Genomic DNA, 119,233 nt, shown 5'->3' with positions numbered 1-119,233 from the left:
CACACCCCTAGTCAAAGGAACACAATTAGTAAACTCTTTTCTTCTTCTTGATCCTGATTTCACCTGGTCTGCTGAAGGCACACTTGGTGATTCACAACTTGATACCAGCAACTGGCTTTCTTGGGCAGGTGCCAGGTAACATCCAGTAGTGGCTGTTGGCTTCAGTGTCAGTGGGACTGGGAATCCACTCTGGGTTTCAGTCAAAAAACAGTTAGAACTCTAAAGGAGCATTTTGGGGATGGGGTAAGCACCTTGGGGAACTCCTTTAGAGATCTGACTGTTGTCTGTAACCCAGAATGGTTTTCATGCCCTACTGACATACGATCCAACAACCTCCACTTGATGCACAATTAGAAGTGTGTGTGTGTGTGTGTGTTGGCGGGGGCAGGGCAGCGAAGGATAGTTTAATGGTAAACTACATGTTTAATATACAGAAGGTCCCAGACTGAATCTCCAATTAAAAGGTGGTCAGGTAGCAGAAACAGGATTTCTATTAAGAAAATAGCAAAATTTAAGGAGAAATCTAATCTAGATGAACAGTTGTTGGATCAAAGACATAGGCTGAGGAAAGAATACACACTACAGAACACCAGGTGTGTGAACAGTTGGAGGGGAAAACCTTCTATAACAGAAATAAAAACTGATTTGTGTCCTTAACAAAAGACAGATGTGAGAGGACATATGGTTAATGAAGGCATCAGTGCAATGTGATCACAATGGGAAATGATTTATTTATTTAATGCATTTTTATACCACCCAATAGCGGAAGCTCTCTGGGAGGTTTACAGAAATTAAAACCATAGAAACCATTCGAAATATAAAATAAACAGTATAAAAGCATAATATAAAATACTGTAAATGCTGTAAATATATTTATGCAACCTAAGTCTAAAGCCTCAGTAAAACGTTATTGAAGAACTGCTGTATGCTGTGGTCTGTTTCTTGCTGTCTCTGCGCACATAATATCTTTCTAGCTGCGTTCTCTCCAGCTGGTGAGAAACTTTGCTACCGACGGAGCACCCCCAAACTACAAACCAAATCCTTTAGTGGGAGTGCAACCCCCATCCAGAACAGGGTGAATATCACCTAGCTAGACAGGCAAACCACCCACTAACAGTACCTCTGTCTTTTCTGGATTGAGTCTTAGTTTGTTGGCCCTCATCCAGTCCATTACCTGCTCAGGCACTGATTCAGAACAGCCACTGCCTCACCTGGGTTTGATGAAAAGGAGAGGTAGAGCTGGGTGTCATCCGCAGATTGATGACACTTCAACCCACATCTACGAATAACCTCGCCCAGCGGTTTCATGTAAATGTTGAACAGCATAGGGGATAAAATAGAGCTCTGTGGAACTCCATGGCCTAAATGCCATGGCACAGAAAATAATCCCCCAGCACCACCTTCTGGAATTGGCCATCCAAGCAGGAGTGGAATCACTGCAACACGGTGCTTCCAACTCCCAGACCAGACAACCTATCTAGAAGAATACCATAGTCAATGGTATTGAAAACCACTGAGAGGTCCAAGAGTTATGAAACTCCCTGAGGAAGAAAAGGTTAACAGGTATACAAATCTTAGGTAACAACTATGTGAATGGGACTCTAGAATCTGGGGTAATCAAACATGTATATATCTTACTAATACACTCTCTACTGACAGTTTAATTGTAGTAAATATAGTATGATATCTTCCTTTTGCCTGCTAAATATTTACAATCCTGTCCTTGAGCTTTTCTACATGAGGCTGTTAATCAGCTGTTATTCTGTTGTATCTGCTTTCTGTTTCATCACAGAATTGAGATCTGAGCACTATATGAGAAGCATTTCCTTTTCTGATTTTCTCCTACTTAACGACTAGATGGCATTGCGGTGTAACAGAATAGCACAAATACCCAAGAGGGAATTGCATTTTCTTTTGCGTTCATCATTAAATGGCACATTTTAGACACAAAACTGGAGGGTCATGACATCATCTAAAGAACCCATAAAAAACTGTGAGTAGGGTATGATCAGGGCATGATAAATGCTTTATGTAGAAAAGCCCCTTATCTTCCAACCTCAGAGATGGTGGGTGTTTCCAAATGAGTCTTCTATTATGATGGAGGGGTTTCCACTAAAAAAATCTCACCCAAGGGTCTCCCAAAACCTGGAACCAGTGTTGTGGTGTTCCCATTCAGAATGCTTTCTAGTATTTTTCCTGTACCTTATTTCTGCTGTTTGGCCACATGATTTTTTTTTTTGTAAAGAACTAATATTTTCAAGCTCAGACCATGGCAGTTCTGTTGATTAAAGCTTATGATGACTTTACAGGTGCTATTTTCATTCCCTTTAATCCTTCTGAGAGCATCATTTTGATTCCGAGAGAGCGTGGAAGAAACCTGCACAGCGGTTTTGATTTAATGTTGTCATTCCAAAATAAGATCTATTGCATTATTTACCAAGTCTATTTTTAATGCTGGTACAAACTGGGGTTTATATATGAATAAGCCACTGAGCAGAGATGCATAACTGGAACTGAAATACTGTGTTTCAGGGAAGTGCTCCCCCATTGCCCTTTAGAGCCATGGCAATCACTAATTAATGTTCTTAGAATGCAGCAATAGCAAGGCATCAGTCATCACATAATAGGCTTGGTAAGGTCTTCCTTTCATTGTCCAGTGCATAGTGCATACAGTTCTCATTGAATACGATCACAAGCTACATTTCTGGATAAGCACTTTTTGCAGATTTTTTTAAAAAAATGCTTACCCATATTTTAGAGAAAATGGTAAATTATGTATAGTTTGCTTAATTCAGATACAAAAAAAATGTCTAGAATGACTGCTGGGTATAAAGCTATAGGTCGTGCAGACTTAAGACATTTGAGAGTTTAGAGGACAAACTGCATTATAAAACACTCCATGCTTTCACTTCTGTAGACATTACAAAACAGGAAAGACGTGATCCCCAATTGCAGTTCAGTAAAAGCACGCAAGGTGGAAAGGACCTTACAGAACTGCACTGAACTGATACATTCTACAAAAGAATTAAATGTATAGTGGTTTTTATAGACCACTCTTTTTAATATAGATCTAGATCTATCTATGAAAACTGATACCATAACAAAAAAGGGGGGAAAGCCTTATTTGTTTATATACATGTGCATAAGCCATTATAATTGTACTTCTTTTATTCAATATATTGATTAAGTGCAGTTCTGTAAGCTTCACATGGGTAGAGCCATGGAGTCATTAGCACGTACACTATATGCTGATGCCCAAGCAGTCTGTGTGACCTGTGTGCTTTCAGACAGACGGCTCCTAGCATCACAAATCAAAAGACATTGTGCAGCTATTCTGTCTTTTCATCCTTAACTGATTGTTCTTGCGGAATGAAAAAAGACAGAAGAAGCATTGGGAAAATGTGGCAAGGTTACAAAGGGAAGGAGATGCTGTCTGCCCCCATTTAAAAACTTCATGAATGAGGCAGGGTGATTGCATGATGAAAGCCTCACCTGGAAGCCTCCCAGGACTGCTGTGACTGCAATTGAGAAAAATCGGGATTCTGTGGCCAAATGCTAAAGAATAACAGTAGCACTGGCATGTGTATTTTTAGGGGAGTTGTGCCTTTACATCAGGCTAGCACATGTCTCCTGCCATCTCTCATAATGTGTCTAGTGCTCAGATCTCTAATGTAGTGCCCGTGGGCACCAATGTGCCCAAATACCTCTCATGGTATCCACCAGGCTTCCCGCTGGTCCTGGATTTTATTTTAAATTCTATTTTTTTTAAAAAAAAAAAATGGCATTCTGCAAAGGAAAATGCTGCCCTCCCATGTATATTTGGGTACAAAAGAGGGTTTTTGTGTTTTGGTGCTCAGCCCCCATGTCTGCCTTGTACTTCAGTTCTTGGGCAAGTTGCTTTTTTTTCAATCTCTAACCAGTTTGCCTTCTGGGAATTAGGTGTTTTGTGACTGCCCACGCCCACCATGACAGCCATTTTATAAATGAGCAAGCCCCCCCCCCCACCTGGCAGCCATTTTGCGAGAGTGTCTATGACACTCTCAAAATTCCACTGACTCAAAAAGTTTGTGCACTCCTAGTCTAGTGCTATGCTTAGTTTAACAATTCCAAGAGCACTTCTGCATTATTCCAGTTGATGCTCACAGGGTCCTAGCAGACTCACAGAGAGCCAGTATGGTGAAGTGACTAAAAGTGTTGGACTGGGAGTTGGGAGATCCGGGTTCTAGTCCCCATTCGGCCATGGAAGCTCACTGGGTGACTTTGGGCCAATCACAGACTCTCAGCCCAACCCACCTCACAGGGTTGTTGTTGTGAGGATAAAATGGAGCGGAGGAGGAGGATTATGTACACCGCTTTGGGTTCCTTGGAGGAAAAAAGGTGGGATATAAATGTAATAAAATAAAATGAAATAATTAAAATGTTTGACATGACAACCAAGGTCTGTGCAGCGTGTTGCCAACCCTGTCCTGTCTCAGCTAACTAATCAATGCAGATATCCTTTGGTCCCCTGCTCTAGGCTGCTGCTGAATTTATGAGCAAAACAGTTTCAGGCAGACTAGGCTACACTAGTGAGATCTTTCTGCAGGCGCTGTGAGCTGCAAATCAGGGAAGATGGAGTGGAAGGATGGATTCAATGCACATTCCCGTTAATGTATTAAGTATATCAATAGCAGGTAGGTGGCACTCATGGGAAACTTTGGGAAGGACAATGAAATGTAACAAATGCAGCCATCTCATCACTGACCTCTGGAAGCGCTTCTTGGACCCCTCTATTTTTTTAAAAAAATTATTTAGCAGAAAATGTTTTGCATTTCTATTATGCACTGTAAAGCAAGTTTCCATGACTCACAGCCCTGCAGGGCTCTAAAATAGATTTACTATTCTTAAAGACTTTGGAAAAGAAGGTTTCTCAAGGGGCACTGAGATGCTTGGTGGTGACTCATGCACACACCAAGTGCCTCACCGTTCCAACTCCTTAATGTCGTCCCAGCAAGTTATTCAATCATTCATCCCCCCCCCCTCCGGAGAGAAAAAAAAGCCACCTCCAAAATGCCACCTCTTGCAACTGAAATAATTGCAGATTTTGTGGCCTCTTCCTTGCACAATCTGACATTTTACCATAAAATGCTATTAATAAAATTCTAGGTGATACTAGTAATACTAGAATGAGTAATAATGGCAAATAGAAGCTGAAGGGCAGTTTGAGAAGGAAATCCTCTAACTAATTTTAGCCACATTCTGTGCAAGAGACCATTATTGCTATATTAATGTCCTTAATTGATAGGAAGTAAAGGATACAAATTTCCAGAAAGAGCAGAAAAAAACATCTGGTTTCTAGTGGACTATTTACATAGATGACTTTCAAATCAGTCAAATGTGATCCTTTTTCCTCTTACTGATTTTTTTTGAATAAGTTCCAGGATCTGAATGACAGAGAATCTCTGTGGAATTGGATGCTTCAGTGGCTGGAGAATGGAACAGTTGTAGCTACACAAGAAGCAGGCATCTTCAAAGTGTTGGAAAGCCTGGTGTGACTTACAGCAGAGTTGCTTTATACAGAGAAAGTATGGCAACACAATATTTAGTATGGGAGGCAAAAAACACAGGCTAGAGCCAGTTTAAAAGAAGTTCAAATCAACTTACTTTATTAGTACTTTTATACACATCATCAGTGAAAGCTATCTAAAACTGTTTCACTACACTGTTTTATCCCCTAAAGCTGGGTGTGTGAGTGTAAATAAGTGAGGCTATGAGATATAGTTACTTGCTTCCTCTCTGGAAAGACTTCATGGTGCTTGTTGGAGAGGCAGGGGAAGAAGAAAAAGGAAGCGGAGGGAGCAGGAGAAAGGAACTGATCAGACAACAGGTGGAATGAAGAAGACATTCTCTATATGCCCCTAGTATTTGGAAGCATGCAGAGTTTTCCTATCATCCAACAGAATGTAGGCTTGGGATGTTTCCTAGCAATATGGCTGGCCGGTCTTAACATGCAGCAGGGTCAAGCAACTTGATAGCACTGTGAGATGGGGACAGATGAAGGCAGAAATTGCCGTTGGAGTGGCAGAACAAGATTTCTTCAAGTGTTGGAGGCTGAAGGATGCAGTGATGGATTGGAAGCGGGCTAATGCACCAAAGCTTAATCCAGACAACACAGAGTGCTGATGTTCATTGGACCAACTGATCCAGGAGTGGAAATATCACCTGTTCTGGACAGGTTTGCATTCCCTCTGAAGCTCCAGGTTCTCAGCTTGGTGTTTTCCTAGGTCCAGCATTGCTCCTGGATATGTAGGTGGCAAGGATTGTGTTTGTCCAGCTCAGACTGGAGAGGCCAGGATACAGCCACCTTCCCTCCCCCCTCCAAAGTGCCCTTGCTAGACAGGCTGAAAATAAAGGCACTCAGAAGAGGGGGAGGCAAAGATAGTCTCCACCATTCCTCCCACAGTGCAGGGCTCTGGCCAGCAGGGCACAGGAATCTCAGAAGCTCCCGAGTCAGGTGCTTCCGAGCCGTGAGAGCACTGTCCATGCGACTGCACCCTAAAGCTGTTCCTGCCAGTAATTTGGCCTTAGGAGAAGCATTTCAATCTTTTACAATGGGGGAAGAAACTGCACAAATGCCAAGAAACCACTAAACAATAATTCGTCAGGGAATAAGGGGCAGGGAATGGGGGGGCACTCTAGAGGTGGGGGGCAGGTTTACCGTCCGGAGTACCATCTCCCTATTCTTGCATGTGCTCCACTCCTGCACACACAGCCTTGAATTTGAATTTATCACATTTGCAAGCTGCATCACCAAATTTGGAAAAGAGGAAAAATATCACCATATCACTACACTGAGGTTCATGCAGAGGATCTGGAAGTGCAAATGTGCAAAGTTTGCATTAATTGCAAAGCCACTGAATATCTTGCCCAGCCCTTGATTGGGGAAGGGGGGCCATGGCTAGACCAGGCCTATATCCCGGGATCGTCCCGGGATCATCCTTGTGCATCCAAATAACGCAAAGGGGATCCCGGGAGCAGGCAGGGACGACCCCTCCATTTGCCTGGGATAATCCTTAGGTCCAGCTAAGGCCTGGGAGAATGTAATTGCCAGCACCCCATCCCAAATCCATCTGTTTAGAAAAGTGCCCCCCGAAATGTATATATTGTGAAAGTGCATACAGAAATGCATACATTGAGATAAATGCACATGAAAACATAAATGTTTTTTCCACCTACATGTTTTTCCACGGATTTAAAAACAAATCATGGAATGATACAGAAAAGGCACAGAATGATCACAAAAGGAAAAATGAGAAACAGCAATATTGAACTTAACAGATTCCTCCTTCCTGTCTCTAGTCTGTCCTAATTTGGGGGAATCAGGATAGACGTAGGTCTAAGTGCTTCCCCATTATGTAAGGAAGTTGAACGCCATAGATTCCGGTTGTTACATCATGTTCATATAGGCCATCCCTGCTTCCTACTATATTATAGTTATGATGGGATGACGAGACAGCTGAAACTGCATTGCGAGGAATGCAGGTGAAAGCACCTGTTGTATCTTCTCTGTGTTGAAAACGAGGTCATCTGTATCCAGCTGTCAATTTGACACACTTTATTATTAATATTTTTTATTTGTTTAGTAATGATGAAATTTTGAATGGGGAAAAATGCACACACCTCCTGAATGGGCTTTTTCAAGACAGTTTGCATCCAGCCCCTGGAAAGGCACACCCCCAGGCTCGGATGCCCTTTCTGTGAGTTGGCCAGCATGGCCCATCCCCTTCTTGCTGACGTCTGGCTCCATCAAACATCAGACTTTCCCCAGCGGAGCTGGAGAATGAGCTTCAATGAAAGCTGCCGGCTTGCAGCCTTAAAGGGACTGCAGACACAGGCACCGCTATTTGCTCAGCTTCTGCTTGCTTCCCCAGGAGCACCGAGCCAGAAATCCCAGCAGGAAGGCTGGAGAGGTTGTCTGATCATCTAGCAAGACACGAGAGATCCACTGGTTTCTTTGGGATCACTTTTCTCTATCCACTGCTAGAGGGGATCTATTGCTTCTTTCCAAAGAGGCAGAGATCAGGCTGAATTCTGCGAGGAGGATGAAGGAGGATCATGCTGGCTGAGTAAAGTTGTGGCTTCCCGGTCTGAGACAATGGTCGTGTCTGTCCCAGTGATTGCTCTGGGGGCTGCCTTGGGGGCTGCCACCAGCCTCCTCGCCTTATGCGGTCTCACCTGCTTATGCAAGTGTAAGCGAGCGGGGAAAGGATCCTCAGACAAGGGACAAGACGCGGACCCCGAGAATGCCCAGCCCAGTGTGCTTCAGACAGTCCAGCAGGTAAAAGGGTCTATTGATTTCGCTCTGCTCTCAAACCCAGAGATGCCCACTGGGAGTCAGGTTGCCTGGCATGTGATTTAATGTGATTTATTGTGGTCCTCGATGCTCGATGCTCACAGGGTGTCAGGGTGCAGTGTGATGACCTGTGCAGGGAGGAGAGCAGGAGGGGTGTGAGGAGGGGGCTCAGGTGGCAGGGGGGGGATTGCCAAAGCAACAGCCAGCTTTTGTTTTCCCAGAGAGAAAGGCGGGGATGGCAAAGAGGCAGCGACCCCACAAACAGTCTGCCTGATTGGGCCAGATTAATTTGCAGACAACCGAAGCCTGGACCCCAGGCAGAGAAAGGGTCAGAATAACTGATGGTGTCTGAATGTCTTAGTAGCCTCATTGATCGTTCCCTGCATGCATCTATGTGCATATGCTTGTGCCGCACAGGGGAAAATATTCTATGTAACTGACTAGTGTATTATCTGTGTTTGTGTGTTTGTGTGAGTGAGTGTCTATCTATCTATCTATCTATCTATCTATCTATCTATCTATCTATCTATCTATCTATCTATCTCATGCTAAATATAAACACGGTGAAATATTAATTTAAGGCAACCACACCTGGCTTGCAGTAGAAATCCAATGATGACAAATGCAATGACAGCGACAGAGAATCTACTGTTGCACTGTAATGTGAACTTTTCTTGAGTGTCCATAATACAAGTTTAGCTATTGCCAGACCTCCTTGAATTACCATAGGGTTTGACCATACCAGGGTGCACAACCTAAGGACTGAGGGCCTCATGAGTCCTCCCTGCCCCAAGGTTCCCTTAACCCCTCCACCACCGCCACCAATCCCCCATTGTCTGTACTCTTCACCCCTTCTGCCAGAGATTCTGATAAAGATCACTCTTTCTCAGTCACTGCTAGCAGCAAGGAAAGAGAGGTCTGTATCAGGATCCCAGGTACGTGTGTAGATGTGCAGCTGTGTGTGTCCCCGAGCCAGCATCACAGGTGGCCCTTTGGAGCCAAAAAAGGTTGTGCACCCCTGGACAATAGGAGAAGCAAAATTACCTTATCAACTGTGAATGAGAAAGGCACATCAGGCAGAGATTGGGAGCTGGGAACAGAAAGAACAGGTTCAATTTCCATCCTGGCCACTGACTTCTTGAATGGGTCTGGGCAAATTACTCTCCCTTGGCCTCAGTTGATGATCTAGAAAAGTGGAGTTCGTGGCATATCATACACGTTGTTTGTTTGTTTGTAAAATTATTTTTCTACCACTTTTTGGCCTCCCAAAATGATTTACAAAACAGAACCAAATGAAATAAAAGAACACCAAATAACAAAAATGAATACTAAGACCTTAAAGTGGCAGAGTTAAAACCTTCACTTATTCTTCATGCATGATCCTGTTAGATATCAAATATACCTAATACTAAAGAATGGATGATAAAATGATGAGATTATGCTGTAGTGGCTAAGCTGTCTATCTATGGAGAGCACAAGAAAAGGAGACAAAAATGGAATATTATATAATGAATTGGTCACCATTCATTGCCTTCCACAGATCAAAGGCCACCTATCCTAGTTGCAATATTGCTTATGTGATGAAGCTTTCCCCCTATTTCTCTTGATATTTCCCATGAAATATTTTCCCCTCACCTTTTGTAGTTTGGATTATTTATTCATTTTGATCTAGTAGTGAAGAAAGTTTTTAATTCGTCTACTTTAAAAATGACGATAACTTCCAGTCATATATTAAAAAAAACATTACAATCTAAGCAGAATAGGAATGTTTTCACTTCTTGCACAAATGCCATCAGGTATGGGGCTAGTCTCCTCTCCTTCGGGAGGTAATTTCATAACTAGGGTGCTGCCTCATTTCACCACCAGCCAAGCCTTTTTTGCTGGTAGGACATAGAACACGGCCTCCGAAGGTGATCTCAACCTAGGGGTACGTTCATCTGGGAAGAGGTAGTCTTTCAGATATCCTGGCCATAAGCAGTTTAGGGCAGGGGTCCCTAACATTTTTGGACCTGTGGGCACATTTGAGACTTTGGGACCATTCTGTGGGCACTACCACATAATGCTTAACCAGTGGGTCATTGCTTTGGCATCTACCTGTCACATCTCAGTGTGTTTTTTTAACCTGTTGGTTGTTTTATTATGGTTTTAATTTTTGTGAACCGCCCAGAGAACTTTGGCTATTGGGCAGTATAGAAATGAAATGAAATGAAATAAATAAATAAATAAATAAATAAATAAATAAATAAATATCTTAGGCTACATCTTATTCAGCAAAAACATTTGTTTTGTGTCTTTTGGACACTGCAATGTCTCTTTAATAAGCAATACAGTGAATGATTCTTTTAAACACAAGTTTTGGCAATGTCTTGTAATTGCTTTTTTGGAGGAGGAAGTTATTACACAGATAAATTTTGTACTGGAACAGCCTTTAATATTTACTCACGTACATGTACTTTTAAATTATTTACCTCGTTCATGGAAATTAACAAATGGTCAGGATAAATGCATTCTATGAGCCCTTTTGACAGCTAAAAGACTGATATTACAGCATTGGAAAGCTAAACACTCACCTCTTATAATGCAATGGATTGAAGTCCTTACCAGGCTTTCAATATTTGAATGGGTGGCATATAGACACCACCTTTAAATGGATACTTATTTGGATATTTCCAATTTTGTTAAAACCCATGTATAAGTGCTAGAAAGTTGTAAGCATTTCATGCAAATCTGTGTATCTATTTTTTTAAAAATGGAAAAAATAAAAACAAATTTAAAAATTATAAAGTTTTTGGGGTACCTGCAGGTACCATGTTGGGGACTCTTGGTTTAGGGCTTTATAGGTAAGCACTAGCACCTAGACTTGGACCCGGAAACATTTTGGAAGTATTGTGGTCTAAAAAGTGCACACCAGAGAGATAGCTAGCTGCCACATTATGCACCAGTTGCAGGTTCCAGATATTTAAAAAAGTCAGTCCCATAACGCACATGTTGCAATCAACTAATTAGGAAATGACCAATGCATACATCACTGTGGCAAGTTCTTCCTTTGTCAGATCTGCTTTAGAAATCAATCATGATTATGATAATAACAGTAATTTATATATTTAGCTATTCTGGCTAAAATCTGTATTGGGAACTTTTCTTTCCTTATAAGAGCCAATTTGTCATTTCTGCATGAATAATGGAATACCTGAACTCACCCTCAGTTTGGCTAGGAACTCTTTTTCTGGTACACTTGAAGCATGGTGGCTGAAGTGGTAGAATGCTTTCGTCGGCAAAACTGTTAGCTATATTGCCATCCACCAGCATCCGAGAGCACTCTCCAATCCTTTCTAACGCCTTTTTTCACCAGGTATTACCTGATCATGGAGCAAGTCTGGCCCCAGCCCAATCTTATAACTGTGTAAGATTAGACTACTTGAAATCTGTTCCTGCGAGGGACATCCCTCACATTTCAAGGACTCAGTGGGGCAGGCTAGGCTGGAAGAGAGAGAGACGCCCAGGGTGGCTCAACAATCTTCACAGCTGAGTGGAGACTCGCTTTTGAGTGAGAATTTCAACCTGGATGTTGGGGTAGTTACTCACTGCCCTGTGGAGTCTAGTGCTATCGTCTGCAGTGACCCTGCTCTTCTTGCCTGGGCATGTCCTCTGGTTTGTGGGTGGTGGAGCTAGGAGAAGAACAGGGACGTGTTAGAGAACTTCCTAAAGGGGTGGAGCCCTGCTTGGTGGGGTGCATGCAGAAGGCTCTGAGTTCAGTCCTTAGAACAGGGGTGCAGAACTCTAGCCCTCTTGGGGTCCCAATCTGGCCCTTCAGGGTCCCCCAGATAGCCCTGTCCTCTTTCCCAGCTTATGTGCACTTTCCCCCCACCACATTCTAAGAGGCTGAAATGCTTCTCCTGAGGCGTAGTTTCTGGAAGGAAGGGCATTAAGCTAGAATATGCTGATATTTTTGGTATTTGGGGCATTTTTTTGGCCCAAATTTACACCCTCTTTTACCTTTGGCTCCACTCACCACTGGAATGCGGCCCGCGAAAGTTTCTCCAAAATGGAATTTGACCCTTGGGCTGAAAGTGGTTCTGCATCCCTGCTTTTCCATATCCACTTAAAAGATTTCCAATAGCAAGGCTGGGAAGGGCAGTTCTCAGGCAATCCTTGGAGGCTTGCTGCCAAACAGAGGAGGTAGCACTATTCAGTGGGCCACTGTCTGCTTCTGGTTCCTCCTATAATTGCCCAAGCTTTAAGCAGTTCAACTTTAGCCATTGCAATACAGTGCTTTTCATGTGCAAACAGCTTGGCAATTCTAATTTCAGATATTCTTGCACCACCACCACTAAAATGCAGAGTGTTCTTTAAAGGCCCGCGATGAGCCATTTTAAATGGAATCAGGCAAATATCAGGAGCACCACTTCTCATGACTAACTCATGCAAAGCACCTTGGAGAGCTCCTTTAGAGTTCTGACTGGTTCTGGCTGAAACCCAGAGCAGATTCACTGTCCCACTGACATTGGAGCCACCAACCTTCACTGCTCCTAACCCAGCTGTTGTTGTTGATGTTAATAATGCCAATTCTTTGCATGTTTAATCAGAAGCAAGTCCACTGACTTCAGTAGGGCTTGGTCCCCAAAGGTGTGCATAGCTAGATCGAAATACAGGGTGGATCACTTCACATATGAAACCAGTTTTGCTGTATTCACTGATCCCACATATCAAGGATGGGGAATGTGCAGCTCTCCAGATGTTCTTGGATGGCAACTCCCATCACCCCACCCCCACCCCCACACACCCCCATTGGTTATGTTGGCTAGGGCTGGTGGGAGTTTCAGTCCAACAACTGGAGGGTCACACATTCCCTTCCCCCAACCATATATACACTTGATTTTACTTCTTGTGTTTGTGCTGACATTGGGTGGCATGAAATCTCTATCTCTGATGCTAGATCTGTGGCAGCTGTTTCACAAGCATGCAAGTCAACAAGCAGGGAGAAATGCACATGTGAATCGGCACTGCAGTGGCATGATTACAGTGTCATAGAAGGTGGGAAGTGTCCTTAGACAACTTGCCTGTCTAATTCTAAGATTTGCTTCTGCATTTAAAACTAAAAAGGCTCCTCTTGCCAGGAACAAACCATCCTTTACAAATGTCTATTTTAGAAGATGCGCATATGTGTTCCAGTTATGAGCCTTAAATGGGTTTGTTTGTGTGGGAAGTGCATTTTATCCAGATCCATTTATATCAATTGCTTAGCACATACAATCCATAATAGATGTTTTCCATCAGTGAAAACAGCACGACGTTTGGAACACAGATACTGAAACAAGTCAATATCGGGGAATCCTGTCAAAGGTGAGGGAGTGGGGGAAGCTAGACCATGTTTCCATGCATCATTGTATTCTTGCATTCAAATACTACCAGAAATGTGATGGATTTCAAAAGTAACATGATATAATAAATGCACCTTGTTTAGATCTATTCATAAAAAGCTCTCTACCTAACAAAAATGTATTTGTATTTTTATTTTGAAATAGGCATGACTTACAATGGGAATCTTCTACTCTAAGATAGCTAGTGTTTGCTCAGCCTAGCAACCAGTCCACTGCAAAAAAAAATTTTTTTTTTTTACCAATGTCAGAGAAGAAAGCAGAAGGGTTATTTAAAGCCCCAGTGCTTGACAGTTTCCCCCATATTCCCGTACTTTCTGTACAAATCATTTCATTTAAGAAATGAGGTTGCATTTTCATTTACAAAAGAGGCAGGTCTCTCTTTAAAATCATCAGCTTCCACAATTTGGAAAGCAGAGCTGGTAATATTGACAAGAAACAGAAGCAGATGCAGTGGTAGAAAGAGTGGACTGGGCCCCACGTTATTTACCTCTGGCTCCTGTGGGGGCTGTCAGTTGTTACGTCATGATGTATTGTCTGGTGGTGGAGTGTCTGGCTTTTGATAAGAAATGATGGCTATAAGAATAGCTCACATTATTTGCCTATCCAACGCAGCATTGTCTACTCCAGGGGTGAGCAATTTGTGACCTTCTAAATGTTTTGGCTGACAATCCCCATCATCCCTCACCGTGGGAGCTGTTGGCCAAATCATCTGGAGGGCCACAAGTTGCCCACCTCTGGTCTACTCTAACTGGCACTGACTCTCTACATCAGAGGTGCACAACTTGCAGCCCTTGGCCGTCCCCCGTGCAGACCCCGAAGCTGGGAGGACCCCATCCGCTTTGCCCTGCACTCCAGCTGATCAGTTCCCCAGCAGACACCAGATACCGAAAAGGTTGTGTACCTCTGCTCTAGATTCTCAGAAAGAGATCTGCTACTACTTGACCCATTTTAATTGGAGATGCCAGGAATTGAACCTGGGACTATCTGCATGCAAAACATGTGCTCTGCTACTGAGTTATGGCTATTTCATTATCCCTTCTCACAAGAAGCATATCTACTCATGCTTGTTATGGCATAGGAAACTTTATTGCCTGTTGGTATCTGTGATTGCTGAACATTCTATCTATCTATCTATCTATCTATCTATCTATCTATCTATCTATCATCTATCTATTTGTGTAATGGCATATGCACACCACCTAAAGACCTGTGCACTTGGGCTAGAACTATTATATATATGAATATGTGACCTGTTGTCTTAATACAATGATTCATAAGATTGATTCATAGGGTAACAGGAAAAGGAGGAGGAGGAGGAGGAGGAGGAGGAGGAAGAGGAAGAGGAGGAGGAGGAAACAATACTAGCAGATGCACTGCCCTCATACAATCCTATGTTAGGTTTCCTGGGAAGGTGGAGTCAATAGCCTATTATCGTTCACTTTCATTACTAATTCTGGATATTCTCAATCTGTGAGTCTTGCAAGAAGCAGCAGGGTATTAAAACACAACACTATGTTGTTCATCTGGCATGACTTAATGCCAGTGGAGGCTGTGACTCCGATGTCACTGGGGTGGTGAATCTACTCTGGATTTCAGTCAGAACCAGTCAGGACTTTAAAGGAGCTAGGCAAGAAGCTTCACTCCTTTAGAGATCTGTTCCTTCAGAGTTCTGACTGGTTCTGACTGAAACCCGGAGCGGATTTACCACTCCACAGACATTGGAGCCACCAGCCTCCACTGCTCTATGCACTGCCTTAGGAATCCAGAAGTTTCCCAGTAGACTTGGCCATCAAATGACCTGTCTCCAGTGAATGTGCCCTCTGGGGCACACTCTGCATGTATTATTAACAAGACAGAAACTAATGAAAAACATTAATTACAGTTCAGAAGATGCCGTCATTCTCTCAGTTCAAGCTTGAAAGAGAACTCCAAGGTTCTAGCAGTTAGTGGGCTCAGTTTCCCACCACATAGCATAACTGTAGTGAAAGAGCACTGTTCACATTTCTAGGACTGGTCACTCTGAGTGCTTTGTAAACATGGCAACGAATTAGATTAGCATTTGCAGAAGTCCCTGCTCTAAACTGGGATAGTTTTGTGTGATCAGGTTTAGATACTGGATCTCACCAGGTGTCAGGCCCAGTGGAAATGCAGCCTTCTTTCTGACCAATCTGTATGAGCAGCTCCCCCAGCCTGGTGTGGCAGATGTCGTATAGGACATGGAAGCAATGGGCATATCTCCCCACATGGCTTCTAAGCCAGGTAACAGAGGGTCAAACTACACTTTATGTTCATGGAGTAGTGTGTAGCTGAGCCTATTAATGTATTACTCGAGAGTAAGCCTGCATGCCCGGATTGAACCTTCCCCCTTTCAATTCTTGAAATTCTGTCCCCTCCCCCACTGAACACACATGGTGATTATTATTTTTAAAAGGGGGAAGCCGGCATTGATTTCTTTTTTTTATCTCCATGTGGGGGTGGGGGTGGAATTTTGGGAAGCACACAAGGATGGGGGAAGATTTAGTCCTCCCCTTCCAGTGTGCACTGGTCCTGCTCCAAATTGGGGTTTATGAGCAAGAGGGATAATAGGTTCTGCTACATGCTATGCAATTAACATGACATTTAGTTTGACCTAGAGAGAAGGGTGAAAAAGGGAAAGGAAGGAGCCTAAAAGGAAACCTCATATTTCCAAGAATTGGAAGTGTGGAAGGACAAGTTAACAACAGGGATTGGTGAATTTCTTTAAAAATAAAAGTGTTAATTTTTGATATATGGTGGATTGTGTGAGTGATGTATCAAACCATGTTCCCTGTTTAAGAAACATAACCTTTGCTGTGATGAATTCTAACTTAAGAATCTTTTTCAGTTTAATGTTGAGAAGACAGCTGAACCTGTACAGCCCAGGACAATCCTAAAGTTTCCCCATATCTATGGGCCAAAGCCTGTAGTGACCTCCTCGGAAATTGTTAACTATGCAGACTACACCTTAAAGTCAACGAAAGAGCCAAGGAAAGGAAAACTTGGCGCTCTGGATGAGAAAAGGATGAACATACAAGTCAATGAAGAGTTATTTCTTCTCCCTCAAAATGGTGGGCACCAAATCGCATATGGTTGCTTTGTTTCCAGTTCAAATTTGTGACCACACTGAGTTTCTTCTTTCTGGCTAAGGATTGCAGCAAAACAATTAATTGGCAACTTCATTTAGATGCTACAATTAAGTGTTGGGGCTTAATACATGTACTCCAATACAAAGGTGTGAAGTATCAAACCTTTAATCAATAGCAAATCTAGATTATCGTACCTTTGAGCAAGCTCTCTGTGTAACTCATATCTGGCAACATTTCATCCTAATTGTTTAGCAACCTTATTGATTTTTCCTCCGCCGCAGCCATCTTCTTAACCGCACAATTTATTCTTGAGACAATACCAATCATTCAGTCTTCCAGGGGATTTTCCAGCAGGCTTAGTGAAGCGTATACACCTGGCTTATTGAAAAATATATTTTTCTAACCTGAAAAGTTATTTGGCACTCAGTTTTTTCCAGCTTCCTGGGGACATAGCACTCCGTGCCTGTTCCAGGGCCCCATCTCGATGGTGCCACAAGGCCCCAGGCTCCCACATTGGTGCTCCTTCCTAGCATCTGAATGGGAAGGAGAGCCAATGTGGAGTTGCCACCACCACCAGGCCGAGCACCAGGGAAGGGGAAGGAACAGGGAAGCCAGAGGGGGAGGAAGAGAAGGACGTGCAGTGCCCAAACCAGCCCTCCTCCAGTCGATGGTGACCAATCAGGGGGTGCCATCGGCTGTGGCATGCCTCCTCTTTAAAAAAGTCGAGGTAAATGCCCAACTTTTTTAAAATGGAGTTTAGGGGGTTTGCTCCTGGATGGCTTCAGGATGGCAGCTGCGTCATATAGATGGCCTGCCGCCACTCCAAATTCACTCCAGGGCAAACCTCTCATCTAGACAGGCTCCAGGTTTTTGAGGACCTGGGGCAAGGAAACTTCAGTGGGCCCTATATTATATGGTTTTAAAATGTTGTTCAGTGGACAACCCAAAGACCTTACTGTTAATGGAAGATATAAAAATGCTGTAAATAAAATAAAGTTTTGGATAGAGCCAAAGCAGAGATTTTGGTACTTATAACAGAAAGATTGGTCCAATGGTATGGCTGGACACAAAATAGTAGTGTCAGTATTGGAGATGGAACACCAAGGCAGTTTTATGTATCAATGAGGAAAAATAAAACAGTATAGCTAAATGATGCAATTTGCTGGTATGGGAGGCTTTCTCTGATTAATGCATCTGAATGAGTTTCAGGTGGAGTAAAGGATGTGTGCGTCACTGAGCGTCTGAGTCCTGAGATCGCTGCTGGCTGCAACCAGGTCCCAGAACTTTGCTATTCTCTTGGCTACAACCGGCAGAAAGATGTGTTGTGTGTTGCTTTTCTCGAAGGTAAGGAAAGCCTATATCTTTGCATGTTATCAGTCTTAGTAACTTCCATGCAAAAGCTGCCAAATATGACATGCTCTAAATATAAGAGTAATTCATCTGTTAAGTGTAAATTCATCTTCTCACAGATAGTCATAGTCATAAGATGTATAATGAATTTAGCAGACTGCATTTTGTTACCATCGTATTACATACATAAAAACCCTGCAAGGCATATAATTAAAGGGCTCTTCTTACAGAAGCTGAGATGTAATGATCCTCGTCCAATAAGCCAGAATGAGCTGGACCAGAATGAGCTGCACGGCTTTGTGTCCTCCTCACTTGCCTCTTCCCCTTCCCTTCCTCCTCTCCAGCCTAGCTTTTGCAAAGTTTTTCTAGCTTCTTAAACCACAATTCCTTGTGATGTCTGAACTAGGAGAGTCTGATTTAAGGGCTGCCTACAAACTAGAAAGCCTTTTAAGTTTTAACCACAGTTTCCTGGTTCAGACCAGACATCCTAGGAAACTATGAAGAAAATGCATGGGCGCACAAGTCATTCCTGGTCCAATTAACCATAATTAACTGGACTGGAAGTGTTAGGTTTGAACTGGGCCAGTGAGTTCAAAGCTCATCTGGGATTTTAATTCTGAACCCAGGATGTCAAGGGTCAAGTCTATGGCAATTCACCAGTCTACACTCTGTCACAGGGCCAGCCCTACCATTAGGCAGAGTGAGGTGCTTTGCTCAGGTAGCAGATGCAGCAAGGTATTGGAGGAAAGAGCACTTTGCCAGGTGGTCTGCCTTCCACCACCTCAGTTAGCCTGTTACTTATAGGTGCAATGGGGACACCATCGCATTGTCAGTGTTGAAGAAATGATTTGACTGCCATTCACTCAGCTTATTTACATGGAATGTGTGGGTAGCACCATGCTATCTTCTGCCTTAGGCAGCAAAATATCTTGGGATGACCCTGCTCTCTCAGTCCCTTTTGCATTGGTCGTGACCTTCCAAACCAGCATGCTAGGTCAGGAATGTGAATGCCATGAATTGTTAGCAATTATTGCAAGCATTTTTCAAAAGTAACCACGGTTCTTGCATAAAGACATTTTCTCCCTATTTAAAGCAAAATATTGACTCAGAAAATTGCCATGTTGCCTTGAAAGTATTTTTGTATTGGATTGTGTGAATTATTATTATTATTATTTATTTATTTATATAGCACCATCAACGTACATGGTGCTGTACAGAGTAAAACAGTAAATAGCGAGACCCTGCCGCATAGGCTTACATTCTAATGAAATCATAATAAAACAATAAGGAGGGGAAGAGAATGCAAACAGGCACAGGGTAGGGTAAACAGGCACTGGGTAGGGTAAAACTAACAGTAGAAAGTCAGAACAAAATCAAGTTTTAAAAGCTTTAGGAAAAAGAAAAGTTTTTAGCTGAGCTTTAAAAGCTGCGATTGAACTTGTAGTTCTCAAATGTTCTGGAAGAGCGTTCCAGGCATAAGGGGCAGCTTTGGCTATTGGGTGGTATTGAAATAAAGTAAATAAATACATCAATTTAAGTGCAACCCTTCCTTCCTTCCTTCCTTCCTTCCTTCCTTCCTGATTCTACAGTTATATATGGAAGCACAGCTGGAGACCAAAACAACGGCCATGATTGCTACATCTTAGGCACTTTGGTGAGCAAGTCTGGCACTACCGAAGCCCAGACTATGTTGAAGAAGCAGCAGCCCCATGTAGTCTGGAAGGAAGCTCTGCTGCTTCCAGTCAAGGAAGAGGAGCTACCAGAGGCGATGCTAACGCTCACCTTGAGGAACTGTGACAAGTTCTCCCGGCACAGCATTGTTGGGGAAATTAAGCCAAGTCTGGCTAATGTGGGGGAACCGTATGGATCAGTGCAGTGTGAGAAGATGAAAACCCTTGACAAGGTATCCTATCTTATCCTATCCTATCCTATCCTATCCTATCCTATCAATACAGTAAGATGACACTGACACAAGCTATACTTTCTGGGCAGGGTTAAATAGGCTAGGTATGGATGACACTGAACCATTTGAGGACTTTGGAGTCCTGAGCCTGTTTTACTCCATAGACACAATTTCAACTTCTTGGATCCTTTGAAGGAACATCATTGCCAATAGATGTTTCCATTAGGCCTCACTATGAAAAGACCGTTGAGCATTTAAGGTTGTAAAGTGGATGCTCGATAGAGCTCAAACATTGGCGTACTGTAATTAATGATTACAAGCTTATTGCCTGTTGCCAGCTCCACAAATGTGGAAGATGTGTAAAGGGTTTTTAATGTGTAAAGGGCTTTATTTATTTATTACATTCTATAATGCCCAGTATCCAACCTTCTCTGGGTTGTTGTTGGTGTGTGTGTGTGCGTGCGTGCAAAATCTGACTGTCATCTTAGAAAGAATGATAATGAGAATTAAATAGATCAGCTATTCTTTTAAACCCACTTCCTTTGCCAGCTGGGCTACTCTGGCCATTTTCCATATTACAGTCTGCTTGCTTGTTGTCATGCACCAGCAACACCCTATTCTCTGAGTGGAAGAGGAAACAGGCAAAATAGCATGCTCCCACTCCTTTTTGCCCTTAAGATTGTAAGAAGAGCCTTGCTGGATCAGACGAAGGGCCCATCTAGGGGAACTCACAAACAGGACATGAGTGCAACAGCATATATGCTGGAATATCCTCCCATTTTGTCCCCTGTGAGCTTCACAACTGAGCGGATATATAAATGTAATGAAGAAAATAAATAAAAAGCTTGGAGCAGCAGCACGGCATGGATCTATGGTAGTTCCAGGGTGTTTTTTCCCAGCCTGGCAAATGATGTTTGAGAACTGCCCCAATGAGGTGCAGCCCCTTGCCTCATCATCCCGGATCAATTGCTCCCCACCAGGGGAGAGAGATCTAGCAGGTTGCTCATTGCACCCCTGCAACAGATGGCCCCGGTCAATTTGGCAGATGGTCACCAGGAACATCAAACAACAAGAACGCCAAGATACTGTCTGTGCAGAGTTAGCACAGGAGATGCCGTCCAATTATTTCTCGAAGCCAACTGCAATGTTTCCCATGCTCACAGCCTTCCTCCTGCTCTCGGCCACCCACGCCATGGCAGCAAGGCAGACATTCTCCTTCCAACCTGAAAGGAGCAGGTTAACAGACTCTGGATTTTGTGTGCCCCAGTTTCTCGCTGTGGAAGATATGCAAAGAAAGCTGGGCTTACGTCACTGGGGACCTCGGAGAGGCAGCCATTACACAGCGAGCTTCGACAGACGTCCTCTTGAATCATTAATCAAGAGCTAGGGTAGGAGAGAGCGAGAGGGAGATGATCAGAGAGGGAGAGAGCAGGGGGGAGGCACTGTTTTTGTCAGTACATTTCCAAGAATCGGCTTGTTAGGCTTTGTTTGAAGCCTTTCATGTCTTTGCAACGGAGTGGCTGAAAAAATGCCGGATCTGTCTTCTTCGTCATTGTCCTGAAGAAGCCTCGAGGTGAGCTCATAGATGACCCAGCAACGCCATTGATTAGAGCTGGGCTGGTTCAGAATGGCACGTGCTGCATCATTTAAAAAACAGGTATCACAAAAGTGTAGGAGTCTTCCTGCTGGCTTAAATAAAAATGCAATACAATAAAATGAGGGTATTTTGCCAACATCGAAGAATGTGTTTATCACTCAACCTGAGGATGGCTCGCAGATGGATCAGGCACCCAGCTAGAGCCTTGTTAGTTGAATTGAAATTGCACAGAGGCTGCTCCGCCAGAAGCAGCTGCCTCAGTGAGCGGCTTTCGGGTGCCTTCAAGGCAACAGAATGGGAGGCGGATCGATCTCACCCTGCTTTACGGAGGAACATCCTCTCTTTCAAGGGCTGTCCAGTCCAGGTCTGGTTGAACAATGAAAACCATAGGGGTGAGGTTCAGGGATCTAGAGGCGGCCCATCAAGAGGTGGCCCCTGCACAGCAGACTGAGTAGGCAGGCCCACAGGTCAACTAGGTCCCAGTCTCCCCAACTATGATGAGCATGGCCGACATCAAGGCATGGTCGGGCAGCTGCCGAGGGCCCACACCCCAGCAGGGCGCCACTGACAAGAACCCTCCTGGATTTGCTCCTCCTCTTCACCAATTGTAACCTGCTTGTTCACCTGCCTCTCACTCTGGCCCAGACAACAGTGGTGGTGAGAAGGAAGAGCAGGAGATGCCATGGCGTACTTGCTCACTGCCTCTCTGCCTGTCAAGCATGCAAGTGTTAGTAATGATGGAGAAGCAGGTGAGGAGCAATTGCAGCTGGAGGACACTACTTGCTATCCATGGAGGACACTACCTGCCATCCATGGGCAGAGCTAGAGGTCTTGAAGGGGGAGATCATCAACCAAACTTTTAGAGAGAGTGGGAGTAAGAGTGAGAGTGATCATATTAAATATCATCTGTACCCCACACTCTTTGTGGCACTTCCTCACACTGAGTGCTACTGCCACACTCACACACAGTCTCTTTCTCACACACCTCTCAGCCATCCATTCACACACACACACACACACACACACTTACTTCACAGTCTGTATCCTTCCATTTGCACACACACACAGACACGTACACAGCTGGCACCAAGGGAAGGCATGGTTGTGCACCTGCTGAGGGCCCATGCCCAGTAGGGTCCCACTGGAAAGACAACCCCCCTGGACTTGTTCTTCCTCTTCCCCCACATTGCAACCTGCTTGTTCACTTGCCTCTCGCTCTGGCCCAGACAGTGGTGGTGGTGATGGTGGTGAGAATCAGGTGCAGAAGATTCTGCTGCCTGCTTGCTCCCTGGCTCTCTGCCTATTGATCATGCAGGTGGTAGAAAAAATGATGAGCAAGAGGATGAGACTCAATAACAGTTAGTGACAATGTTGTTCAGAAGTTAGACCAAACTCTAAGTCAGAACCAGCTTGAACTCTAAAGGAGCTATTCAAAGTTCAAAATCCTAGCCTCAAAATGGTTTCAGCACCTTGGATAGCTCTCAGATTGGTTGTGACTGAAACCCAGAGCGAATTCACCATAACACAGAAATAGGAGCCACCAGTCTCCACTGCTAGAATGGATCGTAAATTCATATCCCTGATGAACGTAAGCCCTGCTGGATCAGGCCAAGGGTCCATCTAGTGCCCAACCAGCTGCCTATGGGAAACCACAATACCCTCCCATCCATGTTCCCCAACAACTGGCATACAGGGGCATACTGCCTCTAATACTGGATGTAGCGTATAGCCATCAGGGCTAGTAGACATTGATAGCCTTATTCTTGAGGTAGCATATAGCCTTTGTTGTCTTCCAGCTGGCAGCATTTCGCAAGTGGTTCTGCACCACTGCAACCTTGACCAGTGTGAATCCCCAGGCTCTCGTGACACTTCTTCACCCACCTCAGTTGTGTGGCTGGTTAGCAGAAATAAGATGGGGATTCCTGGGCCACAGGTCCACTCACATCTTAATTTAGGGCCCTTCAATTCACCCACACCCTTTTCTCCTGGAGTTGGGGAGAATCAATAATTTGACCAAAAATTCGTGAAGATGACACAGTAATGCAAAGTGAAACCATGTTGCTCAATGGTCCTTCCCAAAAACCTTGTTTCTCCAAATCATTTCACTGATTCTTCAGCAACAGTGGTGTGATGGAGCCAGGACACGCAGGTCTTCCACCTTTTTCTTAGCAGGGACACTGGTGTCATCTGCCAGCCCTCCCCTCTGCCCCCACCCCGATTTCCCTTTTCCTTCACAGTTTAGCTGCAATTCTCTCAGTAGATGGGCAGGGAGTAAATTTTCCCAGCAACGAGGTATTGTTCCCAGTTGTCATGCAGTTTTTTGGGGAGACTTGGGCCTAATCTACACCAAGCAGGATATTGCACTATGAAAGTGGTATGAAAGCAATATATAAAAGGCAGGAGCTACACCAAGCAGGAAATAGCACAGTGAAAGTGCAGGAGCCACACTACTGCTTTATAGTGGTATTGAAATGCACTGTCAACTGTTGGGACCCATTGACATATACCATATACCACTTTCATAGTGAAATATCCTGCTTGGTATAGATTAGGCCTTGGTCTTGAAAAGCTTGACAAAACACCTGGTGGAGATGAAAACTACTCTGGATCAACACAGCTGCCTGCATTTTGGGGACATGGCTACGAGGACTGTCATGAGGGGCACCTGCACTTCAACCCCACTGTTTAGCATGTTTCCTTGCCAGCAAGTCATTTGGATTGCTTTAAAGGGGGGGTTGGATAAATTCCTAGAGGAGAAGGCTTTCAATGGCTACTAGGCCTGATGGCTTTGGGCTACCTCCAGGATCAGAGGCAGTAAGCCTTTATACACCAGCTGCTTGGGAACATGGGTGGGATGGTACTGTTGCACCAATTCCTGTTTTGTTGGTCCCTGGATGATAGCTGGTTGGCCACTCTTGATCTGATCCAGTATGGCTCTTCTTATATTATGTTCAAGTCCTATTAAAAGATATCCCAAGACAGCTAGGGATATCTTTTACATCTTTGGCTCCCATAGAACCATAGAATAGTAGAGTTGGAAGGGGCCTATAAGCCATCGACTCCTCTCATAGTCTGGCTCTTCTTTTATTATATATATATATATATATATATATATATATATATATATATATGTGTGTGTGTGTGTGTGTGTGTGTGTGTGTGTGTGTGTGTGTGTGTATCTCCCCATGCACAATAAATCATCTCCTCTTCCATCTCCTGCTACAACAGAAGTGCTCCCCCTACAAAGTGAGGCTCCCTAGGCAACTGCCAAGAGGTAATATTTCTTATGCAAGTTATACGGGTTTGGGGAAGATGGATGTGTCAAGAGCATTAAGAACTCTTGCTGAAGACATGAAAAGCCTCAACACTGAACGTTCATTCTGAGTATCCAGGGAGAGGCTAGTCTTTCTTTCTTTTAATGTATGAAGTAGGAGTTATTTCAGGCAGATAAGGCTGGCAGCTAACATTTTGAAGAGAATGCATCTACTCTCTCAGTGGATGAAACATGACTGTCCCCATCTGTACCGTCCAGCCAAGTGAAACAAAAAAATGTTCTGAAATATTTATAGTTCTCTGAATGTGAATGATGAGTTGTAACATTGGATGTATTTAGGCCATGGGGGCAATTTGAATGAGATGTCAGATAATTTAGGGTGACCATATTTGGGAAACCAAAAAAGAGGACACCTAGTGTGTGTGTGGGGAAGCAGCTTTCTGAGTCCTGCAGAAAGTACGTTCTTCCCCCGCCACCTTAAAGAACCCGATTGGAGTGGAGGAGGGAAAAGGATTTCATTCTGCACCACCACCATCCACTCCAATTGGGGCCTTTTCTATAATGTCCACGAATGACCCACTTTTCCCTTTAAGACCTCAATTGGAGCTCGGGGTGGGGGAATGATGTGCCTCAAGAAAGCATGTCATTCTCTCCTGCCATGCTAATGGCAGCTTTAAAGAGGAAGGTGTGTCATTCCAGGACATTATTGAAAATTATAGAAAATCCCCCCTGACACCATGGAAAGAACAAAAACCAGGACAAATCCGGGAAAATCCTGACAGTTGGTCACCCTAGATAATTCAAGTTGCCCTTGAAGTTCATTCACTTGATACAATTGTTGTTCATTGTAATCTTCATTCTAAAAAAACCACCCCAAAACAAAATAATAATAATAATAATAAAAAACTACAGTGGAACAAGACATCACAGAAGACATGGGCCTGCTGCTGCAAAGAGCAACTGTGCAGCTGTTTTCATGAACCCAACTCAATATGGAACAGGACATTGTCATGCAGTGAGTTTCCCTTCCCACACATTTGCAGCCAATAGCATGGAAAGGGCAGGGAGATGTTTCACATGGTCAGTTCCACTCTAGGTTACTGAGCAGAGAGGAGACGTAGGAATGGGGAAGCCATTTTCTGCAGCAGTCCTGTGCCTTCCATAGGCCCAATTTGCAGCTAACAAGAAGCCACCCTGGATGGATTTTCCTCTGGGGCTTCTCATTACAGTGGTCCCTGCCATTTTGAATATTCAGAGCATGGCAGGTTGCTTTGTAGCTTTTCGTTATGTATGAACCCACCAAGGGTGAATTATTGAAGTGATTGACAAGCCACCCAAACCCTAAAACAGCTGATGGGTTCTGGGTGGCTTATCAACTACCCCAATAGCCCACCCTCACTAGGTTCGCACATAAGGAGAAGCCATGGCAACAGGGGCTTGGATTGGCGACCTGGCATCTATGGGCACTGCAACCCACCATGGCTAATAAGCCACGATGGGCTATAGCGATTGTGTGAACCAGGTCAATATGTCTAGTTCTGCCCTTAAAGTAAAAACAATGAGAATCCATCGTATTCCTATGTGGGGATTACATGGAGGGGTTCTGTCCCCATGTCCTCAGAGATCTTTGAAATATATGTTCATTTGTTGAACATTTCAGTGATACTTCTGATGTAGTCAGGAACACAACCACCATGGAATAAATTTTGATGAGGACAGTATGGAAATGTACTAAATAAAACAAGCAAACAATAAGAATTGGACCTGCAACAAAATGTTGCACTGTGGAGTACTACTGTTTGGAGTCTGAACCAGCTAGCCACAGAGAGCTTCAGCTATGGGGCGATATATTAAATAAATAAATAAATAAATAAATAAATACCTTTTTCCAGGATACTCCATTCCATTCCTCTTCCCCTTCTGAATACCATTCCATTTCTTCTCCAGAAATTACCAGGTGTTCTGTGGACACTGATTCTGCTTTGTTCTAATTGGGATTTTTTTGGGGGAGGGGGAGTCTCCTTAGAGGGTTTTTTCCCCTTATATAAACCTTGAGGTTCCTCCAACCCTGCTGATACCTCCCTCTTTTGTGTGGGTAGTGCCATTTTGGAGAATGAGTATATAGGATTATTGGAGTGAATAACTGTAAAACCCACCCCCATTTCGTTTGTTTTGCTTTACAACTCAGTGCCTTTCAAAAACACACATGTTCACACTTCCCTTTTCATGGATCCATGTAGACTTTACATAAAGAACATAAGAGCCATACTGGATCAGACCAAGGTCCAACATTCTGTTCACACAATTGTAGAGAGTCAGACAAAATGAGAGAGAGAGAGAGAGAGAGAGAGAGAGAGAGAGAGAGAGAGAGAGAGAGAGAGAGAGATCAGAAGTCCACAAGGTCAATCACTAAAGGGCAAGGGAGAATTAAAAATAATCAATAGCACTATGTCATTATTCAGAAGGTCTGCCACAGCTCCAAGAAGCTGAAAAAATAGCCTGCGTAGACATTTCCAAGTAGGAACCTACAGTAAAGAGCACAACATTGTTTAAAAACACTAACCATAAAAGATAATGTCTAGTCGATTAAGAATGCTAGCTCAGTCTAATCTCATGCCAACGCCTGAGGCACTATGTGCCTTCTTTACTAACAGAAGCAAATTTAGACTGAATTTCCTAATCAAAGCTGTAAGCAAAAAGGTGGGCCCAAGTTTTATCCCCTTTTTGTTATTCCATTTATTTTTGTTATTAAAAACTTAACTCATTTCATTATTAATTTGATAAAATTACATTCACTTCCTTTTCTTTCTATTTTTTACTGTGCGTGCATGTTTCTGCCACTTGCAACACTGACAAGTGACAGCAGTGGAACTTATTATGGTCACCTCCTGGCAGCTGCCATTTTGATTTTCCTCTAATACATCAGATGGTGCATCATTTTGGGTCATCTGAGGGAAAATGTGGTGGACCTCACTGGAAGTTGCCATTTCCCTCAGGGAATACCAAGGAACTATAGAATATCTGGGGATTTGGGGAAAATAAAATGGCAACTGTCAGCCTGAATGAGTCATAAATGGGTATGAATGGGATAATGAAAGTATCAATTCTTTAGTCATCCTTAGAAGCTACTAACTGCTTGACCAAACATGCCCCTGTGGTTGCTTTACTTGCCAAATAGGCTTCCTCCTCTCTCTTTTTGTTCCCAATGCTAGCCAGGATGTTATGGTTGACATGTAGATGCTGCTTTTAGTTGCTGTCAATACAGCGAGGAGATGTGTTATCCCATTAGGCTAATGCTAATACCGTAATTCTAACAGCTCACATAGCACAAAGATCAGCTATCAAGAGAGCAGAGGTACTATTTCATTGAAAGACTCTGATACATTTTTTAAAATGTTAGTGCCATGAGAATAGCACGTCTATTTCAGATCCATTTGCAATACAACAACAACAACAACACTAATATACCCTTTAATAAAGTCTGACAGCACTCCATGTGATGTAAGAAAGCAGTTTTGTGAATTGGGCCTTAGCGTTCTGTAGCAAAAGAAGGGAGTGGGAAACTACTGGCGACTGGTTATACTATAGATTCTTTTGAGTCTTCTTTACTAGTGTAAAGTCCATGTCACTCTGAGCATTAGTAGTCTGAGGGAGAAACATACAGTTCCTTGACTCCTGCTATGTCAATCCTCCAAAAGCTGTATGGAGGTTACTTTCCTTCAGCTTAACCAAGGACTTTTAGCCCTCACTTCCTCAAACCTGTCACCACTGAACGTCATTAGTTTCTTCCTCTCAGGCCTCCCTCCATCCCCACTTTTGTGGTTTTCTCCCTGCATGCCTGTGTAGCACAGAGCTATGTGGGAACTGTACTTCCTCAACTGCCTCGGGCTCCTGGCCAGGGCACAGAAACATACTGTTTGGCTATTAAAGCTCAAGCTTTGAACTTTTTCAAACTTTCTGCACATCTACCCTACTCAAGCTTCAGTTTAAAAGAAAAAGGAGCAAAATCGGTCTGATCAATCTCAAGAAATAAGCCTTACACTACCGTATTCTTATATAAAATTACAATTGCTCAGTTGTCTCCTTTGCATGTACAGAAGTAGAAAATGCACTGTGCATCTCTTTATTTGCCTCATTGAATTGCAGGACCCTGATGCAGGTTATGGAGAAGTTCTCCTTTCCATCAGCTATCTGCCTGCAGCAAACCGTCTGCTCGTGGTGCTCATAAAAGCCAAGAACCTCCATTCCAAACAGCTGAAAGAGCTTCTTGGGAAAGGTGAGTATGAAAGAAGAGTATGGTGATGGGATGCAACCAAAATGAACATTTTTTTATGCCATGTATAGTAACTATATTCAATTAGATTATATAAGGATATGTGTAAGTTGTGAGACGGAATGCCCCTTCATTCAAGAACTCATCAGGTGAAACTTTGGCAAGCCACTGAGTCTGAGCTTAATAACTCTAATACCATTGCTAACTGATACTCATACTAGACATTGACTGCCCTGTGGGAAGGAAGGAAGTGCAAGGGAGACAGGAGCAGGCAAAAGGGACATCAGGGCCTGCCTAGTTGGACCACACCCCCTTCAGGGAAAGGAGAGGGGAAGTAGGCCATTCCACCAGCCCTGAGGACAGTTGACTTAATCCCCCCCCTTCCCTCCACATCCCTTTTTCCATGTTGTGTCTTTTTGGATTGTAAGCCTGTGGTAAGGGATTGTCTTTTTTACTGACTGAATGCAAGAGACCTCTTTTTGGCTGGGGACTGAGATAAAAATAAATAAATAAATAAATAAATAAATAAATAAATAAATAAATATTTATTTATTTATTTATTTATCATACTTATACCCCGCTCCTCAGCCAAAAAAGGCTCTCGGAGCGGCTTACACTTAGCAAAAAAGACAGTCCCTGCCCTCAGGCTTACAATCTAATAAAGACATGACACACAAGGAAAAGGAGTCAAGGAGGGAGGGAGGAGAGAGAAAGAAAGAGAGAGAGAGAGAGTCCAGCAGGCCCCGATGTTACTTCTGCCTGCTCCTGTCCCCTCAGTCCTTCTTCTTCTCCACAGGGCCAAGATGGCAGTTTGCCCTGGGGGGGGGGGAAGAGTCCAGCAGGAGCAGGCCCCGATGTTCGATGTTACTTCTGCCTGCTCCTGTCCCCTCGGTCCTTCTTCTTCCCCACAGGGCCAAGATGGCAGTTTGCCCTGTGGGGGGGGGGAGAGTCCAGCAGGAGCAGGCCCCGATGTTCGATGTTACTTCTGCCTGCTCCTGTCCCCTCGGTCCTTCTTCTTCCCCACAGGGCCAAGATGGCAGTTTGCCCTGTGGGGGGGGGGAAGAGTCCAACAGGAGCAGTCCCCGATGTTACTTCTGCCTGCTCCTGTCCCCTCGGTCCTTCTTCTTCCCCACAGGGCCAAGATGGCAGTTTGCCCTGTGGGGGGGGGAGAGTCTAGCAGGAGCAGGCCCCGATGTTACTTCTGCCTGCTCCTGTCCCCTCGGTCCTTCTTCTTCCCCACAGGGCCAAGATGGCAGTTTGCCCTGTGGGGGGGGGGGAGAGTCCAACAGGAGCAGTCCCCGATGTTACTTCTGCCTGCTCCTGTCCCCTCGGTCCTTCTTCTTCCCCACAGGGCCAAGATGGCAGTTTGCCCTGCGGGGGGGGGGGGAAGAGTCCAGCAGGAGCAGGCCCTGATGTTACTTCTGCCTGCTCCTGTCCCCTCGGTCCTTCTTCTTCCCCACAGGGCCAAGATGGCAGTTTGCCCTGTGGGGGGGGGGGAGAGTCCAGCAGGAGCAGGCCCCGATGTTACTTCTGCCTGCTCCTGTCCCCTCGGTCCTTCTTCTTTAAATGAAGAATACTGCCTGACTTCCCAGTAGTGCTCATATGAATGTACATGAAGTCCGGGTGCAGTGATGGACCATAAACTGCCCAGAGAGCTTCGGCTATGGGGTTGTATATAAATGTAATAAATAAATAAATAACTGGCACTGACTGGCGCACTCAACTTTTCCCAGCACTCATTGGGAACAAGGAGGGGAGATGAAGTTTAAACCTTCCTACCACTGCATGTTGATTGAGGGATGAAGTGTGGGTCTGTGTCTGTGGAAACAGTGTGTGTGTGAGAGAGAGACAGAGAGAGGGGGGTTGTGTTGTGTTTGTATCTGTGAGAAGGAGGAGTGAGGGGGATGATGGCCCTGGCCATGCCCACTGCCAGCCTAGGACCAGCCCACCCTACTTTTGGCCACCAATGGCATGTGGCCCCCGACACACCACTCATTGCTGCATGCACCCCTCGGGGGGAAAGGCTGCCCACCGCTGTTCTGTCTGGATGCTAAAAGTGATTCATCTTGTGTCTCTCATTAAAGTACATCCCCACTTGCTTGGAAGTTCAGCTTTGGCCAAAAGGGGGTTTATTAGTATGAGTATCAAAGCGGAGTGAATCAGACAGTGGATGGTAAACTTTTCAAAGCAGGAATCTAAAGTGAGCTATGGCATGTGACAGGTGATATGTATGGGTGTATACACAACCTCAGTAAATCTCATGAATAAATGCATATAGATATTGCATAAGTCCGTTGTGGCAAATGTCAGAAACTCAGGGGCAAACTAGATGTGTTGGGGCCTATCCTTCAAGATTCCTATATGAACCATTGCATATGTCTTGCTGTAAAATGGGGTTGCACAACGTAAGGCCTGGAGGCCAAATGCAGCCCTCCTAGGATCTCAGTTTGGCCCTTGGGGTTCCCCATATGGCCATGCCCCTTGTCGTTTATGCATAGACACATCCCATGTCCATCACACTAGTGGTATCCCTTCGTGCTTGGCCCTCAGTGACTGCTAAGATTTTAGGAGGCCAGGAGCATCCCTACACCAGGCAATACCCTGGGGATGGTCCCGTGATTGTCCCTGTGTGTCCACATAACACACAGGGGATCCCGGGAGCAGGGAGAGATGATCCCTCCATTTCCCTGGGATATCACCACACCCCTTTTTCTCAGTTTTTCCTGCAGTCCTGGGACGATCCTGAAGACCGTGGTTGGTGTGGTTGGCTGTCCCGGCTTCTTCCCTCTTCCCTGCAAGTAGCGGGAGTCATCTGAGGGAAGGAGCCAGGACAGGAAGAGTGCAGGGCCATTGGGGCTGGGGTGGGGAACAGGGTTGGGGCTTTTTTTCTTAACTTACTTTTTCACTGGAGTGTAGGTGCACTCCAGCTCCTGTGTTCTTAAAAAAAATGGTGGGCGCAATGTCCTCCTTCCTCCCTCGACATTGCGCGCCGCATGTGAACACAGGGGAGGATCTCACAATCAGCATACGGCGAGATCCTCCCCACTCCCTCCAGGATCGCCGGGAGGTGTAGACATGCCCGAGGAGAAAACATCAGAGAATGCTCGCATCTGAATGATCAATTTTTATTTTTACTCCTGCCCCTGCAGATATATCTGTCAAAGTGACTCTGAAGCATCAGTCCCTGAAATTGAAAAAGAAGCAGACAAAGCGAGCAAAACACAAGATCAACCCAGTGTGGAATGAGATGATTATGTTCGAGGTGCCCCATGATCTGCTCTGTGCCTCCAGCGTGGAGCTGGAGATGCTAAGCCAGGATGGTGATGGGCAGAACCACTTACTAGGCCAGTGCAGCCTTGGCCTGCATGCCACTGGCACAGAGCGGAGCCACTGGGAGGAGATGATGAGGAACCCCAGGAAGCAGATTGCCATGTGGCACCAACTTCACATGTAGCTACAGAGGTAGACGCTGGAACGGAATAGATCGGTTTCAACATCTGGAAAAGAACATGAATCGGATCCATTCACATGCTCAAGCACAACTCTTGTTTTATTGATATTGTCTTTCATTGTTTCCTACTACATGAACATTCTAGAAATGGGCCAAGCAAAGTGGCAAATGGTTCATTGATTCATGGTAATGGTTGATTTGCAGGACTATTTTCTCCCCTTCTAGTTTAGGCCCTTGCACCAGGCATTCATTTCATTCATGCATTCCTTTTTTAAAAAAAACATTTTACAAATAATGAATATGTTATTTGTGAAAGGTGGGATGAAAGGAAGGGCATTGCTTGTGATCTAATTCAGGTGATGACGAACACAAGAATTGCTATGCTGGATGAGACCAAAGTTCTATCTGGTTTTGTACTTTGCTTCCAGTTGTGGCCAGCAGATAACCCTAGAAAGATAAGAAGAAAGACTTACAACCTAAAGCAAGGGAAACAACAGAGCAACGGTTTGGAAATGGAGGCAGGGATAAACTGAGGAAGAATACAGGTTACAGGTACTTCAGCTTAAAACCAAATTAGATGTGACATTAATTGCATTAAGATGCATCTTTTTGTTGTGTGAAAGGCACCCATGCGGAGATTGTTCAGGCTCCAGGTCTTTGAGGGCCCTTGTGCAAGACGCCTTCAATGGGCTTCCTCCCTGCTTGTGCTCCTACTCATCCCTCTCATCATTGCTACCACTTCATTGTTCCACATGCACGGCACCAGCGAGCAAACAGGCAGTGGCATCTATTCCTCCTTCTTCTCAGCATCACAGGGTGAGAGGTGGGTGAACAAACAGGTTGCAACTCCAGCGGGCTCTTGTCAGCTGGCCCCTGCTGGGATGTGGGCCTCCAGCAGGTGTCCAACTGTGCCTATCCTGGTCAAGGTTCCACCTGATCGCTGTTTACATAGCCTGAGCAGCCTTGGGATGGTGGGGAATGTGACTGTGGAGCGGGAACTCCTTGCCAGGGCCCTAACAAAGGAGTCCTCCTGGAAGGTGCATTTGCATTTCAAAGGAAGCTCCCACTCATGATGATGGAGACTTCCCTTGAAATGTAACCAGCCACTTTCGAAAGGTGATTATTGTGGCAGGGAGAGAAGTAATGAAACCTTTCCTCTCCTTCCTCACCCTGTGGTCCCAAGCCTGCTCATGCTTCGCCACAGCTGCTATCTATATAACAAAAAATGTGGATGTTAATTGCACTCATGCATTTAACTTCATATCTACATGGACCTTAGTTATAGTAGAGGCGCTGGGTCTTGGAAGGTTTTTTGCAAACGTTTCACAGGAAAGGTGAGTTCTGGGGAGGGATTTGAAGGTAGTGAGGGAGGTGATCTCACCAAGGTATTCTAGGATGCAGGTCTAGGCATGAGGTGTAGCAAGGAAGAAGGGGCAGAATCTTTCCAGAAAAACAGTAGACCTTTACACAGCTGAAGGTGGTAGGGCTGGAAAAGCCAAGGTCACAAGTAGGGGTGCGTCAGGATATAAGAGTGGAGAGAAAAGGATCAGGGGCACAGCCATGGGGAATTTTGAAGGTAAGGATGAGAAGGTTGTGCAAGATCCAGGAGCAGATAGGAAACTAGCACATTATTATTATTATTATTATTATTATTAATAATAATAATAATAATAATAATAATAATAATAATAATATATGCCCTCTGGGTGGTTTATAATTAAAAACCATACACAATAAAATAATAACCAAAGTACTAATTACAACAATTAAAATATCAACATTACAATATTAAATCATTAAAATATTAAAAAGCCAGTAATAAAGGCAGAGCACCAGATTAGAAATTAAGAGCTCAATCATATGTATATTTAAACAGAAATAAGTCCTACAACTCCCAGCATTCCCCATCTAGCATGGCTGGCTAGTAAATACTGGAAGTTGTAGGATTTTTTTCCTATCTAAACATGTTATAGGATGGTGCTTTAAATGCCTGTTGGAGGAGGAAGGTCTTAATCTCTTGTCTAAATATATTCAGTGAACATGCCAGGCAAATCTCCCTGGAAAGGGCATTCCATCATCATCATCATCATCATCATCATCATCATCATCATCATCATCAACATAATCATAATCATAGACCTAAAACTCTCCTGCGGTTAGTCCTGATCTTAACTGTGGTGCTTCTCCTGGAACATTCTAGAGTTGATTTGAGCTATAAATAAGCTTGTAGGAAGATGTTGATGAAGGTCTTAGTCAATCTTTAAGACGCTTTGGTGCTTATGAACACACTTCAGATGGAAACACCTGGAGAAGCAGTTGGAAGGGAAGTATTTTTGCTCAATCGTGAATGTCACCAAACATTTCAGGTCAGACAAAAGTCTCTGCATGTTTGTTTTCCCAGCAGCAGGCCTCATCTGAATGAAGAGCAGGCTTGACTTTGTGGAAATGTCTAATGCTAAAATACCAATGCATTTTTTTTTTAATTAGGGGGTGAATAATCCATCCTCTTGCTTTTATTTTATTTTTAATTGCCTTCTCAGCTTTCACATACGTGAAAGATCTACATCAGTGGGATGTAGTCATTCAAGATAAAAACCTACACCTTCTTTTATGTCATTCACTAAGGGAAGAGAGGAATAAAGTAGAGGGTGAAAACATTGTCTCAAGACTTTTAGATATGGGCTGTTCAAGGCTAGGAAGGAGACCAGAAATGCCACATTAGGACCCCTACAGCTACAAAAAAAGACAAAGAGAGATTCTCACACAGCCTCCATAGCACAATCCTTTCTTAAACAGAGATTAGGCTGTTAATTTGCTTTTTAATTTATTGCACATCTCCTGCTTGTCTTCTGGAGAACTCGGATAAATGTATGTGCGGTTAGTCCATGCCTGCTTATAGCTTTGACAGTGGTGCAGAATGAGGTGCCCCCAAATAATACATGGTTCTCCCAGGCCTACATAGTCACGTTGGATCATTCCATAGGAGCAGAGGCAGAGGGACAGGGAACTGAGGGCCAAGGGACAAGTTACTTTCAAGATGAAGCTAACAGCAACGTTTTTCTCTTTTTCACTCTAGAGTAAATATAGGGCTGCTGACTTGGTTGGCACCCTAGCATGAGGACCAGGGGGCCTTTAAACCATTCCTCTTTGCTATGGTCCCAAATCAGATTGGGTCCCCAGTAGGGGTGTGCACGGACCCCCCCGCTCCGCCCCGCGGGCCAATCCGAAAATTTCGGATCGGCCCACTCCGCGCCGCTCCTCCCATACTCCGCTCCTCTTCGCCACAGAGCTCCGGCTCCAAATCGGAGCTCCGCAGTGAAGTGGAGTGGCGCCAGGTAAGGCCGGGAGAGGAGGGCGGGAGGTTTACTGGGCCCTGCTGCCATCGCCGCCTGTAAGGGACCAAGGGGGAGGGGGGCCTTACCTGCCTCCGTCCGTGGTCCGTCGGTGTCTTCAATTGAGCCCGCGGTTCAACCAGGAAGCCGATGGACCACGGACGGAGGCAGGTAAGGGAGAGGAGGGCGGGGGGGGTACCGGGTCCTGCCGCCGTCGCTGCCCATGCAGCGACGGCAGCAGAGCCTGGAAAGGGACCAAGGGAGAGGGGGGCCTTACCTGCCTCCGTCCGCGGTCCGTTGGCGTCTTCAATTGAGCCTGCGGCAGATAAGGGAGAGGAGGGCGGGGGGGGGTTACTGGGCCCTGACGCTGTTGCCACATGGGCGACAGCGACAGCGGCAGGGCCCGGTAAACCCCACTTACCTTTCCGGCGGAGCTCCGGATCGAGGCGAAGGATCCGCCTTCACCTCGATCCTCTTCGCCACACTCCGCCGGCCCCCCAATCCTCTTCGCCTCCGCCTTAAGGGCAGGCGAAGCCCCCCGCTCCGCTTCTAATTCGCCGGTCCGATTAGAAGCAGAGCACATCCCTAGTCCCCAGTGTCTGCCATATACATTGACAAAATGTGAGCCAGTAAAGCATATGGATCACTATTTGGCAAGATAAATTACATAAAGATCCATGACCCAGACTGGGATCGCAGCAGGTGAGAAAAGGTTCAAACCCCCCAAAGCCCCAAGCTGGGGTTACAATCAAGACTGGGGCCCCAAATTTTACTCTAGAATAAAAATGAAAAAAGGCGGAGTGCTTGCTACATCTTTGCAATAGTTTTAAAGATGGGCCCAAAGCAGATCACAAAAAATCAGATCACTAAAATAAATACACATAATGAAATACAAATACATAATGGCAAAATGCAAAAGCAGCAAGAAGATAATGGTTAGTCCAACAACTCCAACAGTAAACTCTGCACAATAGCAGGATAAAACAATCAATAATAACATCAAACAATAAAATTAGCATCAGTGGTAAAAGCTAACTTCAAGAATAACCTGGAGAATATTAGTCTGAATTCTTTGTGAATTCAGAAGAAAAAGAAGTAAAAGCCTAACTGGTGAATTGTGCTGGTATGCACTAACTGAGGCAGGCGAGGGTTCTTGAGGCTTCACTGCAGTGTTTTAAAATGCACGTGCAATGTTGGCCATAAGCCTTTATAATATCCTGAGAATATATTACATTTTTATGATTATTTTATACCAATGCATAAACTTTGGGCTCATTTATATATTGAATCTTTATATCACCCTTAGGTGGTCTCTGGGAGAAAAAATGGGGATGTGATATTCAGTACAATTGCTACAATGTCCCGATACTGTTTTAGAAATAATTCCCCCCCCCCAAACAAAACCTGCCTACCCAGCCTAAAACTACAACAAAACCAGTTCTTTCTTGAATTATCCCCTCATTTGACCTTCTTCCAATCCCTAAGTGTGGAGAATATCTGTCTTGTGCTCCACACTTTGGGACTGGAAGAAGGTCAAATGAAGAGATATCTCCCTTTTAAATAAAAACGTAACACTAGGTGTTTGCATTGGAAACAGCAATTCCAATTCCTGTGTTAGACTAAACCTAAGGATAAAAGCATTTTTTATGGGTTGCTGAAGGCTGGGAAGACTATTGAAGACAAATGAAAGCAGCTACACTTTCATTGGGACTTTCATTGTAGCAGTGGGAGGAGAAACCTGAAACTACCTGAGTGGGGATCCTTAGACTGCAAACCTATCTATTCTGATAAGTCTCACAACGTCTTGATCTAGCTATCAGATAGGAGCTGCAGTTTGACACACCATCTTGCCTGTATGAGATGCTCCCTCGAGACCTTGGGTACTGCATTAATTCTTCATCTAAACATTTGCATAGTAATATACTGGCAGTCTCTTTCGTTCTTGCTTTAGCTGGGAGCATTAAACGCGAGACTAATTAGAATCATTATGCTCACTTCAAAAAGAAATGTACAAAAGTGTTATAGAAATCTAATTGGTAGAATCACTCCCAGGGAAAAAAAGGATAGGTACAAAATTGAGCCAGAGCTCCTTCGTGTTTTTCTTTTGCGTTTTTAATTGCCTTGAAGAACAAGTCAACAGATGCAGCCGTTCAGTGAATCACTTTGAGGTAGAAGATGTTTGTATCGGCCTTGGATTAGAAGAATCAGGATCAAATCTCACTCTGAGCACTTTCCAAATAGATGATTGTCACGGTTTGTTTTGAAGGTGCCAATCATCTTCATTGTTTAGGGTGAGGGTCAAGGAGGGAAATGAAAAGACTGAATCCAGCCCATGCAAATCTCCCTCAATTATATTGGCCTTCATTGCTTGATCTTCCTTTGGTACACACCTTCATTGCTGGTGCAACAAGTGAAACTGTGTCAAATGCAGAGAATGGGGAACAGTGGAGGGCTATCACCTATGTAGGGTGTGCATTTTAAGGATAAGCAAAGCAATCTAAAAGCTTTACTTGCATTGTAACCATAAGTTCTGTAACATGTTTTTTTTTTAAGAATTCAATAGCATTTTAAACAGTGGAATTATATGAGTTGGAGAGGAAAGCTAGTCCAGTAATTAAAAGATTAACGAGGAGCTTTACTGTCAGGATTGTGGGTCCACTTAAACTGCTGCGACCCAACTAAAGACTTGTGGCAGAGTAAGACACAAATGTCTTCTTGCAAAGGCCCAAGGAGAAATCCTGCTTCCTACCCTCCACTCTGTGTTTTCCATGGCACAGATGTACCATGCAGACAATGAAAGAAGTTGCCAGCTGAGGGTAGACAGGGTAGTGTAATCATAGGTGTGCGCAAGGGGTGTGCTGGGTGTGCCTAGGCACACCCTAATGTCTCAAGCAATAAGTGCTGAATTGAGGGGGGCATTGAGTAGGGATCCAGAAGGGGATCCAGGAACGGTCCTCCGGCTCCCTCTGGCTGCTTCACTGCCACCCTCCCCCCAACAGTGCACCATTGCTCCCAGCAGCAGGAGTGAAAAGGAAGCACTCTGCCGGGAACTGCACTTCAAAGAGGACAGGAGGAGGGCCCCCGAAGGCTAATATCGCCTTGTAAGCCCCTTCTCCGGCCAGTGTCACCATAAAGCCCCACCTGCATTGGCCTTCCCCGGTTAGGCAAGCCAAACATGGAGTAGAACATCAGTGTCCACAGTGCTTAATAAATGAATAAAAATAATGACTGAGTATTGAATAAATGTTTGCCTATAAAAAAAGTATAAATAAATAAAATTCCCCTGGGTGCACCCCCTAATGAAATGTGCTGTGCACATCTATGAGTGTAATGCCTGTGCAATACTGCTGACGTTGGGCTCAGATACAAGCACAAAGGCCATGGCACCTATGCCACAGGGCATGAGCACATTGGATGACAGGCAAGAGCTCTTCGACAAAACCAACTACAAGTTGATTTCATTTTGGCAGAACATTACAGGCAGCCTCTAAATAAGTGTGAACTCTTCATTTAGATGAGCCCAGCATGCCTAGAGTGTTCTAGTACTGGCCTGGCTGAACATGTCTTTCCATATTAACTGGTTGTTTTGAATATTGATGGTGGCTAGAATGACAGCCAGCATTATGACATGGCTTTTAGTAGATCTATCTCATCAGGTCACCTGCACATCGTGGATTCACTTGTGTTTATCTGTGCTTTGTATTGTAATGGCTTGTTGTCCCGGTGTCCTGTGCAACAAGTTCAGTTGACATCTGTAAAAGTAAGTGCATGATGCAGATTATGATGCAGTAGCAATAAAGGGGAGCTGGGGAAATATCTGGCATCAGTAGAAGAGGCAAAAGACCACTTTGATCTGATTTATCAACCCAGTTCAGTTTTATAAGGTTATCAAGATGTTTTTGCCTTATTCTATCTGAGTTTTTGAAGATCAGCCTGGGGAAATTTCAGAATTCTGCAAATGCATAGGCTGTGTGTTTCCAAAGCTCATTCTATAACAATGGGAAGGACTGGTTGTAAATAGCACACAATCTTTAGCACTTGTATGACAGCCTCTCAAAGTAAGAAAATAACAAAGACCAGAGTAGAATGCGATGGATGGGCTGAGGAAGAGAGATCACATTGACTAACATTTTTAAATGATAACTTCATTGTACAAAATCTAGTATTTGCTGTTGTCACTGTACTCACTGTCCAAAGCACAAAATAAAAGCATGAGCCTTGGTATCTAATTTTACAGCACAAAAAATAAAAAAATAAAAAATAAAATTCATCCTTGAGTAAATACTACACAAGCTGGATCAACGAGTTGTTCTGTTTATTTGGATGTCCTCCCATCTTTCTCCACACCATCACAAGTTACTCGTGCACTGCATTGACTGCACTTTAATGAGTGGCAGAACATCATCAATAACAGTTGATTATGTGACCTAAGACCATTACAATGATCATTACAATGAACATCAAAATATGCAACCCACAAAAGGCCTCATACAGGGATGTGAGCCTTTGGGTGGTTGAATTGGAACAGCTCTGAGGGAGGCCTCCTGAGCAATAACGTTGTGGAATGCTTGAAGTAAGATTTCACAGCCAAAGGCAGAACTGCCCCTCCCATCAGGCAGAATGAGGTGGGTGCCTCAGGCAGCAGATGCTGGGAAGTGGCAGCAAGTGTTGGATGAGAAAGATGAGGAAGCTGTGTGCTTTGTGTCTCCCCAGTGCCTCTTATCCTACCCTGCTGTTTTCATGTACCTTGGAGGATGCTGGCTCATCACCAGCAATGAAGAAAGATTCAGTCAGCTTTTGTACATGGAATGGGAGGGTGAACCCTCTTGTTCTTTGCCTCAAGCAGCAAAATGTCTTGGGCCAGCCCTGGCCAAAGGAACTTCTATGGAGGGCAGGATCTCCAAGAGAGAGGTTGGAAATTCAAACTGGCCAATCAATAGCCTGAAGAGAACTTGATCATGCACCCATCAGATAATTCCTGCATACACCTGTTTCATGGGGGGTGGGGAGTCATGCCCCAGATGTGGAATAACATGAAGTTTTCTGCCTACAGATGTCTGGCATCCCTGGACATATCCTTTGTTCAGCCACGTTCTCTAAGGTGTGTGGGGGGAAAGGCTGGATTTGCCACTGTCCATGATATGTTTCTTGTTTATTACTGACAGAACTTCATGGAAATTCTGAACTGGGACCAGCCTGCTGATGCTGTAACCAAAGGCCACATTGCCTTTTGTTGCCTGGAGTGGAAGAAGTAGATTGAACAGCTGGACATAAATTCGCTTATTCTAGCCCTCTTCCAAAATTGTTGGGGGAACATTTGGGTCATACGTGTTCGCCCCATCCCTAACTTCTACGTGTTCAAGGATCCCAATTGCACAGGGCCTATATCCTTGGAAGCACATAGACTCCCATAAACATGATCCATCACTTGGAGAAATGGAGGGTCTGAATCTTGAATGCATATGGGTTGGAGCAGGGCCAGTGAAACACCTCCTGCTGCCTACTGCATCATTATCACGGGAAGGCTGGACATGCAGTTCTTCTGGGAGTGGAATTGGCCACCCTTCAGGATCTGCTGCCTGTGTTTCAAAGTTGGTGGACTGCACTCTACAGACTCAAACAGATTCTGCCTTCCAAAAAACCCTAAGTTTTATTTAAACAAAGCCTTTTCTACAGAGCTCTCTCAACCGGTGGCCTCCCTCTCCTCAGGCCAGAAGCAATGGGTCTTTCCCTCAGCTGCTTTCTGGCTCCTCCCAGGAAGCACACCTCATCAAGGCCTAATCCAGCAGTTCTTTCATATTGTTACAGCCTGGGGCAGGGGTTCACCCTGCCTCATGGAAGGGCTGGCCCTGGGTTGGAGGAAGGATCAGAAGACATTACCCTGATCTCCTCTCTTCATTTTTACTCAAATGAACACCTAGGCAGGTCTACTGAGTCAGGTAATTAGACTGTCTAGTCCGGTGTAATGGCTCTGGGGCTCTCACTCAGTGCTGCTACCTGAGATTTTTTAAACTGGAAATGCCTGAACCTGAGACAATTCTGTGGGGAAATCATGTGCTTTACCACTAAGATATGCTCTGTGTTGCAGGTGGCCTGTAGGCCACCCAGTTCAACCTTCTGCTTAATGCTGTAAATCCAGAGCTAAAACATCTCCAACAGCCTCTGCTCAAAGACCTCCAGCCAGGAGAAGTTCCTTCTCCCCTCCTCACCCCCAGGTCATTGGTTTCATTGTTGAACTGCTCATCCTGTTAAGACATTTCTCTTAACATTCAACCAAAATCTACCTTCCTATAAATTACGCTCATTAGATAAGGTCCTACCTTGTGTGGAGAAATGGGCTATCATACCCCCACCCCTCAATCTTCTCTTCTGCAGGCTAAACATACCCATTCCCTTCAACCTTTCCTCATAGGGCTTGTTTTGCATACCCCTGACCATCTTGGGTGCCCTCCTCTGATTCTGTGTTCGTTCAGCAGAGCCTTACCATGGTCATCGGAAGAGAGAAGAAAATGCTCTATCTTGTAAGACGTCTGTCTTTATTCTAGTCTTAGTTGATTGAATAGTTTTTCCTACTTTAATCCTGCTGCAAGCTCATGTTTCCCAATAACTTTGCTATTTTTAGAGTTCTTCGTAAATAATAACTTAAATATTGTTTGAACAGCATCCCCTTGGCTTGCCTAGTCTGGCAGTTTTGTCTCCTCATATCCACCACTTGGTTAGCTTCCCACAGTGTAAGACTGGTACTCTAAGTAGCACCTTCAGTGAACCTGAGCACCATTCTCAAAACAACACTGTACTCCATCACACATAATTCCCCCCCCAACTGCTTTGTCTCCACGTTTTGTTTTGTTTTTTACCTCCAATGCTCTTTCTCTCATTTGCTCTTCCACCCCACCTCACCCCTTCTCTTTCATTGGTTGCTCCTTTCCCCCCTTTAACAAGACAGGTCCTGTTGGATGAGTACTTCAACCAGTCCACCTTTCTGCCTGGCAAAATTGGAATGACCCTTTAGTCTGGCTCTTTGGGGGCATCGAGGAAGTACAATCCTGTCTCTGCAGAGGTTTGGTCATTGTACTATTTTTAAAAAATGCTTTTGAGCCTGGGATGCAAGGTTTGGGTTTTATATTAAGGCTTGGAGCCGGCTGCTGGGAGAGATCGCTTTTCCTTGCCAGGACCTGATGCTTGATGCAATCCATTCAAGCCAACAGCAAGGCTCCGGTCACAGCAAACACACCCCTATCCCGGGGTCGTCCCTGCCTGCTCCCAGGATATCCTGTGTGTCAGTTACATGAACAGGGATGACCCCGGGATGATCCCGGGATAAACTTTAGGTCTAGCTAAGGCCTAAGGGGAAATAATCCAGACTTTAGGCATTCTAGGAAAAGATGGACAAAGCTGGGGGAAAGGTGGGGTGTCAGCAGGACAGGCACGGCGTCATGTGAGTACCGTGCTTTCAATCTGCACACCAGGCATGGCGGGAGTGCACTAAATCGCTGGTGTGATGGAGCTCTTAGATTACCAGTCTTATTCTGTGGGAAGCTACAAGCACCATTCTCGTGGGGCCAGCTTATTTTGTCTACACCCGTCCCACTGTGCATTGCAGGGCTATATAATTAGCTTGATACATCCGTTTCACTTTAGTCTCACTGCTCCGCCTGGGATTTGAGGAAAGGTGGAGAAGGGGAGGCAGGAAAATGAAGATGGATAGGATAGCAAAGATCTCCATAGAAACCAGTCAGCTTCATTAACAGAAAATTCACACCACAGAAACCTTTTTTCCTCACCTCCCTTGGAAACATCCATTGAAAACCCCTCATCTAATGGGTTGCATGAGATTGCTCTGTATTATTTCCACAGGTCTCGCTACAGCTACTGTACCATATAGCAGAATCATATAACCACAAAAAGATTTGACGAGAAAAATTCGTTTGTTCATGAGGAGTAATAGCTTCATTTTTATATGCATATGCTCTTTTTCACAGCTAGAGCCCTGTTGTCACAGAACGACACAATCCGATCAAAAGAAAAGCTGCTGGCTCTACTTGGCTATACGCAAATGTAAGCTTCCTTTCTGTTGTGCGTTTCCACTCCAGGCAGCCACAACATGGATTCTTTTATTCTTCAGTAGAACGTTGCCTTTCAAGTATCAACACTAAGCAATTTGCTTGTAAATTAGAGTGCTGGAAGATTTAGCACCAGGCAATCAAAAAGCAGTTTCTATATGACAGTCTTTGTCATACTTCCATGGTGAGGAGACAAAATGCGTTGTCGGAATAAAGGGCTGACAGGAAGAGAGCAAGTAAATGACATTCTGTTGTATTTTATCTCTTGCAGGTCATCGTAGTCCAATCAGGAAGTTCATGGCAGGGCTGAATTGGTAGGTGTTTCATGGGAAAGGTGCTCTCTGCTGGTGATAAACGACACATCCTGGTGGTTCTATTTCTTATAAGGTTTAAGGCTGGTTCAGAACTCCTTGGGTCAAAACAGACATTACTTTAAATCTTTGTCTAGCAGCTTTGTGTTCTACTCATTTTTATTTTGGTGTAGGCACAGGGGACCCAATACCAATCTTATAAGACACCCTACTCTAGGGTCCCAATCAGGATCCGGGCCACTGTACCTAGAATAAAGGTGACAAAAAGATCTAGCAGTGAGACACAGATTTAAAGAAATGTCTGGCTTGGCCCTCACTACTGCAAATATATATTTGGCTTCTAAGAAATGTGCATTTTGGAGATGCACACACGTGTGTATTTAACAGCAACAAAAGGATGAAACTGGAAAACAGAAGTTAGCACACAGGCACAAATGGCCCAACAGCAGGCTGCAATGAGTCAGAGCAAAGGACAAGTCTCTGCTCCTCTCCCCAACCAGATGCTATCCAGATGTTTTAGACTACAATGGCCATCCTGGCTGGGGAGGATGGGCATTGTACTCCAATATATTTATGTGAGGAGATACTAGGTTGGGGAAGGTTGTAACACAGACATCAAGGGGCTTCTCCTCCTTTTGGCCTGCCTTTATTAGCAGGAGTCTTCGCCTTCGGACTGAACTGTCCAGGAAAGGTCTCCTCTTGCCTGACAGTGAGTCCTAAACCATCACCTAATCTTGAACATAAGGAGAGACATGGATCAGACCAAGGGTCCATCTAGTCCAGCACTCTGTTTACACAGTGGCCAACCAGCTGTCAACTAGGATCCCACAAGCAGGATACGGGTGCAACAGCAACCTCCCACCCATGTTCCTCAGCAACTGCTATATATTGGCTTACTGCCTCTGATACTGGAGGTGGCACATGGCCATCAGGACTAGTGGCCACTGATAGCCTTCTCCTTAGCAAAGCTTTGGTAAGCCTCGCCCAACATTCCTGCATATGCTGACCTTGATCAAGAAGACTGAAATGTGTTAGAAAGGAAGTTAGATTTAAGGAAGATCCTATTACTGGATGATTACATTTATCTGTAACTACTGATCTTTGAGTAGTTACAGATGAAGAACGGCTCTTTCCACAGGTTCTAGAACATGAGATGTTCCTTCTTCCCAGTTCTAACTTTTTGTTGTTGTTGGCAGCCCCCTTGGTCAAGGAGCAGGGCAAACACTCCACCTGCTCAGTTCCTTCCAGATGGCACTTGGGCCATCGTGTGGAGTCAGACTCCCTACCTGTTCATTTACACTTAGCTTCTTCGGTGCAGGCCTTTAAGGCCTTGAAAAAACCTGTCTCTTTTCCTTGTACATCACTTTGTAAGGATATAGCCCTAAAAAGTAATTATATATATTTGGAATAAATAAATAGGCTTTTATGGAGGGTGCATGGATATATTGACTGCATAGAGGCCCACATAAAGAATAGTAGTTATAGGTAAGTACAGGTAAGTGTACAACACCACAATAGCCGAAGTCTCCTTTTGTAAATGGCAGAAGATCATGGCTTCATCCACAGTTCTTTCACAAGCTTGAGGAGGTCATGACCCACATGAGCATCGGATCCAGTGTGATCAATTCTGTGACGTGCAAGTTTGGCTCAGCAAAGTCAGCAGGATGTGAATGCCTGTTTGACCCAAAACAAACCATCCTGAGTATTTTCTCATTGTAGGTAGGACAATCAGAATGCTGAGGGTTCTGAAAGGACTCAGGTCTTCAATGTTGCCTTAGTTTTGGGAGCATCAGAAGACTTTTTATGATCTGAACCCAAACAGGAAGACTTTTGCACTCCGTGTTTGGGTTCTCTGGTGTCTGACAGACCAGGCTCCAGGAGAGAGGCTCAAGGCTGTAACATCAATTGGAGCTACATGTCGCAACATAACTTCATAACTCCCAAGCTGGGAGCCACGGTAGCTGGATATTAGCCCAGGTGGGGAAGTCCACCCCCAGAGTCCTACAAATGCAGGAAGCTACTGAATCAGGTCATTGGTTCTTCAGCATTATTTACACTAGCCTTCCCCAAACTGATGCCCTCCAGGTGTTTTGGACTTCAGCTCCCATCAGCCCCAGTCAGCATAAGCAATGGTCAGGAAGTCTGGAAATTGTAGTCCAAAATATCTGGAGGGTACCAGGTTGGGAAAGGAACAATGGCAGGAAACAGCTGTCAAGGATTTCCTAGCCTGTTTTAAATTTGTAATTTTGCATTGCTGCTGTTTTTATCTGGTTGAGCTTTTATATTGTATTTTATATTACAGTTTTATACTGTTGTTTCATACTTTGAATGTTTTTAATTTTTGTGAACCGCCCAGAGCGCTCCAGCTGTTGGGCGGTATAGAAATGTAATAAATAAATAAATAAAAATAAAAATAAAAAATAGCCCTACCTGGAGATGCCAGGATTTGAACCAGATACCATTTGCATACAAAGCATGTGCTCTACCGCTGAGCAACAGCCCTTCCCAAAGGCACTGTCTACTAAGTGCAAGTCAGGCAGGCTATTCCAGGGTGGAGATAATGCCCTGTGGCCACTGCTGACCTACAGAGGAAGCAGCAGGACTACAGAGAGATTATATATCACTGTTCTTCCAGTGCCTGTGGGCATTACAACAATTGCCACTGAGAGTTCCATGGGGTAGGACAGATCCGATTTGAGAAGTAGTAGTAGCAGCAGTGGTGATAGGAACACCAGGTGGATTGGGGTCATAACATTGAAGAACACCGTCTCAAAGCACCCTGCCACTTTCCAGCCAAGTTTTCATTGTGCAGGATTCAACAGGGTGCTGTGGCTCCACTGATTCTGTTCTGCAAGGAAGACTCATCACTTGTGCAACACAGATCCAGTGCTTCTGGGAACAACTGGAAACACTCATTTGTGGAATGGGGCAGGTTGGCAGAGCTCATATAAGGGGCTTGTTTTGGGGCTTTCTATAGGAAATGTTAAATCACCATTGTGCAAGTGGTGGGTCCCACTTGTGCAACAGAATCGGCAGGAGGGGCGACTTGCAAAACGGCTAGTGATAATCTGATTTTGTTACTGTGAACTTCTTTGAGAATCGTCATGGCTAACAGTAAACCAATAAAGAAAAATAAATAGTGGCCAAGGCCTTCTCCCAAAGGGGGACTAACAGTCTTTTTTCTCTTATAGTGGTGAACTTCATAATGAATCAGAGCATTTCTACATGAGGCTTTTATTGCATGAATGTGATTGGTCACTCACAGGTTTGTGGGTCTTTTACACGATGTTGTCAAGCTCCAGGGCATCTCCTGTGCTTTTTGACCTTTATCCTGTTTTGTAAAAGACTGGGTATAACTCGATAAGGGACATCAATCCGATATATCAGTAGTGCCATCTAGTGGCTATATAATGAAATATATAGAATTTGTCAAGTAAGGATTATGTCACTGCCCTGGGTTAATGCTTGTTATAAAGTTTTTAATTACTTATTATTTATATTTATGGTATTGTATTATATTTACATTTTAATATGATCTGCTTAGGAATATTTAAAAAAATATTAAGCAGGATAGAAATATTATGAGCAGAATGAATTAATAAATAAAATGCTCCTCACTCTGTTGCAACAATAAAGAACTGAGCAGGAAAGGTGCTTGCAGGGGTTGTCAAGTAACGCAACTGTCACCCAAAAAGTTAGTCAAACTGAGAGAGAGAAGATTGCCTCTTTTATTAGAAGAACTGGCTATTCAGTCTATGTTTGTGTAGATCCTATATTTGGGACTGTACACAGGCCACAAATGAGAAGCAGTAAACTGCACTGAAGGCAAATTATGGATGATTCCTGTCAAAGTTGTCTATGAAGTCTCTACCGGCAGGCTTAGCAGCTTCCATTTTAATGAAAGGGAGCATTCAGTTAATACATTCAAAAAGATATGCTTCACCCAACTTGATAAACAGAAGTGTTTTTTTTTATTAATAATCATCTTACATTACAAGTATAATGTATGACAAAAGGAAAGTTCTCGTGTACATACTATGATATATCAACATAGCTCTATTCGTATCCAGTGTCCTAGCCCCTCTCACACAGGTACTATAAAGCATAGTCCGCAAAGTAATAACATTTTTAAAACATTGTCAGAAAAAAGTGTGATATTAACATTTTAATACATATGTAATAATAGATTTCTAGATTGCTTTCCCCCCCTCCCCTCATTTACATGTGTGCATGATCAAACTAACAGTTTGGGACTGGGTTTGTGAGGGGAAGCAGCGGGGGGGGGGGGGGAAAGGCAAACATGAGGAGGTATTCTCACCCCCTGGATTCTTGTAAAGTGAGTATGTGGAGATGCCTGAATAGGACACATCCGGCTGCTCTCCTTGTTGCATTTCTATCATTACAGTTTGTGTGATGTGTCTCCCCTGCATTGGCTGGGGAGTTCTCTATACATGAGGTGCAGTGCTTGAGAGATTTCAGTACAGAGCAAGGGTGCTTTGTTGGCAGCATGCGGGCTGGGGAAAAAGAGAGAGAGAGAGTCCAGTAGCCATGAGAAGGTAACTAACTACCCATGAGGTTCAGTCCTGAGGAAAATGTTTTCTAGGTAGCCATGCTGTATGGGATTACCCTTTACAGTCCTGATAACTTGTGGGGTTTCAGGTAGGCCAGGTTTGTAACTGAGGTGGGTTTTCAGAGTTGTGTGGTGGCAAAGCCCTGACATTATCGCAAGAGGATAACAAAACTGCATCATCAGAGAGGTGTGTGCGGCACAAGCTCGCTCTACATAAAAGCTGCGCAACACCAGTGCAAGTAGTCACTTGGTTGAAGGAAAAAACGATTCCCACATTCTCCCCAACAGCCCCCAATAATCATAACAACAACAATAATAACAACAACAAAACTTGCATAAGGCATTACATAGTGCCCGGATGACCTTAAGTTTCCCCTCCCCCTGCCCCCTGCCTGGGATAGAGCAACAGAGTAAGTAAAAATCACTAGCTTTGAATTTAAAGACTCTTGTTATCCTAAGGTGCAGAGGACCTGTTTTACGAGCACAAAATAATTTCCAGCTGCAGAATCTGAATGGCTTTGTTTAAATCCGAGCAAAGAAAGGCCTTGTCCAGCTCAAAGACCTGTCAGCACAAATTTCATAAAGGACCAGCAGTGAAAACTGTGGCTTGGATCTGTAATGAAAGCATGAATCTGCCATTCATATTCAAAGGATATAATCACATTAACATTATCTTGATGGAGTGGTTCAGTCATAATGCCTCAAGCCAAGACTATGGAAATCCATTCAGGATACAGTATTATCTGTGTGATGATTACAAGCCCACTATCCACCCTGACAGCCATTTAGCCGGTCAGCTGGTTTGCTCAGTTAACAATGAAAAAGTAGCTGCTCCTTGAAAGGTAACCAAACAGGATGGTAGTAGCTAAGGAACAGCAATGCAACTGCATGGACGGGGAACACCAGTGGCAAAACTCCCCAGCTAAATACATTCACTGATTAAACATTGCACTCAGAGCTTTATTCCTATGCTACATCCCTGTCCATATACCATTCTCGCCCTCATCTTCAAGTCCTGTGTTCCACCTACAAACAAACGCTGCACTCCTACAACTCATTGCATGAGCGCAAGTGCCTCTGAAATCGATGAGATATGCCCCCACACCACTGAATGCCCGGAGTGCACTCCCAAGTGGATCAGACCTATTTTGCTTTGCTGTCAACCAAGCCACAACAACCAGGCCAGAACACAAGTTGTATTCAATCTGCAGTCCTTAAGTCAAGACAAGCAGAGGGGGAAAGTGCACAGATGGTGTGGATATAAGTTGAAGTGGGAACACAGACACTACAGTCTATGTAACACCAACAGTTTAGTATTCAGCCTCATCCACCACAAGATGGTTCCACTATAGTGACACAGTCTTTATTTTAACACATTATCATCCATGCCAGTAGAAGCATTCCCTTTCCTAGCCATAGCAAAATACTTTTCACTAGATAGTTCTCACCCTCTCTCTAGGCAGACCTCAGGGTAAGACTAAAAGCCACACTTCTAACCTTACTAAAAGACCGGAGGACTTGTTTTCTTTAGGGCTGTATGCCTCTCACATCAACACAAGGGCCTGCCTTTGCACCACAGCAGCCAGTTCTCTCTCAATTTCATATTTATATCTATTGAAAACATAGAAATATATAAATATATAGTCTTTTCTTTATATAGTGATATATAGGCATGTGGATACATATTTTTTTTTACATTGTGTGTATATGGATTATTACATGTTGACATGCCATATAGAGACTATGGGCATAGTCTAGCCAAAGTTAAAGTCTTTTGTTCCACTGATTTCAATGGGAGAATTGAGCGAGTGCTCAACTCTCTGTCCCATTGAAATCAATGGGGCTTTAAAGTGCTTGACTTTAGCTGGATCTGACCCAATGAGTGCAATCCAGAGACAGTTGTGTGTGCTGAATTCCCACTGTAAGTAACAGGATTTTCGAGGCTTAAGTCCCACTGATTTCTTTAGATTGCACCTTACACAAGTAGATATTGCGTACATAAACCAGGTTTCATGCGGAGTCATTTTATTTGCCACCAAAGTGAGACAGGAATTGCATAGATATTACCAGAGTCCAATGGCTGGGGGACAGAGTACCGTGTTAATACTGATTAAGAGATGTTTTGGTTGTTTTGAGTTGAGGGATTCTGACTAAACCTATAGGCGACCCAGCTCTTCGCTACACCAATGTAAGCCCCAGCTTATTAGTAGAAACAACATTAGTCAAAACACCGCTTGGTGGGGACATTTATGCTGTGGGATCAAAATATTTGAATGGTAGTTGGGAACCCATATCAGCAAAAGTGCAAGCAGCAGGTACAATCAACGCAAAGATCAGCTCCAATGCTTGATGTAAGAGCACATGCTTGCATTCTCGTTTGCTGATGTTGGAAGAGCATTGTTTTCCTGTTTTGTGACTGTAATCCCTGTTGTGTTTGCTTTGCTGGCCATAGGAACTGGCTCTCATGAACCACTGGCAGGTGGCATGAAAGGTAACGTCAGCGTGTGCTTAGTACGCTTCTGTCAAACAGAAGCATACACCTGTAGAAGAGCCTGAGTTAAAAGAGAGCTGGGAAATCTGCACTCAGATCCCATTCGAGTTAAAAGTCTCCATAGGAAGTCAAGGGGTGGAGATAGATATGCACAGATTAATCAAAGTCAGATGGTGAGCGGGATAGAAACATTGGATTACCAACGGTACCTCTTTTATCACTTAGAGATGTAAGAGATCACACATTCATAACGATAACCTCTTGCCTGTATGCAACAGGATGCCTGATTCATTTGGTTTCCCAGGTCTGGATACTTTTGAGCTTGACCCCTTTTATCTCCTCCTCACTGCAGGAGAAACCTGTACAAGGGATTCTGAATAAGTACCATCCAAGCGATTGCCAGCAAGCATAGGAGTGCTTCTCTTTGCTCTTCTGCTGCCCAGCCCTAGGCATCGACAAACATTTTAATGACTGATGCCCTCTAGTGTCTTCTATTTTTCATTACATTCCCCCACCCCAGCCTCTCTTTAGTTTGGTCTGATTCGAGACTGTGACCAAACAGATAGCTAGAACATAAGTTAGCTTAGGCAAAGGTCTGATTCAACACAATTACTGAAAGCCCCACTCCCCCCAAAATGTGATTCACAACTCTGATTTACCCAGCAATACAATGTTTTTAACTCTAATTCTCATCCAGCATTCTTATACACCTGGCTGTAGACATTCATGTCTCTGGAGGTCATTATATGATCAAAAAGATGTGATCCCCTAAATACGTTTCATTTGATCATAGGCTCACTAACTCCTTATGCTATTCTTGTCCATTAGAACATTTATCAAATGATTTCTTTCAGTTACAGCATGAGACAGATGCATACCATTTTGCATAGTGTTATGGGTTGGATTCTAGGCAACTGGCTAAGCAACTAACTGTGCTCCTAGCGAACACTAGATGTGAAAATTATGGCTTCACTTAAGTGGAATGATTTTCAACATAGCTAGGATTTTATTCTAGGAATTTCTTATCTTTTTATTTAATTAAAATAAGCAACACTGTCACCAGGCGTAAAATGGTTTCAGGAGCTTAATGATACTGGCATATTTAACGGATGTAATTTGCCACTAATATAACTTAAAAAATGGAATATTGCATACATTTCCATCAAAGGTTGAGAACGTGGGACTCTAAATGGTAGATTATATAGTGGGGAAATTCTGGAGCCCAGCTACTCATCACATTTTTGTAACATCGGAGATAAGACTGTAAATGTAAACTGACTCCTAGAAGATTTCAGACTACTTTTGACCAAACTACATTAAGTATTTACACAAGAGTAGAATTTTTTTCTTTTAATTGCCAGAAAACGTAAAAGTATGATCCAGCTAAGGTTAAGCACCACTAATTTTAATGTGAGTGAAATAAGCACATGATTGCTTCTACTGAAACCAAGAACACTTAAAATTGCTTAATTTAGTTGGATTGTGCCCTGACTTAGTTACAGCATGGCCAAATTTTCAAACATACACAGACTGCTGTGAAAAACCTAAAATGGGAGAAGGGAAAGCTTTCAGAGAAGCTTATATTAAGTACTTCCCTCTTCTTAGCATTCTGGTCATTGCGAATCTTCCTTTTGGGGCATTTGCATATAGAACATTGCATACCGATTCTATAGATGATTTAATTTTATGCCTTCTGCAACCCATTATGATCTGTGCCTAAATCTGATTCAAGAATTGCTGTCCTGTCTTTGTCTTTAGCAAAGATAAATACTGACTGTAGAAGGGGCAAAATTCAGATGGGCTCATGAACATTGAGTAGCATCTTACTCTCTTGGCAGAGTTTAAGGATAACCTATATTCTAGCAAAACCATTCTTGTTCAGAATAATGAAGAGGCAAAGTAAAATGCAAATTACATAGTTTTTGTGTGGGGGCATAGTTTCAAAAATTGTATGTGGATTTTTCAGAAATGTCTCTTCTTTATTGTAAACTGTGATTTGGAATGATTGACTATGCAGTCTATTCACTCTGCAATAACACTAACACATATAGTCTGGGTTCACACAACAAGCTAACCCACCCAAATGTGGGTTGTTGTTGAACAACAACCGTTTTGTCTGAACACAGCACAGAGTGGGTTATTGCATGCTCAAACACAGTGCTTTTCCCGCAAGGTGGGTTATCATGTTGTCTGAATGCCATGTGATTTCTGCAGGGTTGCTTGTTAACCTCACAGTGTGACTTTTTAACCACTCTAAACAACCCAGCAACAAGCCATGGACTCTCAAGGGCCCCATTCTGAAGACATCTTAAATCATGGATTTAACTACAGTGAATAAAGCTTTTGCCTTATTCACCGTGGTTAACGCCTGGTGTCTTCTGAACAAGATGGCTTGTTCAAGAAAAATAAACTTCACTGCATGGTTAACAAGCCACCATATGGAAAACGCACTGCATTCAAACAACATGATAACCCATGATGGGTTAGTGTGTTGTGTGAACCCAGTCATAGAAAGAGAACACTGCAAAGCATAAATCACCTTCTAAATCCTGCAAATGATCTTTATCCATGTATATCACTATTTCTACCAGGTGCTTTCTTATTTATTTTGAACTTTTTCAAAATCAGCCAGTTAAAACATTTTATTTAACCAGGTTGTATGGGAACGAGAGTGACTGTAACAGATAATTTTCAGGGCCTATAAAATGACCAAAAAACTTTGATGATAAGGAAATAGTAGAAGTGACCCATTTTTATTTTGTATTTTTTGCTGCATAAACAGCAAACTCTTGTTTCAGCGAATGGTAACAGCTGACTTGGAGTAATTATCACTGGTGAATGGAGTCTCCTTAGTGGTGCAAAATGTTATTGCTAATGCTATTCTCTTAATGCCTATGGTATGCAGTTGCCTTTGGTCACATCAGTGCTCTGTGAATCACAACAGTAGTTGCCATGCTTAGAAAAATGTTATGGTACAGGCCCGTAAACATATTCTACATTAGTTATTATAGCTCTGTTGATACTCATAGTGCGATAAATACACTCACAAATGGTCAAAACTAAGCAGCCTTAAGTTTTCCTAAAGCAGCTTCCTTCTCTCTGCATCAATCTCTTTCCCCATCATCAACCCAAAGTGGGTGATACTGGGGAAAATACATTTTTGAAGGCCAACATAAAACACTGCTTGCAAAGTTGAGAGAAAGACTACTGGAAAACAGACAAGGCACAGATCTCTGTGCTTTTTCACGGTGGGCATGTAGGGCAGGTGGTGGGAGGAGTGAGAAGGCAGTGCATGAACCCTGGGCAGTGGAAGTGACTAAAGGTATATCTGCACCAGTTTTTCTTTTTGTACAAGGAGTTGGTGCAATCTGCACCTCATACTGTTTCCTGTCACTGATTGTCACAGGAAGTCTTCCGCTTCCTCTGTCCTGTCTCCTCGCTGCATGGAAATCAGAATCGCTTTATAAAATAGTAAGTTCTGTGCGATTGAGCTGGACAAATATTTGCTATGTTACACAACCTACCTTCCCCACCCACCACCACAGTCATCCCTCCTTTACCTCATCACATTTCTTTTTAATAAGGTTCTTATGCTAATGTTGTACATTTATTATAGACAACACACTATTTTCTCCAGCTATTTCCCCCTCCTCTTTTTGTATGGAGGTGGCCAGAATGAGTTACCTTGACAACTCCAGCTACTTTACAATCCCATGGAGTAGTCACCAAGGCACTGTGCCTCCATTCCTACTTCCTTTGCACACCACATCAGAGTTACTGTGAGTGTTTGTGGTGTTGTTGTTTTTTAAAGAGCCTTGAGTCCTGAAAATAAGAATCACATATGTATAAGAACAATGCTAAGATTACTACTGGGACAATGAAGGATGAACTGAAATGAAAAAAGGCGCAGCAAAGGACAACGGTGCAGATATACCCTAAATGAGACTGCTTTAACAACATGCTACATTATCACTGAAAACATACTGTTTAAAAATAAAAATATATATATTCATATAAATGAGAAGCTATCATCTAGCAGCAACGGTTCCAGAGATATCTTAGCACCAAGACCAATAGGAAGGGATAGGGGGAAAAACGGGGTGGAGTAAGGGAATATGGAAAGGTTCAGTGTAACTGACAACATTGCTGTATTTCCAAAATAATGCAGACTGGCATGAGGTTAGTCCCTCTGGAAACATGCCATCCTAGTAGTTTTTCTAGGCAAAAGGGGTTCCTTTTATTCCTGTGATTATCCAGTATTGTCATGGCATTGCCCTCTGGCATATTTGGCAGGGCGTGTTCACAACAGCAGTGGAGATTTGTGCTCATTTGGGATTATTTAACCTGAATAATTGGAGAGAGAGAGAGAGAGAGACAGAGAGAGAGAGAGAGACAGAGAGATCCACAAATGCATTTATGATTTCAGCTGTAAATCCCAGTTTTCACATGTCTGCCAGACTATGCTCCCTTTCACAGGAATATGCACAATGTCCCATTTTTCTTTTGCCATACAGTGGAACTTTAAACCTTAGGCAAAGGAAGATATGTGAACCTCTAAAAAGACCTTGCCATGTGATAACAACCAAAGATGGATCTTGCATTGATATCCCCTGCCACAGAAAAATAGCAGGCATTTCTTTCACTTATTAAAAAAACCCCAAACAAACAGAAGACACAACCCATTCATGATTATAAAGACTGAGTATAAATAACATAAAATTAGCATACATATATTTTTAAGCCCTGGAGCCTCTACCCTATTATGGGATTTGACTCATTGGCTATCTAGCTTCCACAGCAGCCCGGGTTTTCAGTAAAGAGTTTAATTAATTTTCTTATCCCCTACTATATAAAAATATAAATGCATAAAACAACCCTCCCCCCACAAAATTCCCCGTCTTCTGCATTAAGCTATTTCCATCTGAACATGCGACCAATATTGAAAGATATATGACTTGTAAGCAGAATTTTCACAGGAGATTTGCCTTTTGCTGAAAATGCCCATTGGTGTGTGATACAGAGAAAGGGGCATCAAGGAGTAATGGACAGAAACAAAAAGGTTAACTGGACCATCAGAAGAATGTGTGAGAATCCACCCTAACCTAGATGAAATTGGGGAGCCGGAAAGGAATTCCGAGAGGTACGTACAGGGCTCAGAAAACCCCATGACATAAGCAAAGGGCTGAAATGGCTCAACGGCTGACTAACAAAGGGAAAACAGCAAAGAATAAGACACACACACACACACACACACACACACACACACACACACACGCATTGTGAGAAGTAGGATGACATTGGCCTGCCACATCTAGCTTATAAATCCAACCAGTTTGAAAATGCAGACTATGGCCCCAACATATGTTTCTGAAGAAATGAAATGTTGCCACCTACATTGCAGCTGCCACGGTTGAAGATGTCAGTAAATGTTAAGTGTTGTCTCATTCTTAAAAATTCCTCTTAGCTTCCATCAAATAAGTTTACATTTTCAGTGTGGGGTTTACATACTTACATATATATATAATATATATATATATTTCATATAATATATCAAAGCTTAAAGTATTGATTTTTTAAAAAAAGATTCAACAGCTTTCTAAATGAGAGGCATTCATTTCTAAATATCCGGGTAAAATTCTGATGCATGGTCCATGCTCTGCAGCACTGGTTTCTGATCCAGGGAGGACATCCTGCTCAGCATTTCTGCAGAGAGTGCATAACTATTGCTAGATTTCTCCTCGAACCAACTATCGAGGGCCCTCTTGGCTTCGAAGTTGGCAATGGGTGGCCCATTGACAGCAATTGTCAAAAGATCACTGAGCTGTTCCAGAGTGAGCCGCGAGCGATTGTTTTTGCGCACTCTCTGAAGGGCGTTGCGTCCCTTTTCGCAGCAGGCTGTGGAGGTGGGAAGGACTTTGAGGATCTGGATGATTTTATTTAAAAGGGGAAACCTCTGCCTGTATTTACAAATGTGGCTGATTAAATCTTTAAAACCATTTTTGGTATAATAATCCACCTTGAGTTCTCGCCATTCCATGAGCAAACTCCCCCTGGTGTCCATGCCCTCTCTGCCGACCTCGGTGCTAAAAGATGGCACGGCCTCCAGATGCTCAAAGATCTGCATCATGTCTTCCCTACCATAGCTCATCAGTTCCTCTGCACTTCTCGGCCAAGCTCCAAGGTCAAACACCTGGCATGCTTTCACGAACGCCCGGCTGCGGGACTCGAACCTTTGAGCAAGAATCACCTGGGTCTTCTGGCAGATCTTTTCTCGAATTGACTGGAATTTGGCTTCGGCCACCCGTAGGTTTTTTACAGCAACGCCATTAAAGCTTTCACGGAAGCTCTCCTCAAATTCTTGGAGATATTCACCAGGAGAATCTGCCAGCCTGCTGATCTCCTGGATGGCCTCCTCAATTTTGTCATCTACTTGTGACACAAGGAGGTATTCACCTTGGAAGACAAAGGCAAGGCGTGAAAGTACAGCAATTACGTCCAGCAGAAAGTATATCAGCTTAATTGACTGGTAGTCCATAAGGAACTGCAGGAGAGCCAAGGCAATAGCAGACGCATCCGCCCTTTGTGTTTGGCCACTGACGTCTTTGAGATGGGCCACCACTTCTAGGTAATCCTTGATCAGAGCATTGAGTACATTTTGCTCCCCGATTATCCATTTGACTGCTCTAATGTCTCCCAAGAACTCAGTCTCTTCACAGAGAGTAGCTGCCGTGACCCTCAGCTCGCACATCAGCCTTGGGGAGTAACGGTAAAAGCTGAGCAACTGCTTCAGGTTGTTCTCCAGCTCCTCCAAGCAAGGAAGCTCTTTCCCACTAATTGCATCCAATATTTCCAAATGTGGCTTGTGTACCATAAGGGGTAAGCAGAGCAACCAAGGCAGAGTCTTTCTGATTGTCATGTACATGTTAGCTCTAAGGCTGGCAGTAATGTTAGCGCCATCTACTCCCAAACCAACACTCGGCTTTTCATCCTGCAGCCTTATTCCCAGGGAGGAAAAGGCCCTGTCTAACGCTTGGACGTAACTGTCGGTTGCAGAAAAGCCCAGCTCTTGGAGAGAGAGGAATTCAGTGGCTGGAGGCCCATCACTGCTGATATACTGTACATAAACTGCAACCGTGTCAGCAAGTAAATCATCGCTCTGCCCATCCAAAATGATGCTGAGGAAGGGAGATTGCCGGACCCGTTCAACGAGATCCTCTCTAAGAGCTCGAGCGATATGGTGGATTAAGATTTGACAGTCTCCCTCGTTCATATACTGATCCACCACTTTGAGTTCACACTTTCTCAGTAGTTCTGCAAGTGGCCGAAAGTCACAATAGGGCCGGCCTTCCGTAGCTAAATGGTAGGCTGTGTTGAAGAGCAACGTCATGTTTCGGCACATCTCTTCTGTCTTCTCTGGGTGCATCCTGAGCCTGTAGAGCTGCAGGCACTTCTTGTGGAGGTTGCTCTGGCTATGAAGTTTTATCGTGTGTATCTTAAACTGCTTAGAACCAATGATGAAGGCTGAAGTCCGAGAAGATTGCACCGTATACTGCCGGCAGACGTGGCACCACATTTCATTCAACGTAGGGGAGTATCTCAGAAACCAAAACTTCTTTAGCCACTCTTGCTTGAAGCGCCGGATCCTCCTAGTGACAGCAGACATCTTGGAGGGCTCATCTGTGGCTGTTATCATGTCATTAGAAACTGATTCATCGGCTGAATCCACTTCCTGGTCATCATCCTCCATGATGGTGGGAACAGACATGATGCTTTCCGAAGCTGCAAGAGGAAAAAGGAAAAGGAGCGTTTCAGAGAGTTCGAAGAAATGATGCAAAAGACAATTACCCCACATTCCATCCTTGGCTACACATGCCCTTGAGTTCTTGGCAAAACTGAACACATTACTAGAGGAAACTTTGGTTTATAAATATGTTGTGATTCTTCCATTTTAAAAATCATACTTTCTACCAGTCCAAGAAACTTTGGGCAGCAAACCCCAGCCTGTTATTCTGACCACGTTCAGAGTCACAAAAGGTATTAATGAGACAGCATGTTTTGGAAGGAAACTGAAATGCTCTTCAAACACAGTTGCATTAAATCAACAGGATCAATACAGCAAGTTCCGTTAAAGGAGAGGAAAGGGGAAATATCCATTATATACTTCACACATGTGATGAGCCAGCATATTTCACACTCAACATAGAAAACAAATCATACTTTCTAAGCAGGAAACAACATGCTATTCTTTCTCCTGTAAGGGAATGCATCAAGAATACAGCAAACAAATTCGCTGCAATGAATTTTGTTTTATTGAAAGTGCACGGGTTACAGTAAAAAGAAATATGTTCATCATTACAGGCATAATCCCACCCCTATTTGCTCAAAGGACTGAATCCCTGCTTCATAAAACCCAACCATGAGGCCTCAGTGAAATAAGATGCTTCTTGGAACACACAAGGCTGGAATATATTTAGACACGAATGGCAAAGGCCTCTCCTTATACACTGCTTGAGGAACACTTTTATTGTGTGTGACTTACCTGTGGGGTATGAAAATGCTTGGTACTCAGGTACCTGAGGAGGTAGTAGAGGTGGCTCAGTTAACTTGCCCGATCTTAGCATATTTAGTTCAGCCTGCAACTCGCGAATCTTCTTTTTTAACCGTATACAGTTGGGACACAATGAGGTTGTTGGAATCTCGAGGGCATCATCTTGAGTGGATGCCAGAGACAGATCAGTGGGGCTGTTCACTTTGAATGACAAAGGTTCTTCACCTTCATCTTCCAGCAGGCCAATTTCTTTGGACATGGTGAAAGAGGAACCATGGGGGACCTTCCAATCACCTTCATTTCTGCTTCTACTGTGGTTTGAAGAGGTGTGTTGAATACCAGCTCCACAACTTTCTGAGACATCTTGTGCATGGAACCTGGAGGACTTTCTAGTGAAAGGAGTGGAATTTTTTGGAATCTTGTGCTCTTCCATTTTTCTTGACTCGAGAGAAGCCTCTAGGACATCTTTGAAGATGAGATCTATTTTCTTTTTCTTTGTTTGTGGTTGAGATACACCTTCTTCAAAGCTGCGCTTGTAGGGGTTCTTCCCTTGCTTTGACGTGGTGAGCTCGAGTGGATAGCTCATATCCTCTTGGTTTTCCATAGTTCTTTCTGACCTTTCCCTTAGTAATTTTTTATCTCCTGGAATGAAAAATCAGGAGTTGGGGTTATCAGTGGGAATTGTGCCACATTCTTCACACCCAAAGCTAAAGCAAAAAGTGGGAGGACAAACTTCTGCATTTTCACATGTTGCATTACCAATAAGGAAACTTATTGGAATAAAAGCTCAGGAACCTTAATACTGGAGAACATTTTTTTCTTTTGTCAAACGTTATTCTAAGTAGCCATACAGAAGTAGGCCTCAGACACTTCCAAGAGAACACCAACTATAATAGGCAGCTGGTTCAATATAACAGGTAGCCAACCTGTGCTGGAATGAGAATATAATGTTGACTCTGTTGGCTTGCTGAAAATGTAGTGATAGCTTTGACTTGGTAAAAGGTATCAGGTAAATAGTCAATGAAGTTTGAGATCCAGAGATTTCTATGTGAAACCAGTAAACTTGAAAGATCTTTCCATTCTATTCCAGAGTAACACGAGACATGAGAATGCAGGAGAATTACAATCTCATTTCCCATATTGCTTATTAGTCAAATGAGCCAGACCCAGCGCATAACAGCCAACATTGGGGCCTAGATGGCTAAGTGTATGGACCCATCCAAAATTCACCCAAAAGCAAAGACATTATGCATATTAGCAGTTACGTGGAACAAAGGGAATAGCCAGATATCCTTACCTGGAAATTCAGAAGATGATGGGTTTGGTTCAATTTCCATCTTTCTTCTGTCTTGTTAATAACTCCAAGCATCAAGACACATGGTTGCTTCCCAAACAAGGCGCTGCTTTATGCTGCTATGTGTATATATTTCATTGTAAAACATATTTGTACTTTCGAACAGCTACAAGGTAAGGGTGGAATTTCAAATGCTGGCACCATAGTACTGAACAATTGCAACAGTGTTATCTGCTTGCAACACAAGGGTAAAGCTGCTATGACGCCAGTGTAATTCCGGGTTTTGTGAGACTGCGCTGGCACAGCCCCGCAACCCCATTATAAGCGTTTGTCTGTTCGCACCGCAAGTCTTGAGATCCAGCTACAGGAACGTAGGAAGTATGCAAGACTTAAGTCAGTACCATAACCTAATTACATTTGAGGGTATGACACTGACCGGAGTACATGGCAGACTGTTAAATTGAACAGGGCGGGTTATTCAAGTTAGACTATTACAGTTGAATATTCTTGCAAGGCTTGGCAGAGAAGTTCACAAGTGGGTTTCTATTCCTGTGCTAAACGTGGGCAGTGGCGCATTGAAATCTGTGATTTTGTACCGGTATGCAATTTGGTATTAGATACAGAATTGACCCATCTGAGGATTGCAGCTCTCACTTTAACCAAATCGTACGTTTCTAGTCTTGGTGGGTGTAAAACAGGCTTAAAACAGGCAGTGCTTGATGAAATCTCAGAAGCTTGGTCAAGGGGGCAGGATAAGATTTCTCGTAATTGGCGTGCTGATGTGAACGGCTTCAGTGCCTGACATAGGGAGGAGCAAGGGACGATGGCTGTAGAAACCAAACCAATTAAGGAAAATGATGAGATGTAGGCAAATATACTCAATTTGCAAGAGTTACACATGGGCAATTAATGGTTTTAATTCAATTAACTAATTATACATCAGTTTGTATATGAATAAAACAATACTTCTGAAGAAACGAAAAAGCATCCTTTGTTTTTTAGATCAGCCTCACCTGGTGCCCCTCCAGATGTGTTGGACTACAAAGGGCTGCTGGCTGGGGGTGATGGAAGTTTTAGTCTCACACATCTGGAGGGCATCAGATGGGGAAGAAAGTTCTGCAGCTGCCATCATCTTAGAAGCAGCATTCCCTCATTTGTGACAGAGGAGTGAGAATGTCTTTTCAAAGGGGATGCCTGTCATCCAGAGTTTTTGTAAATGTTTATATTAAAAATAATTAACCTTTTCCTATTGAATACTCTAATACAGAAGGTGAAGAATAACTGCCTGCCTGCCTGTTTTTATAACAGGCTTTAGAGACCTGGACCTTCCAGTCTGCTTTTAAGGGCTGTGTGCATTTTTATTTGATACATCAGAATTTTCACTGCTGCTGTTATTGTAAATGTTTTATATTGCTGTTTTAGTTAATTCTACTTTAGTTAACTGTATTGTTTTAAATTTTTATTCTGTACACTGGCTTGAAGAAGCATCACCTCAGAAGGTGGAATAAATAATATTTTGACTATAGAAATATTTTAATATCTATTCATTTTATATGTTTTAAATATATAAATATATATTTAACTGTGTTTAACTGAGAAATCTAATACATTAATTAACTAAGGGAGCAATATCTAATGGACAGTGTCTGGGGGATATAGGATATTTCGTTTTCCTGGACCTGAGCTCAGAGACAGGGCTCCGAGCTCTGAGCCAGGAAACTGCACCCCCACACACACCCATAAGTGGCAGGGAAAGAGCCGTGCCACCTACTTCTCCCCTATAACAACATTTAAAAGTTGAGAGAACATGCCTAAAAATTTAACCCATATTGGGAATCAATTGAATATCAAATTATTGATCCAGAGGGAGAGACGGGTAACAAATTATTATTATTATTTTATTATTATTATTATTAAACTTGAAAACAATGTAAGGGAGGAATAGAGATGCTAAGAAGCAGCAGCAATAATATATATATTATGTAGTGAAAGCAGCTGTGTAAGTGAAGTCATGTAATTGTTCATGAGATAAGATTTAAGTGGTCCAAAGTGAGGGCGTGTAAACAGCTAACACTTGAAGAGCTGATGTATAATATAATCCGGAGTTGTCATTTTATTCTGCACATTGGCTTGCGTTTGTGCAGTAAAATGGAATTTTGTACAAGAATGTAAGATTCTCACTATGTTTAATGTTTACTCCCAATATGTATTTGTACTGTTTAGGCTATATGTAATAAATATTAAGAATGTCTGGCTAATTTTGGCACAACTTTGTACAACCCATCCTGCATATTGACCAATTTTTCACTGGTCCTATGTGTCTTGGTTTTCCCCTCATAGTGTAGGGCTCCTCTCTTGTTGTGTTTTTGTTTGTAGAGAGGTCTTCTATTGATGAGGGTTAGGACAGGATCCAGATCTCACTGGGTTCCCTAAGCTCAACTTAGTGTCTGCAGGGAACAGATACCAGGACTATCCAAATCAGAAGATCTACAGTACAGCCAAGCTCCCCACTCAAGAGGGATGAATCTGAATCCAAGAGCAGCAGGAAGCCTAAATGCCCCCATCACACCCCACCCCAAACTCTTCAATTGCCAGCAAAGAATATCCAGAAAACCCACCTTAGCAAGTAAGCTATCCAATGATGCCAGAACGGGAAGCTTTGAACCAGACTTTTCCCTTACAATTTCTTCAGCTGGCAGCAGGGGTGAAGTTTGAGCTGGTGGTCACAGCAGCAGTATTTAAAGGCTCAATTAATCTTTTATCCTTTGCTCAAAGAATGTCTAGAGCAGCACCATTACTGTCCATTATTGTAAACAAATATGATACCCAAGGTCTAAGACAGGAATTGAATAGAGAATTGGAGTGTTCTCTTTTGCCTAATCAATTGATTGTTGTCTTAGAGTCTGTACCTGAAGTTTCCACTGATCTTAGGCTACATCTTATTCAGTGAAAGTTTTTGTTTCAGGTTTATTGGATTCCACAGTGCCTCTTTAATAAGGATTTATCTAATTTGCATAATTGCTTCTTTTATTCATACGTTTTGGCAATGCCCAATAGTTGCCCCCTTTGGGGAGGGGGTCAGAATAAGGACAAACTGTTCAAAGCCCTGCAGAATTTGCTTCCGAATACCTGTTATGCCTGGGCTAATGCCCCATTGCCAAATCCCTTCATGCAATCATGCAAAGCTAGCCATTTCCATACTTCTACAACCTCAATCTGGAGAACTGGAAGGGGTGGAGAAAAGGGGAGGGAGCTCCATTATGATGGAGCAAACATTCTGTAGGTGGTACATCCCTTAAAAAGCGTTTGATATGCCTTAAGCCTCTAGCTCCCATTCTCCTCCTTTTGAAAATGTTTTGACATTTCAAAGTAACTGAGTTCTGGTATTTCTGTGGATGACATGAAATCTTGTACATAAGGGTTTATTTACGGTAAACCTTTGTAGCATGTTCCATGCGCGCACACACATATACACAACCACATATACACAAAACATATACACAGGCGTGAGGTGGAGAAAAATTCCATCTTCCTGGAGGCCATATTTCCAAAAAGAGTATCTTTTACCAAGTCAAAGCATCAAGACAGCAGCTGTACATGTTGATGCTGGTCTTAGTTACAAACCTCAAAGTTAGGTGAACAGCCTCTCATGGGCCATGCCCTTTTGTGCTTGTGTTATAAATGAAAGAGCTCTTGATACCCTTAAGGTCACAGTGTTGCTTAGCTGATCAGATGTGATTTGTACATATCTTGGATATTTTTAAACTGACCATGTAGCCAATACTGTGAACCGCCCAGAGAGCTCCGGCTATTGGGCGGTATAGAAATGTAATAAATAAATAAATAAATACTGGCCACTGGATCTTGTCCTATGAATATTTTCCTCTAGCCAAAGAACAGTGCTTTGAATTTATTGTGTAGATAACAGAAGACCTCAGAAGTTGTGTGTCTATAGGTTTAAAGCCAGGTTACTAGTTTCATACATTCTGAGTGAAGTCACTCCATCAAATTGTTGTAAACCTATCCAAAGATTTCCCTGAATTAGACATATTAGTAAAAATACATTTGAAAAGATTATTCCAATATAGTTTGGTGGAAATTATATTTCAATAGTAGACAGAGCGGCTTCCCCCAACCTAGCACCCTTCAAATGTGTTGGACTGCAACTCCCATTATTCCCAGAGAGTATGATTAGCTGGCTTGGAATGATGGAAATTGCAGTCCAACGTATCTGGAGGGTACCAAGTTGAAGAAGGCTGATGCAGAAAAACGATGTTCCAAAACACTGTGACCACCGCAGCATATTGCAATAATAATGCAGAGAACCAGCCCTGCTGAGGACAACCAAAGCCAATTTTAATCTGAATATGCTTTCATACTGTGTGTGTAATGGTGATAAATGTGCTTTACCATGCACACAGGTTGTGGATTGAACACAGAGATAGCCTGGAAAACTGGAGCACAGATCTAATAGTAGATAAGCATAGTGAAAATTAGGGCTGTGCACGGACCGCCCGATTCCTCTTTGTGGCCCGATCCAGAACTTCGTGATCGGGCCCAATCCTCTTCGGCCCGATCTGCCCGTCCCCTGCTCCACTCAGCGGAGCAAAATCCAGCTCTGCCACTGTCACATGGATGGCGCTGCCGCCAGGTAAGCCAACCCCCCCACCCCCTTACCTGTGTCCGTCATTGCGGGCTTCAATTTAGGCCCCAGTTTGAAGCGGGAAGAAGCCTCGGCCTTCATTTCCGGCTTCAACCAGGGCCTCAATTGAAGCCCACGATGGACACAGGTAAGCCTCCCTCCTCCCTGCCCCCGTACCTGGCTCCGCCATCACTGCATGGACAGCATCGCCAGATAGGCCAACCCCCTTACCTGCATCCGTCGCGGTCCCTCGCAGGCTTCAATTGAGGCCCTGGCTTCAAGCAGAAGAGAAGGCCGCGGCCTCTTCCGCTTGACGCCGGGGCCTCAATTGAAGCCCGCGACGGACTGCGATGGACACAGGTAAGCCTCCCTCCTCCCTTACCTGGCTCCATCGCTGTCGTCGCAGGGGTGCCGGCGCCAGATGAGTCCCCTTCCCCACCACTTACCTGTATCCGGAGCTCCGGATTGAGGCAATCCTCTTTGCCTCGATCCGCAGGGCCCCCCCCCCCCGACTCTATTTACCTCCACCTTTTCCGGAGGTGAATCAGGTCGCCTCGCTATTGCTTCTCCGACCCGAAGAGAAGCAGAGCACAGCCCTAGTGAAAGTATGGCATTTCCATCTGTGTGTATAGTTGTTTGGGCAAGATTACAGTGGTTATGATTCTGCCTGCATAAGAACATAAGAAGAGCCTGCTGGACAAGGGCAAATCTAATTCAACATTCTACTTCCCACAGTGGCCAGTCAAGATGCTTCTGGGAATCTTACAAGCAATGGGAAGGATCCAACGGTATGTGGACACTAGTGCTATTTACATTGCACAAGCAGAAACCAACTCTCAGACAATAACAATAGTGCTTGCTAAGTCCTGTTGTGCTAGCAAGCTCTAATGACACTCCATAAGGGTTGGTTTCTACTAGTGTAACATCGATAACACTAGCGGTCCGACACTGTTGGATCCTTCTCAATGCAAGTTTTGAATAGCCCTCCTCTACTAGTATCTAGAGGTATGCTGCCTGTTAGAATAGATAGCAGTTCCATTCTATCAGGGGACTGCAAAGAGATTGGAGGCTGAACTCCAGTACAGAGGTCATGAGGGAGGAGCCTCAGTAAGCTCAGCAGATCTTGTCTCATTCTCAATAAAGCTTTAATCACAAGCAAGTAGGCCTTGTCAGGGCTGGAAAATTTACCCAGAGGGTTAAACCCTGGAAGAAAGAAAAAACTGGACTTTGGCACAGAGTTACACACAGGTGCTACATATCGGTGCTGGACTGTAAATGCCAAGGTTAATTGAATAATTGAGTGATGGAACTGTGTCATCACACTCTGTGTAAAATGTATATAAAGCTGTGCAATTGTGTAAAATGAGGATGAGATGATGGACGTGGTTGTCGTTGCCGTGAAATATATTGCTGGAAGATTTTCGTACTGGAACGTGATTTATGCTGAAAACCTCAGTAAAACTCTTTGCTGAAGAAATTTTGTGTCAGTGAGTATTTTCTTTCCTGGAAGGCTCTCTCTGCAGAGCGGGAGGTTGCGAGCAGGACTTCTGCTGCTAGAATCTCTGTTGCAGTACCCAACAGGCCTCTGTCTTCTGTGAGCTAAGAAAGCACCACTAAAACACTGCCCATGAACAGGGCATGACAAATAGCCACAATAGGCCTAACTGCCCTGGATTTTTGTAACTCCCTTTTAAAGCCATCTGAGCCAGTGTTAGTGACCATCACCGCATTTTCCGGCTGCAAATTCTCTATGCTCTATGCTGTTTTGGCAAGACTGTGGTATTGAAAGATGGCTAAGAAATGGATTAAATAAAACAAACAGAAGTACTTATGTGGGGGGGAAAGTACATTCTTTTTTCTGTCCTGAATTTACTACCAAACAGTTTCATGAGACAACTCCAAATTCTACTGCCGTGAAGAAGGGAGAAAAGTCCACCCTATCCACTTTGCCCACACCTCTAGCATGGTCCCCTTTAAAGTGCCAATCCATACATCAGGGATGCATTATCTTTGGCACAGGGGCAAAACCCAGCCCTCCCGGTGTCCAATCTGGCCAGCAAGCGTTCTCCACATAGCCAAACCCCTTTCCATGCCCCCCTCCTTTCAACCAACCACTGAAGGTTTCTCAGTTTGGGGGCATTCCCCACCCCCACCCAAATAGGCTGGTATTTCTTTGTATTTTGGGCCCCTATCCACATTCTCCACACCATGCATGATTTTGTACACCTTAACAGGAAAGGCTGTTGTACACCTCAACAGCCATGTTGATTCTTTTCTAGCAAGTCATCTTCTTTTATATGCTTAATCTATATTTAATCATGCTTTTCACCAACTTCCCTGAAACCAACATTAGGCTAACTGCAACTTCTTTGGACCCTATTTTAAAAACCCACATTATGTTGGCTACTCTGCATTCCTCTAGTATATAGGCAGATTTTAGTGACAAGCTCTATATTTTCTGTCAGGAGACTTGCAATTTCATATCTCTTTTAAGAACTCTCAGGTGTCCACCATCTGGAAGTGGTGATGTTATAATTTGTTAATTAGCCTTTTCTTTCTTGTCATTACTTATCAAAATACCCTAATCCTAATGCTATGTTTTGGCAATGCCCAATAGTCGCCTCCTTTTGGGAAGAGGTCACAATACAGATAAAATTCATATTGGAACAGTCTTTAATACTGAATGATGTGCATGTCCTCCTGAATTATTTACCGGTTTCTTGGAAGTTAATGAATGGTCAGTGCAAATGAGATTCTCCGAGCCCGTATGACAGCCAAAAGACAGATATTATTACACCGGAAGGATAAATATTCACCTCCTGCAATGCAATGGACTGAGGACTGAATGCGCCACTCACGAGTGGATAAAAATATGGATATTTGGTCTGCTTTACTTGAAATTTATGCATAATCTCCCCACCACCACCATTTTATTTTCAGAATGCTGTACTTGATGGAATATTGATATTTCTATGCATGTAATTTTCTGTCCCCACCCCATTTTTCTTTTCATGATTTGTTTTCTATTTTGTTTTGTTAAAATTCACAATAAAAGGCGGGGGGAAGATTAATAAAAAATTACGTATCAAAATTTGATACCAGGTTCTTAAATCAAAATGCCTAGAAGAGAAGCGCTCAACAATCAGGGCTGTGTATACACTACACATTGTTCTTTAATTTTCACAAACTTTGAATTTAGCAACCAATAAAAATTTCTGTGCTTACGTACAGTGAGAGTATGGAATTGTGTAATCTACGGCACTGCCCTTATCAAAATGAATGACAATGGTTTCTAGGATACTGATGCCTGAATGACTGACTATGCACAAGGTGATTGCCCAGGATTTCTTGCTGTGGTTTGCGAAGAGCTGATGAAACAAACACTGATGGCAATTTGTGTGTATGCATGTTTTAAAGGAATCCTAGCTCCAGACATTCAACACACCCAATTCCAGCATCCCCCACATCCCTACTCTGCTGCATGGCACATGCAAAAAACTATGGCTTTTGCCCAATCCAATCGATAGAAGGAGGACAGCATGACACCCTGTAACAGCCCGCCAGGACTCACTGGGCCAAGTCATAGTCCTTCCGTTGCTGAAGACTCCCAGGCAGAGAGGCAGCAAACAGATAAGCCTGTGCATAAAGTTAAAAGGGAGCACAGTTTGGGACGGCATAGAGCTAATAAGGGCATCCCAGCTCAGCTGTGCGAAAATGAAGCCTCAGCAACAACACCTGGGTCTCATCAAGGTGCTGCTATAAAGCTTGGAGGGAAGGAGCAGGCAAGAGAAAAAGAAGGGTAAACAGGGTGGGGAGTGTGGTGTGCAAGGCAGGCCCTTTCTGTCAAGGTGAATGCTGGAGGAGTGCCATACCTGCAGCCACCCCCCACCCCAGCCACCCCCCACCCTGCCAAGTCTTCCTTTGCGGGGAGACTTGGAAATTCCTGGCTGACAACCCCAGGAAGGTATCAGGCATATTCAAGCCTGGGGTTAACATCTTTCTCTAAAGCACTGGAAGAACCCAACCCACTGCCTGGACAACCTCCTGTGAAGGAAAATGGGGAACAGTTGCCAACTGAAAGGCCAATACTTAAAAAGGGGAGACTTGGACATTTTTGTAATATAAAGCCAGATGGGGAGGGGAAATCCCTTGTCCTGATTTGGAAGTCTTCATGTTTGTTTTGCCTCAGTGCTGTAACTGGAGGCCAATTCTTACAAATAAAAGCTGCCTGAACTTATTGGTGGACTCTTGTGATTATGGAGGCTATGGACAAAGGTGGGTTCTGTGAACCTTCGGTGAACCGCCCAGAGAGCTTTGGCTATCAGGCAGTATAAAAATGTAATAAATAAATAAATAAAAATAAAACAAAGGACTTGCACACACACACCCTTAGCACCCCAGATCTGCAGATATGCTCCGTAAGATATAAGGACCTACCTTATCTTGAATGATACCATAAGCCTGTCTTTCATGACTAACAACAGCTCTTCAAGATTTCAGGCAAATGTATTTTCCAACCCTCCAACCTGAGATCCGTTAATTGGAGATGTCAAGAGTTGGAATCCAGGATCTTAAAGATACAAAGTGTGTGCTTTGTATCTGTTATGATCTTGCGCAAGTTAGCTATTACACAGAAGCAGATGATTCCTTTGAACTGGACTGTGTAATTGTTTTGATCATTGTTTTCACCTTTGCTTTGCTGTCTTAATTCCTGCATCACAGAAACTGTCTACCAATTCAGGGAAAGTTCTTTTGAGGAAATGGAGAAGGAAGCTGGACTCAAGCCACAAAAGACCCAGGCAGAGGGGACTTGTTCTACCAAGGGAGGAAGAAACCAGCTATTCCCCAGGTGGCACATGTGTGCTAGCTTCTGAGGCCAGGATGTCCCTGTCCTGTTACCCTAGAGCTAGTGCACACTCAGGAATTTGGGGGAGTTTTCTGTTACCTTAGTCTTCTCTAGATGTACAGATTTTGTTAAATCTGTTCTGTCTGTGTTTCACAGATTGTCAGCCCATCTTTCGTTCTGTTGTCTGCTCACTGACGTAATCTCATTGGGTTGTTTTTTTTTAGGGATTTATGAGAATTTCGTTCCTATTTGCAAATGTGCATTCATAGTGATGCGCATGTGCACAAGGTCTGCCAAATGTTAGATACCGGTCCCCAAGTCTGCACAATTCACATGACTTGGAAACAGCTGCTCCTTTGTGGAAGCCGCAGCTAGGATTCATAGAAACCCAAACTCATTTCTCCTACATCCCTACCCTCCCCTCCACTATTTTTGGCAAGCTTGAGATCTCAATCACTGACAAAAGCCCTTGATTTGCCTGTAGGGATCCCCATCCCGCCCAAAATTAAACCCTGCAATGGAATTCTCTTATGAGCATTTCTGTTATAAAACCTTGGTCAAATGTACCTGATGAGTATTAGTAACTGCTGCTGCTCTTTGTCACAGATAAACATAATGGTAAACATTAAGGGATCCTTATAGATATTTTTGCAAGGGGTGAGTGCATCACCAAATGTACCACCAGCCTTTAGAAAGCCCAGTCAAGAAAAGAACACTTCTTTCAAGCTAATGGAATCAAATGGTCTATACACAACACACACCCAAAAAGTGCAATGAGATTAATTTGCTTCAATTGGGCTTTCTGCTTTTTTCAGTCTATTGTTTTGTGATGTTGTTTTTGTCTTTGCTGGTTATTATATAGGTGGGTCTCCTTCCGGACCCACATCTGTCACTTAAGCATGCTGTTGTTGGTGTGTTGTTGTTGCTGTTGTTTTTTAATTCAGAGAGGGTAAAGAAGGGAAAACACCCACCTCTTGTGAGGTTTCTGTTGATGGTCTCCTGAGACATGCTGTGCAATCGCTTCATGTAATCCTCGCTGTACCAGACCCTCAGCCTCTCTCCTGGCCGGATGTCCCGACAGGTCCGGAAGTAAATCCTCTCACTGTGCTGGAACGCCATCAGGTTCTGTTCTCTCTCCTCTCGGGATATGGCCACATACCTGAGGACAAGGATGAGGCAGGATTTGATTCGCAAGCAGGCGTAACAGAAATTAAAGAGACCGTAGCCAGAGTCACAGCAGGGGTGACCTTCAAAGGGAGCCACAGAAACAGGCGCATTGGATGGCATGAATAATGACATGCAAACTGACAGAGCTATAAGAGAATAACCTGCACACCTAAGGAATATTAAACAACTACTTGAGGCTGATACATGCCTGTTGTGTATGCATAGGAAGAAACCTAATTACCATCAACACTGTCAGAGAGCTTCACCTCTGAAAAGCTTCTGTGTGTGTGTAAAATGTTCACAATGGCCTGAAGCACAATTCACTGGCCCCTTGGCCTCTGTTGTTGCTCTTGCCACCTCATGCTTCTTCTAATTGGCCATTATGTGGAACAGTTGTCGTAAGGAAGCCATTTCAAGTACTCCCCGCGCAGCCATTGCGAGGTGAAAAGCATCTGAAAACACTGTAAGCAAAGTTCTTTAGGATGACAGAATCAGCAAGGGCTGAGCTTGTTGCGGTCCTCAGAGTCCCAACACAAAGCTCAGTCTACCTTGTTCCCATTCCTGAATGCAAAATTTTGTTGCTCTGTTTGAAAGGGACAATGTGCACCTTGTGACGGTCTCCCTTGGCCCTAGGACTCTTCTTAATCCACCTGCTGCCATGGGAGAGACATCCACCCTCCACTGGGTATCCTCCTGGATCACTTCACTACTTTTGTGACTCCACAGGACCTAGCTCAGGTGCACAAGTTAGGGCTACAGATGCTAAGTCTGTTTCTGTGGCACACCTGCTTCAGCTTAGGCCCCACAGCAGCCTAGATCAACACCTTTACTCAAACCTTCTCCGTTCCGCTGCCACCATAGATTTTACCCGTACCTTTTCCCAGGTACTTCACTGTCTACACAAGGATTAATTAAATGATATTTATTTAACAGGAAGATTGTTCAGGTTCAAAGCATATTGGTTTCCTTCAGTTAACAAGCCTATGGTTACAAGCACATAGCGTAATGGTTTCTTTGGTTCATTCACTTCAACATTTCACAATATAACTTTCAGTAGTCTTCTTGTCTACTCTACCCACTCTAACTACACTATCCACTTCCCACACTCTGATCTCCCAAAACACGCAGACCCTTCTTAACTCTAACTCAAAACTTTCTCTCTCCACCCTTTACCTCAGAAGCAGTTCTCTTTTATTCAGCTCAGGGCTTTGCTAGACCTGCCGGGATAAGCCGGCAGGGAGGTGGGGCGATGGCGCGCTGATGTTAGCGCGCGCTGCCTGGGCTTCCAGACGCGGGACGCGCAGGGACGTCGGGATCCCTGCAGCATCCGCCATTTTTTTTTAAAGTTTAAAGGGGTCACGTGCGGCCCAAAGACTGCAGAGAAGGTAAGGGTTTTTTTTTTAGTTAACCCCCCCCCCCCATCCGCTCCTGATCTCTTCCTAATCTTTCTCTCCCTCACTCCTCCACTCTCACACACAACCAATCCAGGCACTCCCCACCAACATCCAATCAACACTCACCTTCATCCAGCACTCATTAACTCTTTCATGACCCATACTTACCAACCTGCAACATACACACTGTAAGTACTACCTTTTAAGTTCTACAATTCTTTATACTTTACAACATAACTCTAAACAGTAAAACATCACCCACCTTAATGCACATTTCCCCCTATTCTTAAGCATGCATATGCACATTTTTTTCAAAGTAGATATTTTTAAAGTGCACATTTTTTCTGATGAAGGAACTTAAGAACATAAGAAGAGGCACATGGGCTCTCGGGTTGTTTCCCAGGGATGAGTCACCTTTTTGCCACTGAGGACTGAATGTGGTGATGGGGGTGGGTTGCAGGCTGCACATACATGTGTGTCCCCAAGTGCAAGCAAACATGTATGCACCCAGCCTTTTGCTTTTCCCCCACCTCACCCTCTATTCACACATTCTTCCTCATCGCCTCATCCCAGTGGACAAGAATGGGGAGGTTTGAATCTCGCCTCCCAGTGTGCTGAGACTGTGCATTTCCCCTTCCCTGAGAACTAATCAGGTGGGCAAAAGGGGGACACGTGTGAGGTATATGGGCAAAGCTGCGCCTGCACACAGGCATGACTAACATAAGAGAAGTCCTGCTGGATCAGATCAAGGGTCCATCTTGTCCAACACTCTATTCACCGAGTGCTCAGTCAGCTGTCAGCCAGGAATCCACAAGCAGGACATGGGTACAATGGCATTCTCCCACCCACGTTCCTCAGCAACTGGTGTACAAAGGCTTACTGCTGCTGATACTGGAGGTAGCACATAGCCATCTGGACTAGTAGCCATGGAAAGCCTTCTCCAGGATCACAAGCTCAGGAATATGCAAGCACAATTGGCCACTCAGTGAACAGAATTCTGGACTAGATAGGCCTTTGGTCTGATCTAGCGTTGCTCTTCTTTGGTTCTTAAGTTTTGCCCCTCAAAATATCCTATTTGCGGGTGCAAACGGGAAATATTTTGATGTTAAATGAACTGAAATTCTCTTCCATCCCTACTGCTGCTTTCCTGAATAATCTCCCTCTTTATTTTTGTGATGCCTAACTGAGGCATCAAAACTGAAAGGGACAGCTTTGGCAAGCAGCAGTTAGATTTCTTATACAGGTCATAGAAAGTGTCAGGTGTTAGCAAGCAACCATACTGTTCCTGCTGTACCAGTGCAAAAACAAATAGACAAAACACTCCCCATTGAAAAACTGGTTCCCATAAAGATAGAGGCCATTCTGACAACTTCAGAAAATCAGATGTCTTTACTTTCGCCAAACCATCAAATTATAGCTCAAACTTAGGGATAACTGTAATTCTTACTACATAGCACTTTTAGAGCATTCATAATGTTTCAACGGTATCATTTTAGTAATCCTTATGACAATCTTGTAAGGTTGGTTGGTTTGTCTTATTTTTCCATATTTTATTACATTTATACGCTGCCTTTGCTCCAAGGTGCTCAAGATGGCATACATGGTTCCTTCCAGCCCACCCCCATTTTCTCTCACAACTGTCCTATGAGGTAAGTTAGACTGAGAGATAGTGACAATGTCACCAAGTGATCTTCGGGGCTGAGTGAGGATCTACCTAGTCACAGCCTAACATTCTAGGCACTACACCACATTGGCTCCCATTCTGCAGACAGAGGGGCTGAGAAATTGTAGTTAGCCTAGGAAATCGAATAATGGCAGCAGATGTTGTGCGAGCAGAAGCCTACTCATGGAATGAGACTTTTTGCACCCCCTGAAAATTTGCAGAGTGTTCCCCAATCCTCCAGATTAAATTTTGATGGTGTGTATCCCCCTGTCCAATTTTGTTGATGCAAATAATTCCATCAGTGGGAAAGCTTCACTGGATTTCACCCACTCAGTTCCCAGCAGTGGCAAGATTTGAATCAGGGACATCCTTTTTCACAGCTTTGCCCCTGAGCTACCTTGTTATACTAACTTCCTCTAATCAGTCATACCATTCCTTGGGATATGCATTCAGAGAAGTAACATGCAAATAAAACACTATAAACGCCCAAACATTCTACTTCTATATACTAAGTATAAAAGAGATTGTTAGAACAAGACTTGTAAAACAGCCCTGCTTCAGATTTAATTGAAATTACTATGACTGTGCACCAACTGGGTTTGGTGGATTGCAGCACCTATACTGTGAAGCTGGCAAATGTCTGAATGAGAGAGAGGCGCAGGTTTCTTTAGGTCTTCGCCATGATGTAATTCCTCACTTACCACACTGGCCATTTCCATTACTGGCAAATATCTTCCTAATGTGAACTTGAGGAACTTTATACTCATGCTTATATTATAATGTACACTTCTTTTGTGACATAAATAATGAATCACATTGGTGGAAAAGAGACATGCAAATAGATACTAAAGACTCCCCAACCCTTATACTTTATGTTCTGAGAAAAAAGAGTGCTAGAAGAGGAAAAGTTTAGAACTTAACGTACTTAGGGGTGCTATAGACACTGTAGAACAATGCATGTGAGTGACCTGTGCTCATTTCCTCACATCAGATCTAGTTATCCTCTGGCCAAATGAACAATAGATTTATTATATACATGCAACTCATGTGCAGGTAATTCCAGTGAGAGGACCTGCTTCCCTCTGTATTTCCAAGTTACTGCTAAGGAGACACATAACCAAACCAAGGATACTAGTGACCTTAGAAACAGTATTCACTAGGTCCCACCTTGGGGGCTTTACAAATGTAGGAAGAGGTGTATGAGCACTATGCAGTATACCACAAAAACAGCTGCTTCTGACTTTGTAATGAAGCCTCCTCATCTGGCTTCATGGCCAAGGATTGCTAGGCCAGGGGGAAGATGGTGCCATTCCAGCTAAGTGACAACTCTCAAGATTCATTCCTTTTCCAGATGCACTGAGCTTTCACGTGCAATTGGATAAACTGCTTAGATAGCTGGATGCAGGAATTGCCCCAACCAGATTTTCCTTTTCTAGCTGTTGTGGCTTAAAAACTGCTTAGAATCAATTCTAAATCGAGTGATTCCATATGTGCTTTTTTTAAAATCAGGGTTGGGCAAATCTATCTGAAGGAACTATTCACTTGTCTGTGTACTGTGTGTATGTAAATGTACACACAAAACACACTGTATGTACACAACAAAACACATTGGGAGAAACCATCCCAACAAAATGAATTTGGAAGAGCTAAGAGAAAGCTTAGCAAATGGAAGCACAACTCTTTGCATATGTGTAAAGGGGCTCTTCATATTTCAAAGCTACAAGTTCCCTGTGGGGTATACTTACCTACTGTGCCTATTGGGCTATATGGGATTAGCCATGATATTGACCTCATGAAGCAGATTATAGTTATGCAATCTGGAAAAGTGCTGTTCTTGAACTGCTTTTTTGTATATCAGTGGAAATAGGCACGAATATTTGCATGGAAAAAATGTTTTTTAGGAACTTTTAGGAACATGAATGAATGATACTAAGGACTTCACAAACCAATTCCCCCCGCCTTTGCTCATTGTCTTTAAACTGGCAATCAAAGGTAGCAAAAGAGATCTGACATTTGTGTCCTTCCAGAAAAGGAAGTATCACAGACAAGGGAGAGATATGAAGGTGGAAACTTTTATGTGCTTGATATGGAACAAAGCATTTCAGGACTCTTGAGCTCAACTTCAGACACTCACGGAGAGAAAAGAAGAAGTGACCGAACAAAGAATTTGAGTTTTAAATAGTATATATTTATTGTTAACAAAAATATTCATAAACATAATTTTCATCACATACAAAGAAGCATCCCTTGTGGGATGATACAAAGAAAGCGTTTCACAGAGCAGGGAACTAATCCCTTGTTTGCTAATTCCGCAAAGAAAAGTAAATTGTAGAATATACCTTCATTTGCACAGATAAATTAATATTGTGTTTCTCTATATACCTATGCCTCACATTCAGGCTCCTTGTCCTGTTCTAAAAGAGGCCGCCCAGCTCGTCCGTTTGGGTGTTACTAAACACCAGAGAGCACAAGTCTCAAAAACCCAGAGCATCTAGATCTCTCAGCTCAGTGGTAGATGAGAATGCCGTGTGTATGGCTCAGTTCTCAGCAGCATTGCTCGGAGGACAATCCTGAAAGCTGCTTGTGCGGTTGCATCAGCACCATCTTACAAACATTTGAAAGAGGACAGCCAAGTAACCTCATCCATTCGTATGTCTGTGTGTGTGTGTGTGTGTGTGTGTGTGTTAGTAACAAATGCTACTTCATTTATATAGGACCATCAATGAACATGGTACTTTACAGAGTTAATGTAAACAAAAGACAGAGATCCCCGCTCTGAGACATTTAAAATCTAAATTGTAAATCTGCAGGGAGCAAAATCCATTTACTTCAGTGGTGGAATGCTTTGGGATCTGACTTCCAGATTCTGCATTATTTCTTTCACATTGATTTGAAATTAATGGTGCCATACATCACTCAAAAGCATAGCAGTGCTTGTTCTGTTTAATTCATGCACTAGTGATCCACGTCTTATGTCACATGGATTTTTCTTCCCTGTAAATAGGCAGCAACACTATATATGGGCATTTTCCTCTGAGATAGGCTTTTAAATCAGTCTGATCAAAGCTTCATTAAGGCTGCAATCTTATACATAATTACCTGGGAGTAAGTCCTACTGAACTCCATAGGACTTATTTTCCAGTAGACGTGAGTAGGATTGCACTGCGCACTACCAAAAGGGCCTCGTGAAATGTGTTCTCCTTCAGCTGTGCTTAAAGGAAAACATCTCTTGTATCTGACATTTGTAGCACACAGTGCTGTACACAGGCAGGGGAACAGATGCAAATATGAAAAAGGTACAGTGTACATGCAGTTGTAGACATACCATAAGCAGATGCAATTAAAACATCTGATTTCAAAACCATAGCTGATCTAATAGAGCAGCCTGGTGTCCTCCATATGTTTCCGGCCACAACTCCCACCACTGATCAAGTTGGCTGGGGCTGATGGGAACTGTAATCCAAAACATCTAGAGGGAAGCAAATTAGGGGAGCCTGTACTATCGTCTGGCCATGTGTGGTAGCTTATGTTTTCCATTTGCTCTTCACCATGTTAAATTGTAAACTGGCAAAAAACGCAAACAAGCAAATCTGAGGTAAGATAACAAGGAGATTACAAGACAGCACCATGTTTGCTGTAGCCCATGTAGGGATGTGCATACAATGCAAAACTCGAGCTTGTCAGCGTTCTCCAAATTTCACCTCAATGCTTGTTCTGTCTCCAATCTGTATCAGATTAACCAAACAGCAATTCAAATAAAGTCAGGAGACTTCCACTGGCATTGCAAAACCAGCGTTTGAACATGCTCCAGTTACTTGCATCTACAAAAAGTCATTCCCTGTATGACACAGGCAAGTTGCTGTTGTTGTTTTATAAAAAAAGATTTGGTACAGCCTGGTATAGCCATTAGATATACTGCACTAGTAATATCCTGGTCAACTACAGATACCAAGAAGAAAAGCCAACAGGCTAGCTAGTAGCAGCCCTTATCTAAGACGCGATTCTTGCAAGCTAGCAAACTTGATTTCAGTGCAACTTACTCCCTTGTGAGTGTACTCCTGAGCTCATTTTTATGTACGGCAGTTTTACAAGTTTCCACCAAATCATTCTCCCTTGCCAAAACTGCTTTTGCCATTTTACTGTCAGAGACTGTAGGTGAAAAAATACAGTCTTCCGGGTGCTCCCCCCCACCCATGCTTTGGAAGCAGACATTTCTCAAGTTTAGAACAAATGCTTCCTGCATTGTTGCATGTCCCTTCTTTTGCTATTATCTACCCAACTTAAACATCCAAATCCCAAACCTCAATAGCCCCTAACAAAGGTAAACAAAATAAGCAGAAGAAGAGCTCTGCTGGATGAGACCAAAGAATCCTATTTCCCGTGCAAAGCCTTCTGCGTGAGCCTTTTTTTGCTGTAATAGTGCTTCAGTTCTCTTAGATAACTACACAATGCCGTTTGCAGAAGCAGAGCAGGAGAGAGGAGGAAAGCGTTTTTTGTTGATTGTTTCATTATTTCAAGTGCAATTAACTAAATGGGAAGCCTAAATAATGTTTCCTGAGCATAGAAAGGTCAAGGAAACAAAATTATATGCACCTTGGGCTGTGTAGAACAGGAAGATCCTTATGGCCTTTAGATTTTACTTCTTTTTATTTAAGTTGTTTCATAGGTTCTATTGCATATGTTCTACAAACTGGGTGCAAGGTCTTCAAGTGCATAGAGCAAAGCTGCCATAACTTATATTATTCTTAAGAGGAAACTTTCATTGAACTTCCCCAATAACCATGCTAAGGAATATTTATTAATTCAACACCAGCTACTCTTTTTTTAAAATTTAATACCACAGAAGTTAGAAGTGCTGCTTTCTCTTCCGTGACCTAGTAGTCCGAGCAAGAGGAGTCTGCTTGGGATGACCTTGGCTGATCCCTGCCTTGGGTTCAGAGGGGACCTTTGATGCTACTGTCTGCATGTTAACCCCCTGACTTGCAGTAGAGATCTGACCCTTATTCAAAGTTTGAAGCTCATCCTTGATTTTGGCCAAGGTCTGACACATCTGGCTGACCTGTCCGGTCAGGTCAGACATCCCCTGGCTGATCACATGCATGTGATTTGTCATGTCTCTGTGGACTGTCACCAGCTCTTGACAAAACTGCCTGAATAGCTCAGTCTGTTGGATGTTGGCGTTGAAGAGCTGATGGTCAAAGCCAGAGATGGGTGGACTTCGGGAACATGGACGAGGGGGCTTACTGGAGGCTTGGGAACATAGGTTTGGGAGCTTTGCTTCCTGCCTTTGGCTTATAATATCTGAGTGATCTGACAAAGATGATGAATGAAGGAAAGACGGCATGGAGAGATGGTCAGCGACTTCGGTACTCCTCTGCAGTGATGAGTAGCGATGCTGCTGCGAGGGACCTGGCACCTCCTCGCCTTCGTCAGCTGGAAACAGACAAAGAAACAACAGATTACTTGCAGGAAGACTTTCCTTTGAGAATCTCTACTGCAGAATGCTTAGGAGAATTCAACGTTTAACTTGGAATTTTGGTAAAATCTAACTTTTCTCGACTATCGGGAGATTCCTTTACACATTATACAGGGTTATCTTATATTCATTTCTTTAAAAATACAAGAGGCTTGCTATCTATGAGAGAACCCATCTGGCTAAAGCAATCACAGTCAGGGGCCAAAGCAGAGCAGTCAATATAATGGGCGATACTACTGAAACCGGAAAACAAAAAGATGCTCTGACAGGCACTATTTCACTCTGAGTAGCCTAGAGATGCACCCATTTGAATCTAGACCACTAAAACAGGACTGGAGTCTGGAGCTATTTATTATCCTTGCACAATGTATTTTGCTTGGTATCGCTAAATTATATGATTAGTACTGCTTCGAAGCCAGTAGGTGTATGGCAACTGGAGATTACTATTTGGGGTACAAAAATAGCAACGAAAACTGAAATTATGCACTTCCTGCAATAAAAGTCTACTAAGAAAACTACTAAGTGTACACAAAAACACAACTGTTACCTTATTATTCTAATCATATTCTGATAGTTATATATCAGGAGCTTTCAGTGTCGGCAAAGTTGTGGCAGCTGTTTTAGGGACCTGTTTCCTGCATGTACCTCTCCCAATGGAGAGACTTGCACCCTCAAGCAATCTTTACTAGCCTTTGTACAGGACCACGTGTCCCGAAGCAAGCAGAGTTCAGTGGCAGAGTTCATACTTTGCATACAGATGAATCACCAAATAAAGCATCTCATAGCAAGGTGGGAAGAGACCTTTGGCTGAGACTTTGGAGAACCACTAATAGCTGGGATAGACAGGACTGGACAGAACACAAGCAACGTGTGGTCCTCCAGATGTGGTTGGACAGCAACTCTCATCAGCCCTAGCCAGCACAGCCAATGGTGAGGGATTCTGGGAACTGCAGTCCAACAGCATCTGGAGGGCCACACAGTCTCCAGCCCCAAGATAGATAGACCAACATTTGACAGAATAGAAAGGAAGCTTTATATGATGTCACAAGCTACTCTGTGTGTATGAAGGAAGGAGTAGCCCACAAGTGGCTATACTAACAATTCCACTGCAAACACACCATAGATCTTCCTTCCCAGTATAAAGAGGTTGTAAAATGTAAACTGACTTAGTGGCCCTTTCTACACCTAATGATTATCCCAGGAAAATGGAGGGATCGTCCCTGCCTGCACATGGGATCCCCTGTGTGTCATTTGCATGCACAGGGATGATCCTGGGACGATCCCTGGAAAAAGGCAGGTGTAGAAATGGCCAGTGTCATCTTTTGCATCCTTTCCCCCACTAAAGGAGTAAGTTCAATGCCAATGCAGAATAATAAAACTAGCAAGAGGAGCTTGATCATACTTCACTGAAAGGTTTATGGCAAGAATTTTTATAGGCTAGTGCTACAATTACTAGCAGTCCAGTTGAGCATAAGGTAATGGCCCACAGACTTTTCCCTCGCTTAATCATATTGTAATGCCGTCCTGCCTGTATCTAACTGAGACTTAGAACATAGTACTGCCTAACAAGAGACCTTATTGGCAGTGCAGCCTATGTGCTTTTGGAACTTTCCCCAGGTTTGGTCCACTATATAAACTGCAATAATCAGTTCATCAGGAACAAGGCACCAATTGCTTGTTTCCCCCAAAGTTCGTGTCATACATTTGTGGTGTTTGTCCGAATATCATAGAGTTGGATCCAGACTTAGTTATGCTCAGAGCAGAACCATTAAAATCAATGGGATTTAAATTAGTCATGTATTAACTTGCCCCATTGATTTCAATGGGCCTACCCTATTCATGACGAAGTCTGGATCCATCTGAAAAATTCCAGATAATAGCAAAACCCCAAGCACCACCTTGAACAGGTAACAACCATGTTCAAATGTGGAAATTCTTGACAGGAGCGAAAGTCAGACACAAGCAGTACCACATGAGCTGCATATATCTATCTGCATGCTGTACACCCAGTGTCTGTACACCAAAATTAGGCTAGTACCCTCATGTTCTTATGTGCCCATGGCAGATTCAAATAGTACTTCCTTTGTACACTGCTGGCCCAGTGTAGACATTGTCCACATTTATAGGTTTGTGAACTAATCTCTAGTTGTCCATATGCTGGATTGAAACTTGGCTCGAGCCTGGGTTTCCTTGTCTCTTAGTGTGTGAGTGTGTGAGTGTGTGTGTGTGTTTGTGTGTAAAGTCCAAATTTCTTCACACTTGCTGTTCCGTAGACTTGGAGCAGTCTCGTTACCTACCCTTTATGCTACCTAAGTAACACACCTCCTACCAGTTCATTCAAGATGCAGTTACATCCAATCTGTCATAAACTGGGAATGCGGAAGGCAACAGGTTGGAAAGAACCAAGGACAACCAGAGGGAATCACTTCACTAGAAAGGAAGGATGACCTTTTGCATCATACACATCTTTGTCAGAACTGATCTGGGCAGCAGAGGACAGAGGAGGAGAAGTAATACTTACAGCTGGTTGATGGGCTGTCAACCACGTCCAGATCCGCTCTCCGGAAGCCGTGTATCTGGCGTGACGAATGCAGCGTCGACTTGATGGCTCTCTCGTGGGCGGTCAGGACAATGGCCGAGGGCCTCCCCGGGCTGCTGGGACTGGAGAGGGACCTCTGCATGAACGCCAGTTTGTCTTTGGTCCTTCTCTTCATGTCGTCCCATCTGTGCTTAATATCTTTCACAGACCTGGGGACCTGGCTCATCGATGTGATTTTTCTGGCTATCCCTTCCCAGATCTTGTCCCTGTCTGCATGGGATAGACGTATCGTCTCCCTTCCAAACAGCCTGGCTTCGTTCCGAGTCACTTCAGTGACCAGAATGTCCAGCTCCTCCCTGGAGAACTTGGGCTTCCTCTTTCGTTCAGTCATGTTCCTTGAGTTCAATAACCCACAAAGCATAAATGGGTAAAAGGAAATCAATGTGAAGTACCCACACCATTACAAGCAAGAAACACGACCCATTGGGCATTCATTTCCAGCTCAGCAAGGTTCCTCTCCTCGCCTCAAGACAAAGCTCTCCATTTTTTCACTAAATATGGAATGTGGCAGATATTTTGTTCCTAAAATAACCGTTATCAATGTTGGGGAGAAAAGATTCACACACACACACCCTGCATCATGTTCTAGCAGATGTAACTTTTGCACTTAGAAACGGGTATTTGGTGACTGTGTCCACATTGAGTGGTTTAATCATTCCTCAACAAGAAACCAAACCAAACCAAACCAAACCAAAGTACTCTTTGATAGGAAATAAATGCTAGGTATTTACAGTTACATGGACTGGCCCACTGAAGACATTTAGCAACTACCCGTGACTCAAAAGATTTTAATGGGTTAAGTAAGATTTTTTAAAAATAGAAGTCAGCTAACTATTCTGGGTTTCCTACAGATAATGTAATCGGATTATTCTCCTCAATTTTTATTTTTATATTGCAAGTATCATCTTTTTCAAAACGGGGGGGGGGGGGGTTTAACAAACAAAGGGTGTGTGAGAAAAACAAACAATGGGATTCTGAAAAGAACCAGGGGTGATTTCAAAACCTACAATTTGGCTTGAGAGAGAGGAGGAGGGAAGAGGTGGGTAACTTTGGGAAAGTGCCTGCAAAAACCACCACTGCGGTTTAACCCAGCTATGTTGTTCCACAATATTTTCGTAAATGGCTTGATACCCAAACCTCCCATCTCACACCTGCTATCTAAGGGCCACTTCACACTGTACAGATTTAGCAGGTACCCATGGTTGTACCCTGTGACTTGCAAGACGCATCTTTTTTTCACTCCCTAGACCCAACGGAAACTTCATCAGGTAGAAGAGGTTCCCCACAAACAGGGAAGTAACTTAGTACAGGATAAACTTATCACAGGAAAAAACAACATGTGTATTCAGTCATGTGATCAGTACTTTTACTAAGGAGGCCTTGGGTATTTTGCTGTACTGTTTGGTCTAAAAGCTATGTTTTTTGTATTCTTCTGCTCATAAGTGCTCAAAGTGCAATATTAAGCCCTCCTTATTCGCCTTTGCAAAGTCTGACATAGCACATCCCCTCCCACTCTTCAGTGAGGTAGGAAGGAAAAAGGCAACTAGAGGTGTCCAGTTTTGGAGTACACAAGCACCTCCTCTCCCCACTGCCTCACCCATCCTAGCAGGCTTTCATTTCCTGCATGCCCAATCTCTCATTTTTTTTATCTTAAGTAGCAGAATATGCATCTCTAGAAGGCAAGGAGCAATGCAGGACCCAGGAAAGGAAAGTACAGCCAGCTGCAACAGAACATTTCAGAATTGAAAAGTGGAAATACCTTCGTACTCTACACCAGCCTTCCCTAACCAGTCCAATGTGGTGGACTGCAACTCCCATCATTCCCAACCAGCAAGGCCATGCTGGCTGCGAATGATGGAAGCTGCAGTCCAATACATTTGGAAGGCATCAAGTTGGGGAAATCTGGTCGGTTCCAAAGACACTGATCCTTACAATGCTAGGACACATCAATGAGTTTCTGCATGGTGTACATATGCATTAAAAAAAACTCATTCTCTGAACCATATGTAGGCACAATGGCACTGCATCATCTATGCGCAAATGGAACATTTCAGCAGGCTTGGAGGAACCCCAAGGTTTGTAGAAGGACAATAAAGGTCAGACAAAAAGTAAATAAAATCTAAGCAGAGACAACCAAAAACAGTCCTATGCAGGAGCATTATCAGATGACACAGTTGTTGTTGTTATTATTATTATTATTATTATTATTATTATTATTACTATTATTTATTTATTTATATAGCGCCATCAATGTACATGGTGCTGTACAGAGTAAAACAGTAAATAGCAAGACCCTGCCGCATAGGCTTACAATCTAATAAAATCATAGTAGAACAATAAGGAGGGGAAGAGAATGCAAACAGGCACAGGGTAGGGTAAACAGGCACAGGGTAGGGTAAAACTAACAGTATAAAGTCTGAACAACATCAAGTTTTAAAAGCTTTAGGAAAAAGAAAAGTTTTTAGCTGAGCTTTAAAAGCTGCGATTGAACTTGTAGTTCAATCACAGAACACTGAATATCTGGCTGGTGGTGAGGACTGAAAACCGAGGGGGGGATGGAATAGAGTATCATGGAAAAGGGCATGGTTGGCTGACTGCAACTCTGAACAAAAGCACTCCAAAGCACAACATTTAGTATATTATCTTGTTAACATCCTAACTGGGTTGGTTTGTAAAACACCAAGGTAGATTAATAATTCTTAAGCTTCTTCTTCATCTATAAAACAATGAAATCATACACTAAGGACTGTAGGGAGAAAAACAAAATGCAATATATGTACAAACCTTTTTTTAAAAAAAATAGTTTCAACTCAACCTTATGCATGTTTACTCGGAAATCAGTCACACCAAGTTCAATGGGACTTAAATAGGAAATAGGAATAGGATTGTAGCCTTAATCACTGGGAGCTGTTTGGGCTGAAAATATGCAATCTTGTCCAGCATTTGCTATTAGCATACTATTTGTTCTTTCGGAATTTCTTTGTGCTTTAGATGGCAATACTCAAACTTCAGCGTTGTATGTGTATTTATAAACTGCCATCAATTTGGGGGCTTCAATGAAATGTGGGCTTCCAGAAATACATTGTTTATCTATCTAAGGATACCATAGAGATACCAAACCATTTATCGATACCATTGTGAAATGGGGAAAAATCTAATGCCATTCTTAGTACCTCCAACGCATTTTGAGTTCTGTTGTTATTGAGCCATGTTTTGTCTGTATGGCTCACACACACATATACGTATATATCAAGATTCCCATAAAAGCTCTGCTTTGGGAAATAAGAAAACAGTAGCACCTGACTATTGGATAATTTGATGAGTTGAGCGGCAAAGGAATTTAGATAAAGTAGGAGCATATGGGGCTTTTTGCAAAGGCCAGTAAGAAGCAGTATGAGAACTTCAAACTGAAAATTGTGAATTGTTCTTATTTTTGCAGAAGTATCACATGGTCCAATAAATTCCACCTCTTCAATTGTACCATTGTAACCGACAAAGCAACTGACAACGCTAAACAAACTCAGACAAGATTGGTAGGCTTTCCCACAGAAACTACATGGGTTTCTCAAAATTTGCCAAGCATGATCAATGTAGTATGGATTAAAAAACCACAACCCCAAGTTGTTTTAAAACACTGGAATAGTAAAAAATAAAGAGTGACAGAGAACCACTTCAGAAAGAGTCACTGAGTGATGATCCAAGTTCCTTTCCTTGACTCAAATAAAGCCCTACCACGCAATGCAGAAGCAGAGGAGGAAACAGAAGGGTGCCTCTTGTAAGTATGTTTAAATGATAAAATTAGAAATCAAATGTTTCAGACAGAAATACTAATTTCCAAAGAAGCAGAATCATAGAATCATAGAATAGTAGAGTTGGAAGGGGCCTAAAAGGCCATCGAGTCCAACCCCCTGCTCAATGCAGGAGTCCACCCTACAGCATAATAGAAATAAGCACAAGAGAAGCTATTGTTCCTCCCCTAGGCCATAAATACAATTGAAGAAGGAGAAAAAATAGACGTGCTAGACTCACCTCATCCAGTTTGATGTAGTCTCATCTGTCCCATCTATGGATTTGTAGCGGTTGTTCTTATCAACAATCTGAAAAAAGAATTATATTGTATTTTATATTACGGTTTTATACTGTTGTTTTATACTTTGAATGGTTTTAATTTTTGTGAACCGCCCAGAGAGCTCCGGCTATTGGGCGGCATAGAGATGTAATAAATAAATAAATAAATGTGTGAGGGAATGGAGTAAATAATGTTTCACTTCTAGGGTGCCGTTTCCTACTTATCCCCTGGACAGCATGAATAATCAGCGTGGGAGAGGGCTGGTGAACAGCCTACTGAACTGTTTACTTCTAAGCGACGGATTCATGTCTGCATCAGTAGTACAGAAACCTTTCTCTAGACATCCAAGCCTTATTTCCCAGTCTGCATTTTAAACTTCTCCTGGCTTTAACTGGGAAGAGTTTCTCTTGAAACTAAGCTATAAGCACTTGTTTTTTTCAGACAAGTTTCAGAGCATTATCCCCACTAGTCGCTTCAAGGGTTACACCACCGGGAACATTGTTAGAATACTCACCAGCCAAGAGAAGAATCCTGCTGACTTGTCCTGACTGGAGAGCTTCCCTTCATACGGTCCAAAGATGCGACCTTTGGGGATAACCTCACTCACACAGCGCACATCCCGCTCCCCGTTGGGCTCTTTCACCACTTCCATGCCAGGTGGGATGGTCAGTGCAGCTCGGTCGGGGATGCCAATGGGTACTGGAGCATCTGACACAAACACGGGTGGGCCGTGATTTGGACATTCATCCACAAAATACTCCTGACAGGACTCACAGACTGTAGGAGAAGGAGGAGGAGGAGGAGGAAATGGGAATTACTTGGGGTCACAGAATCTTGACACAGGTATCAATAAGGGTGCAACCATTTCTTCATGGGTTGATTTTTACATCAAAACTTCTCTGTTGTTTTTCAGGCGCCAGGTCAAGACTTTACTCTTCTGCCAGGCATTTAACAGCATTTAACAACGCTAAGTTTGTTTTTTAACGGACCCCAGAACTGTTGTTTTTAAATGTTTCTATACTGTTGTTTTTATGTTTTTGATGGTTTTAAATTTTTTATATTTTTAATGTTTACTGTTTTTAACTTTTGTAAACCGCCCAGAGAGCTTCGGCTATGGGGCGGTATATAAATGTAATAAATAAAATAAATAAATTCTCAATGAGCGAGAACTTGCCATCAAACTTGTGAGTTCTGTGAAAAGGTTTAAGAGTTTCTTTTGTGAAGGTTGGGTGCCCTGGATGTAAGAAGGATGCAGCAAGGTCAGCCTATGGACACCATCGTGGTCTGATATGACAAACTTTGTAAAAAGTGGAGTTACTACATTCAAAACCTGGGCATAGTTTTCATAGCACATTCTTTCTAGAACAGTAGAAAGTTTGGTTTATTATTATTATTATTATTATTATTATTATTATTTATTTATTTATTTATTTATATAGCACCATCAATGTACATGGTGCTGTACAGAGTAAAACAATAAAACAGCAAAACCCTGCTGCATAGGCTTACATTCTAATAAAATCATAATAAAACAATAAGAAGGGGAAGAGAATGCACCAAACAGGCACAGGGTAGAGTAAAACTAACAGTATAAAAGTCAGAACAAAATCAAGTTTTAAAAGCTTTAGAAAAAAGAAAAGTTTTTAGCTGAGCTTTAAAAGCTGCAATTGAATTTGTAGTTTCAAAATGAATTTGGAAGAATTGTATGAAAAGACATATTTGATGTGGTTTTTTTTAATTGGGAGCTCATTTGTTGTCCACCGAGTCTGGTAAAGGGTTTCTCCACCTCTTCCTTTTGCTTTCAGGACTGGACTCGCATAACCACGGATTACAAAGCATTGCCTTAAAATTCCCTGCATAGCAGTTGTTACTACGTAGAGATCTAGAGATGAGTGTTAACCGAATCCCTGCTCAAAGACCTGTGGAAAGGGGGCTGGCTGGGGTGTGTGGGTGGGGTGGGGTGGAGGGCATCAAAACCCTTGGCTACAAGCTACAGGCCACCAGCTTCCCATGCAGTCAGAATTTCCTGTGTGGAAAGTTTTAGAGAGTTTGCCACAAATAGAGATGAAGCCTCAGGTGAAGTGAACATCATATGCTAAAAGGCTCATTTCTTTCACTCTGAGAAAATGTGTTGCATTTGTTTTACTTCATGTTCTGGGTGTAGTTGGACACCATATACAGGAGGGATAGGGAACATGTGGCCCTCAAGATGTTGGTGGACTGCAATTCCCATCAGCCCTAGCCAGCATAGGGATGCAGTGAGGGATGCAAGAATTGCAGTCCAACAACATCTGGAGGGCCACACGGCCTGTAACCCCAATAAACAGTGTCTGATTGGCACTGCAATAGCTTTCCCTGTAAACACATAACTTGGCTCACCTTCTTGAGCCTTCTGAATTAAAACTAGCACTTGACCCCAGGAACTTTCTGGCGCAATGCATAGAATCTCTGCTATTTGTTTTGTATTGACTTGGACAATGTGGGCTACAAGTGTCTTCATAAAAACTCTGGCATTGCACACATTTGAAGTAACGTTTACATTAGGAAGAAACCATGCCAAGAATCCATCAGGACTCCCAGAGAAAGACAGATATTGGGGACTAGTGAGAATAGAATTCTTCTGCAAATTAAAATAAAAGCTAGCTACATTACTGAGTTATGGCCCTCCTGATAAAGTATATTTAGCTGCTTCATGGCAGAGCTCTGCTGTTCCCTGGAAAGATTAGTGCGTATTTCTCTTCATGTCAGCTAATATTACATGTAGCAGAGGACAAGAAGCATTTCTCCACTGTGCAACACCAATAGGAGGATTAAAGGAGAAATGCACCAGATAAACCAGGGTGCAAAGCAGGCAGGACTTTTTACTCTGGCATCTAAATCTATGCCAGGCACAGACTGGGTCTGTCCATTAATAGTCCCTGCCCAATTGCAGTTTTGGAACTTTTGTCCTCTTGCCTTATTGACACCTCAGCTGATGTCACGAATTGCTTGCATATACCTAAAATTGCTTACAGGACACAAGCTGTACTCCAATACTTGAAAACAGGAGACCGCTGCAGGGGGCAGAGCTGGGGTTCCAACTGACAACTCTTTCCTTTATAAACATTTAAGGAAAGAGTTTATAGATCGGTTATTTTGTCCAGCAGTGAGAAACTTACACCAGAAATCCACTTGCTGAAAACTTTTAGACATGATCAAATCCTGCTTTCCTTTCAGCTTTTTCGGCTCCACGTCCACAGATTGGGAGTCAACCTTTCCAGAGCTGAGAAGAAAACAAAAGAAGAGGGAATGTAAGGGTGTGATATTCTGCTAGGAGGAGTGGAGAAAAAGAAAACTGCTTAGAGAACAAGTGTATTTAAAAAAAAAAAACACCTTCTAGACAAAAATTAGTTTTGGCTTCATTGGACACCTAAAAATTATATATTGCATTACTTTAACAGTAACAGTGTTTCTTCCGAAATATTTCACAGTTCCAAGTTCTCTAGGACTTCTACGAAGCAGATGACCAAATCTCGCAAAAGTGGTAGTCCCTACACTAAGCGTAAATTTAGGGGTAGGAAGGAAGGCCCCCTGCGTGTTCCTTTTTGGGACTCAACTGCAAGCTAGGATGAATGACCTGAGGGAACCTTGCAGGCCTGACATCAGGGGTTGGCACTGACGTGCATTTGCCTACTGCACCAGCTCCTCTTCCTTTCCCTTACTGGGCCTGTTCAGAAGATGCCTTAAATCCTGCTGGTTCAGGCTTTTGGTGAAGCAGCAGGTTTTAAGGTGTCTTGTGCGATGCATTTCGCTAAACCCTGCTCACTCACTAACCACAGTCAGACCGTCTGCAGCAGGGTTAGCGGCTCTGTGGCTTAAAATGTTTATTTATTTATTTATTTATTTATTTATGGGGCTACGACAGCTCATTGTTCCAGAGCATTGCTTCACTGGGGTCCCACAGGAATTGTGGGGGGAATTAAAATGGCAAAAGCAAGCAATAGGGCTTGCTGGATAATAGACCAGATGTTTTCCTGCTGCTGGCTCATGCTTGATGCACGGTGAGAGAAACAAAGCGAAGGCTAGGCTGTCCAGAGAGGGGGCATAGCTGCCTCATCCCCAAGGGCCCTCCCATGGGAGCTACTTAGACCGATGCTCAACCTGGGCAAGGAACCATGTCACATTGCTGACCAAAAACATCATTTTGTTTGTAATTGACTGTGGTCAGGCACTCTACCCCACACTAACCCTCTCTTTTTCAGAAATTTTGAGCTTTTCTACATGAGGCGTTTATTGCACGCTCATCATTCCCTATTCATGGTTGTTTGTGGGTTCTTTAGTCAATGTCATTAACCTCCTGTTTTGCTTCTGTTTTTAAACAGCATTTTCAGCAAGCCTTTTTAGAGCAGGGAAAATGCGACATTTAATTGTGAAAGTGAAAGAAAGCATTATTTCCTCTTGTGTATTTGTGCTATTCTGCTATACCACCGTGCCACCTAGAGGTTATGTAGCGGAAAAGCAGGAAAGTTAATATTCTTTGTGTATTGGGGCTATTGCATGGCCCCAAAGACACTGTAGAACCTTCTGAGGCCCGTTGTAATCTATTTGCTAGGCACTTCCAGAATAAAATCTCCTGCATCTGCCAGGATTTGGACTCCAGAGTTATAGCAGGTGAATCAGATGAGGTATCCAGAGCACAGTCTTGTCCAGTTTTCTTGGATGAGTTTCAGTTGGGGCAGGTCAAGGAAGATGACAAGATGCTTGGACAAGTTCATGCAACCACCTCCGTATCAGATCCTTGCCCCTCTTGGCTAATAAAAGCTAGCAGGGATGGAACAACTGGCTGGGCCAGGGAAGTGATTAATGCCTCTTTACGAGAGGGAGTGGTCCCAGACCGTCTGAAAGAGGCGGTAGTGAGACCACTCCTGAAGAAATCTTCCCTGGACCCTGACAATCTTAATAACTATAGGCCAGTAGTAAATGTTCCATTCCTGGGCAAGGTCCTTGAGATGGTGGTTGCGAGCCAGCTCCAGGCACACTTGGACGAGACCAATTATCTGGATCCATTTCAGTCAGGCTTCAGGCCTGGATCTGGTATGGAAACAGCCTTGGTCTCCCTGTATGCTGACCTATGTCGGGAGAAAGACCGGGGGAGTGTGACTCTGTTGATTCTCCTTGATCTCTCAGGGGCTTTCGATACCATCAACCATAGTATCCTTCTGGGATGACTGTCTGAGTTGGGAGTGGGAGGTACTGCATTGCAGTGGTTCTGCTCCTACTTGACAGGTCGGGTCCAGAAGGTGGTGCTTGGGGGACATTGCTCAGCCCCGTGGATTCTCCAGTATGGGGTTCCACAGGGGTCTGTCTTGTCCCCCATGCTGTTCAACACCTACATGAAGCCATTGAGTGCAGTCATCCGGACTTTTGGAGTGCATTGTCATCAGTATGCTGATGACACGCAGCTCTATTTCTCCTTTTCATCTTCATCAGGTGAGGCTGTGAATGTGCTGAATCGGTGCCTGGCTGTAACAATGGACTGGATGAAGGCTAATAAACTGAAATTCAATCCAGACAAGACTGAGATGCTTTTAGTGGGTGGTTCTGCTGACCGATGAAGGGTGTTCAACCTGTTCTGGATGGTGTTGCACTCCCCCTGAAGGAGCAGGTTCATAGCTTGAGGGTTCTCCTAGAACCATCTCTGTCGCTTGAGGCGCCAGTGGCCTTGGTGGCATGGAGTGCCTTCTACCAACTCCAGTTGGTGGCCCAGCTACACCTCTATCTGGACAGGGATAACCTGGCTTCAATTGCTTATGCTCTGGTAACCTCTAAGTTAAGAGTACTGCAATGCACTCTACGTGAGGCTGCCTTTGAAGACAGTTTGGAAGTTGTAGCTTGTGCAAAATGCAGTGGCCAGACTGATACAGGGATCAGAAGGTTTGAGCATATAAGACCCACTCTGGCCTGCTTCCATTGGCTGCCTGTATGTTTCTGAGCCCGATTCAAGGTGCTGGTTTTAACCTATAAAGCCTTACATGGCTGGGAACCACAATACCTGAAGGAACGCCTTCCCCAACATGAACCTATCCAAACATGTTCAACATCTAAGGTCCTTAGATGTTCAACATCTAAGGTCCTCCTCCGGGGAAGCTCAGAGGATGGCAACAAGGGAGAGGGCCTTCTCTGTAGTGCCCCCCCCCCCCCCCGCCCAGCAATTGTGGAACAATCTCCCTGACGAGGCCTGCCTGGCACCGACATTGTTATCTTTTCGATGCCAGGTCAAGGCTTTTCTCTTCTCCCAGGCATTTAGCAATATGTAATTAGCCTGGGTCTGTTTTTTAGACTTATCATTTTTAGAAGTTGTTACAGTTGTTTTTAAATGTATGTGTCTATTGCATGTTTTTGTGGTTTTTTATTTCTGTATATTGTTTTTAAGTGTTTTTATCTTATGTAAACTGTTGTTTTTACACTGTTGTTGTTTTTATGTTTTTCATGGGTTTAAATTATGTATACTTTTTAAAAAAATGTTTACTGTTTTTTACTTTTGTAAACTGCCCAGAGAGCTTCGACTATGGGGCAGTATATAAATGTAATAAATAAATAAAATAAAATAAACCACCCAGAGAGCTTAGGCTATGGGGGTGGTACACAAACGCAAATAATAATAATAATAATAATAATAATGATAATGATGATGCTCAGATCTCATTTCTGCAATGAAACCACAGTGGATTAACAGCGTTATGTAGAAAAGCTCACAGGCAAATGCCTTATGTACTCCTCCTATTTACACATCCCACTCAATTTCCGAGGTACAGATGTTCTCTCCCTCTCTCTGTAAAACACATACACATACACTATCCCTCTTAACCCAAGCTGCAATACCAGGATTAGGAAAAGTAAACAGCTCTGGTACAGGGTACAGACCAAGCAAAACACAGTGATAAAGCACTGGAATTTAAAGCAAGAACAGATTGGTGGTGACAAGACACAGGCATTAAAAATAAGTTTTCAAAACTTTCAGAAATCCATTTAATAATCCGTAAAGCTCTAATTTCATCAGCAGTTTGCACGTACTTTCTCAAATGCTTTCACGGCTAACAATTTTTAAATTGTTTTTATTTGTGTTTTAACATATTTGCTTACTCGTTCATTCAATCATTCATTGCATATATATCCTGTCTTTTTTCCTCCAAGGAACCCAAGGCAGTGTACATAATCACCTTCCACTCCATTTTATCCTCACAACAACCACCGTGTGAGGCAGGCTGGGCTGAGAGTCTGTGACTGGCCCAAAGTCACCCAGTGAGTTTCCATGGTCAAGTGAGTACTAGAACCTGGATCTCCTGACTCCCAGTCTAACACTCTAGCGACTGCACCACACTGGCTTGTTTTTATCAAGTTTTATTAGTGATAGTAAGCTACCTTGAGTGCAATTTTTGGTAAAATGGCAGAGTACAAATCAAATAAATAAATACAGCAAGTCCCAATAGTACTCAGGGCTCCTGTAATCATGAGTAGAGCTATGGGATGTTCACTGGTTACAACATCTTACATCTAGTTGTGCTCTCAGTTCTATCATGATACAAACCTATCCCAAAAGTTCTTACCTGCTGGCACTTACCTATCAGGCACAGACCGGGCTTTATCATAGGGAGAACCCCGGGATCATCCCTGTGCCTCCACATGACCCACAGGGGATCCTGGGATCAGGGAGGGATGATCCCTCCCTTGCCCTGGAATAGAGCCCTCCTCTTTGGGCCCGCTTTTTCCACGGTCCCAGGCTGAGCCTTAGACCGTGGAACGTGTGGCCTGTTGCCGTGGTTTGCCCGGCTCCACGTGATTACTTGGGTGGAGTCGGGAGTGCTGCACCCATCGGGCTTAGGGTGCAGGGAGTGGGAAAACTAAATTAAATTTAAAAAACACTTACCTTCAGCGCACAAGCGTTCGTGCACTGCTTCTACTTTAAAAAATAAAAAATTGCGGGCGCGATGCCGCTCTTCCTGAGGTCGTCGCACCTCATGTGTAAACGGAGAAGGGATCTCGCGTTAAACACAACACGAGATCTTCCCTCCTCCATCCTGGATTATAAAGTAGGTCTAGCTAAGGCGTTAGTGTGGTGGATTTTAGACTGTGTTTCTAGAGCCCTGGAGTTTCTTAGAAGCTTATCATGAGAAAAGCCAGTAATGGGTCAGTCTACCTCTATCAATATTCTTAAGCAAATGGGACCCACAGACAAAGACTGATGGATTTTAGGGTGCCTATTCAATTTGCGTAGAACGACACCTAAGCCCAATAAGCCTACCTTCAACCCTCTTAAACCAAACAGGAAGCCTAGAATATGTATCAGAGCCCTCTGCCACATATAGGAAGGTCATGGAAGATGGTGCAGGCATTCCTTGATAGACACATCAATGTGGGAAGGGCTCCCCAGGCGCTGAAGTTCACAATCCACAGGCTTAGCATATCCCCTTACCAAAGTTGTCCATATTCCTCTTCCTGGCAGGGAGAGCAGGGTTCCGTCTTGATAGTCACCATCTCCTCCAAGCAGTCATTCAATTTTTCACTCATGTTCTGTAAGGAATTCAAAGATTTGCAAAAAGGTAAATAGTGTTGGAGTCGCTCGTTTTCCTCACTTCAAAAACACTGTCTTCCAAATAGCCCTTGAAAAGCACCCTGGTCCTCCAGCTGATAAGACCCCGGCCACCACAAACATTAAAACTGCTATCCGGGACTGCAAAAAATATCAAGTATGTTTCTGTGCCAAGATGCAGAACCATGTCACAAATCAAGTTCAAATGGCAGCCACTGGGAGGCCTCCTGGGATTCCGGAAAGGTGGCTCCTAAGTACAGAACTGATTAAAACAGACTTGCTAGTATTACACTAAGCCAGGGGTGTACAACCAGAATTGAGTCAGGGGCCAAAATAAAGTCACTCCCCCTCCCATCCTGCCCTTTTCCATGCAGAGAGGCACTGATTTCTATGCCTCTCAGCATGGAGAAGGGGACTTGGCTGGCACGGAGTCCCTGGCTTCGTGCAGCACATGTCATCTCAGTGGGAGTGGTCCACGCAGGGTGAAGCGTCTGAGAAAAGCAACTGCTCTTCCTAGTGCCAGCCCAGTCCCACGCCGCCTGCATCCCCACAATTATCAATAATCCAAGATGGGAGATAGCAGCAGGGATCCCTCCAGAGGGAGGGGCTTGGAGGGCAAGGTCTGCCCCCTGGAGGAGCCCAAGGAGGTTCTCAGGGCTGGAGGCAGAACCTCCGTAGGCCGGAGTTTCCACAGCTCTTGTGCTAAGTCATATTGAGATGCCTTACGCCTCTCTTTCCCCAATGCGCATCAAAAAAAGCATGCAGATTCTCTGCTCCCACCAGGCTCGAAATCTCTTACGAAGCAGACAACAGTGCTCTTTATGCTGAGCAAGTTGCTAAGACTAGAACATTTCTTGACACCAGGAAACTCTGCCCACCGTAACGAAGTATTTGCACTTTGGGAAATTTTAAAATAAATTTTCTTGCAATGAGCAGGGTGATCTATTAGATTGGTGTGATGATATTAGAGGGCTGAGTTTGATTGGGGCGACACGCTAATAGCTTAAAGGCAAAACCGTAAATCCAGTGTCCTAATTTCATGGAATGTAAAATATGAACCTCTCAAAGAGTTCTGAGAATTGCAATTAACACTTCCATAGTGCAGTAAGTGCCCTGGGTAGAGAACTCTAGCCAAGAATTATTCACCTGGAATAAGAAACACTGCCTGAAATAATAAACACGTGGCTTGGGACTAGGATATCTGAAGGACTGCCTGCTCCCATATGAACCCATTCGATTTCTAAGACCTTCTTCAAAGGTCCTACTCCAAGTGTCATCAAAAGTGAGTCAATGGTGACCGCAGAAGAGACTTTTGAGTGGTAGTACCCCAATTGTGAAATACTTTCCACAAGTATGAGCGATGCATTTAAACTTCTGCCTTGCTTTTATTGGATGATCATTTACTTCTGTTATCCAATTTTACTACTTCTGCTGTTGCACTGTGGGTTTATCGCTTGTCTTTAAATCTTGCCATTAGCTGCCTAGGAAGCTTTATGCTGAAAGGCAGGCTAAAAATCCTTTAAATCAACAAATTAAAATGATGCACCTGTCACTTTCTAGGGTATTGTTACTTCATGTGCTCTTTTATATTGGCAGCTCAAATGAGGGGGTGGGGAATGCAACTCAGGGCTGCTTCTGATGTTTCCTTTTTAACATAGAGTTCTTAAGACACAAGCAAACTATTACATGCTTATCTGTTTCACTGATGAAGAGGCACCTTTGTAGAGAAAGGGACTTGCAACACACATTAAAGAAATGATGCTGGAAGCAGCCAAGAGCTCACGTTGTTATATAATCCTTTAAAAAGATGTAGAATATCTGCAATTTGACTTCTATTCTTACAATTACACTACTTCTTCCATTTGAAGTTTTACCTTCGGAACAATGGCATCTGGATGGGACAGGAGTGAGCAAAACGCACAAAGGCTGGGTTCACACAACATGGTAAGCCATAGTACAGTTGAGTATGGGTTGTTACTGAATCATGGGCTGTTGTGTTGTGTGAACCCAGCTGCACTAACAAACTATGGTTTGTTAACCATAAACAACCCATGAAGACATTCAATGGTTTGTTATTAGGTTGTGAACTATGGGTTGTTTGTGGTTAATAAACCACAGTTTGTTAGTATGGCTAGGTTCACACAACTGTGTTATCTGTACAGCACCATGTACATTGATGGTGCTATATAAATAAATAATAATAATAATAATAATAATAATAATAACAACAACAACACAACAATCCATGATTCAACAATCCACAGGTCAACAACAACCAACACTCAGTCCGTACTCTGTTGTATTGTATGAATCAGGTCAAAGTCTCAGCATAAGCTTTATCTTTTGTTCAGGTCTTACTATCGTCTTTTGGTACTCTTTTTGATGTTACCTTTAGCAGCATGGGAGTCATTGCAATATGGCTTTTATCCATGCCACTTGGTAAACATGGGAAGGTCATGGTCATCAGAAGACTATGCCATAGCTCCTTCCCATGTCAGTATTGCAACCATTTCTGAAATGTATTACACATTGGTATGAGAAGCAGCACTGGTGTGAATTCATCCTACATAACTACAGACTTCTAACATTACTGTCTGGAAAGGAACCAGACTGCTGCAGCTCTCACACTGCTAATATCAAAAACAGCTCTTGGGTGCTTTATTATAATAATCAACAATAATAGTGGATTTCTAGAAACTGGAGGGAGGAACTATCTTAATTCAGGAACACACCCACTCTTGGAGGGTTAAATGTGACTTTAAAAGAATTTTCAAGAAATAAAAATATGTATTTTTTGAGAATAGGTGTGAAACACCCTTTTCTATAAAAAGCAAAGGGAAAAAAACGGCATCAGGTTTGTCTGTGCCCCTCCACATTTCTACTTTCCTGAAGGCCAGTAAAACGTTCGTGCTACAGCTGATATTTTTCAGGGTTGGTCAGTCTTTCTACATGCATGGAGATCTTTTAAACAGCTTGCATCAACACAGGTCATTTTGCCCCATCTTTCCCAGTCTACATACTTCCACAGCATCAAATCAAAAGAAAAACTAAAAACAGAATCCTGTACTAGATTCCTGGATGCCTTCATTCCTATTGCTTGGTCTCTTGCAGACATGGCAAGGCAAAGTTTGGGCTTGAGAGATCCTTCAGGTCATAACATTGAAGTGCACACACATATGAAGACAGAGCAGTTCTGAAAATCATACCCATTGCTTCTTTGATCTCACCCCACCAAAAGCACCCCAATTAAGATGTCTCATTGATGTCAGAGACACTTCAGAAACTCTAGGCGTCGGAAGGCTTGAATTCAGATGCCCAGTCAATCACAAAGCTCACTAGAAAACCTTGTGTGAGACTCTTTCTGGGCTGGTTCACATGATCAAACAGCCCACTGTGGCTTATTAAAGCCATGGTGGGTTGCAGCACATTCAGGCAACCCAAGTTCGGATGACACAAGCAGCCATGGTCACAGCCTGAATATTCAAAAGCTGGCTGGCTTCCAGCACAAGCCACCATAGCATATTTATTTAAGCCAAAGTAAGCCACAGTGATCATCCGAACCAGGTCTCTTTCTCTGCCTAACCTACTCCACAGGGTTAGTATGGTAAAATGGGTGGGAGTAAAAAAAAAGCCAACATGCATAATTCCCAAAGCTCCTTGAAAAAAAATGGGGAGAAAATGCAGTAAATAAATATAAATACACAGACTATCAAAGAAACTGACAGAACGACCTAATCCTGGAAAGGCAAGAGATTATATACACCCAGTTGACCTCTACATCTTCAGAGGAAGCTTGGTGGCCATTCTACAACCAACAGATTGTCACCATGTAATATCACGGAAGCAGAGCCTTTTTAGAAGTGGCACCCAGCCTCTGGATCACCCTTCCCTAAGCGGTTCAGGGGGCAGAAAATGTGCCAAGTTTTAAATGGCTTCTAAAAACTTGCATTTTTATGCAAGCTTTTCCTGGCATGTAACTGATTATAACTCTGCTCTGTTTTACTCTCTCTCTCTCTCTCTCTCTCTCTCTCTCTCTCTCTGTGTGTGTGTTAAGTTGCAACTATTTATTGTTATATTGTATTATATATGTATTTAAGCAATGGTTTTTAGTATTATTGTATGCAAACACACCACTTGAGTTGTCTCCCCCACCCCACCCCACACACTTTGGCCATTGTCCTGTACTATTCTTTGCAATACCTCCTACGTGTTTCTCCCTGCTGAAATTCTGGGCTACTCTTTGAGCCAACTTTTGCAATACAGAAATAAATGCGCCCCCCACCATACTGTTGAAAACAGGAGGAATGACTCATGTCAGAGAAGGCGTAACGGACAGGCAAGATGTCCGTACAGGCTACACTACAATTCTCTGACCATTTAACAAGGTAGTGACTTGATGTAAGTGGAGCCAGATTATTCCAGTATGTTCAAGACATATTGTCTGGAAAACAGCTGCTACAAACACACACTTAAAAACAAAATGGAAAAAATCCATTAGGGTAGCAGGTATTAGTAAGACATTTACTTGCATCACAATCCTATGCCTGTTTTGATAGAAAACTGTCTTAAAATGCATAGGATTGCACCCTTAGGGACAATTCTATAGCCCTATTCGGGCATTCAATAAAGTACCTTAGTTTAACATGCAAAGGGGCATGCACATAGGGACCCTCTCAGCCATTGTTTCCTCTTCATGTGTTGGTAGTTGGGGCCTATGTAATGTACATGATGTCTGGGCTACATGGCATAGCCCTACTCGCGCTTTAAGGTAAGGTACCTTTTGAATGCCTGATCACAGCTCATGTTGATCCGGAAAGAAATCCAGAGCAAATATCTCACACATACACACACAAGAAACAGTTGGGATTGACTGATTTACCCAATTTTCAGGACTGTTAAGCATGGTTCTCATAAATTAGAAACCTGCCTTTGATCAATATGGAGTCCAAGACAGCCTGATTACTACAAAAGTCTGAAAATGGGACATTTGTACAGATTATACTTAAAACAAGGCTGTGACGTGTGCTCCACAAATGGTTAAGGTACTTACATGCTAGCTATATAGCTGATATTTAGTACACACACACTCTTAAGACTTGGGATTACTATTTATTAATTGGAATTAATTTTTAAAAAATCAAGAAGAGGTAAGAAAGAGTTTAACATCCAACAATGAAGACATGAAATTTACAGTATTATAGAGATCACCATTTTAGAAGTCTTGGACAGAACAACCAACACAGGACAGAATTTTGACTTGGCTAGGTTGTGCCTGAGCACACTTTAATCAGCGTTGAAGTGGTTTCCAGCACCAGCAAGGAACATGTAAATACATTTGCATGCTAATATTGCTTACTGAACACACAAAAGGACTGTTTGCATGTAACCGTGGCAAATCATGGATTAATTAACCCATGATTTGCCCACTGTGTGCCATCGCCATTTTGCATATGCAACCTCCAATCGAGGGATATGTCGTGACATCTGAACCTGGATGCTATAGATTAAACAACCAACAGTTAACCTAAGAACAAATTAACCTAAGAATAAGCCAAACAACCCACAATTAACCCATAGTATCCAAGTTCAGACTTCACGGAGCAACCTCACATTGGGCAAAATGGTGGTAGCACACGTTGTGGCAAATTGTGGGTTGATTGTTATAGAACTAGTCAGAACACATGATGTAGTCACATAAAAGGCTTCCATTTAAAAAAGACCAACCCTTTTTATTATTATTATTATTAATCCACAGTTACATGCAAACTGGGTCATATTGTTCAGCCATGTAGCCTTTCCAGCACAGTGCACCTACTTTGTCTCTAGGGCCTAATCTACACCTGGAGGCCTTCCAGGAGTGGGGAGGGATGATCATGGGGTTTTGCACTTCTGGGATTGTCCCGCAGGGGCCACATGCCAACAAGTTTTCCCAGAAGTAAAGGAGAGCCGTTCTGGGGTGCCACTTTTTTTAAAAAAACAAGCTGAGACATTTGCACAACAGCACGAGCATGATCCTGCATGAAGTTACCATTTTTTAAACACACACACACACACAAAACAAACTCGGCACTGGAAGGCACTGAAAGACATCACAAACATGGCGGAAATGCTCTCCCCGTCACTCCCGAACTCTCCCTGCACAGCCCCTTGCCCGTTTCCTGAGCCCTGCTACTCATGGGGAAGAGGGAGGACCCCAGGAGGTAGAGCCACACCTTCCACAGACCTCAGGACTGTCCTGAGACCAGAGTAAAAACAGGACAAAAGCAGTCCCAGATATCCCAGGAGAACTGAATAGTGGTCATCCCTGGTCCATCACAAGTGCATCATTTGGACCCACAGGGATGACCTCGAGTCCACCCTGGGATAAAGGGCAGGTTTAGATTAGACCTAGGACTCTCATCCAGATGTGAAGCATAATTCATGAGGCAACTGCAGGGGAAAGTTTCCTCTACACACTCAACCTCCAACAGTGAAATCTCTCATAAATTGGCAGCTACAGGTGGTAGTTAGTTAGACCAGTTGGGGATGAAGTCTGACCAACAAGGAATAAAAAGCTCTGTGAATGTAAACCAAAGAAATCCAGTATCCAAACACACATATGTTACTTGTAAATTTTTAATACTCTAGATGACAACATAAAGACAAAAAACTGAAGAATTTATTCTGGAATCTGCTCTTATCATGCAAGGCAGCAGCAATGCAAGGAAACAGAGACAAAAAGAAAAAGGAAAAAAAAACACATTCTATGTATGGGATTGCTTTTGAAGGGAGCTGCTTCCTCTGGGGTTTGCAACTCCAAGCGGCACAAACAACCCAAGGTATAACAGATTGTTGGAACTCTTCCAAAAAGCATTATGGAACTAGTCAGAACACATGACAGATTGACACACAAGGTTTCCATTTTAAAAAACTAACCCCTTTTCGCCACCCTTCTTGTCAACGCCTATGTTACTAATTCTTTTCTTATCAGTAATTTTGAATCTGGTCCTATATTTCAGAGCAGAGATTGTGTAACAGATTCATTGAACTAAAGCAAAAGCAGTGACGTAGGGCAGAAAACTTTTCGTCAAGTAAAAATGAATGTAAGCCAATCGCAAAGACAGTATCAGGCAGGCATGGCAGTTTCAACGATGTAATTAATGTTTCTCAGGTGTTTATTCTTAGGAAGTATGTGAGAGAATATGTTTATTTCATTAAAATACATATATGTCTCAGAGTGAAATGGAACTAATAGTGACAGTGAAACTGAAGGTGCTCCAACGATCTTAATAAAAGATAATTGAATTCTGCTGAAGTAGATGAATGGTTGTGTCAGCATGCCATGCACAGTTCTTAGGGTTGCTTAAATGTATTACCGTGTCAACAGTTTTCAGTATCTTTATTTTCCCCCTTAAATTTAAACAATGTAAAGGAAGTGCATGATATTGTCTTTACAGTATTCCAATAAAAATTCTACATACTATAACATTTAATACACAATAAATGTGTTTTAACACCTCACCCCACACACACACCTACACACCTCAAGGTTTTCAGGTCAAATACTTCTGATGCATTAGAACAAAAAATTAAGTTGGAATACTTTTTTAAAAAAGCTTTGTTTACTAAATACAAGTAAAATAAACATGCTAAATTAGATCTCTAGGGCATCAGACCATTTTCTGATACAAATTGAACATTTTCCTAAGCAAATGACCCTATTCCCCCTCTCCCCCAGAATACGTTCCAATTCAAAAAATTCCATAAAACCCACATCACTGAGCAAACATAAACAATGTTCCAAAAACTGTCATCAATTGTTTTAAAAACAAGCAAAACATACATTTCATATACACAGATCGTAATTGTTTACATTACATTGAAGATAATGGCCTGTTACAGGGTATCCAATATATTTCATATTCCAGTATCACAAAATTTATTTTTCCAGAAAACCCGCCAAACAGATATATTCTCACATTCTTTCTGGCATATTTACTTTGTCATTTCCCCCATTCCTAACTTGCCATTCTTTAGCCAAATATTCGTCTGTAGTTTGGTATCATATTCACTTCAGGCTGCCATTAATAAATTTATTACAAACAGTATATGCGTTAACTAGTTAAGACCTTAATATTATCCAGCAAAATTGCCTTAGGTTTCTCCTGAGAGTATACAAGCCACGATCACCCCTAAACCCATACTCCACTCTCTAACAGTTCCACCACATGAAGAAAAGCTGCATCATTCCACATTTCTCAAAACAGTACTGTAAGCAATTACAGATACTGCATGCATATTATTCTAGATTAGGGTGACCATATAAAAAGGAGGACAGGGCTCCCGTATCTTTAACAGCTGTATTGAAAGGGGAATTTCAGAAGGGGTCATTTGTATGCATGCAGCTCCTGGTGAAATTCCCTCTTCATCACAACAGTTAAAACTTCAAGGGCCCTGCCCTCTTTTGTATCTGGTCAATAGGGCAGGACTCCTGCACGCTTAATTGTTGTGATGAAGGAATTTCACCAGGTGCTGCATGCACACAAATGACACCTTCTGAAATTCCCCTTTCAATACAGCTCTTAAAGATACAGGAGCCCTGTCCTCCTTTCCATATGGTCACCCTATTCTAGATGTATTTCAAGAACAATGTAATATTGCCAATAGTTTGCAGGGGGTGGGCAGGGAATGAGGAGTTCCATCCTTGAACAGATATATTTTGCCACTCCCCAATGTAAGAATTCCACCTTTATTCAGCTCATCCTTTACCTATCCTATATGCAGCATGCCCAAACCCCAGCACGTTTATCCCACTGTTTATCAAAACTCACTGGTTTTGGAAATTTTGGAATTCCTCTATAAAATGTAATCTCACTGTATAAGAGCGTGGGCCCTCAAATATATTTATCAAAATATTTCTACGTTGCCTTTCAGGTCAGGAGCCCTCCCAAGTGACTTACAACAATAAAATTCCATATGAGAAAAACCCATACAGTGGTAAACACTAAAAAAATCATACAATGGCCAAAGCCCTGAGACAAAGCTATATGAAGAGTGGGGTGGACTGGGTGGGAGAGGGGCAAGGAAGGGTAACAGAGCCAACCCCAGGAGAAAACAGAACTGATGGCTGTGGGGGTAACGGAGTCTTTTCCAGGGGCGTCAGCTACTGTCAAAAAACCCAAAGCAAAGGGGTAGATGATAAGGATGTTTAATTCAATGGAAAAAAATTCCAACGTGTTTCAGACCACACACATAGCAACATGTTTCAGACCACACACCTGTTACAGTAAACTAAACTGCCTTTAAAAAGGACCTGTACGTGGTCCAAAGCACACTGGATTTTTTTTTTAATGGAATAAAACATCTTTATTGTTTACCACTTTGCTTTGGAGTTTTGGGCATCCGATGGCTACTGGTTTAGCTCCTGGGGATAGACAAAACCTGGTGAAAATAAAGAACTTGATAGCTAGCTACAAGCATAGTTTTTGCTACAGCCTCCCTGAATCCATTTCCCATGCATGGAAAACAAGATCTAAATGATGCTGAAAATGTACAACTGTTGTTTTCTCTTTTTTTAAACCCCTCACTATGAGAGTGTTCTACACCATGAAATATCAATTATTTAAAAATAACCTTGGTGGCTGTAAGCCAGTGAGCCCATAAAAGGGGTGTGTACGTGTGTAATAATTTTGTGGATTGATCTGCAAAGCTTATTTAAACTCGTTTATGAATTCTATGTCATTCAGTTGGAAACAACTGAAGAACTTAACCACATAATGGTTGCCCTGATTCACAATTCTCTGTATCTTGATAATAGCTAGCAAGTGCACCGATTGGCTAAAACAGCATGTCCACATCCTCAGAAAAGTTTGCCAGAGTTCTTCAACCTTGGCTACTAGCAGCAACTCCGTGCCTGGTACAGAGAACATTTGACCCAGATGGGCAGATTTTGCAGTTACAGGTGTTCATCCTTACAAATTCCCATGTAAGCTTCTTGCTTGCTTAACTGGGCAACTTGCCTATAGTCGTCGTCCCCTCATGCACTCAACCAGGAATCAGTAGTGATCATAAATTTCTAGACTTACCTGAAACTGCTTGTTTTACACTTACAAAAGTCCTGCCTTATTCGGGTCTTGGGTAACCCAGAAGCTGAACTACTTACAGCTGTTTGGCTAAACTGAAGCACTACAGAGGTGGTAAGATAAAAAGGACTTTTATCACTGCAGTTATTTTCTCACACCTTCATTTGTATGAGCACCATTATATGGGCCTCCAAGCTTGTTGCAAAATGCACGGCATATTTTTTTCTTGCCTTGTTGCAATATTTGATTTAAATTAGATTTGCATATACTCTTAATTAATTGTACATAGAACTCTTCAATGCTTTAGAATTAGCCTCATAATCTAATAAAAAAATCATATTGTAAGTACATTGTGCAAAAAAGCCCAGAGAATTGTTAGTTATACCATAAAAAATCATTGTATCATGAGATTTGCTGCAATTTGACAGATAAAAGTTAGCTGTAAAACAGCTGTACTACATTTTTAGTGGAGATAGATAACTGATGTTGATATTAGCCTTTTAAGAAACATTGGCCCTGTTCAGAAGACACCTTAAACCATGGCTTTAACCACTGTGAATAAGGCTTTTTGCCTTATTCACCGTGGTTAAAGCTGTGGTTTAAGGTGTGTTCTGAACAAGGCCATTAGGAATTGGTAGGACATAGTAGGGTGACAAAAAATGTAAGTACAATGTACAGTGCCAAAATTCTTCCTCATGCCTCATGATCATATTTATAGAAGTTCCACCAAGTTACAAATTCACAGTAGAGAATATTAGCAAAAAAAATCACTTGTGGGAATACTCCTAGTGTTCAACTCAGTCAAAACAGAGCCTGAAGTCTGAAGCAAGGTAGAAAGACAAGGCTACAAGTCCATACTACTACACCACCCCCATTAGTTTTGAAACGTTCTGGCCTGGTTCATATGTGACAACAACCATGGGTTGAATATGGGTTCTTGTTGAATCATGGTTTGTTGTTGAATAGTGGGTTGTCATTACCTGTATCTCTGCACTATGGTTTAACTATGGCTTGTTAACGAGAAAGGTTTGTGTTGGGTTGTGAACTTTGTGTTGGGTTGTGAACTATTCTGCCACCAAAACCATTTAGCGCTTCACAACAGCTATGGAGCCCTAAAACTGCCAAATTTAGCATGCAAACGAACTAAATTACACCCTTTCAACTCTCCGTAGTGCTTAAAGCACCAATTTCTTTTGTTACATTTTTTATCTCGCCATGCTGAATTCAGTGTGACGTGCCATACAGGAAACTGCATGCAGCCTGACTTTTGTCCACCCCTGGGATATACCAAGGATCTTACTATTCCACAATCCCCAATTTTCCACAGTCACTTCACTAATGCCTCATTATCAACAGCATCAAAGGTCATATAAAGATGAATAAAATCAATCAGGTACAATTTTCTTTATTAAATCCCTAATCTGAAGCCATAAACTAAAGCCTAAAGAGCAGAGTCATTGCCATGCTCAGTTTAAAAGGCAAAATGTCAGTACAGAAAGTTGATGTTGTCCAAGTGTGCCTTAAATTGCAGGAAGATCACTCATTCAATGCTCTGGGTTGCTGTCACAACAGCCCATCATGGGTTAATTTACCCATGAGGTGCAGCAGCATGTCCGAACACAACCCTCTCATAACCCTATAAGACTGTGGGTTATGTGAGGGTTGTTGAACCCTCAAATAACCTGTGCCACCCATTCGGATGTCATATTGTCACAATAACCCATTATAACCTTTGGTCAAGGGTTGCATATTTATAATAGTGGCCAGCACATGCCACAGCCCCTTGCAGGTAAATTAACTCACGATGGGCTGACATGTCTCACAAACCAGGTCAATAACAGAAGCTGGAGATGGGGCCAAGAGATGGGCAGGAAATCTACAGCTAAGTTAGTTTTGTTTTTCTACTAGAAGTAAAAAAAAACTAAATATAAGGCTACCTAACACTTTATGTGGACATATTAATTTTTATTCAGATAGGGTAAAGTGCACAGGATTGCAGCCTTCCTTAGTAAACTAATGAATAGAAGCAATTCTCTGATTATCAATTCAGGAAGAAACACACTGATCTTGTTCCTTTCACAAGGGCTTCAATTCATTATAAAATCCCTGGAGAGTTATAAAACATACTGGATTAGCTCCTTCTGTCCACAAGAGGCTTTGGATCCAGCAGATCCAACTCAATCAACTACAAACTCAATCACAGCTTTTAAAACTCAGCTAAACTTTTCTGTTCCCTATAGCTTTTAAATATTGAGTTTGTTCTGACTCTATACTGTTTAGCTTCACCCTACACAGTGCCTGTTTACACTTCCCTGTGCCTGTTTGCATTCTCTTTCCCTCCTTATTGTTTACTACAACTTTATTAGATTGTAAGCCTATGCGGCAGGGTCTTGCTATTTACTGTGTAATCTGTACAGCACCATGTACATTGATGGTGCTATATAAATAAATAAATAAATAAATAATAATAATAATAATAACAACAACAACAACAGAGGAATCGCTCTGGAAGAATGAAAGAGGTAGCCATTTTTGCTGATGCGCCGTTCCCTATGTCCCCACTAAACCTGCTCTGGACATGTGAAGACCTTCTGGAACAACTGGGGAGGAGCATGCTTGGGTCTGCAGAGGAGGGGGTAACTGGCAAAGACTGCCTCCCCTCCTCCCTACAGCAGGAGTGTTTGTAGGAGAATGTTGCTCAAGCAATGTTCCGGCTGGCGGAAAAAAAGCTGGATCCAACCCACTGAATACTAATTTGCTCAAAAATCAGGTATAATTAGAATTGATATGACCTTTCAACCACCTATCATTCTACAACACAAATGGCATGCAGTAACACAAAATATAATACTGCATAATTATTTGTTTTACTTCAAATAAGAGCCCTAAAATTATCATCTTAATTCTGGAATTCATCTTGAACATTCTCCGAAAGATCATGAACATCTGTTTATTTAGCATTAGGGTGGTCTGTATTTATTGCATAAATATAATCTCACAAATTATGGGTTTGGAGAAGACAGAACTGTCATAAAACCACAGAAAAGGGGTGGTTGTCACACTGACTTTTCTCTGCAAAGTTAGATAAATCAATTTCCTCGATTGCTCCGAAGATCTTGAATACCCGCACATAGAATTGATTCTAACATCATAAACATGCTAACAACTAATTCATACACACCTAATAGTATGTGTTACCCCAACTACTACGGCTACAGGTCTACCTCGCTTTGTGGGGCCTGTTTTGTACATATTTCCTTAAATATATCTAACAAGTCTTATTGGCTTTAAGACTACATGCCAATACAGCACAGCCATGCCCTCAGGATCCTTATCCAAATAAAATAAGCAACAATCTTAAGGATCCAATTCTACGCACACTTATTCGTGAGTAAATTCTATTGTACAAATTGAGACTTATTTCTGGTTTCATAGGATCAGGCTACCAGTCTGGGGCAGAAATGTTGTTATGAACAAAAACTTGCTCGTTCATGTGGGCAGGAACCCTGATAAAGGATCTGTGTTTATCTTTAAAGCTAATGTACAAGTCAGAGCTGCAGCAACGTGTGCATGGAAAACGCCCATATGTAATCACAAATAAGGCCACTAAAGAACATGTTGCCAGGCTGCCACACTTCTGGCAATATAGCCAATAAATATATTGAGGAAGGGACACTAAACAACCAGGCCCACTCAAAAGGGTTGTGTATGATGGATAGCCACCAACTTAGTAATCTAGCTGAATTTGTTTGCAGCATTGGCATTTTACCAGATTTTACCAAGAAGCCTCACTCTCCGAAGCACACTGGGCTGAAATAAGCAATTTTCACTTTGGCACCTTTGAGAACTCATTCTCTTCTTGCTTTCCATTCGTACTGGATGCCCCCCCCCCTTTTCTGGTTTTGTTTGCCCACCCTACAATTACTGGTAAAGATTAGAAACAGGATACTTTCACAACATGGAGTTTTAAAATTATATTTGTGGTTTACTTAAAAAGAAAGTTAGAGGAGTCTTAAAAGCACAATCCCAACCCTCACAAATGCTGGCTGCAGGGGATTAGGATGGTGTAGAGGAGCCTCTCTTCTGGCATGTGGTGGAGGAGTGTCTTCCTCAGAAGCTACAGTTATACCTTCTGGGTGTAAACTGATGTAAATGGGAGGGGTTTTTTAAATGGAATATACCAGCACAAAACCTGACAAAAACCTGGCCATGTGCCACCTCTGCTGTGTTGCCACCAGAGTTCTAGATGATGCCAAGGCTCCTTTGGCGGATCTCCCCTCCTTTACAACCCTTTCAGAGCTGCAACCCTACCCACCTTAAGCCCAAGTAGTCAGTGCATTTATTGTTGCCATAAAAAGAAAAAAAATACTTTGGCAGCACCAGGTTGGGCCACCCAGGAAGACTCAGAACTCAGCCTCTGTCATCCTGATGCCCTCCAGATCTCAGCACACAAACCCAGCCAGCTGGAAGTTGTAGTCCAAGACATCTGGAGGGCACCAGGGTGGCAGAGGCTGTTATAGCTAATGAAACGGAACTACATCTAAAGGATAAGTTTATTGGGTTTTTTGTTGTTTCCTACGGAAGAGGAGCTGGATAACAGGTTGAAGGAATGAGAATCCATGTGCTTCAGACTGTGACTTCTTCTTGCCTAAAAAGGCATCAAGACATTCTTGGATGGATTCTAGAAAACAGGCTTCCCTATACCGACGCAAGCCTCGCTTGTCCGCGCATCCGCACCCATTAAGTGTTCATACACAAACACACTCTCTGGTTTAGACCGCCTCCCCCAAACTCATCCCCCCCCCCAAAAAAAGCACCCATCCGATCCCTTTTCCGAGAAGGGCCACTCGGGGCGACCAACTCACAAGCGCAGCCGCCTTTTTCACGCAGCCCCTCCACCCGCTCCCCCGCGCATCGCGAGTAAGCTCCACTGATCCGAAGGGGGGAGGGTGCTTGCCTGCCCCCCGCCCCCCGCGAGTAAGCGCGCCAAGGACTGCAGCTTGAGCACTTTTTTTTGCAAGCTGCTCTCCTTTCCGCGGCGCTTCCAAAGTCATTGGCTTCTAACGCCACCCCGCCCCTACGTTCCGTCCCCGAAGGTTCGCGGGCCTCCTCGGCCGCCCATTGGGTCGCGCCCGCGTCACTCACCGGATGTAGTGTAACAATTGGGGAGGGGAGGGAGAAGAGGCGGCGGTAGAGCGGACGAGAAGGAGGAGACGGTGGTGGTAGTGGTGGAGGAAGGGGCCGGGCTGTGCCGAGCTCCGCGCTCGCCCCAGCGGGGGGGGGGGGAGGAAGGAGGAGGGAGGCGAGGCGGCTACTTACCTGCCTGCTTGGCCGCGCCCTCCACCGCTGCTGGGCGACAGCCCCCCCTCCGTAGTGCCCCCTTTCCCCCCATGGCTGCCCCCCTACAGCCCCCCGCCAAGCCCGCGCTCGCTCTCCTGCTTTCCGCCCGCCCGCACTCCGCAGCCATTTTCGTGGCCACCTTGGCTACCGAAGGGCTGACTCACCTCGGCGCTGCGGGGCCCTGGCTCGTCGTCTGGGGGCAACCCAGCTCTTCCCGCGGCGACCCCCTTCGCCGCCCCTCTCGCCCTCCTCCTCCTCGGGCGCCGGCCCGGCCAGCCCAGCCTGGCTCGCTAGTCCCAGGCGAGGACGAGTCCCGGGGCCGGGCCGGGCTCGGTGGCAGAGGAGGAGGCGGCAGCTGCGGCGGCTCCCTCCCTCCCGGCCGTGACCACCATCTTATTAGCACAGGAAATGACATGGCGAACGGAAGAGAGGGGCGTTCGGGGGCCGAGCCCGGGGACCCCCCGAACCGGGAGGAGGAGGGGGAAGCGACGCGGGCTTGGCTGGCTGGCTTCGAGGCCCAGCCTTGGCGCTAGGGGGGAATGTTCCCCCGCATCCCACCCGCCAGCGCCCTGCCTGCCTCAGCCCCTCCGCTTTGCCTCTCCTTCGCTCGCCAGCCCGCCTGGCAGCCAAACTCCCCCGATTCCCTCCCCGCCATGCTCCTCGGATTCCTGCCACTGCAGCAGGAATCTGCCCCCGAAGCAGGAGAGCGGAGACCACGAAGGCTGGAGAAGCAGCAACCTGAGCGCCCGAATCTCGTATTCGTTGTTCTTTTATTTCCAGCGCGGTCCCGTGTGCTCTGCCCGCCCCCCAAAGAAAGAAAAGTTGGTGGCCGCCTGGCAGGGTTGTGTCTTTCCGTTGTGCTTTGCATCCCTTGATCCTAGACATGTTTTACTCGAAATTAAGCCTGCTCTCCCGAAAGACTATAACATTGCAGTCTTATTTGTTCCGTATCTATCCAGACTTTTATTTTATTTATATGCCAGTCTTGCATACCCCACGTTTTGTTTTTACCCTTTCCCCACCCCGTTTTGATTTTGCTCCTGTGATGACCTTTTTGCAAATCGAATAAAAGGCAGTGGCAACGCAGCCATAGCTGTTTACAATGTGGTATGTGATGTGAGGCTATTAAATATTGACAACTCCATCCTGGAGATGCTGATTCCAAAGTAACTCCCATTTATCTCAATAGGCTTGATTTACAAGTTAGGTTGTGATCCTTCATGCACTTACATGGGAGTTCCAATGGGGCTTACTTCCAAGTGAAAGTACCTGAGATCATCAGGCTATGTATCAGTAGTAGAGCATATGTTTTGCACGCAAAAGGTCCCAGGTTCAATTCCTGCCATTTCCAGGGGTGTGTGAGAAACACCCCCTCCTGTAACTGGAGAAGTACTGCCAGTTTGAAGACAATACAGAGCTGAATTGACCCATTGACAGCTTACTATTTTAGGCTTTTTGCTAGTTCACTTTTAAACGAATTCAAGCACTAAATCAACAATGAAGTATCTGGAAGGGATTTTACTTCAAAATAACTCTTCTTAGTGTTCAAGTGTTTGGAGGAAGAACCCTTATTTATATCTTTATTACAAAAGTGTTCAACCTTTTTGGACTGGTGAGCACATTTGGAATTTTGAGGAAGAGTCATGGGTGGTACCACAAAATGGGTGCTGTTTCTGCAGCCAGTAAAAAAAATACCCATTTCACAGAAAGGCAAACTGGAGAGGATAAGATGCAAGTTACTTGCCCCAAAAACTGAATACAAGGCAAGAGATGGAGACTGAGCCTCTGAACCCTTGAACCCACAGTTTCTTGTTACAACAAATCCATTTCATAGAAGGCAAACGAGAAGCTGAAAAATAAGAAACGTGCCCAAGACCCTGAATGTATGGCAGTTGAGGGGACACCTTGAAGCACAAACCCACTCCTTTGAACCCACAGTTCTTCCGTTCACAATCATCCCCCCAACATGCCTCCTTTCTCTTACCACCCCCACCCCCGCCCTTGGGGTTGCTATGCAAGTTTCCCTAACCCGTCCTGTTTCCTGCTTTCTCCCCTTCATCAGGTCATCCCCACTCCCCCTCATTATGTCAGGCTGCCCCCAGATCACCCCCTGTTGCTTCACCCCTTACAAGGCAGCAGGGGCATCACACTTAAAAGATTTGAGGCCCAGGCCCATAGGATTCAAATCTCCATATGCTAATTTATATCTATACATGCAAAAATTGTACAATGATAGACAGGGCGGTCACACACGCTCGGCCATTGCCTAGTTAGGGTAAACACAAAAACCTCAAAACCAATCCATGGGTTTGTACGCCACCCTGAGATCTTAATGATATAGGGTGAGATACAAATGTTTAAAATAATAATAATAAAAAATGCTAATTTAGATATACAACAATTTATTTAAATTTTGCAGAAGGCAAACCTCTTGATTTCGTTTCTCATCCAAATCTCAAAATAAATTCTTCAATTAACTTTCACCGTGTCCCAGCATTACCCCCTGCTAGGCAGGACCAATAGAGCCTATTCCTTCTCCCCACCACCACAGGCAGCTCAGAGCACTTCAAAGTGAATTGCTGGCCTACATCTTGACTTCCTAAGAAAGTCTCTGTGGAATAAAGATGGAGGCCAACTCCTCACTCTGGAGCACTCTCAGCCACCCAGAAAAACAACTTCTATTTTAAAATAGAATAAATCACAGGTATCAGCAGGGCACGTTGCCTAACCCTGGTTTAATGTGATAGCATAGCTGCCATTTATCATTTTAAAACAAGAAGAATGTTGTGTGGGAAGGAGGCTACCCATGCTTTCTTGTGCAGGAATTATTAATAACCGTCAAGAGGTTAAATTGATTCTGCATAGTTGGAGTGATGTGTTTCGACTTTTACACATTCAGTGGATTAGCAGCTATATAGAGGAAGGCACAGCCGCCTGCAATGCGTCTCTTGAGCTGGAAATAAAGCAAAAGGATCTGAATTTTACAATAGAGCGGTGCTGAACATTTCTCCAACGTTTTTTCCGATCATAATTTGATACAAAAGAAATTACTTTTGAAAAGAAATTCAAAAGAGAAGAAAAATCCAGAGAGATCCTCATGGATTGGGTTTGAGGTTCTTATGCTTCCCCTACCTAGGCAATGGCCAAGCGTGTGTGAACCGTCCTGTCTTTCATTGTACAATTTTTACTCTGGCTGTCTATGGCCTCCTCAGCTTCAACTGAAATCCAGGGGAAGACATCATGAAGTAATTCCTCCTGGTCTCAGATCAGGAAGTCCACGCAACTTTGGAGGCTGCAGAGCAATGGAGAGATGCAAGATCAAAAGAAGCACACACACTTAGCAGCTTCGACCACATTGCACTGATTAAGGAAGCTCAAAAATAGCAGCAAAATAAATTCAAAACAAATGATAAACCACCCTTAGAATGAGGCAGGAAAAATTGAAAGCTTTCATGAGAGAAGAGAACTTTCAGAAAATTGGAGGACAAGTTTTGGCACAGTACTTGCTCCACTTCTCCCCTGTAGCTTTGCACAACGCTGCCCTCCACCACATACACCTGCGACCGGGCTTTCGGGGAAGTGGTTTTATTATAAGCTCTGCTTTAAGGGGCAAAATGTATCCACCACAATCACACACACGAAATTTCATGTTTGGAAGACCCTGGGGAAGGTGCTGAACCCTGAAGAATGACCACTAGACCTTTGCTCAATATGTTTTTCTCAGAAACTCTTGAGTGTTTTTTTCCTTACCCACCCTAGAAATGAAAGATCACTTTGCAATTCCCCCTCCCCAAATTTTCTTCCCCTTCCCCTCTGTCCCCACAGTGTTCCAGAATGGCATCATGGATGGAGGAAGATTCAAAATGATGCTGCGTTGTGTGACTGGTGCTTCTCCTTGTGCCATGAACAAATTAATTGGTAGTTGTAATGCACTGTTATTAGAAATGCCAAAGTGCCTGGTGTCACAGTTTTGTTGCCTTATGTTAACTACTTCTGTGATGGTCATGCACCTCTTGCCATCCTTAGGAAATCAATTACCTACTAGCAAAAGCAGAGGCAGTTGAAGCCATCATGGTCCTAAAATAGGATCAGGCATGTTATATGTTTTCCACATATTTTTCTCCTTGTTCTTCTTTTGTGGGGTGGGGGCAGTACACTTTTTAAAAATTTGGTCCATGTAAGGTTTTGAGTGTAATTTGGTGTTTCTAAGTATTCAACATTTGACCTATCCTAGAAGTCCAAAAAAAGTCCCTTACAGATAGTTTAGAGACTATAGCAAGTGTCTTAAAGCACACCACCACCACTGTATCTACCTATAGAAAAAGTTATGTACTATTCATGCTTATTGGAATGAATAGTACAATTATTACATGGTAGGTTACTCTGGACTCCAGTGCCTGCTTTTAGATGGTTAGCATATAACCAATTAAAATTGTCCTGCATAAGCCATATTGAAATGAATTGGAAGCTTTGCCTTAGCATACAACCCATTGGTAAGCCCCATTGAGTAAGTCCCATTGAGATGAATGGGAGTTTTGCAAAAGTGTAGCACCTATTATAGAATCATAGAATAGTAGAGTTGGAAGGGGGCTATAAGGCTATCAAATTCAACCCCCTGCTCAATGCAGGAATCCACCTTAAAGCATCCCTGGCAGACAGCTGTCCAGCTGCATCTTGAATGCCTCTAGTGTGGGAGAACCCACTACCTCCTTAGGTAATTGGTTCCATTGTCATACTGCTCTAACAGTCAGGAAGTATTTCCTGATGTCCATCCGGAATCTGGCTTCCTGTAATTTGAGCCCATTATTCCATGTCCTGCACTACTGGAAGATAGAGAAGAGATCCTGGTCCTCCTCTGTGTGACAACCTTTCAAGTACTTAAAGGGCTCCATCAGGTGTATTTCCCCCCCCCCTTGCTTTGTCTCCGCATTTTGTTTTGTTTTTACCTCCAATGCTTTTTCTCTTGTTTGCTCTTCCACTCCACCTCGCCCATTCTCTTTCTCCCTCCAGTTCATTGGTTGCTCCTTCCCCACTTTTAACAAGACAAGTCCTGTCAGATGAGTACTTCAACCAGACCACCTTTCAGCCTGGCAAAAATGGAATGACCCTTTAGCCTGGCTCTTTGGGGGCATCAAGGGAGTACAATCCTGTCTCTGCAGAGATTTGGGCATTGTACGAGCCTGGGAATGCAAGGTTTGGATTTTATATTGAGGCTTGATGCTGGCTGCTGGAGAGATCCCTTTTCCCTGCCAGGACCTGATGCAATCCATTCAAGCCAACAGCAAGGCTCCCGTCACAGCACATGCCCCCAACAAAGGAAAATGCACTTAGGGAAAATAATCCAGACTTTAGGCGTGCTAGGAAAAGATGAAAAAGGCTGGGGAAGAGGCCAGGTGTCAGCAGGACAAGCATGGCAACATGTGAGTACCGTGCTGCAAGTCCACACACCAGGCATGGTGAGAGTGCACTATATCGCTGGTGTGATGGAGCTCGAAGATTGCTATCATGTCTCCCCTCAGTCTTCTCTTCTCAAGGCTAAACATGCCCAGTTCTTTCAGTCTCTCCTCATAGGGCTTTGTTTCCAGACCCCTGATCATCCTCGTTGCCCTCCTCTGAACCCTCTGTATTATGTTTTTAGTTTACCTCCTAATCTACCAAATTCCCAATCTGCTTTTTAACAATGTAGGCTCTCTTGCTTATTATCACCCTAATTTGTTTTTTAAAATAACTTGGTCTCTGATCATTTCCGGTTCTTGACCCTGTTCCTGTATTTTTACATGTCAGGGTCCTACTTTAATAACTTCAGCAAGCCACAAATAAATCATAAATTTTTTAAAAGAGGCAGTGTGCACTGAATTTCACCTGTTCTCTCTGCATGACTCTGTGCCATCACTTCAAGCCATTAGTAATTCTGATACGGTGCAACAAACCAAATTATTAGAAGTTAAATTTAATTTGCTGTGTGTTTCTCCTGGAAAATAGATCTAAACCAGAAAGAGAAACACATTAGAAAAACAAGACAAACTTGGTAAGGAGAAAATTATGTTAAAACTGCTTTCCGTTGAATAGAGTTAAATAGTCATTGCTATTTAATTAGATGCTTATATCATATTCATCCATACAGGAACTTGGCACGGCATTTTCCTTACTAAGGACACATTTTTCTAGCTAATAAAATAACAGAGAGGGCAGGTTACTCTGCAGCTTACCTATGCATTGTTCATGCTTGAGACAGAGGTTAGTATTCAGATTATATGCCAACCCATCATTCGAGAGTGACCCATAAGGAGTTAGCGGGTCATCAAGATCAAACATTCACACAGCTCTTTCTAATTCTGCCCCCTCTTCTATCTTGGCCCCCTTTTCGTTAGTTCCTTCTGCTACCTTTTCTGAGTTCTCTCCAACTTCGGTGGATGAACTTTCAAGAATGTTGTCTTCTAATCCTTCTACCTGCTCTCTTGACTCCATCCCTTCCCATGTTTTTATTAATCTTACTCCTGTTATTCTTCCTTCTCTGCTCCACATTATCAACACTTCCTTGTCTTTTGGTTCATTTCCTTCTGTCTATAAGCATGCCACAGTTCCTCCTATTCTTAAAAAACCCCATCTCTTGACATGCTTTCACTTTCTAACTACCGTCCTGTCTCTTTGTTGCCTTTTTTCTCAAAGGTTCTGGAACGAGTGGTCTACTCCCATTGCCTTGACTTTGAGTGTTGCTAGACGGGGCTGTAGCGCGCATTACATACCATCGTTGTCTCGACAGATCCAGATGACGTTCACCAGGATCCGTGTTCATCCTGTGGTGAAACCTATGTTTTCCCGTGTTTTATGAAACAACTTTAAGTGCGACTTTTCCTGTCGGCGCACGCTAATTTGGATTCGGGAGGCGGAGGTGTGGGATGAAATGAGGTCAGCGTGGTTTCCGGCGAGGTCAGCACTGGTCAGGAAAAGGCATGCTAAGGGGAGTGGTCAGCGGTTTCGGCCCAACCTCCTCCGCCATTTGCGCCCCGTGCGCAGCTGTGGCCATGTCACGGTGGCTTTTTTTTTTTAACCAAATGGGTCCGCTTTGCTCACGAACAGAGGACCAAAAAAGTGTCTGGGGAGTGGTTGGGGTGTGTGTGGTGGATGTGTGGGATATGTGCAGCTCGGTACCTCTGTGTGGGTCACTTTTCGGGAAGGCGGGCATCCAACTGTAATGGGAAGTTGGTGACTCATCGCAGTGGGCAGCCACAGGTACCGTCCTAATGCCGGTGGTTTAGGCTGCGCGGAAGATGTAAAGGCGATCGGGGAATGACAGGTACGGTAGAGGCACGCAGGGCTGTGTGCCTATTGCTGTGGGTACGCGGCAGCTGGCTGTAAGGGGGCAACAAGCGAGGGTGGGCGGCCATCTTCCATCGGCCATGTGGCAGCAGGCGGAAGGTCAGGGAAGCATCAGCCCAGGGTTGGGCATGTGCCCTGGGGCCCCTTTGCACTGTGTCAATACACTCCCCTATCCTTCCGACTGCATTTGCTGGGGGGGGGGGGAGTGATGGTGGCAGGCTGCTGATGAGCCCCCACTTCTTTCTGCTAACGATGCCAATGAGCAGGGTTTGCCCTTCGGGATAGACTCAGGAAGACTAGACGTCGTGCAGTTTGAATGCATTTTATTGAATACATGTGGTGCAGAGGACGTTGGGATGGGGGGGGAAGGGCACAGGGCCAGTCATCGCCGGCAAAACTCAGAGGCGTGATGGGAGATGTAGGCGCAGAGTGCCCATGCAGATGGTTGTCCTTGGATCACAGTATGCCTGTCATCACCCCCAAAAGGAAATGACAGCATCCCTGCCTTGTCAACGTTGCTGCTCAACAATGCCACTCGTTCCCATCCTCCAGCCACCGCTGGCCACGCCCCCTGTGGGTCATCCCCCAATCCCAACTGGTTCCCCTGTGCCCAGCCTGAGGGGGGGGCGGCATGGAACAACAGCAGCGCCACTTCAGCCGCTGCCGCCGCCGCTCTATGCAGATTGTGCTCTTTCGCACTTGCGCAAATCGTGCAGTGGGCGGAAAAAAACAACCCGGAAATCAGGCCAGTGTGGCTGCACAACCCGTGTTCGACCCGACAGCACCACAACCGGAGTAAACTCCCGCAACCAG

General features: G+C 43.5%; 2 protein-coding genes across 3 annotated transcripts; one reads left to right on the top strand and one right to left on the bottom strand.

Annotated features, from left to right (window-relative positions):
* Positions 1–7,739: 7,739 nt before the first annotated feature.
* Positions 7,740–32,931, top strand: SYT13 (synaptotagmin 13). Its single transcript, XM_063118823.1, has 6 exons — positions 7,740–8,317; positions 16,577–16,799; positions 18,027–18,161; positions 19,757–20,070; positions 29,088–29,217; positions 32,364–32,931. Exons 1-6 carry the CDS (start codon positions 8,135–8,137, stop codon positions 32,666–32,668), a joined length of 1,290 nt encoding a protein of 429 aa, XP_062974893.1. The 5' UTR covers positions 7,740–8,134; the 3' UTR covers positions 32,669–32,931.
* Positions 32,932–49,414: 16,483 nt separating this feature from the next.
* Positions 49,415–111,487, bottom strand: PRDM11 (PR/SET domain 11). 2 transcript variants are annotated; one of them, XM_063117452.1, is made up of 8 exons: positions 111,265–111,487; positions 95,583–95,680; positions 90,289–90,392; positions 87,645–87,907; positions 87,091–87,158; positions 71,734–71,921; positions 59,972–60,622; positions 49,415–59,211 (listed from the first exon to the last, which is right to left on the bottom strand). In XM_063117452.1, the coding sequence occupies exons 2-8, from the start codon at positions 95,675–95,677 to the stop codon at positions 57,050–57,052; spliced, it is 3,531 nt and encodes a 1,176-aa protein (XP_062973522.1). In that variant the 5' UTR covers positions 95,678–95,680; positions 111,265–111,487; the 3' UTR covers positions 49,415–57,049. The 2 variants fall into 2 exon arrangements, with proteins under 2 accessions (XP_062973522.1, XP_062973523.1); XM_063117453.1 differs by lacking the exon at positions 59,972–60,622.
* Positions 111,488–119,233: the final 7,746 nt, after the last annotated feature.

This window comes from Elgaria multicarinata, chromosome 2 (genome assembly GCF_023053635.1).
Source record: "Elgaria multicarinata webbii isolate HBS135686 ecotype San Diego chromosome 2, rElgMul1.1.pri, whole genome shotgun sequence".
Classification (NCBI taxonomy): Eukaryota; Metazoa; Chordata; class Lepidosauria; order Squamata; family Anguidae; genus Elgaria; species Elgaria multicarinata.
Note: the sequence above shows the minus strand (reverse complement) of the source record. Positions and strands in the feature narration are given on the sequence as shown.

What these genes read in the sequence shown, in the direction of transcription:
- SYT13 (XM_063118823.1), top strand. Translation starts at nt 8,135, where the DNA reads ATGGTCGTGTCTGTCCCAGTGATTGCTCTGGGGGCTGCCTTGGGGGCT. An exon ending in ATTTCTTCTCCCTCAAAATG is followed by an intron (nt 16,800 to 18,026) that starts GTGGGCACCAAA and finishes AATGAGTTTCAG; the next exon opens with GTGGAGTAAAGGATGTGTGC. An exon ending in GTGTGTTGCTTTTCTCGAAG is followed by an intron (nt 18,162 to 19,756) that starts GTAAGGAAAGCC and finishes CTGATTCTACAG; the next exon opens with TTATATATGGAAGCACAGCT.
- PRDM11 (XM_063117452.1), bottom strand. Translation starts at nt 95,677, where the DNA reads ATGAGTGAAAAATTGAATGACTGCTTGGAGGAGATGGTGACTATCAAG. An exon ending in TCAGCAAGTGGATTTCTGGT is followed by an intron (nt 87,908 to 90,288) that starts GTAAGTTTCTCA and finishes CTTCTCCTACAG; the next exon opens with TCTGTGAGTCCTGTCAGGAG. An exon ending in CAACAGAAACCTCACAAGAG is followed by an intron (nt 60,623 to 71,733) that starts GTGGGTGTTTTC and finishes TTTTCATTCCAG; the next exon opens with GAGATAAAAAATTACTAAGG.